Genomic DNA, 144,179 nt, shown 5'->3' on the forward strand with positions numbered 1-144,179 from the left:
TGAGCCTGGCCAGGCAGGAAGAGGGGGTCTCACGCCAGGGGCAGGGCTGGGGGGAGTGGGGCGGGGGATGGGGAGCAGGGCTCAGCACACCAAGGACGTCAGAGGACTGCTGGTGTGGGGGCAGGGGGCGGGGAATAGTGGGCTCCTATACTTCAGCCAGGCTCACTCTATTTCTCTCTGTTAAGCAGATTCTCTCACTTTTACTCCAGTCCGTTTCCTCCTTTGCCTCTTACCCTGTGGCTGGCTACAGAGTGTCGCCTCAGCAGCCCTAGCTCGGGATGGGAGAGGGCTGAGAGCAGATGCCGTGGGCCCCGGGAAACCTCATAAATAAATGATGGCAGCACACCCTCCATCTTGAGGAATTTGGAGGAAAAACAGATGGTTGTAGCTGGGCGACATTTACTTTACTGTCTGTCAATATTTGAGAGGTTTTATTACTTTGCAGTTGCCAGGTTTTAGAATAAATTAAATGGCTAATGGAAATATTAACATAGAATTAATTTAACTAAACAAATAAAATGGGGTGGGTTGGTGTGCTTTGTTTAGAAGTTACTAAATATATTTTCAAAATGAAGCCTCCAGAAAGGGAGTAATTCCTTACTCATTTGGAGGAGCCTAGCCAGTAGATTTCACCAGCACTTTCTGGGTGCTAGGGCCGGGGCTGGTGTTGGCACAGAAGCCAGGCTGGCCTGGGCATGTCTGCCACCCAGAGCTCCCAGCCCACAGACCCAGGCGTGGAAGACAGACGTGGGCTGTGGCAACCATGCCCAGTGATTCCATTGTGTATGTGGGGCTGGCAAGGAGGCCCGGAGGTGCTGGATGCTGTCTGCTATTTCTGTCCCTTCATCCAATTGTGGGGTGCTTGTTCAGTGCCTGCATGCGTGCATGTGTGTAGTTGTGACCAACTCTTTGTGACCCCTGTGGACTATAGTCCACCAGGCTCCTCTGTCCATGGGATTCTCCAGGCAAGAATACTGGAGTGGATTGCCATTTCCTCCTCCAGGAGATCTTCCCAACCCAGGGACTGAACCCATGTCTCCTGCGTCTCCTGCATTGCAGGTGGATTCTTTACCACTTGAGCCACTGGGGAAGCCCCTGTCCAGTGCCTGGTTGAAGGTTGAAGATTTAGGGAATAATCAGGCATACACCTGCCAGCAGCAAGCTCCCAGTCAGGGAGGGGAGCAGGAAAGGAGACAGGTAACACTGGCTTCCCCACTGCTCTCAGGGATCCTGACTGCAGCAGCATCTCCTAGTGTTAGGCCTGCGTGGACAGCCAGCACTGAGCTCCTCGGCACTGCTGGGCCTGCTCACTAGCCCAGTCAGATGCTTTTAAATAAAATGGTGCTAGAAATATGCACAGGGTGTCGAAAAAGTATAAGGCAAAAAGTTTTTCTCTCCTTCCCAAACGTTGACTTGTTGCACATTGGGAGAAACATGGAAGCAATTCTTTGCTCAACAGCACTTGACTCCCTCATGGCTTAGCTCTTTGCCTGAAATCAACCATTAGAAAGTCTTTTCTTGGACTAGAATATTGCCTTCCTTGTGTGTCTTTTACAATTCAGGGGTGACTAGTAATGCCCATATCCTAATGCTTTCCTTAGAAACAGAAGCAGATCTCTGAGGCTTTGGTTCTTGAGAAGAGGAAGGAAGCAGAGAGGCATGGGGCAGTGCAGGACATGGAAGAGAACTGGCCTTTATCAAGGACAGTTCATAGAATCTTTATTTAGCACTCACAACTTTCTGGACTGGGAAGCCAGACAGGATGCAAGCCAGGCAGAATTTTGAAAGCCATACCCTGCCTTTGGATCTCATTCCACAAGGATGCGGGCCCAGGGAAAGATAAGGTCCGGCCTGTGCTTTAAGACAACAGCCTTGGTAGAGGTGGGTGGATGGAGGGGTCTGTGTGGATGTAGAGAGCCTCTGTGTCTGTCCTGGTTAGGGGAGCCTGATTTAGGCAGGCAGGTGGAGCTGAGATGAGGTAAACGAGTGGGCAGTGTGTGTGGCCTGGGTGGAGGAAGGAAGGTTATGTACGTTACCTCTGAGAGGTGCAGAGAGGCCCAGAGGGGTGGAGAAGAGTCTGGAGAGAGGCCCGGGCTACGGATGCATTTGAGAATCATCACGTAGAGAGGCCTGGCTGGTAGCAGGGAGCATCTGGAGAGGAAGACAGGGGTGTGGAGTATGTCCTGGGGCCCTAACGCTTAGAGGTGGAGACCGATAAGCCGGTCCAGAGACCCTATGGACCCACACGAGCTCTGCAGGGATGGGGCTCTGCTGACGGCTGGTCCCACATAGCCCACTTGGACAGAGGGACACATTCCTAGAATCAATGTCCAACAGTCCCAGGGGGCCTGGCCTTCTCATCTCCCCAGTACACAGTGAGTGTCTGTAGGTCCCCTGGGAAAGGACAGAGGGAGGCAGCTGACTGTCCTTGCCGTCGCCTTCAGGAGCCTTCCTCCCAGAGGTGTGTTCTCTCCTCCAGGCAGTGGTTCTGGATTAATGCTGGTTTACACCCTGACACTGGGCCTGGGATTGGAGCTTCTTAATGGAGCCTCTGTCCTCGGCCTTTGATCTTCCAACCCTGATTTATTCGGATTGTATAAACTGAGCAGTCTTCAGGCCTGTCTCTCTGGCCCCTGGGAACTCTGTGCCCTTTTACTGTCTCCATAACTCTGCTTTGGGTGCTGTGGGCCACCGCTTGGATCTTGTGGTGCTGATGTGCACTCCTGGCTTCTGGTGTTGGGTGCTGACTCATGGCCTCTGTCAGGTGGACTGCTGTCTATCTGCAGCTCCCAGGGAGCCTGACTCTGCAGCGGCCCCTCCTGCCGTCAGGCTGCACAGACAGCCCACCCTCAGCTCCTCCGTGGTCCTGGGCACTTGCACCCCAGGCCTTCTCTGTCATGGGCTGGTTACCCAAGCCACCCAGGTGACACGGGCACCCAGTAGACTCCCCCTGGCAGGGGAGCAAGGCAGAGATGGGTGTAGGAGGGGGTGCTGCTGGGTGCAGCTGCGTTCCTGCTGCTGCAGGAACGAGGCCTCATCTCACCCTCTGGGTAAGGCAGCTCTCTGCAGCTGGGTGCAGGGTCTGGTGGGGAGGCAGCTCCGAGCCCATCCTCCCAGCAGCTGTCTGGGCGTGCTGGCTCTGGGGAGGAGCTCTGCTCTCCAGATGCTGACAGAGTTGTGAGCTTCCAGAGGAGGCAGGGGTCTGTTTGCTTTGATGCTGCTGAGGGCCAAGCGACAGTGTGGACAGGGATCTGTCCCTTGTTGTAGGGGAGTGGTGGGAACAGGCTCCCGAGCGGGGAGGAATGAAGACTTGCCTTGGAATCTGGGAGTAACCATTGCAGGCCCTGGGGAGAGCTCTGGGGACCAAAGGCAGGCGGGATGTCTGGTGGTGCAGTGTCCACTGTGCCTTAAGCAGGGCCTTTCTTTGAGCCTGGGCTTCAGGAGGCATGACAGCTGTTCCCTTTCATCTCTGTGCTCCTTTCTGTCCAGGCCAACATGCTCTGAGAAGGTCAGAGAGGAGAGAAGGAGGAGGAAGTCACAGCGCCAAGGGAGGGCTCAGTGCAAGCTTCCTCACAGCCCTCGGGGAGGGGTGACTGAGGATCCATGGCCTAGTCCGGGTGCAGGCAGCTCACTTTCCCTTCACAGAGCTGGGTCCCAGCCTGTCTACCAAGGATGGCACTGCTCCAGCTTTTATTAAATCAAGAGAGGAAAACATTTTTGCAAGAGTCTAAATAGAACTTAATTGGCCTTGTGGTTGGAATCAACAGAGGACACTTCCCGCCAGCCTTTGAAGGCTTTGGTGGTGGACGAGTCCTGGCTGTCTTCACCGTGACCCACAGCTTGGTTCAAAGCCTCAACACTGAGATCTGCGGACGGTCTCTGACCAGGCTGCAGCCTGCTCAGCACATCCTGGGTAGACGTTTGACTTCAGGGGCTGCACTGAGGGCTCTGTGGAGCCCCAGAGAGCCTTCCTCTTCTCATTCATCTGGGAACTCAGTGGAAGGTGCCCTGAAGTTCAAGTCCAGGAGCCCAGGGAAGGGTGGCGATCTGGCTGGCAGAGCTCGTTGGGGGCGCAGCCAGCGTCTCTGCCCGCTTCCTCCCCATTCTCAGGTCTTGTGCCCAAATATCTGGTAGCCGTGTGAAGCTTGTAGTGTGGAGAAGGGGCACGCACAGTGGAGAGCACTGCACTAGTGTTAAAATTCTTCAAATACATTAGAGATGCCAATGGAGGTCCAGTGGCTAAGACTCTGCACTCCCAATGTAGGGGTCCTGGGTTTGATCCCTGGTCAGGGAGCTAGATCCTACGTACCGCAACTAAGTACAGAGTAGGAAATGGCAACCCACTCCAGTATTCTTGCCTGGAGAATCTCATGGACAGAGGAGCCTGGCGGGCTCCAGTCCATGGTGTCGCAGAAGAGTTGGACACAGAGTGACTAACATAACATTACTGCATCTGAAGATTCCCCATGCTACAACTGAGACTCAGTGCAGCCAAATAAGCAGATCTTAAAAAAAAATAAATGACTAGAATTCTTCAAGTATTTTAAAGCTGCATGGTATCTCCCCTGGGGACGCCCTGTAACACACAGATCAACCTCTATTGTTGGGAGTTCTGGTTGTTCTAGCGCCCGATCTTGTCATCTCTCAGGCAAAGTCCTTGCTGGAGGCGGACACAGTGGTCACTCCCTGCGCGTCCTCTGTGAGGCCTCATGCCCTGGCTTTGCACGCTCCACTGTGGCTGCAGGGCCCGTCTCCAGCCTCCCCTCTGCACCTCCCCGCCAACAGGAGCCCCTGGGGACCTCTTGAGTGTGTGTGCTGGTCCTATTCCTGTCCTTCCCACGCGACTGCTGCTGGCGCAGGCTGTGCGGAACTGTGGACCCTGGAGCGTGGGCGCCATCAGCAAACTCCCCTGCTCCCAGCTACTTTGTCACATAGGAGAGCCACACCGTGCCTCTGGGGCACAGCCGTCCTGGGGAGGGGGCTCCATGAGAGTCGCGACAGCTGGTGTCTTCATGGTGAGGATGCGGCCACAGCCCAGCCAGCCTTGCAAGCTCCCGCCTGCACAGCGCTTCTCACTCTGGCTTTGAGAACGCAGCAGTTCAGCTTCTCATCTGTAAAATGGGTAAGGGATTCACAGGAGGATTAAAACACAAGGGACAAGTGTGACTTCCCCTCTCTCCTCCCTCTGGTGATGCTCTGGGTCCCTGGCAGCGTACCCCCCGCCGCCCCCGATCCTGTCCCCTCTTACTGGTACCTGGGGCTCTCACGATGCTGCTGCCCCATTCTGCAGAGGCTGAGCTTCCTCACGGCTCTGAGCATGTAGGCCTCTCTGGGTGGAGGGTGAAACCTCTTAGACACAGATGGTACATCTAATCTGAAGATGGTAAGGACCCTCTAAGGTAAGACTTCTCAGGTGGCGCTAGTGGTAAAGAACCCACTTGCCAATGCAGGAGACATAAGAGACTTAGGTTCGATCCCTGGGTCAGGAAGATCCCCTGGAGGAGGAAACGACAACCCACTCCAGTGTCCTTGTCTGGAGAATCCCATGGACAGAGGAAACTGGGCAGCTGCAGTCCACAGGGTCCTGAAGAGCCGGACATGACTGAAGTGAGTTAACATGCATGCACACAAGCATCACTCTAGATAACCCTTCCTTCCTTAAACACCGGCTGTGTGCAGCACCAGCTGACTGATTTAAAGCGTGGCCTTGTCTGACTTAGTTCCCACAATGATTTGACCAGGTACCTATCATCTTCCCCATTTCAGGTGTGAGAAAACCCAAGTCCAGAGAGGCTGAGGGGCCTACGCAAGGCTGCACAGCTACTCACAGGTGGGGATGAGATTTACACAGAGGTGGCTGCTGGTGACCAGGATGCTCCATGGTGAGATTCTGGAGCTTCTCAGGAGCTCCCAGGCATGTCCAGCCTGTATTTCAATTAAGTACACTTCTTCGAACTTTGTCATCATGATGCCATCATGATGTCATCAGTGACAGGCCACCTTCAGAGTGTGGGCCCTGGGCTGGACCAGGGTTTGGAGCTGGGTCATCCTGACACTAGCTGTGTGCTCTTGGATATGCGACTAAACCTTTCTGTGTCTGTTTCCTCCATCAGGGTTTATGTGAAGCGCTTACGAGAGGACTTGGTACATGAAAAGCCATTGTTAATACTAGTCCTTCTTATGTTTATCTTTTAGCTCCAGAAACTTATGTTTTTTCTATAAGCAAAAGGCTTCTGGCTATACTAATGGAGCCCCTGATAGTTTGAGTTGAACAAACAGGTGGGCATAGCTGGGTAACAGGTGTACTCTGTGAGTAGCTGATCACATACGGAGGGTGATCAAGTTCAGCCTCCTTGTGGCCTGGTGGGGAGTGCCTGGGTGGAGCCTCTTCCAGATGTGTGTCAGGAGGGCCAGAAGTGGGGAAGCCTTCTCTTCAGTTGCCCTTTAATTTTTAAAATGTTTGATTTGCTTTATTGAACAATATATTATACAGTTTTCAGTTTTCTCATATGGTAAATTTTCTTATTGTTGAAAAAAATTCTGTTGATAAATATTTTTATACATTTTATAAGTTTATATTAAATTTTTTGGTTTAAAAATATTGTTTTTAAAAATTTCTTTGTTCTATTTTAAATAGGGAATACTTAGATGTTGTGAAAACAATTGCATGACAGTCAGATAAGTCTCCCTCTCACCCTGACTGACAGTTCCTCCCATCTGATGCATCACTGTTGCCCACTTCTGTGTTCTTCCAGAAGTGTTCTATTCCTATGTAATCCAACATGTTCTTTCCCATTTTCCATATGCAAGGGGCTGCACCTTGCTTTTTTCACTCATCAGTAAATCTTGGGGACAGACCGAAGGAATGACTCCTATTGTAGTGGCTGCCAGCTTCCCAGTGTTGAGATGACCAAACAATTCAATTTGTCTGCCCTTCACAGTGGTGTTTGGATTGATGAGTAGTTAAGGATCGCATCACTGACTCAATGAACATGAGTCTGAGCAAACTCTAGGAGATAGTGAAGGACAGGGAAGCCTGGTGTACTGCAGTCCATGGGGTTGCAAAGAGTCAGACATGACTTAGTGACTGAACAGCAGTAGTGAGGAAACATGATAGTACAGATACATCCCGAATTACAGTGGCCTAATACAGGGGCGGTTATTTTTCAGTCACTGAGGGTCCCAAACAGCGATTTGATCAGCTGTTGGCTCCTGGCTCAGATGGTGAAGGATTTGCCTACAACGCAGGAGACTCAGGTTTGATCCCAGGGTGGGAACATCCCCCAGAGGAGGGAATGGCATTCTTGCCCAGAGAATCCCATGGACAGAAGAGCCTGGCAGGCTCAGTCACGGGACTGTAAAGTAGGACATGACTGAGCGACTAACACTTTCACTTCACTCGGCTCCTCTCCAAGGGAGGGGCTTGGGGCCTTCCACCAGTGCTCAGAGGGTCCACGTGGCAGCTTCCACAGAGCCACGGGGGGGCAGGGTAGGGAGGGTCAGCCCACGCGTGTTTGGGGGCTGCCTACATGGTCCTGCCAGGGTTTGCTGTCTTCCAAGAGTCAGACTAGAATCTGGTTGCATGCTCAGAGCAACGAGGAAGGTGTTTGGGGAACAACTATCTCTCTGGCCAGTGGTTCTTGTTCTTTTCTCTAAAACCAAGGCAGCAGAGTAAGATGGGAACTCCCCAGCTCCACAAAAATATGTTGCTGTCAGGGTTTTTAAGCCAGGGCGTGGGTCTGAGCTGGCATGTCTGCATCCCTTGCTGTGGGGGTTGCTGGGGTCTGAGGGTAGGTACACAGACATCAAAGGGCCTGGAAAGCCCAGTTTTAAGCAGTGCCTGATCCATGAGAAACCAAGGTGTGCCCCCAAAAGCGGGGAGGCAGGAGGTACATTCCGCCTCTCTCTGTTCTGCTCTGGCCCGACCTCATCTCAACTCTCTTTACACATGGTGCAAAGCTCTTGCATAGGTGTAGAGGCCCTGCGGGTGAATAAAATAGGTACCTGTGCTCCACAGGTGCATACCTTAGGGCTGCTCTGGGGGCACAGTAAAATCACCTGGGTGTTTTTTAAACACTCCTTTAGACACATTGACTCCTTTGCTCTGGGTGGGCCTAGGTGCTGACATTTTTCTAGGAGCCTCTAGGAGCCCGTGATGATCCTAACATGGGCCCAGGCTGGGGACCACTCTAGGAAGAGAGGAGACCCCCCAGCAGCTCCATGTCAAAGTGGGTGACAGTGACCGTCATTGTGCCAAGGCCACTGAAAACCCGCAGGGACCCGCGAGAGGGGGAGGGGACCCTGGGGACCTGCCAGGCTTTCTCTCCATGCCAGGAGGTTTCTCCAGCGTCTCATTTGATGGGCACCCTGAAAGGATCGTCCCAGTGTTCAGACTGAGGAGACTGAGGTCCAAGAAGCCTAAGGGCATACAGGTTGGTTTTGCACTCAAGCTGGCCTGACTTCAGCACTGGGCTGTCACCATGCTGACCTGTCCCAGGTGAGCTCTTTGGTCTGGGATTTGGCTCTATTGCAGGTGGCCCTGGTGCAGTGGGATTTTGACGCAGCCGAGCCCACTGGGCTTTGGGTGAAGGGTAGATTGGAGACTGTGTGTCCGAGTCAGTGTGTGTCTGTCTCTGTGTGTGTTTATGTCTCTGTGTGTGTGTGTGTGTATGTAGGTGTGTATGTCTGTGTGTGTATGTCTCTCTGTGTGTGTGTATTTAGATGTGTGTGTCTGTGCATGTGTGTATGTGCTCACCCAGGGTGTCTGTGCATATGTGTATGTGCTTGCCCAGGAATCCTGTGGAAAATCCAGATTCCCGGGCCCTTCTATGGTTCTGATTCTGAGGTCTGGACAGAAGACTCTGTATTCTGAGGCAGATGGTCTGCTGAGTCATGTGGAGATCCCTGAGATCTTTCTATCTCTGAAAGACAAGAGTTTATTATTAACCAGACCAGGATGGAACAGTCTGAATCATGTCCTGGGACAAAATCACTTTTTCAGTCAGGCCTGATGGAACACAGGGACGGCAGTGCGTGGGAGTCCTGGGGTGGGGGGTTTGCGGGGGAACCTATGTTTGCTGAGCACTTTCCAGGAGCCAGCTGCTTGGCTTGGCACTGACTGTACCTTACCTCACGGACCCTCACAGCAACCTTATGAGGAAGGTACTATTATTTCTCCCCAATTTCCTGACGAGGAATATTATTCTACTTATATCTTGCTGCTTAACGGCCCATTTCAAACCTTAGTGACTGAAACAAAACCATTATTCATTTTACTCAGGAATCATCTATTTGGGCAGGCTCTCCTGAAGGCTCAGATGGTAAAGCATCTGTCTGCAATGCAGGAGACCCAGGTTTGATCCCTGGGTCAGGAAGATCTCCTGGAGAAGGAAATGGCAGCCCACTCCAGTATTCTTGCCTGGAGAATCCCATGGACAGAGGAGCCTGGCAGGCTACAGTCTATGGGGTTGCAAAGAGTTGGACATGACTGAGTGACTAACACGTTTTTACTTTCAACCCTTTGGGCAGGGCTCAGCTGGGGCGGCTGATCTCTGCTCCCGACAGCTCCGGCTGGAGTGGCTTGGCTTGGGAGTACTTGCAGGTGGCTCAGTCTTGTGGCTGGTGAGGTTGGTGCTGGCACTTGGCTGGGGTGTGGGTTGGTGGTCCTGCTTCTTCTCCATGTGGGCCTCTCCCCCCTGCAGCATGGTGGCTGGGCTCCCAGAGAGCAGGGCCCGAGAGAACATGCACTTTTAGTGACTGGCATTTTCCTGACACAGCCATGGAAGTTACACAGTGTCAGGTCCACCACTGCTTGTGGCCGTCCCAGAGATCTGCCCAGAGTTTATGGGAGGGTGATGGAGACTCACCACGATCTGATGAGAGGAGTGTCAGGATCACAAGCCAACTTGAGCATGTGGGACCAGAGATAGGTTTGCAGGGTCTTGGAAAAGACAATCTGCCACATGAGAAAATCTGGGTGAGTTCCTGACTATCTAAAGACACTGGATTAGGGAAGGCAGGTCCAATGAGATGGAAAGCTTTCCATGCTGGGCTTCTTGTTAGAGGAGGTCCAGAATTCACTGGTCAGAATTTGTGTTTTATCATCCATTTCTTTCTTTCTTCCTTTTTTAAAAGATTTTTTTAATGTGGACCATTTTTTAAGTCTTTACTGACTTTTTTTTACAACATTGCTTCTGTTTTATGTTTTGTTTTTTTGACCTGAGGCATGTGGGATCTTAACTCCCTGACCAAGGGTCAGACTTGTACCCTCTGCTCTGGAAGGCAAAGTGTTAATCACTGGACCGCCAGGCAAGTCCCTATAGTCTATTTCTATCCTACAACATGCCTGTGTTGGTATTCCACAGTTAATATTCTTACTGGAAAGTGGGTTGATAATGCCTGTTCTTCTCAAATGTTTAATTCTCCCAGAAAAGCCAAGGCATGGGAAAGACACACTGTGATGGGGTTGGGGCTGGGGGTGGGGAGCTGTCCGCTGTATAATTTGCAGCTTTTGGCAGTTTCTGAATTCAACTATGACTGATTTCAAGCAACTGAGTGTTTAACAACAGGCTTACAAGATTCCTGAATATTTAACATCATCAATAAACCGCTGGCTTTCATCACACTATAAAATGAGGATAAGAGAGCAACAACCAGACGCAGGTGGGAGCTGCCCATGAGCAGGCTGTGTCCTCCAGTCTTTGTCCTTCCTGTTCTCTCTGCCAGGAATGCCTCCCCTACTTGTCCAGCTGCCCTTGAGGCCCAGCTTACAGGCTGCCTCCGCGGGAGGCTGGCTTGGGTCATGCTCCCCACATCCATGGACACTTCCCTTAGAGAACCAGGGGTGCCCTCTTTAGTGCCTGAAGCATTTTGGGTGGAGAGTGTTCTAGAGCATCCAGCTGAACTTGGCGAGTGTTTACTGTATTAGGCCTATGCTGGGTTCTGGGAAACAGCAAACTCCTTGGGTGGATATCCATTGAGTGCATGTTGGATGACGGGAATCATCAATGACTCAGTTGGCCAGGGTAGGGCTATGTGGGGAGGCTTTGCAAGTCCTGAGGGTCAGCCAGCAGGAAAGAGAAGCTCCTTGTGGGGAACAAAGCTGGGAAGTCGCAGCCCCTGAAACCCCAAGGGCACAAAGAGGGCCTCGCTGGGAGCCAGGAGAGGCCACAGAGGGGACTCAGCTCAGCTTCGGTTGCCGTGGAAGGTCCCTGCAACTCTGAGCAGGGAGTCTTGGCTCCACTGCAGCCTGTGGTGAGAGATCCCCTTTCTGGGGCTCAGGACATGGATGAAGGGGATGGGGCAGTGGGCCTGGGTGTCCGTTGCAGAGGTAGATGCAGCTGTCAGAGGAGGGGCGGTCCTGGGAGAAGGGGCTGTGGGCAGGTGTCCTGACACTTGCCCCCACACTGTGGCTCCCCCGTGTTCTGAGTCGTCTTCCCAGGATTACTCATCATACTTTTCCTAATCTATTAAAAACAGCAGCAACAACAACAGTGGACTTCCCTGGCAGTTCAGTGGTTAAGATTTCACTCTTTCACCACAGGGAGCATGGGTTTGATCCCTTGTTGGGGAAAAAAGATCCCACATGCCTTGTGGTGTGGCCAAAATGTAACAACAATAACAAAAACAACAAACATTTGTTCAGATGTCATGGTCCCATTGAGCAGTGCTGTCCCTCAGGCTCCTTCTTCCCTGATGGGAAAGTCTGGATCTGCAGGGCCACCCGGCCAGGCTGCCTCATTCCTAGCGCTAGCAGTGTGCCCCACTTTTGATCTACTCCCACTTTGTCTGTATGTGATTTCATATTATTTTACGTCCCTTTGTAAATTGACTTAAACCCTTTAGGGTGTAAGATGATGAAATAAAATTAGTTAAATGTCAGCTACTTGGTTGTACTGACTGGTACTGAAGTACTGATGTGTGTGTATCTCTGCATGTGCGTGTGTTTGTGTGTGTCCACCCATGCTCACACATGTACTGAGGTCATGCTCTTGGGTCCAGGGTATCTAAGGGCAGAGGAAACAAGGCTCTGTCCTCAGTTGCTCCTGGACTGGGAGGTGGATTCTAGTGAAGTTCATTTCCAAAGAATCTAGGTCACAGACGGCCCAGGTGAAGGTCAGTGGGTATCTTTCTGGGACCAGATTATCAGACATCATACCTGTCCCCCAGGCACATGGACAGCAGGGATAAGGACGACCCAGGGCAGTCCCCCACACCCTATCTGAGAACAAGCCTCAAGCATAGAGCCTCACCTTCCAAACTCACTTCCTCCATCCCAGATGCTACTGCAGACAAGAGAAATACTTTGCATTTAATACAGTACAACGCATATGACAGTACTTGGGATCAACTAGGGATAACACCTTTGCATTTTATAAGGTGTTCACATATGTCTTATGTCTAAATTTACTCTGCCTTGGGCTAAGTCTCCCTGGGAAAATAATTTCCAACTTGTGTTTCAAAATGGTGGACTAGGCATGAGCTTTACCCTCTAGAAAGTATAGAAAAAGATATTTTAAAAGGAGACTAATTAAATATGTAGCTGTGTTAAAAAAGAATGAGAACTCTCAGGGGACAAGAAATGGTGAGGAATCTGTGCAAAGAGGAAGAAGACGGGACTGGATTGAGTAGGATCCATGAACCTGTGGGCTGGTGGCTCCAGTGTGTGGTCAGGACTGAGGGAGTGTGATCACAGGCACACATGACAGGGGACAGGGAGCAGTGCAGCCTCTAGGGAATCGGGAGCACAGAGCACTCATCTCACATGCTAGCAAAGTAATGCTCAAAATCCTCCAAGCCAGGCTTCAATAGTACGTGAACTGAGGCCTTCCAGATGTCCAAACTGGATTTAGAAAAGGCAGAGGAAGCAGAGATCAAATTGCCAACATCCACTGGATCATAGAAAAAGCAAGAGAGTTCCAGAAAAACATCTACTTCTGCTTTATTGACTATGCCAAAGCCTTTGACTGTGTGGATCACAACAAACTGGAAAATTCTTCAAGAGATGGGAATACCAGACCATCTTACCTGCCTCCTGAGAAACCTGTATGTGGGTCAAGAAGCAACAGTTAGAATCAGACATGGAACAATGGACTGGTTCCAAATTAGGAAAGGAGTATGTCAAGGCTGTATATTGTCACCCTGCTTATTTAACTTATATGCAGAGTACATCATGTGAAATGCCAGGCTGGATGAAGCACAAGCTGGAATCAAGATTGCTGGGAGAAATATCAATAACCTCAGATATGCAGATGACACCACCCTTATGGCAGAAAGTGAAGAAGAACTAAAGAGACTCTTGATGGAAGTGATAGATGAGAGTGAAAAAACTGGTTTAAAACTCAACATTCAAAAAAAAGAAGATCATGGCTTCTGGTCCTATCACTTCAAGGCAAATAGATGGGGAAGCAATGGAAACAGTGACAGACTTTATTTTTTTGGTCTCCAAAATCACTGCAGATGGTGACTGCAGCCATGGAATTAAAAGACACTTGCTTCTTGGAACAAAAGCTATGAGAAACCTAGACAGCATGTTAAAAAGCAGAGGTGTTACTTTGCTGGCAAAGGTCCGTCTAGTCAAAGCTATGGTTTTTCCAGCAGTCATGTATGGATGTGAGAGCTGGACCATAAAGAGCACCTAAAGAACTAATGCTTTTGAACTGTGGTGCTGGAGAAGACTCTTGAGAGTCCCTTGGACTGCAAGGAAATCAAACCAGTCAATCCTAAAGGAAATCAGTCCTGAATATTCATTGGAAGGACTGATGCTGAAGCTGAAGTTCCAATACTTTGGCCACCTGATGTGAAGAACTGACTCATTGGAAAAGACCCTGATGCTGGGAAAGATTGAAGGCAGGAGGAGAAGGGGACAACAGAGAATGAGATGGTTGGATGGCATCACTGACTCAATGAACGTGAGTTTGAGCAAGCTCTGGGAGTTGGTGATGGACAGGGAGGCCTGGCGTGCTGCAGTCCATGGGGTCGCAAAGAGTCGGACACGAATGAGCGACTGAACTGAACTGAACTGAACTGGGAGCAGCTGGGAAGTCTGAGCTCTGTGTTCTGCCTTCCTCTTGATCCAAATAGCAGGGATGAAGGGGCGGAGCCTGACATCAACTGAGAACAGAGAATGTAAGGTCTTGGGTTAGAGACAAGTTATGCCCCAGGTGCATGACGGAGCCTGGGAAGAACAGTGTATTAGTCTGCTTGAAAAGTGAAAGTGAAAGTGAAGTTCCTCAGTTGCGCCCAACTCTTTGCGATCTTATGGCCTGCTAGGCTCCTCCGTCCATGGGATTTTCCACTCCAGAGTGGGTTGCCATCTCCTTCTCCAATGAGTCTGCTTGGGCTGCCTGAATAAAGGGTCACAGATTTAGTGGCTACAACAACAGAAATGTAGTGTCACACAGTTCTGGAGGCTGGATGTTTGAGATCAAGGTGTCAGAAGGGTTGGTGGGAGAGATGATGTTCCATGCCTCTCTCCTGGCTTCTGATGGCTTGCTGGCAATCTTTGGTGTCCCTTGGTTTGTAGAAACATCATCTGATTTTTGCTTTCATCTTCACATGTCTTTGTCCTTGTGTGTGTGTCTGTGTTTAAATTTCCACTTTTCATCAGGATACCAGTCATATTGGATTGGGGCCCACTGAACTCTAGTATGCATGTATAACAAGTCTATTTTCAAATAAGGTCATAGTCTCAGGTACTGGGGGTTAGAACTCCAATATACAAATTCTGGGGAGGGGGACAAAATTTAACCCAAATTTAGAAAATGATCTGTACAACTACAGAAGACAGGATGGGGAATCCTTAAAAAAACTAGGAATAAATCTATCATATGACCCAACAATCCCACTACTGGGCATATACCCTGAGAAAACCATAATTGAAAAAGACACATGTACCCCAGTGTTCACTGCAGCACTATTTACAATAGCTAGGACATGGAAGCAACCTAGATGTCCATCAACAGATGAATGGATAAAGAAGCTGTGGTACATATACACAATGGAATATTACTCAGCCATAAAAAGGAATGCATTTGAGTCAGTTCTAATGAGGTGGATGAACCTAGAGCCTATTATACAGAGTGAAGTAAGTCAGAAGAGAGAAAAATATCATATATTAATGCATATATATGGAATCTAGCAAAGATGGTACTGATGAACCTATTTGCAGGGCAGCAATGGAGATGCAGACATAGAAAACAGACTGTGGACACAGAGCTGGAAGGAGAGGGTGGGACAAATGGAAAGAGTCACAGAGAAACATATACATTACCATATGTAAAATAGACAGCCAGTGGGAATTTGCTGCATCTCCAACCAGTGCTCTGTGATATCCTAAAGAGGGGGATACAGGGAGGCTCGGGAGGGAGGGGACATATATATACCTACGGCTGATTCATGTTGGTGTATGGCAGAAATCAACACAATGTTGTGAAGCACTTTTCCTACAATTAAAAATAAATAAATTAAAATAGAAAAAAGAAAATGAACTGTAGGGATATCCCCACCTGATGGAATTTCTTGCCCCTCCCCTCTCACTGCAAAACCTCTGTATCTTCCCCAAGGCAGGTTTATAAACTATAAAGCAGACAGTATAATTATGCATCAGCTACAAGCTAAACAGACAATTAACATTAATTCAATATCAAAGGTATGTTAGCATCAGAAATGGGTGTATAAATGAAAAAGCTTACACCCAGAGAAATAAAGTAGTAAAGAAAGCAGAACTTTAAAAGTCAAAGGAGATGAAGGAGACTATCACAGCCACAAAACAAGAACAGGCGGTTATGAAAGAAGTAATGAAGAGACTTTGGCAATGGGAAATTCAGTATATGGTTGGACAACAAATAGGCAAAGCTGAAGAGCATCTCATGATTAGAAGACTAAGTGGAGAAATGTGCTAGAACCTTACTGCTCAAAGTGTGGTCCACAGGCTGGCAGCATAGTATCACTTGGAAGCTTGTTAGAGATGAAGTTGGTCTCAGAATCAGAATCTGCACTGAACAAGATTCCCAGGTAATGTATATGGCTATTACAGTTTAGGAAGCACTGGACTAGAACACAAAGGGATAATGAGATGGAAAAATTAAAGAAAAGTTGACACATAATATGTGTTCTGAAATGCAAACATTCCTCTACACAAATGTTCCAGAGTGAAAGAATAGAGAGAAATAAGGGGAGGCACTGTGAGACAGCTAAGAAATTTTCATAGTTGGTCACCAATATAAAAATTTCAGAAAAGAGTCGTAAGAGCTTCTAAAAAATTGAAACCAAAACTAAAGCAAAGAAAAAAAATAAACTTTTTGTCTACAAAGGAATGAGAACCAGATGACATCAGTCTTCTTATTAACAAAATTTGTATAAGAAATGGACCAAAGCCTTCGAAAATAACAACAATAAAATAATAATGCTGAGTCTAAGATTTTCTACCTAGCTAATATATATCAATTTTGTGTGAAAGCAGAGTAAGGATATTTTGAATACAGAAGGACTCAATAAATCTATTGTACACAGTGCCTCTCTGTGAGAATTAGTAAAGTATTAGTTCCAGCAAGAAGAACGAATCCAAGATTGCCTTTCTCCTAATGCAACACAGGTGTGAGGCTCAAACTGAGGCTCAGGAAATTTGCATAATCTGCCCAAGATTTCACAGCTCATAAGTGTCAGGGTTGGGACTCAAAGTCGGGCCTTTGTGGTTCTAATGGCTTTAGAACTTCCATCCCCTCAGCAGTTCCTCATCAGAAGCCTCTGGCCTTTGCCCCAAATGCAGAGCTATAAGATCAGCCTTTGGGGGTTAGGCTCGGGCCTTGTATTGTTGGGGATCCAGAGAATGTTCTCCAGGTATAGTCTGGGGAAGCCGTCTGTCATTCTGAAAAGAGATCAAGTGGCTTGGGTTCCTGGGAGATGCTGTGTAAAGGTGTTGGGACCTTGGGTTCTAGGTGGGCTGAGCTGGGGAGTGGGAAGACATGTTCACTGAATCAGTGACAGTGGCAGGACATCAAGCAGATTGCAACTCACCTGTCCACTCATCAGCCTTCTGCCCAACATAGTTGGTAGATTTCATTCTTGGGTGTTCTGGCAGCTTGCTTGCAAACTCTAGGACTTTGGGGCATCCTTGTAGGGAGTAAAACTCTCAGACTAAATGTCTTATCTGCTTGGGCTGGCATAACAAGATACCACCAACTAGGAGGCTTAAGAAACAGAGATTTACTTTCTCACCGTTTGGAGGCTGGAAGTCTGAGATTAGGGTGCCAGCAATGGTGGGGTTGTGGTGATGCCCCTGCTCCTGGCCTGCAGATAGCTAAGTGCCTTCTCACTGTGTGCTCACAGTGGCCCTTTGGGTGTGCTTGGAGAGAGACTAAGTGAGCTCTTGGAGTCTCTCCTCATAAGAGCACTAGTCCCACTATGAGGGTCCTGCCCCTATGACCTCATTTATCTCCAGTTACCTCACTAAGGCCCCATCTCCAAATACCAGACACTGGAGATTGGGGCTTCACCGTATGAATTTTAGGGGAACGCAAACATTTAGTTCCTAACACTAAGTGTCTCTGAATTGTCAGAGACAATTTCAGTTCAGTAATTACTGCAGTCGTGACTGCACCAGCAAAATTGCCCTCCTTTCTTCCACCTGCCCTTCAGTTGTCTTTTGGAGCTGCCTCTCCATGTGTGTGATTTACTGCATGGCCAAGCTCTCTCGTCTGGGCGCAGAGTTCTCCCTGTTCCACACGTGCACAGTCTTCCTTCGGTGCCTGCCTGGTGCCATGTTGCTGCCCCCTCTTACAGGACTCAGAGAGCTCAGGTCCCAGTGAGCAGGATGGCCTGATTGTGCATCTTCCACACACAGGGTATTGCTCAAGACTGCATCTCCCATGGAGGGCTTGCAGCTGTCCAGGGTGTGAAGTGCCTCAGCTGAAAAACTCCGTCTAGATTCCCAAGGATGGCTCTGTTGGGGAGAGGGGATATTGGGTGTGACTAAACACCAAGCTTGCAGAAGTCTGTCCGGCATTTATTCTACTGTTTTGTTTGGTTCTTTGTCTTCATGTGCCTGTGTGTGAAAGTCCTGCTGGTTACAAACTTGGGTTATTATTTGGAGCTTTGAGGCTGGGGAGGAATTTCCTTTTTCAATCTTGTTGGGAGCTTTGTTGGGAGTATATGAGCCTGAGACTAAATGTTGAACTGAAATGAAATCGAGGAGTTTATTCTTGGCAAAAATTAATTTGCCTCTTCCTTGAGAAAGGAGTACTAGATGACTTAGAAGGGATTTAAAAACAGAACTTTGTGGATTCTAAAAATTCTTGTAAAACCTGTTTTTAATGATACAAGTGTAAATTAATGAGAAACAAATGCATAATATTTTCTTTCCTAGACTATGAAAAGGAAAAAAAAAAAAAAACTGTATAAAAGGTCTATGGGAAAATGAAGTTGTGTGTGTGGTGCTGGCCTTTTTCTGTATGCACCCTGTGGGTCTCTCACTCACCCTGAATCCAAGTCAGCTGGGATCTGGGTAGCTCAGGGACTCTGCCCCAGGCTGCTCTTGTCTCGCTCAGGAGAGGCTTGTTGAGGGCTGCTAAGGCTCCCCTCCCAAGGCAGCAGGGCTCTCTGGTTCTCTGGCCCTTCTGCATCCACAGATTTTGCTGCTTGTTTGTGCCAGAGATGACCAAGGACATATGGTGATGGGTAGCATTTTGGTGTCCTCCATGACCTTACAGGAAGTTACTTTTCCAAGGAGATGTGCAATCTTAGTGAGCCTCAGACTTGAAACCTGGAATCAGACAAAAGGCCAGGACCCTACCATGAGGCTTCTTCTCCCTGTGAATTGGGAGCTAGAGACATTCCTGATGTTTTCCCTCTGCGCCCAGCAGTGTGTGATGTTCACCCCAATCTTCCCACAGGGCGATTGCCCCTTCTGAGACCCCAAAGCCTTCTCTTGCTGGTGTTTGAAGCCTTCTGTGTCAACCGCTCTCTATTTTTCTGATCTGGTCTTTCCTGTGCCTGCTACCTTGATTTCCTGGATACTTGTTGGGTATTGTTTATCTGAAAAGGATAGCTGCAAAGGCTCCCCAGAAAGAGTTCATTCCAGATCAGCAATTAGAAAAGAGATTTACCTGAGGGCCCCTTTTGATAAGCTGTCAGCATTCTAATGAGACTAATCAGAAGAGATGATTGGACCTTGTCAATGAATCTCTTCTTTGCCCTTTGCAACCTAGAATTTGGGAGCCTGAAATCCAACATTTAGTTAGTTTAGCTTTTTAAGAACAATTAATTTTTTTATTGACTTAAAGATTCGTATAGTCAAAGCTATGGTTTTCCCAGTAGTCATGTATAGATGTGAGAGTTGGACCATAAAGAAGACTGAAGGCTGAAGAACTGATGCTTTTGAATTGTGTGCTGGAGAAGATTCTTGAGAGTCCCTTGGACTGCAAGAAGATCAAACCAGTCAATCCTAAAGGAAATCAACCCTGAATATTCATTGGAAGGACTGATGCTGAAGCTGAAGCTCCAATACTTTGGCCACCTGATACGAAGAGCCAACTCATTAGAAAAGACCCTGATGCTGGGAAAGACTGAAGGCAAAAGGAGAAGGGGATGACAGAGGATGAGATGGTTGGATGGCATCACTGACTTGATGGACATGAGTTTGAATATACATACATACATACATACATACATACATATATATATATATATACACATTCTATTTTAATTAATTTATTTTTTAATTGAAGAATAATTACTTTACAGACTTTTATTGTTTCCTATCAAACTTCAACATGAATCAGCCATAAGTATACATATGGCTCCTCCTATATATACATTCTTTTTTTTTTTTTTTAAATTCTTTTCCATTGTAGTTTAGGTTTAATTTTTGTTCTCTCTATGTCTGTCAGGGCTCCAGTACCTATTATAACTGAACTGAAATGTTGGCCCACCAGTAGCCATCTCAGAAAGAAAGCGGCCGGTTCTGTGGACAGGATGTTCAGGAGCCAGGTAGAGGCTGGCCTTGTGGGGGTGGGACCAGCACTACATGGGGGCAGACATCGGTCCCAAGACTGCTACTTTGTTGTGTGATCTTGGACATTTCCCTAACCTCTCTGAGACTTGGTACCCTCCTGTCAGGAAGGCTTTGTAACACCTGCCTTGCAAAGTTAAGAGTAAAATAAAATAACACACAAGAAAGAGTCTTTAGGGGGGACCAGTTTTAATATTGCAAAATATAAAAGACTATAAAGGGAACCTGATTTGATTTGAGGAGGTTTTGGAAAGACAACAGTTTCAGCAAAGGAGAGAGATGACAAATTATCTTCTTTCTGTATTAGGATTTTCTCTGAAGCCTGGTGCTCCTTGTCTTGAGAGCTTCTGCCCTGTCCTACAGGACAGATTTTAAGCTGCTTAATTTCAGTTGTAGATGCACTGAAGGTACACTGGATGTGTTTCAGTTAAGCTGAGAGAATAAACGATCACCCTCTCCCCTTGTAGTGGGAGCTGAGCGTGGCTGACATTGTCGCCTGCAGGCAAGAGGCTTTAGGAAGCTGGGCTGGGTTCACCTACCCAGGAAGTGAGTGTTTCTCTCGGGGTAACAGCAATACCAAAGAAAGGTAATGCCAAGAATATTCAAACCACTGTACAACTGTGCTCATTTCACATGCTAGCAAGGTAATGTTCAAAATCCTTCAAGCTAGGCTTCAGCAGTATGTGAACCAAAAACTTCCAGATGTACAAGCTGGATTTGGAAAAGGCAGAGGAAACAGAAATCAAATTGCCAATATTTCTTGGATCATAAAGAAAGCAAGGGAATTCCAGAAAAACATTTGCTTCCATTTCATTGACTATGCTAAAGCCTTGACTGTGTAGATCACAACCAACTGTGGAAAATTCTTCAGAAATAGGAATACTAGATCACCTTACCTGTCTCCTGAGAAACCTGTATGCAGGTCAAGAAGCAACAGTTAGAACCAGACATGGAACAATGGACTGGTTCAAAATTGGGAAAGGAGTATGTCAAGGCTGTATATTGTCACCCTGCTTATTTAACTTCTATGCAGAGTACATCACATGAAATGCCAGGTTGGATGAATCAAAGCTGAAATCCAGATTGTCAGGAGAAATATCAACAACCTCAGATATGCAGATAAAACCACTTTAATGGCAGAAATTGAGAGGAACTAAAGAGCATAATTGTATAGTAGTTTAAACTTTCTTTGGCATTGCCCTTCTTTGGGATTGCTGCTACCCCTAGAAAAATTGTAACTTCCTGGGCAGTCAAACCCAGCCCAATTAAAGAGCCTTTTGATGAAGGTGAAAGAGGAGAGTGTAAAAGCCAACTTGATATCCAACATTAAAAAACTAAGATCATGGCATCTGGTCCCATCACTTCATGGCAAATAGAAGGGGAAAAAGTGGAAACAGTGACAGATTTTATTTTCTTGGGCTCCAAAATCACTGCAGATGGTGACTGCAGCCATGAAATTAAAAGATGCTTGCTCCTTTGGAAGGAAAGCTATGACAAACCTAGACAGTGTATTAAAAAGCAGAGACATCATTTTGCTGACAAAGGTCCATCTAGTCAAAGCTATGGTTTTTCCAGTAGTCATGTATTGATGTGAGAGTTGGACTATAAAGAAAGCTGAGCACTGAAGAATTGATGCTTTTGAATTGTGGTGTTGGAGAAGACTCTTGAGAGAGCCTTGGACAGCAAGGAGATCAAACCATTCAGTCCTGAAGGAAATCAACCTTGAAAATCAACCCAACTGATGCTGAAGCTGAAGCTCCAGTATTTTGGCCACTTAATGTGAAGAGAAAATTCACTGGAAAATAATCTGATGCTGGGAAAGATTGAAGGCAGGAGGAGAAGAGGGCAACAGAGGATGAAATGACTGGATGGCATCATCAACTCAATACACATGAATTTGAGCAATGATGCACATGAATTTGAGTAAGCACCAGGAGATACTGAAGGACAGGGAAGCCTGGTGGGCTGCAGTCCGCGGGGTTGCAAAGAGTTGGAGGCAACTTAGCGACCAAACAACAAGTGGTCACAGCACCAGTAATGCCTCTTGGTCTGATCCTCCTGGGAGTTTTCCATCCTGGGGCCTCAGGAGATGGGCCACTGGGCAGAACTCCTTGTCAGAGTTACAACCTTGGTTCATACAAGCTGTTGGAGAGCTTGGCACAGAAATAAGTATTCAAGACTTTGCTTCAAAGTTTAAGTGGGTTAGAGGAACACCTTTGTTACAAAAAGAACTTTGAAAGCCGAGAATCCTTTATGCTGCCCGTGATTTCATTAAAGGTTTTGGTTGGAAAGTGCATATTTTCATCTTTTGAATGTTCTTAAATGGGTGCCCACAAAGGATGGAGTTGGTAAGTGTTCCTATAGAGGGGAAAGTGCTGGAGGCATTTTGCAGGTCCTGGGAGTGGCTGGGTCCTGACTCTATCCATCCTTTCCTGCTTTTTTTTTCCACAAGGCCAAGGCCACTGGATAGGCTTTGGGAGGCTCAGGATCCATTCCCAGTTCTGCCTTCTCCAGCCTTGGGATAAGCTGGTGGGTTGTGCTCTCAGACCGCAGTATTCTCATCTTTAAAACCATGGGATTAAAATACCAGACAGAGGGGGTGCCTCAATGCCTGACAAATGCTGTTGAACATAAAGAATGCAGAAACACATTCCGGGAAGTTTTTACTGCCTGTCCGTGACCACCTCCAGCATGTTTCGGGGGTGCACTATAGCCCAGTGGTTTTTTCATCATCGCTTATTCCCAGTAAGGAAGGAGAGACCCCTAGGTCATATGGTAGTGAAGTGCATTTGCTAGGAACTAGGCTCAGACATCTTCTTCTCCCACCAGCCTCCCCCTGGAGTGGCTCTGGGCCTCAGGTCAGTCTGATCATCCTCCCCTCGCCATGGGGAAGTATTTTATATTTTGATTTCTTTCATCAGCATTTTATAGTTCTCATTTATAAGTCAATTACAATTTTTAAAAGTATATTTATTTATTTACTTGGCTGCATTGGGCCCCAGTTGCAGCACGTGGGGTCTTTCATTGTGGTTACAGGCTATTCGTTGCGCTGCTTGGGCTCTAGAGTGCAGGCTTCTATAACTGTGGCATGAGGGCTTAGTTACCCCGCCGCAAGTGGGGTGCTAGTTCCCTTACCAGGGGTCGAACCCACGTCCCTTGCATTGAAAGGAGGACTCCCAATCATTGTACCACCATGGAAGTCCCCAAGTACATGTTTCATACGTTGGCATGTATTTCATTTTTTGCATAGTTGTAAACAGTATTGTATTCTTAGTTTTGATTTCGATGTGTTCATTACTAGTATATAGAAATGTAGTTGGTTTTTGTAGGTTGAACTTCTGCAACCTTGCAGAAATCACTTATGAGTTCTACTAGTTGTTCTGTACATTCCCTGGACTTTTCTGCCTAGACCATTATGCCACCTGAAAGTAGCTTACTTCTTTGAGGAATAGACAACCCTAATATTATACCAACTATTCAAATGGATGGAAGAAATGCTTCTCAGCTCATTTTATGAGGCTTGTGCAACATTGATATAAAAACAAAAAAAGATAATACAAATAGAAAAAATTATAGGGCAGTTAAGAACATAGATATCGATATCATAAACAATATTAGGATCCAAATCCAGTACTGAATAAAACAGCAACATATCATGACCAATTTGCCCCCAGAAAAGTAAGATTGATTTAATATTAGAAAGTATATCAGTATAATTCACCACATTAAAAGATTGAAAAGGGAGGAGAAAGTATAATTTCATTACAGATGGATTTTTTATTTTGGCATTTTTTTTCATTTATTTTTATTAGTTGGAGGCTAATTACTTTACAATATTGTAGTGGTTTTTGCCATACATTGACATGAATCAGCCATGGATTTACATGTGTTCTCCCAATCCTTAACTCCCCTCCCACCTCCCTCCCCATCCCATCCCTCTGGGTCATCCCAGTGCACCAGCCCTGAGCACTTGTCTCATGAATCCAACCTGGACTGGCGATCTGTTTCACCCTTGATAATATACATGTTTCAGTGCCATTCTCTCAGATCATCCCAACCTTGCCTTCTCCCATAGAGCCCAAAAGACTGTTCTATATGTCTGTATCTCTTTTTCTGTCTTGTGTATAGGGTTATCATTACCATCTTTCTAAATTTCATATATATGCGTTAGTATACTGTATTAGTGTTTATCTTTCTGGCTTACTTCACTCTGTATAATGGGCTCCAGTATCATCCATCTCATTAGAACTGATTCAAATGAATTCTTTTTAATGGCTGAGTAATATTCCATTGTGTATATGTACCACAGCTTTCTTATCCATTCGTCTGCTGATGGGCATCTAGGTTGCTTCCATGTCCTGGCTATTATAAACAGTGCTGCGATGAACATTGGGGTGCATGTGTCTCTTTCAGATCTGGTTTCCTTGGTGTGTATGCCCAGGAGTGGGATTGCTGGGTCATATGGCAGTTCTATTTCCAGTTTTTTAAGGAATCTCCACACTGTTCTCCATAGTGGCTGTACTAGTTTGCATTCCCACCAACAGTGTAAGAGGGTTCCCTTTTCTCCACACCCTCTCCAGCATTTATTGCCTATAGACTTTTGGATAGCAGCCATTCTGACTGGTGTGTAATGGTACCTCATTGTGATTTTGGTTTGCATTTCTCTGATAATGAGTGATGTTGAGCATCTTTTCATGTGTTTGTTAGCTATCTGTATGTCTTCTTTGGAGAAACGTCTGTTTAGATCTTTGGCCCATTTTTTGATTGGTTCATTTATTTTTCTGGAATTGAGCTGCAGGAGTTGCTTGTATATTTTTGAGATTAATCCTTTGTCTGTTGCTTCATTTGCTATTATTTTCTCCCAATCTGAGGGCTGTCTTTTCACCTTGCTTATAGTTTCCTTTGTTGTGCAAAAGCTTTTAAGTTTCATTAGGTCCCATTTGTTAATTTTTGCTTTTATTTCCAATATTCTGGGAGGTGGGTCATAGAGGATTCTGCTGTGATTTATGTCGGAGAGTGTTTTGCCTATGTTCTCCTCTAGGAGTTTTATAGTTTCTGGTCTTACATTTAGATCTTTTTAATCCATTTTGAGTTTATTTGAGTGTATGGTGTTAAAAAGTGTTCTAGTTTCATTCTTTTACAAGTGGTTGACCAGTTTTCCCAGCACCACTTGTTAAAGAGGTTGTCTTTTTTCCATTGTATATTCTTGCCTCCTTTGTCGAAGATAAGGTGTCCATAGGTATGTGGATTTATCTCTGGGCTTTCTATTTTGTTCCATTGATCTATATTTCTGTCTTTGTGCCAGTACCATACTGTCTTGATGACTATGGCTTTGTAGTAGAGACTGAAGTCAGGAAGGTTGATTCCTCCAGTTCCATTCTTCTTTCTCAAGATTGCTTTGGCTATTCAAGGTTTTTTGTATTTCCATACAAATTGTGAAATTATTTGTTCTAGTTCTCTGAAAAATACCATTGGTAGCTTGATAGGGATTGCATTGAATCTATAGATTGCTTTGGGTAATATACTCATTTTCACAATATTGATTCTTCCAATCCGTGAGCATGGTATATTTCTCCATCTATTTGTGTCTCTTTGATTTCTTTCATCAGTGTTTTATAGTTTTCTATATATAGGTCTTTTGTTTCTTTAGGTAGATATATTCCTAAGTATTTTATTCTTTTTGTTGCAATGGTGAATGGAATTGTTTCCTTAATTTCTCTGTTTTCTCATTGTTAGTGTATAGGAATGCAAGGGATTTCTGTGTGTTAATTTTATATCCTGCAACTTTACTATATTCATTGATTAGCTCTAGTTTTTATCATAAAGGATGTTGAATTTTGTCAAAGGATTTTTCTGCATCTATTAAGATAATCATATGTGTTTTATCTTTCAATTTGTCAATGTGGTGTATTACATATATTGATTTGTGGATATTAAAGAATCCTTGCATTACTGGGATAAAGCCTACTTCATCATAATGTATGATCTTTTTAATATGTTTTTGGATTCTGTTTTCTAGAATTTTATTAAGGATTTTTGCATCTATGTTCATCAGTCAGTGATATTGGCCTATAGTTTTCTTTTTTTGTGGCATCTTTGTCAGGTTTTGATATTAATGTGATGGTGGCCTCATAGAATGAATTTGGAAGTTTGCCTTCTTCTGCAATTTTCTGGAAGAGTTTGAGTAAGATAGGCGTTAGCTCTTCTCTGAATTTTTGGTGCAATTCAGCTGTGAAGCCATCTGGTCCTGGACTTTTGTTTCCTGGAAGACTTCTGATTACAGTTTCGATTTCTGTGCTTGTGATGGGTCTGGTAAGATCTTCTATTTCTTCCTGGTTCATTTGGAAAATTATACTTTTTAAAGAATTTGTCCATTTCTTCCAAGTTGTCCATTTTATTGGCATAGAGCTGCTGGTAGTAATCTCTTATGATCCTTTGTATTCTAGTGTTGTCTGTTGTGATCTCTCCATTTTCATTTCTAATTTTGTTGATTTGGTTCTTCTCCCTTTGTTTCTTGATGAGTCTGGCTAACAGTTTGCCAATTTTATTTATCTTTTCAAAAAACAAGCTTTTAGCTTTGTTGATTTTTGCTATGGTCTCTTTTGTTTCTTTTACATTTATTTCTACCCTAATTTTTAAATTTCTTTCCTTCTACTAACCCTGGGGTTCTTCATTTCTTCCTTCTCTAGTTGCTTTAGATGTAGAGTTAGATTATTTATTTGACTTTTTTCTTGTTTCTTGAGGTAAGCCTGTATTGCTCTGAACCTTCCCCTTAGCACTGCTTTTACAGTGTCCTATAGGTTTTGGGTTGTTGTGTTTTCATTTTCATTCATTTCTATGCATATTTTGATTTCTTTTCTGATTTCTTCTATGATTTGTTCGTTATTCAGAAGCGTGTTATTTAGCCTCCATATGTTGGAATTTTTAATAGTTTTTTTTTCCTGTAATTGAGATCTAATCTTACTGCACTGTGGTCAGAAAAGATGACTGGAATGATTTCAATTTTTTTGAATTTACCAAGGCTAGATTTATGGCCCAGGATGTGATCTATTCTGGAGAAGGTTCCATGTGCACTTGAGAAAAAGGTGAAATTGATTGTTTTGGGGGTGAAATGACTTATAGATATCAATTAGGTCTAGCTGGTCCATTGTGTCATTTAAAGTTTGTGTTTCCTTGTTAATTTTCTGTTTAGTTGATCTATCCATAGGTGTGAGTGGAGTATTAAAGTCTCCCACTATTATTGTGTTACTGTTAATTTCCCCTTTCATACTTGTTAGCATTTGCCTTACATATTGCAGTGCTCCTATGTTGGGTGCATATATATTTATAATTGTTATATCTTCTTGGATTGATCCTTTGATCATTATGTAGTGTCCTTCTTTGTCTCTTTTCACAGCCTTTATTTTAAAGTCTATTTTATCTGATATGAGTATTGCGACTCCTGCTTTCTTTTGGTCTCCGTTTGCGTGAAATATTTTTTTCTGGCCCTTCACTTTCAGTCTGTATGTGTTCCTTGTTTTGAGGTGGGTCTCTTGTAGACAGCATATATAGGGGTCTTGCTTTTGTATGCATTCAGCCAGTCTTTGTCTTTTGGTTTGGGCATTCAACCCCTTTACATTTAAGGTAATTATTGATAAGTATGGTCCTGTTGCCATTTACTTTGTTGTTTTGATTTCACGTTTATACAACCTTTGTGTGTTTCCTGTCTAGAGAAGATCCTTTAGCATTTGTTGGAGAGCTGGTTTGGTGGTGCTGAATTCTCTCAGCTTTTGCTTGTCTGTAAAGCTTTTGATTTCTCCTTCATATTTGAATGAGATCCTTGCTGGGTACAGTAATCTGGGCTGTAGGTTATTTTCTTTCATCACTTTAAGTATGTCCTGCCATTCCCTTCTGGCCTGAAGAGTTTCTGTTGAAAGATCAGCTGTTTTCCTTATGGGAATCCCTTTGTGTGTTATTTGTTGTTTCTCCATTGCTGCTTTTAATATTTGTTCTTTGTGTTTGATCTTGCTAATTTGATTAATATGTGTCTTGGTGTTTCACCTTGGGTTTATCCTGTTTGGGACTCTCTGGGTTTCTTGGACTTGTGTGACTATTTCCTTCCCCATTTTGGGGAAGTTTTCAGCTATTATCTCCTTGAGTATTTTCTCATGGCCTTTCTTTTTGTCTTCTTCTTCTGGGACTCCTATGATTCAAATGTTGGGGCATTTCACATTGTCCCAGAGGTCCCTGAGTTTGTTCTCATTTCTTTTGATTCTTTTTTCTTTTTTCCTCTCTGATTCATTTATTCTCACCATTTTATCTTCTACTTCACTTATCCTATCTTCTGCCTCCGTTATTCTACTGTTGGTTCCCTCCAGAGTGTTTTTGATCTCATTTATTGCATTATTCATTTTTAATTGACTCTTTTTTATTTCTTCTAGGTCCTTGTTAAACATTTCTTGCATCTTCTCAATCCTTGTCTCCAGGCTATTTATCTGTAACTCCATTTTGTTTTCAAGATTTTGGATCATTTTTATTATCATTATTCTAAATTCTTTTTCAGGTAGCTTCCCTATCTCCTCCTCTTTTGTTTGGCTTGGTGGGCATTTTTCATGTTTCTTTACCTGCTGGGTATTTCTCTGCCTTTTCATCTTATTTAGATTGCTGTGTTTGGGGTGGTCTTTCTGTATTCTGGTGGTCTGTTGTTCCTTTTTATTGTGGAGGTTTCTCCTAGTGGGTGGTGTTGATCGATTGGCTTGTCAAGGTTTCCTGGTTAGGGGAGCTTGTGTCGGTGTTCTGGTGGGTGGACCTGTGTTTCTTCTCTCTGGAGTGCAATGGAGTGTCTGGTAGTGAGTTTTGAGATGGGTCTACGTGTTTGGTGTGACTTTGGGCAGCCTGTATATTGACGCTCAGGGCTATGTTCCTGTGTTGCTGGAGAATTTGCGTGGTATGTCTTGCTCTGGAACTTATTGGCTCTTGGGTGGTGGTTGGTTTCAGTGTAGGTATGGAGGCTTTTGGATGATCTCTTATTAATTAATGTTCCCTGGAGTCAGGAGTTCTCTGGTGTTCTCAGGTTTGGGGCTTAAGCCTCCTGCCTCTGGTTTTCAGTCTTATTCTTCCAGTAGCCTCAAGACTTCTCCATCCATACAGCACTTATAATAAAAGTTCTAGGTTAATGGTGAAAAGATTCTCCACAGTGAGGGACACCCAGAGAGGTTCATAGAGTTACATGAAGAAGAGGAGAGGGAGGAAGGAGATAGAGGTGAGCAGGAGGAGAAAAAGGGGGACTGAAGAGGAGAGACAGATCTAGGTGGTACTCTGTTCCCAAAGTGTTCTCTGCTGCCCAGAACACCAACAGAGATTCACAGAATTGGATTGAGAAGAGAACGGGGAGGGAGGAAATAGAGGTGATCTGGGGAGAAAAAGGAGAGTCAAAAGGGGAGAGAGTAATCAAACCAATACACACTCCTGAGTAAAAATGGGTACTGAAGGTTGGATTCTTAAATGTCCAAAATTGATATCAAATACTGAAAAACAAGGATTAAAAATCTAGAGGTTAGACTCCTAAAAATACAATATTAAAAAAAAAAACAAAAAATTTAAGAAATATATATGAAGTTTGCTTTAAAAATAGGGTCCCCCCCTTTTTTTTGCAAGGTTATAGTGGGTTATAAAAATGAAAATTAAGGAGTAATAGAGAGTAATAGAGGACTTAAAAAATAAAAAATTTTTTTTAATTAAAAAAATAATAATAGTAAAAATATATCTAGGAATTTCTCTGGAGCTGTTGCGGGCAGTGTGGGTTTGGTTCAGTTTCAGACAGCTCCTTGTTCTAGCTTACACTTCTCGATATCTATAGGCCCCTTCCAGTGTAGTTGGTGTTAACTACAGGGATTTTAATCTGTTGCACCTGTCACTTCTAAAGCGGTTCCCTTTGTTTATTTGGCTTCTGTTTGCAGGTCTCTTCAGTGTCTAATTTCCACCCTGACACAAGTGGGCGGAGGTGGTCTCTTGTTTAGGTTCGCTTGTTCAGTCGTGCTGTGGGGAGGGAGGGGCGCTGCAGACAAATATCACTGGCGTGTGTGGGGAGCACTCGCAGTGTTCCGGCCACACTGGGTTTGCCCCCGCTCACGGCGTGTGTGCTTTCCCCGTCTACACTGCTCAGGCTCCAGGCTGCTCTACAGGGAGCGGGCCCTGAGTTGCGTGCACTTCCCAGGCCTAAGCCGCTCAGGTTCAGGTTCTCGGGTACTCCACAAAGGCGCAGACTCGGTTGGGCCTGCGTTTTGTGCCTTCCCCTGTCCAAGCAGCTCAGGCAACCAGGAGCTTGATGAGCGCACTCTCTTCAGGTGCAGCGTGACTTCTCCCCTCCCTGTCCCAGCCTCAGTTTCCGGGCGCGCCCTGGTCCGGTGCGCCTTGTGTCTCTTCTGGGGAGCTGATCTCTGGCTGTGACCCTCCCGGCGGATGTCAACCATCCAGAATCTCAGGAAGTCTTTGGTTAGAAACTGGAAGCCTGTTTGCAGTTTGGTAGGGGATGCCCTCTCTGGGGCCGAGTTTGCCCCTTTCTGGCTCTGGCTGGCGCCCACCTCCCCCCTGCCTCCTGCCTCCGGCGGGGGATGGGCCAGTCTGCAGCTGGCTAGCTCTTCTCTGGTATTGCTCAGTCCTTTGTTCTGTGAATGGGCTGGCTGTGCCTTAGGTTAGGGCTTTTCGCAGGTTAATTCTCTTGCTCTCTTGCTATCCCACAGTTTAAGTTGCTGTCTCAAGTTAGCTCCCTCCGATTGCCCTCAGGGCTTTCAGGTGTGGTCCTTACCCTAAGCAATGCCGCCCACTCCTCTCCGTTCCGCCCCCACTTGCTGGTGGTGGATGCGATCGTCTGGGGTACTTTTCTGCTGGGAGTTGCTTTTAGGCATGTAATCTGTAGGTTTTATTTATTTTCCCTCCCAGTTTGGTTGCCCTCCTAGTTTTGAAAACTTCCCCCAGACCTGCCAGTGAGAGGGTTTCCTGGTGTTTGGAAACTTCCTCTATTAAGACTCCCTTCCTGGGACGAATCTCCATCCCTAACTCTTTTGTCTCTCTTTTTATCTTTTATATTTTGTCCTACCTCCTTTCAAAGACAATGGGCTGCTTTTCTGGGTGCCTGATGTCCTCTGCTAGTGATCAGAAGTTGTTTTGTGGAGTTTGCTCAGCATTCAAATGTTCTTTCAATGAATTTGTGGGGGAGAAAGTGGTCTCCCCGTCCTATTCCTCTGCCATCTTAGCTCGTCCTCCGCCCAGATGGATTTCTAAAAAATCAATGAAAAACACCTCTTTACATACTAGAAATAGGAGGGAACTTTCTTAGTTTGATGAAGCCTATCATTATAAATCGAGGGAAAACATCACACTGATTAGCATAATTTATTTAAAGTCAGATATAAGACAAAGAGTCAGACACGACTTTGTGACTGAACAACAATAACAAAGAAAACAAAAGTACTTATTATAATTGCTTCACTCATCATTGTGCCAGTACAATAAAACATTGAAAACATTTAGTAAGATTACACAAGAAAAAACAATTATTTATTATTTGCAGATATTATGGTTGTCTACATAGAAGAATCTATAAGGATCTACAAACTGTTAGAATTGCTAACAGAGTTCAGCAGGTTCACTGGGTACAAGATGATATGTGTATGAGGGTGTCCACACACACACACACACACACACACATGTGCAACATTAAATTAGAAAATGATCTGTGTTCCTTCCCTCTCTTACCCTCCTCTCCCCTCTGCTCCCCTTCCTCCCTCCTCCCCTTCCCTTCTTTTGTTGCATTAACTAGAATTTCCAGTATGATGTTGAATAGGAGTGCTAAGTGCTTGCTTTGTTCCAATCTCAGGGGGAAAATATTTAGTCTTTCATCATTAAGTCTAATGTTAGCTACAGGGTTTTTGTAGATAACTTTTTTCAAGTTTGAGGAAATTCCCCTTTGTTCCTGTTTTTTTAAAAGATTTTTTTTTTTTTTTTTTTTTTTTTTACCATAAGTGGTATTGACTTTGACAAGCACCTCTTCTGTATCAATGGATTTGTGATCATGTGATTTTTCTTTTTTAGTCTGTTAATATGGTGAATTGATATTGATTGGTTTTCAAATACTGAACCACACTTGCATACCTGAAATAAACCCCACTCAATTATGGTGTATAACTCTTTTTATTGTGTTTATTTACAATTTCCATTAATCAATACTGTGTTAAGGATTTTTGTATCTATGTTCATGTGAGATATTGGACCATAGTTTTCTTTGTACTCTTTTTGTTGTATTTTGCTAATTAGTTCAGCTCAGTTCAGTTCAGTTGCTCAGTCGTGTCTGACTCTTTGCGACCCCATGAATCGCAGCACGCCAGGCCTCCCTGTCTATCACCAACTCCCGGAGTTTACTCAAACTCATGCCCATCGAGTCGGTGATGCCATCCAGCCATCTCATCCTCTGTCATCCCCTTCTCCTCCTGCCCTCAATCCCTCCCAGCATCCAGGGTCTTTTCCAATGAGTCAACTCTTCACATGAGGTGGCCAAAGTATTGGAGTTTCAGCTTCAGCATCAGTCCTTCCAATGAACACCCAGGACTTATCTCCTTCAGGATGGACTGGTTGGATCTCCTTGCAGTCCAAGGGACTCTCAAGAGTCTTCTCCAACACCACAGTTCAAAAGCATCAATTTTTTGGCACTCAGCTTTCTTCACAGTCCAACTCTCACATCTATACATGACCACTGGAAAAACCATAGCCTTGACCAGACGGACCTTTGTTGGCAAAGTAATGTCTCTGCTTTTTAATATGCTATCTAGGTTGTTCATAACTTTCCTTCCAAGGAGTAAGCGTCTTTTAATTTCATGGCTGCAGTCACCACCTGCAGTGATTTTGGAGCCCCCCAAAATAAAGTCTGACACTGTTTCCACTATCTCCCCATCTATTTCCCATGAGGTGATGGGACGAGATGCCATGATCTTAGCTTTCTGAATGCTGAGCTTTAAGCCAACTTTTTCACTCTTCTCTTTCACTTTCATCAAGAGGCTTTTTAGTTCTTCACTTTCTGCCATAAGGGTGGTGTCATCTGCATATCTGAAGTTATTGATATTTCTCCCAGCAATCTTGATTCCAGCTTGTGCTTCTTCCAGCCCAGTGTTTCTCATGATGTATTCTGCATATAAGTTAAATAAGCAGGGTGACAATATACAGCCTTGATGTACTCCTTTTCCTGTTTGGAACCAGTCTGTTGTTCCATGTTCAGTTCTAACTGTTGCTTCCTGACCTGCATACAGGTTTCTCAAGAGGCAGGTCAGGTGGTCTGGTATTCCCATCTCCTTCAGAATTTTCCACAGTTTATTGTGATCCACACAGTCGAAGGCTTTGGTGTAGTCAATAAAGCAGAAATAGATGTTTTTCTGGAACTCTCTTGCTTTTTCGATGATCCAGCAGATATTGGCAATTTGATCTCTGGTTCCTCTGCCTTTTCTAAAATCAGCTTGAACATTCTGGAAGTTCTCGGTTCATGTATTGCTGAAGCCTGGCTTGGAGAATTTTGAGCATTACTTTACCAGCGTGTGAGATGAGTGCAATTGTGTGGTAGTTTGAGCATTCTTTGGGATTGCCTTTCTTAGGGATTGAATGAAAACTGACCTTTTCCAGTCCTGTGGCCACTGCTGAGTTTTCCAAATTTGTTGGCATATTGAGTGCAGCACTTTCACAGCATCATCTTTCAGGATTTGAAATAGCTCAACTGGAATTCCATCACATCCACTAGCTTTGTTTGTAGTGATGCTTTCTAAGGCCCACTTGACTTCACATTCCAGGATGTTTGGCTCTAGGTGAGTGATCACACCATTGTGATTATCTGGGTCATGAAGATCTTTTTTGTACAGTTCTTCTGTGTATTTGCGTCACCTCTTCTTAATATCTTCTGTTAGGTCCATACATTTTCTGTTCTTTATTGTGCCCGTTTTTGCATGAAATGTTCCCTTGGTATCTCTAATTCTTTCTTGAAGAGATCTCTAGTCTTTTCCATTCTGTTGTTTTCCTCTATTTCTTTGCATTGATCACTGAGGAAGGCTTTCTTATCTCTCCTGGCTATTCTTTGGAACTCTGCATTCAAATGGGAATATCTTTCCTTTTCTCCTTTGCTTTTAGCTTCTCTTCATTTCACAGCTATTTGTAAGGCCTCCTCAGACAACCATTTTGCCTTTTTGCATTTCTTTTCCATGGGGATGGTCTTGATCCCTGTCTCCTGTACAATGTCACGAACCTCTGTCCATAGTTCATCAGGCTCTCTGTCTGTCAGATCTAGTCCCTTAAATCTATTTCTCACTTCCACTGTATAGTCATAAGGGATTTGATTTAGGTCATACCTGAATGGTCTAGTGGTTATTCCTACTTTCTTCAGTTTAAGTCTGAATTTGGCAATAAGGAGTTCATGATCTGAGCCATAGTCAGCTTCCGGTCTTGTTTTTGCTGACTGTATAGAGCTTCTCCATCTTTGGCTGCTGCAAAGAATGTAATCAATCTGATTTTGGTATTGACCATCTGGTGATGTCCATGTGTAGAGTCTTCTCTTGTGTTGTTGGAAGAGGGTGTTTGCTATGACCAGTGTGTTCTCTTGGCAAAACTCTATTAGCCTACTGGTCTCAAAACTTGTTGGGAGGTATTTCTTCCTCTTCTGTTTTCTGGACAAGGTGGTGTGGGATTGATGTTAATTCTTTAAGTGTTTGGTAGAATTCTTCAGTGAGACCATCTGAGCTTGAAGAATTTTTTGGAATGTTAACTTAAAAATTCAATTTACTTGAGGGTTACACATTTATTCAAGTGATCTATTTCATATTAAATGAGTTGTGGCACTTTGTGCATTTTGAGGAAGTGGTCTATGTCACCTACATTGTGTATTTATATGTGGAGAGTTGTCCACTGTAATCCTTTATTATACTTTTCGTGGCTAAAGTTTCTAGCTGCTGTGGTGATAGCTCCTGTAACAAAGCTTATAGTGATCATTTTTCTTTCTTTCTTTTTTTTTTTTTTTGTTTTTGGTCAGTCTTGGTAAGGTTTTGTCAATTTTACTCATCTTTTCAAAGAACTGGCTTTTTGTCTCATTGATTTGCTTTATTGTTTTCAATTTCATTGACTTGTGGTCTGACCTTTGGTATTTCCTTTCTTCTGCTGGCTTGGATTAATTTTGTCTTTTTAAAATTTTTTCTCGTTTCTAGAGGTGGGAGCTTATTTTATTGATTTGACTCTTATATAATATTTAGTATTATATAATATATAATATTTAGTGTTACAAATTTCAGTATACTGTATCAACATTTTATTAGTTTTAATGAAATGTATCAAACTTTCTTCCTTTCAAGTCCCTTTATCCTCCCCTGCTTATGATTCTTAAGCATTTCCTCTGCAGACACTGTTACCATGGCAGACCACAATGTAAGTCTTGCTTTAGCCATCAAAGTAACTATGAAACTCAACAGAAGGGAAGTTTATTATACTTACCTGTATTTTTACTTTTTTCTGTTGCTTTTTCTTCTTTTCTAATTTTCCAAGGTTCTTTTACCATGTTGTTGTCTGTTTCAAGTACTTTTCCTTAGTCTTTTCTTTAGGAAAAGTCTACTCACCCAAATTCTCTTGATTTTCCTTCATTTGAGAATGTCTTGCTTCCTCAAAGCTAAAGCTCCACATCCCCCCCCAAATAAGGATCCTGTTTGACAGTTCTTTTACTTCAGCACTTGAAATTTCATGTTGTATTACTTCTTTCTGGCCTCTGTGGTTATTTGAATCATTTGTTCCTTAGGGTAAGGTGTTGCTTCTCTCTTGATGCTTTTGAGAACTTTTATTTGTCTTCAGTTTTTGGAATTTGATTATGATATACTTGATATGGTTTCTTTGGGTTTATTCTATTTGTTTAGTTTCTTTAGTTTGCAGGTTTATGTATTTTAGTCATATTTGTGAGAATTTCAGCTATTAAGTGTTTTAATGCTTTTTCTGTTTTTATCCCTCTGGGATTCAGATGACACAAACGTTAGATCTTTGGAATATTTCTCCAGGTCCCTGAGTGCTCTTTCTTCCCCACACTATTTTCTCTCTGTTAAGATCGACAATTTCTGTTTTATCTTCAAGTTCACCAAGTCTTTCTCTGCTCTCTCCATTCTACTTTTGAGTCCATCCATTGAGATTTGTTCTTCAGTGATTGTATTTTTCCGTTCTAAAATTTCCATTTGGTTCTTTTCTGTATAATTCTCTTTCTTTGCTGAGCTTTTCCATTTTTTCATTAATTTTAAATATGTTCATAGCTGCGTTTCTGTAGCATCATTGCAGCATGCTTATCATGGTTACTTTAAAATCTCTTTTGGATAATTCCAAAACTGTGATGTGTTAGTGTTGGTATCTCTTGATTGTCTGTTCTTATTCAAGTTGAGGTTTTCTGGTTCTCAGTATGATGAGGGATTTTTCACTTGAACTCTGGTATTTTGGCTATTATCAGACTGTGGATCTTATTTAAATCTTCTGTCCTAGCAGGCCTCCTTTGATTCTGAGCTGGTGGGGAATGAGGATGCTATCCTGATGCTGTTGAGTGGGGTGGACCTAGGGTCTCCATGTCGCCCCTGCAGACACTCAGCATGGGGAGGAGTGTCTGCCATTGCTGGCTGGGGTGGGAGGGCACCTTTTCAAGTGTTTTCCCCTGGCACTGCTGTGCAGGGGTGGAGGTGAGCTCCCGCTGCCACATGGTGGTGAAAATCCCAGCTTCGTATTAGACCTCCTGTGACACACTCCATCATGGCAGGGAGAGGTGTCTTATTGCCATCAGGTGGGGGCAGAAATCCAGGGTCCTCATGTAGACACCAGTGACCCTGTTGGCAGTAGGGGTAGACTCATTACTGCAGGTGGGTATGAAAATCCTGAGTCCCTACTTAGCTTTTGTTGGTGGGAGCAGGGTCACAGTTTTTTGTCTTTGGCTGGAGTAGGGCAATTATTTGGTCAAAGCTTTCTGTCTTGCTAGGTTAGCCCTTTCCTTGTCCTTTGTCTTGAGAGAGAACACTTTCCTTAGAGCTTTGTCTGTGCCTGTTGATACTTGTGGTGGCCAACTTCTCCAGCCTCAGTCTGGGATAGATGCAGAAAGAAAACCCCAGGAGCTCACTGCCATGTTCCTCAAGGTTCTTAACCAGGCAGCCTTCTTTTCTCCGCCTTCCAGAGTTGCTCATGTTTGGTTTATATGTAATGTCGTGTGTACTCCGTCACTCAGTTGTGTCCGACTCTTTGTGACTCCATAGACTGTAGCCCACCAGGCTCCTCTGTCCATGGAGTTTTCCAGGCAAGAATATTGGAGTGGGCTGCCATTTCCTACTCCATTATATGTAATATCCAAGGTTTTTAGCTGTGTTTTGCAGGAGAAACAGGGAGAAATATGTATACTCCATCTTGTCTGGAATTGGAATGCAGATGGGTTTTGAAACCACCATGTGAGGAAATTGCCTTGTTGTTTCCAATTATCTGTTGGGATTAAGTGTGAGAACTTAATCAGGAGGCTACAGTGTTGGATAAAATCAGGTGGGACACCCCCAACTCTTTCCCATTACCAGACATAGGGCATCCTGGAAGCAGGCATGGCTCATATACTCCCCAGAAGACTGAGGATGTCATCATCAACCCCTGGGGAGAGGCTTCTCTGCTGTGAACTTGTCTGCCTTACCTGGTCCGTCATCCTTGACCCCCACGAAGTTTCTCTTTTTTGAAAGCCCGAGGCTGATCTCTCTCCCCTACATTTCCTACCCCTGGACTTGTACCGTGTGTCTGCCTTACTGTTTACTCACCTGTGTGCCCATGGTTTGAGGAGAGATTCTGAAGTCCTTGTCACAGAGGCTACTTTATTTATTTCTAGGACTCCAAGCCCAGCCCAGGTCTATGATCTTCCTGGAGGATGCCCTGGGGTCTGAATGGATGTGAAGGGGACAGTGTTGCTGGGAACTGGGCTTTGGAGGCTCGAGGTTGGACAGGATGTGTGTGAAGTCATTTGGCTTCCTAAATATAACATGTGGAATCTGACAAAGCCCCCAAATGGTGAAGATCTGTGAGAAATCTTTATCATGATCAAGACATTTAAAGCTTTTATCTTTCACCCAAGTCTCAAATCCAAGGGACTCTAAATGAAAAAGAACAGAATTCAGGATTAAAGTAAGTAAGTTAAAGATGGTTCTTGTTTGAACAGCCATGTGATTTGAATATTCAGATCTTCTCAGTGGACTGTCAGAGGATTTTTAGGAGAAAGAAATGAAGGTCGCTATCCAAATTTGTAGAAGACCTTAAAAAAATTTGAAGCAATTGAAACAATTGTGTTCATCAGTCAGGGGCTGGGTCTGGCATAGGTGAGGGGAAGAAAGGAAGTGTGGGATGGCTCTTTTTCACCAAACAGTGCTGGGCTGGGGCACAGGAGGCCTGTGTGTGAGGTCTGTCTTTTTCTCCAGAGCGCTATTGCTGTGTGAACTTGGGCACACATTACCTGCCGTCTCTGGGCTTTGGTCTCATATTGGTAGTCTGAGGTGACTGACATGTAGTCTTTAAACCTAACGTTATGGGAGCTTTAAACTTGACTCCCTTAAAAATCTTCAGTGGATCCCCATGAACATCTGACTCAAGTCCAGATTATAAACAGACTCCTGGTAGCCCAGAAATAAACTCATGGCCTATATGGCTAACTAAACTTTGACAAGGGCATCAAGTAGACACAATAGAACAGTGCTGAGAAAACTGGATATCCATCTGCAAAAAAGAAAAAAAGAAAGAAAGAAACTGGACCGCTATCTTACACCACTCACAAAGATGAACTTGAAATGGATTAAATACTTAAATCTAAGACCTGAAACTGTAAAACTCTTAGGAAAAAACAAAGGGAAAAATTTCATTGACATTGATCTTGGCCATGTTTTTGGATATGATGCCAAAAGCGTAGACAACAAATGCAATAAACAAACAGCTTTTGCACAGTAAAGGAAAGTGAAAGTGAGAAAGACAAACTATGGAATGGGGAGAAAATAACTGCAAACCATATAACTGGTAAGAGGTTTATATGTAAAGCACATAAGGAACTCACACAACTCAATGGCAAAAGGAGAAATAATCCAATTAAAAATTGGGCAAAGGACTAAAATAGATACTTTTCCAAAGACATGCAGATGACCAACAGGTACATGAAAGAGTGCTCAATGACACTAATCATCAGAGAAATGCAAGTCCAAACTGTAATGAAATATCACCTCACACCTGTTAGAATGGCTGTTATCAAAAAGACAGGAAATAACAAGTGTTGGGGAGGGTTTGGAGAAAAGGGAACCCTTGTATAGTGTTGGTGAGAATGTAAATTCGTGTAGCCACTATGGAAAACAGTATGACCATCCCTCAAAAAATTAAAAATAGAGTTACCAATGACCTAGCAATTCCATTTCTGGGTATACAGCCAAATGAAATGAAATCAGTATCTTAAAGAGATGTCTGCATGCTTATACCCACTGCAGCCCTATTCACAGTAGCCAAGACATGGAAGCAACCTAGATGTCCTTTCATGGAGGAACAGATAGGGAAAATATGATGTCTCTGTTTATTTATAATATTAATCAGCCTTAAAAGAAGGAAACTCTGCCACTTAGGACAACATATTACAGCTGGAGGACATTATGTTAAGTTAAACAAGCCAGACAAAGACAAATAGTGTATGATTTCACTTATAAGTGGAATCTTAAAAAAACAAAAAGCAGCAGCAGGGAAAATGGGGCGATAATAATCAATGGGAATAAACTTTTAATCATAAGGTGAGTAAGTTCTGAAGATATAATGTACAGCATGGTGACTATACTTAATAATACTGTATTGTATACTTGAAATTTGCTAAGAGAGTAATTTTAAGCATTCTCACTGCACACACACAAGGGTAATTATGAGGTGATGGATGTTTTAGTTAACTTTGATTGTGGTAAATATTTTACAATATATATAATATATGCACATATCAAATCCTCACATTGTGCACTTTAAGTACATACAATTTTGTCAGTTATATCTCAATAAAGAACAAGGGCATATGAGATTAGTAAGAAGTTTGAAAGACAGGGAAACAAAAAAATTATTACATGACAACACTGTTGAAAATGTATAGAAAATAGGTGGTTTCCTAACAAAAGTTAACAAAATTGATCTAAGAATAAATAGTTAACTGACATGGTGTAAGTGCTGAGAGATTGGAAATGTCTTTAAAGATTTACCAAGACGGAAGTCCTTAACTTTGACTATATGTTGGAATCATCAGGGGAGATTTAAAAATTCCTATTCCATGGCAGTGTAAAATGGTTTAGTTGCCGTGGAAAACATTACATTGAACATAGAGTTACTATGTGACCCAGCAGTTCCACTCTTAAGACTATATATAAAGAATTAAAAATAACAGTTCAAACAAAGGCCCATACACTGATGTTCACAGCAGCATGATTCACAACAGCTGAAAGGAGGAAACGACCTCAAGGCTGATCAACAGATAGATGAATAAACAAATATGATATACAGTGGAATATCATGCAGCTATAACAAAGAATGAAGCTTTTATACATGCTGTAACATGGATGAATCTTGAAAACATGCTGAGTTAAAGAGGACAGACACAAAAGGCCAGTGGTAAATCCATTTATATGAAATGTCCAGGGCAGATAAAGGCATGGACATAGGAAGTAGATTAGCATCAAAGTTGTGGAGTGGGAGCGTGCCTGATAATGGGTGTAGAGATTTCTTGGGGGTGAGGAAGTGTTCTGGAACTAGATAGGGGTGGTGGTGGTCTGACATTGTAAATGTACTGAATGCCACTGAATTGTATATTTTTAAAATGTGCATAAAGAAAACAATTCAAATTCATTTATTTATTTGCTCCTTTATTTATATGATATAAGTTTTGGTGCACAGCACTACAGTGTGACACCTGTGTACACCACAGAGTCATCACCACCACAAGTCAAGTTACTGTCCATCACCATACAGTTGACCTTCATCCATTGTGCCCACACCAACCCCCTTCACTGGTAAACACTAACCTCTTCTCTGTATCTCTGAGCTTTGTGTTTGCTTTATTTTATTTGTTTTGTATTTTTGGATTCCAATTCTGAGTTAAATAATAAAGAATTTGTCTTTCTCTGTCTGTCTTCTTTCACTTAGCACAGGGCCTTCAAAGTCTATCCATGCTGTCCCAAATGTCAGGGTTTCATTCTTTTTTATGGTTGAGTAATATTATGTTATATAAATATATACCACATCTTTATCCTTTTATCCATTGGTGGACACTTAGGTTGTTTCTATATCATTACTACTGTAAATATTGCTATAATAAACACAGGGATGCATGTATCTTTTCAAACGGTGTTACCAGAAGTGAAATATCTGGATTCTATGGTAGTTCTATTATTTGTTTGAGCAATTTCCATACTGTTTTCCATAGTAGCTGTACCAGTTTACATTTTGAACAACATTATATGAGGGCCCTTTTCTCCACATCCTGACCAACATTTGTTGTTTCTTGTCTTTTCAAGAATAGGCATTCTAACAAGTGTGAGGTGACAGCTCATTGTGGCTTTGACTTGTGTCTCCCCAATAATTAGTGATGTTGGACATCCTTTCAAATGCTTGTTGGAAAATGCGTTCCTTGGAAAAATATCTCTTCAGGTCCTTTGCCTGTTTTTTTTTTTTTTTTGGCTTGCAGGATTTCAGTTCTCCCAGAAGGGATTGAACTTGGGCCCTCAGTAGTGAAGTGAACAGAGTCCTAACCACTGGACCACCAGGGAATTCCCTGATGATGATTTCTTTTGATGTGCAGAAACTTTTCAGTTTGATGTGGTCCATTTGTTTATTTTTGCTTATTTCTCGTGCCTTTGGAGTCAGATCCACAAAAACACCACTAAGACTTACACCAGTAAGGTTATTATTGCCTATGTTTTCTTCTAGTTTTATGGTTTCAGGTACTACATTCAAGTCTTTAGTCAATTTTCAGTTAATTTTTATGTTTTTATAATTTTTCTAGTTTCATTCTCTAGCATATGGCTTTCCAGTTTTCCCAAAACCATTACTGAAGAGATTATCCTTTCTCAATATGTGTTCTTGCCTAGTAAATTAACTGTCCATATATGTCTGGGTTATTTCTGGGAACTCAATTCTGTTCCACTCATAAATTGTACACTTAAAATGGATTGCATGATGACTTTTATATTTTGTTATGTTAATTTTACTACAATGAAAAATTCTGATTTCTTGGCCCTACCTGAAACCACTGAAATCCAAGAAGTCTCTGGGAATGAGGTCCGGGACTTAGGATTCAAATCTTCCCAAGTGATTCCAATCTCCAGAGTTGACTTTGTTGGGAGTCTAGAGTCCAGCTAAAGCATCTAGATTTATCGGGGTCAATGCTTTGAACAGTTCTGGGGCGAGATAACACAACAATTAAAAGACCAATATTTGTAACAAATAAAGAGCTCCTACTAATAAAACACAAAACCCCCAATATATCCAAGTATGCAGGAGAAGAAATCTTTAAAAATAAAATAAGCAAATAAACAGAGCTTCAACTTTACTAGTAGTCAGGAAAGAAAAATGAAAGTAACAATGACTTGCTACTTTTCGTTTGTCAGGTTGGCAATAATTAGAGAAAACAAAATGTCCAGTATTGCAAAGGGCAATGCAAGTTGCCCTTCAACTTGTGTTGAAAAGGGCACTCCTATGGGAAAGAATGGGGCTTCCCTGGTGTGTCAGTGGTAAAGAATCCGCCTGCCAGTGCAGGAGATGTGGGTTTGATCCCTGAGTCGAGAGGATCCCCTGGAGAAGGAAATGGCAACCCACTCCAGTATTCTTGTCTGGGAACTCCCACGGACAGAGGAGCCTGGGGGGCTATATAGTCCAGGGGGTTGCAAAAGAGTCAGACAAGTCTTAGCGACTAAACAATCACCATCACAACAATGGTGAAGAATCTACCTGCCATACAGGAGAGGCAGATTCAATTCCTCGGTTGATAAGATCCCTTTGAGGAGGAAACGGCAACACACTCCAGTAGGCTTGCTGGGGAAATCCTGTGGACAGAGGAGCCTGGCGGGCTACTGCCCATGGGGTTGCAGAGTTGGACATGATTCAGTGACTGAACATGGGCAGAAGCACAGCTGCATTTTGGAAAGTCGATATGACAATACCTATTTGAAATTCCATGTCTGAGACTCCACCCTACAGAAATATGTACTGAAGAATTGTTTATAGTGGCAACAAAAGATAAACCAGAAATAACCTGCCTGTCCTCAGAGACAGAAGCACGGAAAAATCAGAATCTTATGCCTCATGGGATCTTAGGCAGCTATTAAAATAATTAGACATCCATCCATTCACCTGGGACAACTCCATGTTGTATGCACTTCTAAGTTAAAAAATGGATCACATTTCAGAGAAAAAAATAAGCCTCTTGAATGTGGCCTCTCTCTCTCTGTCTTTTCTCCCTTTCCCTCCCACATTTTACAGTGTTCTTCAGTCATATTTGTGATTCCTGTACTGGGCAGGCTCTGCCACACTTCTGGGTCTTGCCCATGCTATTCCAGCCTGCTGCCTTGCTAATTCCTACTTATGATTCCTGTTAAGAAGTTGTCTCAAGCCATTATTCTTCAATTAAAAATAAGCAAATTTAAAAAAAGAAGGTGTCTCCCTTTCCAGGAAACCCTCCCTGATCTCCCCTTCTTCTCGTGTGCCCCCTAGTCCCCCAGGCTTCCCTCTGCTTTAACTTGACTATGTTCTTGTGGCTTAAAAGCTGGAAATAGAACTGCCATATGACCCAGCAATCCCACTTCTGGGCATACACACCAAGGAAACCAGATCTGAAAGAGACACGTGCACCCCAATGTTCATCGCAGCACTGTTTATAATAGCCAGGACATGGAAGCAACCCAGATGCCCATCAGCAGACGAATGGATGAGGAAGCTGTGGTACATATACATCATGGAATATTACTCAGCCATTAAAAAGAATTCATTTGAATCAGTTCTAATGAGATGGATGAAACTGGAGCCCATTATACAGAGCGAAGTAAGCCAGAAAGATAAAGACCATTACAGTATACTAACACATATATATGGAATTTAGAAAGATGGTAACGATAACCCTATATGCAAAACAGAAAAAGAGACTCAGATGTATAGAACAGACTTGTGGACTCTGGGAGAAGGCGAGGGTGGGATGTTTCAAGAGAACAGCATTGAAACATGTATATTATCTAGGGTGAGGCAGATCACCAGCCCAGGTTGGGTGCATGAGACAAGTGCTCGGGCCTGGTGCACTGGGAAGACCCAGAGGAATCGGGTGGAGAGGGAGGTGGGAGGGGGGACCAGGATGGGGAATACATGTAAATCCATGGCTAATTCATTTCAATGTATGACAAAAACTACTGTAATGATGTAAAGTAATTAGCCTCCAACTAATAAAAATAAATGGGAAAAAAAAAAAAAAGAACCTTTGGCTTCTGGCCTGGGGCCTCCTATGGGGAGAGGGGTGCTTTGGTCACCCTTGAACACTTGGGGGCCAGCACCAGGCCTGGGGATGAGGCAGCAGTGCTGGCAGTCCAGTAGAAATTGGGTTGAAGCAAGGTGGTGGTCAGAAACTTTCTTGTTTGTTTCCTTTAACTTAGTCTTAGGAAATGTCAATCTATTTAAAAGGAATGCACCTAATGCTATGGGGCTTCCCAGGTGGTGCTAGTGGTAAAGAACCTGCCTGTCAATGCAGGAGACATAGAGAGATGTGGGTTCGATCCCTGGGTTGGGAAGATCCCCTGGAGGAGGGCATGGCAACCCACTCCAGTATTCTTGCCTGGAGAATCCCATGGACAGAGGAGCCTGGTGGGCTACAGTCCATAGGGTTGCAAAGAGTCAGACATGACTGAAGTGACTTAGCACACACGCACACTTGCCCTGAATGTTATGATCTCTGTTACCAAAATATTTTGAATAACTGTTATGCATTTTCCAGCCCCTGCCCCAGCTTTTTAAAGGTGGTCAGAATGTGACTGATGGCTTGTCTTGATTTGCCTGGGGCTTTCCTGACTCTGGCACTGAAAGCCTCTGTCCCAGGCCAACCACTGCCGTTGGCTGTGTACAGTCTGACCTGAGGGGGCCTCTTATCTTTCACCCTGGAGTCCAGTGTGCTGTGTGAAGTGTGGTGTCAGCTGGGAGGAGCTTTCTAGGGGAGAATGGTATTGGTATATCCAGGTCTGGCCAGACTTCTGCCACTTTGAATGAGTGGTCTCAAATAACTTCTTAACTCCACATGTCTCAGTTTCCTAATATATAACATGGGCATAAAAATTCTAAATCAGGTTTAGACTTGTAATGAATGTGTAGTGGGGACCAGGCAGTGTGGTTTTAACCCTCAACAATCTGAGAGTTTAATGTTAATAAGACGTCCATTTGACAGATGAGAAGACTGAGGTTCACTGAAGCTAAGTGATCGATCCAGGTTTGCAGCCACACAAACCATTACTCAGAAGCCCCAGTGCTGTCTGTTTCTACCTCTGCAGGCTGCAGGTGCTTGCTGAGTGAGTTGCATGTGTGGTTGCTCTCTCTGGGACCAGGCCTCCTCAGGACTGTTGGGCCATCCTGCTAGGGAGCCCCCAGCTAGTTCTCTGGCTCAGGGCAGTGGGAATAGCCAGCAAAGCCAGCAACCCTGCTGGGCACTCCTGCTACTCTGCCTAGAGCTTCATCAGAGTTGGGAGAAATCAAGGGATCCTGCAAGGTGATCTGGGCAAGATTCACTCACCCAATCATTCCTGAGTGCATTAATCCATGCAGGCATGACTTGTCCATCTTTGCCACCTCCCAGGGAGATCTGAGAATCCCACCAGTGAACATGTTGGTGCTCAGAGGGAGGAAGGAGCCTGGGGTAGTCAGTGAAGGCTTCCTGGAAGAGGTTGCATTTGAACTCTGCCTAGAGACTGACTAGGTTGCTGGATGGGTAAGACACAGGCAGTATGTCAGCAGAAAGGCCAGAACAGGCAAACTCAGGGCCACTGGAGCCATGGTGTGCATGCAGGAGGACAGGGCCGTTGGGTGTGCTGAGTTCAGGGAAGTGCGGCAAAGCAGTGGTGGGGAGAAAGACATGCTGGCTGTCTGGCCTGGAGAAGGGGCTGCAGTCATCTTGAAGGCCATGAGCAGTTCCTAGAGTTCTAAAGAGCAGGTGGCAGCCAGTTTTGTTGGCTAGGGAGGTGCAGTTAAGGATATTGGGGGACTGAAAAGGTCCAGATGTAGAGAGCAGAGCAGGGCAGGGGTCCAACCTCTGCCCCTTCCCTGGCCCTACGACACTCCCCAGGTGGCCTCTATGCTGCTGTGGGTTGGCCTAGATCAGCCTGGTCCTTGGCATGCCTTGGATGCCAAAGATAGTTGATGGAATGATGCTGTTAGATAAATGACTCATTTATTGACCCACCAAACCCAGTGGGGCTAGAAGGAAAGGAGGGCCCAAAGGGAGGAGGTGGGGGGGGGGGGAGGGGTAAGAGCAGTGAAATGACTTGATTTAAATTTGGAAAGAAAGACATTACTCGATGCCTTCCCCAGAAGGAGCAAAGGCCTCTCAGCGGCCCTCACAGCTCCTCATCCTGCTGTTTTGCACAATATACAATATCTTTGCATAACAGACAGAATAATTTCATTTTCTCACTGGCTACAGAGCTTAGCTTTCAATCAATTATCCCCCAATACATAAAAAAAAAACCCAGCTCCGTGTCACATCTCCGCCTGCTGGGTGCTTCGTTTTCTCTGTCAAGGAATTTGCAAATCAATTGCTTTAACAATACTTTCCACAAATTACCTTCAAATGCCTGTGATGTCACCCACAGTTAATGCGTTCCTGATAAATAATGCATCAGGAAGTGGTGAGGCATTATTTCCCCCCCATCCTTGAGATGCAGTAAAGGAAAGAGCCTGTTCTAGTGTGCAGAGGTCTGACTTCAGCCCTGGGGCTGGGGCATGTGATTGGGTGCTGGGAGGCAGAGTGAGGGGTGGAGAAGGAGCCAGACTGGAGGCCAGCTGGCTGGCTCTGCTACCACGGTGAGGTCTGGCTTGGTCCATGCAAGACCCTGCACCTCCCTGCACCTCAGCTTCTGTGAAGGGCCCCAGAGTGGTTAGTCACAGTATTTACAGGCCTAACAAAGGTCCAGGTAGCCCCACCCATGTGCTTGTTTGAGGAGGTACTGCAGCCCAATGGGCAGGGAGCGTGTTTTGGTTCCCAGCCCTTAAAAACCATGGAGAGGGACTGCATGCAGAAGGCTTTCCTGAGCTGGCCAAGTTCAGTCTAAGCAAACTTGTGGGTCTGCATCCCTAAACTTACCATCCTGTGTGCAGGGCATCTCTGGAGAGACCTCCATGCTCCAAATGAGACTGGGGACCCTGAATGCAGGGCCTGGGGGCGCCCAGAGGAGCTGTGGCCTTGGGGGAGAGCTCTGTGTCCTGGGGGCTCAGGCAGCTACTGAGCTGGCCTCAGTTGGAGGTAGGATGGCTAGAAGGTCTGGGCCTCTGGCAGGGATGTATGTAGTTCTGTTAGATGAAACACTGCCTGAAACTTCCCACCCTGGCCTGGCACCATAGCAACCATTTGCATGAGTTATTTTAGGACAGGAAGTCCTGGCAAGGAAATCGGAACAAACAAGCTGAAAGAATTTGGGAAAGGTTAAAAAGAGACGCCACTTGTCCTACCAACCCCCCATGATCCTCCTCGCTGGAATCCATCTTGGTTGAGTGATGTGTGCACCACCAGGAATGACCCTAAGTCAGAATGATTGGCCCGAGATAACCTGGAAACTAACACATCACCATAAAACCCAGGACGTGAGCCGTATGGCAGAGCAGTCCTTCTGGTTTCCCTTACTCTCCTACTCTCAGCCCAGGGGGCCCCTTCCCAATAAAGTCTCTTGCTTTGTCAGCACATGTGTCTCCTTGGACAATTCATTTCTGAGTGTTAGACAAGAGCCTACTCTCAGGTCCTGGAAGGGACCCCCATTCCTGCAACAATTCTTTTATCATATGCTATGTGCAGTGTGTGTGCGCACACCCACATGTGAATGTGTGTATTTATGTGTGTGCTTGCACATGCAATCACTCCATGAGTGAAACAGCGTGGGTGGGCAGGGCACTCTGGACTGAGGCCTCCACGGTGGTGGCCACAGCAACCTGGAAAGGCCATTCTTTGGGGCTAGAGAATTTGCTTGTAGGGATAAAGCTATTTCCCCCCCTGTTATTAGAACTAGTGTCTTAGCTATAAGTGTATTTTGCAATTTAAAATTGTAGTTCCTAGAGAATCAAAGTACACCACAGTACAGTTTACAACAATGCCCACCAGCCAAAGGTGTGCCAGCAGTCTGAGCTCTCGGGCATGCCAAGGAAAGTCCTGGTCCCAGCACCCCTTGTGTCCCTACCATGTGTGTAACTGGGGCTCCATCTTTGCTGTGGTTTATCAGAGCCTTGGAAGGAATGCACCCTGAGTCTCTTAGTGAATCCACTGCTGCATGTCTAATTCACAGCGTGGGAGCAAACCCCATGGGAGAAAAGCTTGCATGTCAGCAGGGCTGCCAAGGCCCAGGGAAGAAGGGCCTGACTGCCCAGGGAAGTTGGAGAGGCTTCTGGAAGGAGAGAACTTTGAGTTGAGTGTAGGGTGAGTAGGGTGCATGGAAGCTCCTGAGGCCAGGAGAGGAACAGAGAGAGAGCTGGCAACTGGGGATGTGTCCCCTGGAGCAGGCTGACAAGCAGTGGGAGGTGACAGGTTCTCTGTGACTAGCTGGGGTCCATGGCTCCTGGAGAGTGACTTTCCTGGGAGTCTTGAATCAGTAACTCTAAGCAGCCTTTGGATGGGCCAAGAGGAGCCGCTGTGCAGGTGGGGAGTATGGGAGGTGCTGGCTACCACTGCAAGCCCGGAAGGCTGGTGGTCCATGGGGACAATCAGAGCCTGACATGCTTTATCCCTAAGAAAAGTGGCCCCCAGGTACAGGGGCCACTTTGGTTTTGTACATTGCATTAATATAACACAGAAGTGGGTTTTGTGAAATTCTGGGAAATGCTATTGTGGGTGAAGAGGAGCATTTGAATGAACTGGTCCTTCTTGTGAGCTCCCCTGGTTGAACTCTGGCTTGTAAGGGATGCCTGGAACCAGGGCACTGGCTGACTCTTGGTGACCCGGCCCCTCTGGGCTCTCACAGCAAGATCCTCTGAGGACCAGTGGTGTGGGGGGTCCTGGTGCACTTGGGGTCATTTGTGGTCACAGTGTGCTGGTGTTCGGGCCTTCACCCAGAGGCACCTGAGCAGATATTTCTGAACCAGAGTATAGAGTGGAAAATGAAGAAGAGACAGAAACATATGGAGTCAAAGTGAGTTAGAATTCTGTTTCTGATTTTTAGGCCCCACAAAACCTGCACCCCACCTTGGAGGGTTTGGGGTCACCTGGGGACACATATGGGGAGGAGGTCTGATGTGTGCCTTCCTGCTCCTTCCTGTGTCCCTCTGTCCATGGGACTCTCCAGGCAAGAATACTGGAGTGGGTTGCCGTTCCCTTCTCCAGGGGATCTTCCTGACCCAGGGATGGAACCCAGGTCTCCTGCACTGCAGGCAGACTCTTTACCATCTGAGCCACCAGGGCCTGACTCCTCCTCCTTCCTAGACTTCCTGAACTCCCTTTGAAGGTAATGACCGAGGTGACCAAGGCTGAGGGGGGAGGGAGGTCAACATGCGCTCAGAGGTAAAATCCCGGGGAGGTGCTGATGGCTCTCAGGTGGCCGACAAGAAGAGAAAGAGCTGCCGACCCAGCCAGAAAGGAGAAACACAGAGCGGTAACACTTTCCACCCGGCAGGACTATGGGAATAACACTGGACTATACTACATTTGGTGAAGCTGTAGGGACGCAGGCCCCTCGTGTTCTGTTGGTGCAGAGTGGTCTTAGTGTGTATCATAGGATCTGGTGGGCCCACACCTGATCTCTCTCACATGGGTCCCCAGGGGACTTTGCCCCAGGGAAGTGTGTAAGTGACCTGCAGCGGAGTAGGCTGAGAACCAGGGGCTGACAGCAAAGTAAGCACAGGAGTGAAATGTGTGATCCAGTTCCACTTATGTAAAGCAAACTGCAAACAACGTACAGATTGCAGGATGCCTCCACATTCTAGGAAGTCTATCCACGTATAGGAGAAGGTATCCTCAATGGGAAGAAGGGTGGACGGTGGGGTTGGGGATAAAGAGGGGAAAATAAAGACAAAAATCAGAACAGTGTGAGAGCCTGGGTTTCCCAGGAAGGACTGAGTACCAGTGCTTTATTAGGGAGGATTAATGAGAGGAGCGGATGGAGCCTGGGTAGAGGCCGCCCCAGTGTGAGGCCTCAGTTCCTGGTCTATGGCGACGTCTCATCTTTAAGCTGGATGAGGTGGGAGGAACCAGGGCCTCCAGAGTGTGCAGGCAGGCTGCAAGCTGTGGAGTTGCAGGCTGGTTGTGTGTGAGCCTAATCTCAAGGAGGAGGTGAAATATCAAGAGGATGGGGGCCAAGAGGGTCTGAGAAGGTGTCCTGGAGGTGGACATGTGGCATGATGGTGAAGGGGTGCCATGGGCTTTGGCTGGGAGAGGGGAGCCCAAGTCTCCCTGTCAGAGAATGTGTGAGTGTACACATCTTAGATTGTGTACCAATCTAAGACAAGTGAATTCTTGAGCAAATTGCATAACTGATTAACCTCTCTGGGATTTCCATGCTGGTTGGATGGAGACAGTGAGCAGGTAATTTTATGAGAATTTTGTGAATCTAGGGGGTCCATTGTGGACACCTCATCACTAGGGGTGGACGGGGCTGCTCCATCCACCTGAACCCAGGACCATTGCAATTTCCAGTGCCCCTACTGAGGAGTCTCTCTTGCATGGTGACACAGCCTTAAAATCCTGCAAGAAAGTGCTCCTCCTCAAGGAGAAAACTCACCCTGAGCAGTCGTTCCTGCTGACTGAGTTCTCCTTGTATTTGTGCTCATCTCCTCAGGTTTCTGTGTTTTGACACCTGATTACATCCAGCTTCACACTCAGAGCTCTCTCTGCACTAAGCACTAATTATTTTGTGTGTCCTGAAATAGAGACAACAAAATGCCACTTACTGTGTTAATTGGGGTTTGTGTTACCCCCCGAAACTTATTCTGCACATAGGATTTATTCCATTTTTGCTCATTAACGCAGCCATCTACTCACCTGTCATTTATCATGGGCTTACCACGTGCCAGCACACTGTGGGCACTTGGGTTGGAGAGGTGAGAGCCTGCCTCTGTCCCTGGTCCCGCAGCCTGGGCGGGGAGACAGATGATGCACAGTACGTGACCGTGGGAGGGGCTGAAATGAAGGGTCCAGAGGGCACCCAGAAGCCGGCTGCCCCCTGGTTATGAAGCATGGATGACGTTTCTCAAGGCGTCAAGTGCGGGCCTATGTGGCCATGTGTGCTGATAAGTCGCCCATATTCAGAGCGAAGGATCCCTGGGGATATCCATTCTTTTTAAGATTCTTTTCCCATATAGGTCATTACAGAATATTGAGTAGAGTTCCTTGTGCTATACAGTAGGTTCTTATCTATTTCATCTATCTATCTATTTTAAATATGTTTTATATTTTATCTATACATTAAGTGAAAGTGAAGTTGCTCAGTCGTGTCCGATTCTTTGCGACCCCATGGACTGTAGCCTACCAGGCTCCTCCATCCATGGGATTTTCCAGGCAAGAGTACTGGAGTGGGTTGCCATTTCCTTCTCCAGGGGATCTTCCCAACCCAGGGATTGAACCCAGGTCTCCTGCATTGTAGGCAGACACTTTACCATCTGAGCCACCAGGGAAGTTCATGTATATACATGTATATATGTATATACATAACCCTATCTATACATTAGGTAAGGCTTTATTTTATATACAGAAGTAAGTAAATGTCATTCCCAATCTCCCAATTTATCCCTATCCCATCCTCTTTCCACTTTGGTAACCTTAAGTTTGTTTCCTACATCTGTGACTCTATTTCTGTTTTGTAAATAAGTTCATTTGTGTCATATTTTAGATTCCACATACAAGTGATATCATATGGTATTTGTCTTTCTAAGTCAACATTTCACTCAGTATGACAGTCTGTAGGTCCACCCATATTGCTGCAAGTGGCATTATTTTATTCTTTTTTGTGGCTGGATAATATTTCATTATATATATATCACAACTTCTTTATCCAGGAATTTACTTATTTTATAGAACAGGACAGATTTTATGTGTTCATGTGGTCTACTCAATATAAGGCATAAAGTTTTCAAGCAGTAATGACAAGAACTACTGCTAGGGGTTTGGAGAATTAATGTTATTTCCCAGGGAGCATCATGGCCCTTGGCAAATAAGTGTCCACTTTGGCTTGTCCTCCAAATAGAAAGTGGCCCCTCCTGCCCAGGATTTAAAGGTAGGCTTGGTGGAGCCAGAAGGGAGAGGGTGGGGGCAGAGACTGAGCATCCACAGCAGCCCCTCCTGAGAGGATGAGTAAGGCTGGTGCTGGGACAGGTCTTGGACCGCCTGGAGTAGAGGCGAGGTCTGCACAGGTGTGTCTCTTCTCCCTGGAGAGCACTGTGAGACTTCTCTAGTGTGTTTTCTAATACAGAAAGGTCATGTGCAGGTAGCCCACACTCTTCTGTAAATGTTCTGTTTACTCTTCATGGCTGCTGCCATTAATATAGGTCAACTGTTCATAGACCAGCTGGTAATGTGTCTCCAAGCAATGTAACCTCACTCCGTGGTTAATCTACCTTTGAGTTCAAAAGCCCTCTGGACAGATACCTGATCACCTAGAGTCAAGGTTATGGACCCCAGGGTGGGTAGAGTGGGCTCTGAAGTTGAGGGTCCTTGGACAGGCCAGTGCCCCTTTCTGGGTGACTGCTCACGCATAAAATAGGGGGCTTGTGTGGATTCAATGAGCCTCATGGGCCTCATAGGTTTGAAACACCTCACTTCTGGAAGTTCCTGTAGAGTACCGGGGAATTGCATCTCCCCTTGGGCCTAGCCGGGTACTTAGGAGACTCTCAGCAGACCCAGGACACCTGCTGGCTCTCTGGTGGGGGCCTGTGTGAAGATCACACAGACCTGCTCTGCTGGTGGGGCTCTGGTCTTTAGCAGACAACAGATGATGTGGGTGGTTCGTTGTGCTCCACAGGGTATGTGTGTTTTGTGGGCATGGAGAGCGACTGGCTCAACCAAGTATTCAGACTCCAAACCCAGCGTTCTTCTCGCGGCCTCCCAGGGCCTATCCCAGGGAGAAATGAAACCTAGGGCTCCTGGGCAAAAAAAGCCTTTCTGTGTTCCCCATTTCTTGTGTGTAGGAAATAGGGGTCATTCAGCCCCATGACCTTCCCTGAGATCCAAAGGGCAGATTCAAACAGTTGCTAATCAGGGAAGGGAGGGGATGCAGAGACAAGGGAGGAGCAGCCAAGAAACAATAGTGCAGCCTTGGGGCAGAGTTTCCGCTCAAAGGGCACACATAACAATATATTTGAGCTACTTTTCAGATAGATAAACTCCCACAAGGTAGGAGAAATGAACTATATGCTGCCCACCAGCAGTAGACCCCAGACTGGTTGAAACCAGAAGATTGATGTTGCTGACTTCCACTTATCTCATCACCAACCAATCAGAAGAATATCCATGAACTTATCATGCCCCCCTCTTTGAACCATTACAAAATTCACTACCCACTCCAGGCTGGGACACCGTTTTGGGGGTGTTAGCCTGCTGTGACCCCTGCTGCCTGGCAAAGCAATAAAGCTATTCTTTTCTACTTCACCCAAAACTCTGTCTCTGAGATTTATTTGGTGCCAGTGTACAGAGACTGAGTTTCGGCACAGAAGGGAGGTTCCTGTATAAGTTAGCGTTAATTAGACAAACATCTAATTACCCACTCATGAGTGGATAAGCCTCACAGGGTCAGTGCAGAGAGGTTTTGGATTTGCTTCATCACTACTGACATCTGGGGAAAGGCTTGAGGGCTGTCCCTCGCTGAGCTTGCTGTGACTCAGGTAGGATTAGGGAGAGTCATTTTCTATGCCTCCAGGTGTGAGGTCTGGCCCACAGGTGGTAGAGATAAGACTCCCCTGGAAGGGTTTTGTACTGTCTGGTGTAGATAATGGTGCTGCTGCTGCTGCTAAGTCACTTCAGTCCTGTCCGACTCTGTGCGACCTTGTAGATGGTAGCCCACCAGGCTCCCCCGTCCCTGGGATTCTCCAGGCAAGAACACTGGAGTGGGTTGCCATTTCCTTCTCCAATGCAGGAAAGTGAAAAGTGAAAGTGAAGTCGCTCAGTCATGTCCGACTCTTCGCGACCCCATGGACTGCAGCCTACCAGGCTCCTCCGTCCATGGGATTTTCCAGGCAAGAGTACTGAAGTGGGGTGCCATTGCCTTCTCCGGCAGATGATAGTAGATTAAGCCAATTACAGTGGTTAAATCTTTGCCTTTTCAGACCTGCTTGCAAAGTTGAATTGCTTGTTGTCACATCAGGTGGCCATGCTGCTCAACAGTGGGGCTGGAGCGTGGGTGAAGCCTCCACTAGAGGTTTCCTCTCTCTTCCTCTGGGAACCCTGCCCCCACTCTTTGGCCTCCTCAGTAAATGTGGCAGTTGCTAAAAACTCTGGCATTTCAGTGTTGGAAATGGGATAGGTGCTAAGGAATATTTTTGAGCACCACTGGTAACTTCATATAATACCATTACCTCTTACCCCTGTGAACTAAGCCTTGGTATCACCATTTCACATATGAAGTCCATCAGTTTTTCCTTGCTACAGAGTAAACCTACTAAAAACTTAGTGGCTTAAATAAACACACACACACACACACACACACACACACACACTCTTGCCATCTGTTTAGCCTGCAGTTCTGCTCTGTGGTTCTTGAGGTCTGGGCTGGGCTGGACTAATTTTGGTGGGGCTTGCATGCGACTGGTGGGTTGAGTGGGGCTTGTTGGTCCTGAGTGATCTTGTTCCAGTCTGGAAGTCTACTGGCTGTTGGTTGGGGTGATGGGAGTGACTGTATATCTCATGTTCCAACAGGCTAGCCTGGGCATGTGTCTGTGTCAGTGGAGGGTTCTGAGAACAGCATGGATTGAAGGTGAAAGACTTCTTTTAGCTTTAGAATCAGTACAGCACAAAGTCAGTTCTGCCACTTCCAGCTGGTCAAAGCAAACCACAAGTCCAGCCCAGAATGATGGGAGGAGCTGCAAGGACTGCAGCCATTTTTGGACTCCACCAAGAAGTTAAGTTTCTGGGGCTTTAAGCAGCTTGCCCAGGGCATGCAGACTGTGCCTTTCCAATACTCTATGTGGTGTGTATCCCTGACAGGGAACCTCCACTCTTAAAGAAAGATCAATGCTCAATTCAGATAAATGGATCTGTAGTGTGGACTTTTGGGCAGCAGTGACTGATAGTGGGTGGGAGGCTGGGGTTGGATGGGGAGTTTTTAAAAATTGCTGAGTATGGAACGTATTCATAATTGTATGGTGCTGAGTCCCCCTTGGCTGTGACACTCAGAGTCTGGTGGTCCCCCAGGAAAGGGCTTCTATACCTACCTCTGTGCCCAGGGAGCCAGCCCCCACTCTGCTTCCTCATGGCTCTGGTCTTATTCCTCCATCCTCATTTTATTGTATGGGGTGTGTATGCATGTTTGTGTGTCTTCCATCAGAAGCTACACATTATCTTTTTGGATGTAATAGGGCTTAGATGAATTAATGTCAAATAGATTTCTACTTATAATGCTCACAGTGGTATTTACTTTCATATTTCTAAATAATGAGCTGATCCTGTTATTTATTTTTATTTTTTAAAATTAATTTATTTTAATTGGAGGCTAATTACTTTACAATATTGTAGTGGTTTTTGCCATACATTGACATGAATCAGTCACGGGTGTACATGTGTCCCCCATCCTGAACCCCCCTCCCACCTCCCTCCCCATCCCATCCCTCTGGGTTGTCCCAGTGCACCAGCTTTGAGTGCCTGTTTCATGCATCGAACTTGGACTGGGGATCTATTTCACATATGATAATATACATGTTTCAATGCTATTCTCTCAAATCATCCCACCCTCGCCTTCTCCCACAGAGTCCAAAAGTCTGTTCTTTACATCTGTGTCTCTTTTGCTGTCTTGCATATAGGGTCATTGTTACCATCTTTCTAAATTCCATATATATGCATTAATATACTGTATTGGTGTTTTTCTTTCTGACTTACTTCACTCTGTATAATAGGCTCCAGTTTCATCCACCTCATTAGAACTGATTCAAATACATTCTTTTTAATAGCTGAATGATATTCCATTGTATATATGTACCACAACTTTCTTACCCATTCATCTGCTGATGGGCATCTAGGTTGCTTCCATGTCCTGGCTATTGTAAACAATGCTGCAGTGAACATTGGGGTGCATGTGTCTCTTTCAGATCTGGTTTCCTTGGTGTGTATGCCCAGGAGTAGGATTGCTGGGTCATATGGCAGTTCTATTTCCAGTTTTTTAAGGAATCTCCACACTGTTTTCCATAGTGGCTGTACTAGTTTGCATTCCCACCAACAGTGTAAGAGGGTTCCCTTTTCTCCACACCCTATCCAGCATTTATTGTTTGTAGACTTTTGGATAGCAGCCATTCTGACTGGTGTGAGATGGTACCTCATTGTGGTTTTGATTTGCATTTCTCTGATAATGAGTGATGTTGAGCATCTTTTCATGTGTTTGTTAGCCATCTGTATGTCTTTGGAGAAATGTCTGTTTAGTTCTTTGGCCCATTTTTTGATTGGGTCATTTATTTTTCTGGAATTGAGCTGCAGGAGCTGCTTGTATATTTTTGAGATTAGTTCTCTGTCAGTTGCTTCGTTTGCTATTATTTTCTCCCATTCTGAAGACTGTCTTTTCACCTTGGTTATAGTTTCCTTCATTGTGCAAAAGCTTTTAAGTTTAATTAGGTCCAATTTGTTTATTTTTGCTTTTATTTCCATTACTCTTGGAGGTGGGTCATAGAGGATCTTGCTGTGATTTATTTCAGAGAGTGTTTTGCCAATGTTTCCCTCTAGGAGTTTTATAGTTTCTGGTCTTACATTTAGATCTTTAATCCATTTGAGTTTATTTTTGTGTATGGTGTTAGAAAGTGTTCTAGTTTCATTCTTTTACAGGTGGTTGACCAGTTTTCCCAGCACTACTTGTTAAAGAGATTGTCTTTTCTCCATTGTATATTTTTGCCTCCTTTGTCAAAGATAAGGTGTCCATAGGTGTGTGGATTCATCTCTGGCTTTCTATTTTGTTCCACTAATCTGTATTTCCTTCTTTGTGCTAGTACCATACTGTCTTGATGACTGTAGCTTTGTAGTATAGTCTGAAGTCAGGCAGGTTGATTCTTCCAGTTCCATTCTTCTTTGTCAAGTTTGCTTTGGCTATTCGAGGTTTTTTGTATTTCCATACAAATTGTGAAATTATGTGTTCTAGTTCTGTGAAAAATACCATTGGTAGTTTGATAGGGAGGAGAAGGAAATGGGAACCTACTCCAGTATTCTTGCCTAGAGAACCCCATGGACAGAGGGGCCTGGTGGGCTGCTGTCTATAGGGTCACACAGAGTTGGACATGACTGAAGCAACTTAGCATGCATGTATGCATTGGAGAAGGAAATGGCAACCCACTCCAGTATTCTTGCCTGGAGAATCCCATGGACAGAGGAGCCTGGCAGGCTACAGTCCATGGGGTCGCAAGAGTCAGACATGACTTAGCAACTAAACCACCACATTGCATTATTCATTATTGATTGACTCTTCTTTATTTCTTCTAGGTCCTTGTTAAACATTTCTTGCATCTTCTCAATCCTTGTCTCTAGTCTATTTATCTGTAACTCCATTTTGTTTTCAAGATTTTGGACAACCTGTGCTATCATTATTCTGAATTCATTTTTCAGGTAGACTCCCTATTTCATCCTCTTTTGTTTGGTTTGGTGGGCATCTATCATGTTCCTTTACCTGCTGAATATTTCTCTGCCTTTTCATCTTGTTTAGGTTGCTGTGTTTGGGGTGGCCTTTCTGTAGGCCAGAAGTTCATGGTTCCTCTTTATTGTGGAGCCTGCTCCCTGTGGGTGGGGTTGGACTAGTGGCTTGTCAAGGTTTCCTGGTTAGGGGAGCTTGAGTCTGTGTTCTGGTGGGTGGAGCTGGATCTCTTCTCTCTGGAGTGCATTGAAATGTCCAATAGTGACTGTTGGGGTATCAGTGGGTTTGGCAAGGCTTTTGGCAGCCTGTCTTTTTTTTTTCCATTTATTTTTATTCATTGGAGGCTCATTACTTTACAATATTGTAGTGGTTTTTGCCATACATTGACACGAATCAGCCATGGATTTATGTGTATTCCCCATCCCGATCCCCCTTCCCACCTTCCTCCCCATCCCATCCCTCTGGGATCTTCCCAGTGCACCAGCCCTGAGCACTTGTCTCATGCATCCAACCTGGGCTGGTGATCTGTTTCACCCTTGATAATATACATGTTTCGATGCTGTTCTCTCTAAACATCCCACCCTCACCTTCTCCCACAGAGTCCAAAATTCTGTTCTGTACATCTGTGTCTCTTTTTCTGTTTTGCATATAGGGTTATCATTACCATCTTTCTAAATTCCATATATATGCGTTAGTATACTGTATTGGTCTTTATCTTTCTGGCTTACTTCACTCTGTATAATGGGCTCCAGTTTCATCCACCTCATTAGAACTGATTCAAATGAATTATTTTTAATGGCTGAGTAATATTCCATAGTGTATATGTACCACAGCTTTCTTATCCATTCATCTGCTGATGGGCATCTAGGTTGCTTCCATGTCCTGGCTATTATAAACAGTGCCACGATGAACATTGGGGTGCATGTGTCTCTTTCAGATCTGGTTTCCTTGGTGTGTATGCCCAGGAGTGGGATTACTGGGTCATATGGCAGTTCTATTTCCAGTTTTTAAAGGAATCTCCACACTGTTTTCCATAGTGGCTGTACTAGTTTGCATTCCCACCAATAGTGTAAGAGGGTTCCCTTTTCTCCACACCCTCTCCAGCATTTATTGTTTGTAGACTTTTTGATAGCAGCCATTCTGACTGGTGTGAGATGGTACCTCATTGTGGTTTTGATTTGCATTTCTCTGATAATGAGTGATGTTGAGCATTTTTTCATGTGTTTGTTAGCCATCTGCATGCCTTCTTTGGAGAAATGTGTTTAGACCTTTGGCCCATTTTTTGATTGGTTCATTTATTTTTCTGGAATTGAGCTGCAGGAGTTGCTTATATATTTTTGAGATTAATCCTTTGTCTGTTTCTTCATTTGCTTTATTTTCTCCCATTCTGAAGGCTGTCTTTTCACCTTGCTTATAGTTTCCTTTGTTGTGCAAAAGCTTTTAAGTTTGATTAGGTCCCATTTGTTTATTTTTGCTTTTATTTCCAATATTCTGGGAGGTGGGTCATAGAGGATCCTGCTGTGATTTATGTTGGAGAGTGTTTTGCCTATGTTCTCCTCTAGGAGTTTAATAATTTCTGGTCTTACGTTTAGATCTTTAATCCATTTTGAGTTTATTTTTGGGTATGGTGTTAGAAAGTGTTCTAGTTTCATTCTTTTACAAGTGGTTGACCAGTTTTCCCAGCACCACTTGTTAAAGAGGTTGTCTTTTTTCCATTGTATATTCTTGCCTCCTTTGTCGAAGATAAGGTGTCCGTAGGTATGTGGATTTATCTCTGGGCTTTCTATTTTGTTCCATTGATCTATATTTCTGTCTTTGTGCCAGTACCATACTGTCTTGATGACTGTGGCTTTGTAGTATAGTCTGAAGTCAGGCAGGTTGATTCCTCCAGTTCTGTTCTTCTTTGTCAAGATTGCTTTGGCTATTCGAGGTTTTTTGTATTTCCATACAAATTGTGAAATTATTTGTTCTAGTTCTGTGAAGAATACCATTGGTAGCTTGATAGGGATTGCATTGAATCTATAGATTGCTTTGGGTAGTATACTCATTTTCACAATATTGATTCTTCCAATCCATGAACACGGTATATTTCTCCATCTATTTGTGTCCTCTTTGATTTCTTTCATCAGTGTTTTATAGTTTTCTATGTATAGGTCTTTTGTTTCTTTAGGTAGATATACTCTTAAATATTTTATTCTTTTTGTTGCGATGGTGAATGGTATGGCAGCCTGTCTTTTAATGCTCAGGGCTGTGTTCCTGCTTTGCTGGAGAATTAGCATGGTATGTCTTGCTCTGGAACTTGTTGGCTCTTGGGTGGAGCTTGGTTTCAGTGTAGGTATGGAGGCTTTTGGGTGAGCTCTTGTCTATTAATGTTCCCTGGAATCAGGAGTTCTCTGATGTTCTCAAGTTTTGGAGTTAAGCCTCCTGCCTCTGGCTTTCAGTCTTATTCTTACAGTAGCCTCAAGACTTTTTCAAACATACATCACAGATGATAAAACATCTAGGTTAATGGTGAAACAATTCTCCACAGTGAGGGACACCCAGAGAGGTTCACAGAGTTACATGGAGAAGAGAAGAGGGAGGAGGGAGATAGAGGTGACCAGGAGGAGAAGAGGGGGAGTCAAAAGGGGGAGAGACAATCTAGCCAGTAATCAGTTCCCTAAGTGTTCTCCACAGCCTGGAACACCCAGAGAGATTCACAGAGTTAAGTAGAGAAGAGAAGGGGGAGGGAGGAGATAGAGGTGACCTGGGGGAGAAGACAGAGAGAAATCACACCCCTAAGTGAAAATGGATACTGAAGATTAGATTCTTAAAGGTACAAAATTGATAACAAATACCAAAAAACAGATTAAAATTCTAGAATAGATGTTAGGCTCTCAAAAATACAATATTAAAAATACAAAACAAAATCAATCACAAAAATTTATAAAAAAATATATGAAATTTGCTTTAAAAATAGGGTCTTTTTAAAAAAAATTAAAAAGTGATAATAGTAAAAATATATCTAGGAATTTCTCTGGAGCTGTTGTGGGCAGTGTGGGGTCAGTTCAGTTTCAGATAGTTCCTTGTTCCAGCTTGTACTTGTTCTCAAGGTCTATAGGCCCCCTCCAATGCTTAGTCAATGTTAACTACAGGGTTTTAATCTGTTGCACCTGTCACAAAGCGATTCCCCCTTCTTTGTTTATTTTGGCTTCCTCTGTTTGCAGGTCTCTTCAGTGTCTAATTTCTGCCCTGACACAAGGGGGTGAAGGTGGTCAGTCGTTCAGGCTCCCTTGTTCAGTTGTGCTGTGGGGAGGGAGGGACCCTGCAAATACCGTGGTGTGTGGGGGGCGTGCTCTAAGTGTACGGACTGCACTGGGTTTGCCCCAGCTCAAGGCAGCGTGTGCTTCCTGGGTCTACACTGCTCAGGCTCCAGGGTGCTATGCAGAGGCACTGTCCAAGCAGGCCCTGTGTTTCGTGCACGTCCCAGGTCTCAGGCGCTCGGGCTCTCAGACAGTCCACAAGGGCACAGGCTCGGCTGGGTGTGCGTTTGGTGAGCGCGCTGTCCCGGGTGGGCGGTGCGTCTCACTCACCCCCCACTCCCGGCTGCTTGCTTTCCCCGGTGCGCGGGGAGAGCGCGGCTCAGCTGTGCTGTGGGTGTCCTCTGGGGGCTGACCTCAGGCTGCGACCCTCCTGGAAGACGCCAACCGTCCAGGATCCCAGGAAGGCGTGACTAGCAACTGGAAACCCGATCAGTTTGGTGGAGGATGCCTGTCTCTGGGGCTGAGTTGGAGCAGCCTTCTGGTCCTGGCGGTCCCGCCTGCCTCTCTGCCTCTGGTGGGGAGGGGCCTGCACGCAGCCAGCTAGGTCTCCTTGGTGTTTGCTCAATCCTTTTTCCTATGAGCGGGTCAGGCTGCCAGTTAGAGCCTTTTGCAGGAAAGTTCTCTTTTTTTTTTCCTCTCTGGTGATCCCACAGTTTTGGTTGCTATCTCAGTTCCCTCAGATTGTCCTCAGGGCATTCAGGCCTGGTCCTTACCCTAAGCACCGATTATGCAGCCCATGCCTCCCTGTCCAGCCCCTGCTCGCTGGTGGCAGACGCCAGCATCTGTGCCACTTCTCTGCTGACAGTTGAGGTTAGGCGTGTATTCTGTGGGGTTTTTTCCCCCTCCCAGTTTCGTTGCCCTCTGAGATTCCAAAACTCCCCACAGACCCACCTGTGAGAGGGTTTCCTACTGTTTGGAAACTTCTTCATGACTCCCTCCCCAGGACGGGTCTCCACCGCTAACGTTTTTGTCTCACTTTTTGTCTTTTATATTTTGTCCTACCTCCTTTTGAAGAGAATGGGCTGCCTTTCTGGGTGCCTGGTGTCCTCTGCCAGCATTCAGAAGTTGTTCTGTGGAAGTTGCTCAGCGTTCAAATGTTCTTTTGATGAATTTCTGGTATTTCTCTGCCATCGTTGATCCTATTATTTCTTCATTAATCAATTTAAATGTTGTCTATCGACTGCAGTAGAGAATGGTGATTGACCTCCACAGATCTCCCTGCACTGGCCTTTCCCCCATCCTTCACTATACTTTTATCACAACTTTTGGTTCAATTGCAGCTCTTTCTTGGTGGTTCAGTTGGTAAAGTCTCTGCCTGCAATGCAGGAGACCCAGGATTTGATCCCTGGGTCAGGAAGATCCCCTGGAGAGGGGGATGACAACCCACTTTAGTATTTTTGCCTGGAGGATTCCACGGGCAGAGGATCCTGGCAGGCTGCTGTCCATGGTCGCAAAGAGTCAGACATGACTGGACTGAGCAACTAACACTTTCACTTTGGTTAAATTGATGGTCAGTGTTTATGTTACTATGAAAGTAAATTTTGCTTACTGCTAAGTGAAGTAGACTATGGTGATGTTTCCTGGAGTTAATGCCTGCATATTTTCCATTTATTTGATCTCCTATGTACCTATATTTATTTTTTTTAAATGGTTTATCAGGTCAGTTTTATGTGAATCAATATTTCCCAAAGAGTCAAATTGACTTTCTATCGCTTTCCATCCTCTGGGGCCCTCCAAGGTGGGCTTTCTGGTTCTCAGCTTCTCTCTAAGATTTCATGCTCTGTATGGATAACTGGGTTTCACAGCTTCCTTCCCTGGTTTACCCCATTGTTTTGCTGAAGCATGTCCCCTCATAGCTTCCTAAGCTATCAGAAGTAAATTCTTAGGGTCCCTGAACATCTGAAGAATGTTTCTTCCCAAAAGACTCTGAAACATGGGTGTATGTGAAAATGAGTCGTTAGGATGATACTCCCAGGAGAAACTGGGAAAGGAGTGGGGTAAATAGGAGAAGGAAAAAAGAAAGCAGGACAGAGAGGTGCCAGTGTCAGACTGAGCAGCAGCTCTGGAGTGGAAATTACTCCCATTGAATTTGTCCTGCAAGAGGCAGTCACTGGCTGTGAGTCGTCTGTAGGCAGGGGTGGTGTATAGGGGAAACAACTCCAGGGATTCTGTCTGGCTTGAGGGTAGTTGCCTGGAGACTGTTGTGGTGTGAGTCACTGCGAGCCAAGAGCACAGCAGTTTGTGCCCTAGGACCGGAATGAGCCTCCTGGACCAAGCACCACTGGGGCTGCCCCACCGTGGCCTCATGCTTGCTGGCGGTTTAGCAGTTATATTTTCAAGAAACAGAATTCAGTGTAGGTGTTCACACAAATGTTGGAAGGACTAAGGAAGCAATTGCTATGTGGATCTTCTTGGAATGATTTTTAGAATAGTATAGAAGAGCCCACGAGGGCACTGTTCCCCTGAGGCAGCCTCTGGAAGCATCAGCCTGGTGGTCTGGAGTCTGGTGGTCCTCTTCCTATGGCAGCAGCCTCTGGACCCCCTGGAGCTAGAGGATAGACAGACTCTCAGTTCTTCCATCCAGGCTCAAAGTCACCTCTACCACTGTCAGTGCTTGGTGTCCCTCCAACTTAGCAGCAGGAAGGACTCTGGGAAACTGTTAAAGGAAAACGACCCTTTAACCAAGGCTGACTGCCAGAACCTGGGTGAGAATGATCTCCCTCCAACACAGAACATAATTTATATCTAGGACCCCGGCTGTGAGCAAGTCTGGGAAATTGAATTTTACTGGTTCAACCTCTGAAAAAAAAAAATGTAGGTTGGGAGAGCAACACAAATATTGTACAGCTAGATATACAATCCTAGATTAAACAGATCCCCCCCCTCCCCCGGGAGATTTGGAAGGCCTTGCTCCATTATCTTCTAATTTCTGATTTCACTGTTGAAAATTTGAACACCATTCTAATTTCTTTATGAGAAGCTTTCTTTTTTTCTCATTCTGGAAGCTCTGAGTGCCTACTCTTTCTGCTTGATACTCTGAGAGGTTATAATGAGGGGTGTCTGTGCAGGTGGTGTCTCTTCCCTTGTGCCGGCACCCAGGGGACCCTGTCAACCCTAACCTTATGACCTGTGCAGTGGACTGAAATTTGTCTCCCTAAAACACATGTGTTGAAACCTACTTGAGGGTGGAGCCCTCATGAATGGGATTAGAGCCCTTAACTCCAGAGAGCTAGAAGACAGATGTCAGTGAATCAGGAAGCAGACTCTCCCAGACACTGAACCTGCCAGCACCATGAACTTGGACTTCCCAGTCTCCAGAATGTGCAAAAGAAATGTTTGTTGATTATAAACCATTCAGTTAAAGGTATTTTTTGTTATAGTGGTCTGAGTGGACTAAAACAACCTGGGAAAATTTTACTATTATTTCACTGATAATTTCCCTCTCCTCTCTTTTTTGTTCTCTATTTCTGGATCATATAGTCAGACTGTGAATTTTCTGAATTGATCCTTTAAGTTTCTTACCTTGTCTCTTCTATTGTCATCTCTTTTTTGCTCTACTTTTTGTCATTTTGTTCTACTTATTTCAGCCATCATGATTTTAATTTCCAAGAGTTCTTCATGCATCTGTTACTTTTCCCTTGTTTAGTCTCTTAGTCATGTCCAACTCTTTTGTAATCTCCTGGACTGTAGCCCGCCAGGCTCTTCTGTCCATGAGAGTTTTCTGCGCAAGAGATTACTGGAGTGGGTTGCCAGTTCTTTCTTCAGAGGACCTCCCTGACCCAGGGATTGTACCCACATCTCTGCATCTCCTGCATTGCTGTAGAAGAACACTTATTATTGTTCAGCACCTGAAATATCTTTCTGACTTACATTTTTTTCCTCCCCCACTCCCTTTTTTCATTTTGGTTTCATTGTTTCTATGTTAGAGGATTGCCTCAATGTTTGGTGACTGCCGACTGTCAATTCATATTTAAGAATGGAAGAATGGAGTGTTCCTATTTACAATAGCCAAGACATGGAAGCAACATAAATGTTTTTGATGAATGGATAAAAAGACGTGGTACATATATACAATGTAATACTACTCAGCTATAAAAAAAGAATGAAATAATGCCATTTGCAGCAACATGAATGGACTTAGAGATTATCATACGAAGTGAAGTAAGTCACAGACAAATATCATATGATATCACTTGTTGTTGTTGAGTCACTTAATTTGTGTCTGACTCTGTGACCCTATTGACTACAGCATGCTAGTCTTCTCTGTGCTTTGCTATCTCCTGGAGTTTGCTCAAATTCATGTCCATTGAGTTGGTGATGCTATCTAACTGTCTCATCCTCTGCTCCCCACTTCTCCCTTACCTTCAATCTGGGAACAGCATCAGGGTTTTCCCAATGATATCACTTATATGTGAAATCTACAGTATGATACAAATGAACTTATTTATAAAATAGAAACACACTCACAAAAGTAGAAAAAAAAATTATGGCTACCAAAGGAGAAAGAAGAGGGGGGATAAATTACGAATTTAGGTGTAGCAGATACATGCTACTATATATAAAACAGATAACTAACAAGGACATACTGAATAGCATCAGGAGTTATATTCGATATTTTCCAATAACCTATAATGGAAAAGAATCTGAAAGAGAATATATATATTATAACTAAATCACTTTGCTGTGCGCCACAGACTAACACAGCATTGTAAATAAACTATATTTCAATAATCAAAACCACAATGAGGTACCATTACACACCAGTCAGGATGGCTGCTATCCAAAAGTCTACAAGCAATAAATGCTGGAGAGGGTGTGGAGAAAAGGGAACCCTCTTACACTGTTGGTGGGAATGCAAACTAGTACAGCCACTATGGAAAACAGTGTGGAGATTTTTTAAAAAGCTGGAAATAGAACTGCCATATGACCCAGCAATCCCACTTCTGGGCATACACACTGAGGAAACCAGATCTGAAAGAGACATGTGCACCCCAATGTTCATCGCAGCACTGTTTATAATAGCCAGGACATGGAAGCAACCTAAATGCCCATCAGCAGATGAATGGATGAGGAAGCTGTGGTACATATACACCATGGAATATTACTCAGCCATTAAGAAGAATTCATTTGAATCAGTTCTAATGAGATAGATGAAACTGGAGCCCATTATACAGAGCGAAGTAAGCCAGAAAGATAAAGACCATTACAGTATACTAACACATATATATGGAATTTAGAAAGATGGTAACGATAACCCTATATGCAAAAAAAGAAAAAGAGACTCAGATGTATAGAACAGACTTGTGGACTGTGTGGGAGAAGGCGAGGGTGGGATATTTCAAGAGAACAGCATCGAAACATGTATATCTAGGGTGAAACAGATCACCAGCCCAGGTTGGATGCATGAGACAAGTGCTTGGGCCTGGTGCACTGGGAAGACCCAGAGGGATAGGGCGGAGAGGGAGGTGGGAGGGGGGACCGGGATGGGGAATACATGTAAATCCATGGCTAATTCATTTCAATGTATGACAAAAACCACTGCAATGTTGTAAACTAATTAGCCTCCAACTAATAAAAATAAATGGAAAAAAAATAATCAAAAAGGCTATTTAAAAAAAGAATGTAGTGCTCAAAGTGAGTAGGAAGCCCCTAGGATACAGGCGGGGCTTGTAGCATGAGGCTTTGGTATGTAATGAGCAGGTGGTGACCAGATCTTATCATCCACTGGGGATCCCCAAACATCAGGCCCTGGGATGCTTTTCCTGCGCCAGGGGGTGGAGTGGTGGTAGGACTGGGGCTGGGAGCAGTGGTCCGGCCCCCGGTGCACACTTTGGAGTGCACACTTCCTTCTCACTATTTCTCTTCTGCACTTCACACCCAGCCTCCCCTGTGCTTCACTCTCTCAGTCTGGAGTCTCTGGCTCAGTTCCTCCAGGAAACAAACCTCTGATGTCCTAACTTTGGAGGGGCGAGGAATTCCTGGCTTTGAGAGGTGTTGGACAGGCCCTGAGTCTCATAGACTTCCACCAGTCCTAGGATTCTCCTCGCTAGGCCAACCTGGGTTGTATCTGTTGTTGTGACATAATTAGGAATGTCCCACTCCCCAAGGTGGCCCAGTTGGGACAGTAAATTTTGCTTCCTCCTAGCCCTCAGGTGCACCCCAGGCCTCCCTAGTCTGGGTCCTGCAGGGGTTATTTGGGGCCAGCCACTATTTGCCCTTGGCATAGCCTCTGTGCTTCATCCAGGGCATCCTTCCAAGTTCTTCTGGGTCAGTTACACTTCTCCTTCCATTTTTCTAGATCCCAGAATGTACCATAGCTTTGTATCTGCTGCTGTCTCCTCTCTCATTTTCTCAGTACTTTTGGATATATATATTAAAATGAATCCATCGATGACATTTTATTGGAGCAGTGTGAAGGAGAGCCAATGACGAATGTGATCAATCTTCTATGTTTCCCTACAGGTCTGGGGGGAAATGCACGTGATGAGGAAGGACCGTGGCTGCCACCATACCTCCTGAGCGCTTCCTCCTCCAGCCTGTGGCAGCTCAGAGGCTTACTGCCTAATTATTGTACATGGGGGTTTGCTGGCTTTCTAGGCATTTAGAGTGTACAAATTGTCTGTTAGTGCCTCACAGTGCTGGGCATTGGGCTGATGATGTGAGCCCTGGCTCCCACTACCCAAGACCTATCCTCTCCAACAGAACACAAGCCTGTGTGTGCAAGTGAAGCACAAACTGGAGTGGAGGGCTCTTTAGTAGCCTGCTGGCCCCCTGGCAGCCGAGGACAGAGCTTAATGGACACTTTCAACAGCAGGGCAGCCTGACACTTTGCAAAGGAGAAAGTGTAAAGAAGGTCCAAGAAGCTTTGTAAAGAAGTCAAACCCTCCCCTGCCCCTTCTCTTATGTGTCTACCCCCGGCACGGCCAGCGATATCGAGGGGGCTGTCTCCTGCCTCTTCCGGAAAATCTACAGCAGCACTGGGTGAAGTCGTCAGGGCCAATTCTAGTTCACATAGAGCATAATAAGAATTTCTGATTTGCATAAGTGGTGACAAGAACACATTGGTGGATCCTGTGTTTCTCCCCAGTGTCTAACAAAGCAGAATTCAATTCAAGGCAGGTACTGCTCTACTCCATCAGAGGAAATGTGATTCAATTTATTTCACCTCGGATTCATTCCCTGAGCATTTGTTGCTTGGCTTCCCTGTATAGTTTTCTGTGCTAAGTAACAAATTATCACAAATGTTGCAGCTTTACTAGCTCACAGTTCTGCAAGTCAGAAGTCCAGCTGCATGGGTGTGGCTGAGTTCCTTGCTTAGGGTGAAATAAAAATTTTGGCCAGGTTGAGTTTTCTTGTGGAGGCTTTGGGGTAAAAATCTGCTGTCTTCATTTTTTTGACATATAAGATTGTATATATTTAAGATCTTTAACATGATAACTATATATATATGTATATATTTAATATATATAACTATATAATATATAACTGTATATTTAATATATAACTATATGTAATATAATATGTAGCTATATATTAAATATATACATAGTTAACTGGTATATAATATATAGTTAATACAGAATAACCATATAGCTAAATTACTATATAATTATTATAGTAATTATATTATTATATTATCACATGAATTATATTATCATATTATACTTTAATTATACATATATAGTTAAGTGGGGGTTTCCCTGGTGGCTCAGATAGTAAGAATCTGCCTTCAATGCAGGAGACCTGGATTCAATCCCTGGGTCAGGAAGATCCCCTGGAGAAGGAAATGGCTACCTGCTCCAGTATTCTTGCCTGGAGAATCCTATGGACAGAGGAGGCTGGTGGGCTACAGTCCATGGGGTAACAGAGTTGAATATGACTGAGCTACTAACATATAGTTAAATGATCTCCACAAACTAACACCTCATTTAGTTATCATTTGTGTATGTGTGTAGTTTGATTTAAGGTCTATCCTCAGTGAATTTCAACTATGCAATATAGTGTTGTTAACTACAGGCACCATGCTACACGTGGGCTTCCCCGGTGGCTCAGTAGTAAAGTATCTGCTCTCCATGCAAAAGCCCCAGGAGATGCGGGTTCAACCCTGGGTCGGGAAGATCCCCTGGAGGAGGGCACAGGAATCCACTTCAGTATTCTTGCCTGGAGAATCCTGCAGACAGAAGACCCTGCCGGCTACAGTCCATAGGGTTGCAAAGAGTCGGACATGGCTGAAGCGACCGAGCATGCACCTACCATGCTCTACATTAGGTGTCCATCACTTGCTCATCCTGAAAGACTTAAACTTTGTATTCTTCGACCAACATTCTCTCCATTTCCCATTTCCCCTGCCCTGCTAGACTCTGGCAATCCCCCTTCTACTCTCTGTTTCCATGAATTTGTTTTTGATCCCACATGTAAGTGAGACCATGCAGTATTTGCTTTTCTGTATCTGGCATATTTTACTAGGCATAATGTTTTCCAGGTTTACCCATGTTGTAGCAAAGGGCAGGATTTCCTTCTTTTTAAAGGCTAAGTAATATTCCATTGTATATATGTATATCTTCCTTTTCTGTTGAAGGATATTACATGGTTTCCATGTTGTGTCTATTGCGAATAATGTTGCAGTGAGTGTGGGAATGCAAAAGCTCTTGAAACCCTGATTTCAATGTCTTTGGATGTGTACACAGAAGTGGAGTCACTGGGTCATACGGTAGTTCTATGGTAGTTCCATACTATTTTCTATGGGGCGGTACTAATTTACATTCCCATCAACAGTGCACAATATTGCTCTTTTCCCGACATCCCTGCTAACAATTGCCTTTTGTCTTTTTGATAACAGCCATTCTAACAGATGTAAGGTGACAGCTCACTGTGGTTTTGATTTATACTTCCCTGAAGATTGGTGTTATTGAACACCTTTTCACGTATCTGTTTGGCCATTTGAATTTCTTCTTTGGAGAAGTGGGCTTCCCTGGTGGCTCAGAGGTTAAAGCATCTGCCTGCAATGTGGGAGACCCAGGTTTGATCCCTGGGTTGGGAAGATCCCCTGGAGAAGGAAATGGCAACCCACTCCAGTATCCTTGCCTGGAGAATCCCCATGGAGGGAGGAGCCTGGTGGGCTATAGTCCACGGGGTTGCAAAGAGTCAGACAGGACTGAACTACTTTACTTTCACTTTTTGGAGAAGTGTCTGTATAGGGCTTTTGCTCGCTCAATTATCTTGTCGGTAGAACTCAGTTCTTTGTGGTTATAGGACTGAGGTCCACTCCTCTCCTGGTGTCAGCTGTTCCAGCTGTTCTTGGCTGCTAAAGGGCACCTGTACTCTTTGCCATGTTTCTCCTTCATCTTCAAGCCAGCAAAGGTGTACTACATCCTTCTCACACTTGGAATCTCTGACTTCCTTTTCTGCCACCAGCTTTTAAAGGGCTCACGGGATTAGGTTAGGCCAACCTGGATAATCTCCCAATCTTGAAGTCAGTTATGCCAAATAACATAACCTAATCATGGAAGTAATACCCATTATATCCAGAGGGCATGTACACCTGGGGAGTGAAAATATTGGGGGCCATGTGAGAGTTCTGCCTACCACATGCCCCAGGTCAGTCTCCTATGAGGAGGAGCTTATCTCTGCTCTTCACAGCAACACTCTACAGTGGACATGAGGCTGACACAGATGAACTCTGTCTGGATTGTGGAGAGTGTCAGGGATCCATGCTCCATCTGCTCTCATTGCTGTCACTACCAAGCTGCCTCTCCCCAAGGCTGCATTTATAAATAGACACATTGGGCTTGACCGATGGGCTTCGTGGTGATTGGTGTCTGTCAAGGATATTCAGTGGGCCCTTATGACTTACAGTCTTCTCTCTCAGCCCCTTTAGCTCATTTGAAAAAATCTTTTTTCAGCTTTAAAGAGATATGATACAGTTGACAAAATTGTGTATATTTAAGGTTTACAACATGATGGTTTCATATAAATATACACTGTGAAATTATTGCCACAATCAAGTTAATTAGCATTCATCACCTCACGCAGTTACATTTTTTTCCTTTTCATTGTCTGCCTCCCCACACCACCTGAACAACCACCTGTTTGTTCTCTGTATCTAGAAATCTGTTTCTGTTTTGTTATGTTTATTCATTTGCTTTGTTTTTTGGATTTTATTCGTAAGTGAAATCATCCTGTACTTATCTTTCTCTGTCTGACTTATTTCACTAAGGTAATACCCTCTAAATCCAACTGTGTAGTTACAAAAGGTAAGATTTCAGTCTTTTTTATGGCTAAGTAATATTCTACTGTGTGTGTGTGCATATATCACATCTTCTTTATCCATTCATCTATTGATAGACACTTAGATTGCTTCCATATCTTGGCTATTGTAAATAATGCTGCATGAACATAGGGGTGCACATATCTTTTTGAATTAGTGTTTTTGTTTTCTTTGGAAAAATATGCAGAAGTGGGATTGTTAGATTGTATAGTCGCTGTACTTAAGAAATGTTGAAGAACCTCCGTACTCCTTTCCATACTAGTTGTACCAATTCACATTCCACCAACAGTGCACAAAGTTTCCCCTTTCTCTGTATCTTTACCAACACTTATTTGTTGTCTTTTTGACAATTACTCCTCTGACAGGGGTGAGATGACATCTCACTGTGGTTTTGATTTGCCTTTCCCAGATGATTAGTTGACCATCTTCTCATGTGCCTGTTGACCATCTGTATGTCTTCTCTGGAAAAATGTCCACTCAGGTCCTCTGCTCATGTTTTGATTGGGCTGTTTATGTTTTTGATGGTGAGTTTTATGTGTTCCTTGTATATTTTGTATTTTAACCCCTTATCTATACATTGTTTGCAAGTATCTTTTCCCATTCACTAGTGGCCTTTCTATTTTGTTGGTAATTTTCCTTCACTGTGCAAAAACTTTTTAGCTTGATGTAGTCCCATTCATTTATTTTTGTTTTTCTTACCCTTACCTGAGGAGACAGCCAAAAAATATTGCCAAGACCAGTGTCAAACAGTGTATTGTCTATGTTTTCTTCTAGAATTTTTATGGTTTTAGGTCTTACACTTAAGTTTTTTAATCCACTTTGAGTTTACTTTTATCTGTGGTATGAGAAAATAGTCCTGTGTGATTCTTTTGCATGCAGCTGCCAGGTTTTCCCAGCACCACTTGTTGAAGAGACTGTCTTTTCTCCATTGTATATTCTTGCCTCCTTTGCTGTAGATTAATTAACCATGTAAGTGTGGGTTTATCTCCGGCCCCCTCTTCTGCTCCACTGGCCTCTCTCTCTCTTTTGTGTCGGCACCATACTGTTTTGGTCACTGCAGCTTTGCAGCTGAAGTCAGGGAGCATGACGCCTCCAGCTCTGTTCTTCTTTCTCAGACTGTTTTCATTATTTGGGATGCTTTGTGTTTCCATACAAATTTTAGAATTATTTGTTCTAGTTCTGTGAAAAATGCCATTGGTATTTTGATAGAGATTGCACTGAATCGAAGGAAAAAGAAATGCAGCAAGGAAAAGTGGTTGTCTGAGGAGGCCTTACAAATAGCTGAGAAAAGAAGTGAAAGGCAAAGGAGAAAGGGAAAGATATACCTCCAACTGAATGCAGAGTTCCAGAGGACAGCAAGGAGAGATAAGAAAAGCCTTCTTCAATGAACAGTGCAAAGAAATAGAGGAAAACAATAGAATGGGAAAGACTAGAGATCTCTTCAAGAAAATTGGAGATATCAAGGGAACATTTCATGCAAAGATGGACACAATAAAGGACAGAAATGGTAAGGACCTAATAGAAGCAGAAGAAATTAAGAAGAGGTGCCAAGGATGTACAGAAGAGCTGTTAAAAAGAAAAAGGTCCTAATGACCTGGATGGCCATGATGGTGCGGTCACTCAACTAGGGCCAGACATCCTGGAGTGGGAAGTCAAGTGGGCCTTAGGAATCATCACTACAGACAAGGCTAGTGGAGGTGATGGAATTCCAGCTGAGCTATTTCAAATTCTAAAAGATAATGGTGTGAAAGTGCTGCACTCAATATGCCAGAAAAAATTTAGAAAACTCAGCAGTGGCCATAAGACCAGAAAAGGTCAGTTTTCATTCCAAATGCAAAGAAAGGCCATGCCAAAATAAGTTCAAATTTCTGTACAATTGTGCTCATTTCATATACTAGCAAGGTAATACTCAAAATCCTTCAAGTTAAGCTTCAGCAGTATGTGAACCCAGAATTTCCAAATGTACAAACTGGATTTAGGAAAGGCAGGGAAACAAGGGATCAAATTGCCAACATCTGTTGGATCATAGAAAAAGCAAGGGAATTCCAGAAAAAAAAATCTACTTCTGCTTCATTGACTATGCTAAAGCCTCTGACTGTGTGGATCACAACAAACTGTGGAAAATTTTTAAAGAAATGGGAATACCAGACCACCTTACCTGCCTCCTAAGAAACCTGTAGGCAGGTCAAGAAGCAACAGTTAGTACATGGAACAATGGGCTGGTTCCAAATTGGGAAAGCTGTATGTCAAGGCTGTATACTGTCACCCTGCTTATTTAACTTATATACAGATTTCATCTTGTGAAATGCTGGGCTGGATAAATCACAAGTTGGAATTCAAATTGCTGGGAGAAATATCAACAACCTCAGATATGCAGATGATACCACTCTAATGGCAGAAAGTGAAGACAAACTAAAGAGCCTCTTGATGAAAGTGAAAGAGAAGAATGAAAAAGCTGACTTGAAACTCAACATTCAAAACATCTAAGATCATGGCATCTGGTCCCATCACTTCAGGACAAATAGATGGGGAAAAAGTGGGAACAGTGACAGATTTTATTTTTTGGGCTTCAAAATCACTGTGGACAGTGACCACAGCCACAGAATTAAAAGATACCTGCTCTTTGGAAGAAAAGCTATGACAAACCTAGACAATGTATTAAAAAGCAGAGACACCACTTTGCTGACATAGGTATGTATAGTCAAAGCAATGTTTTTTCCAGTAACCATGTACATCTGTACATCTGTACATGTGACAGTTGGACCATAAAGAAGGCAGAGTGCTGAAGAGTTGATGCTTTTGAATTGTAGTGCTGGAGAAGACTCTTGAGAGAGTCCCTTGGACTGCAAGGAGATCAAACCAGAGCTCCAATACTTTGGCCACCTGATGTAAAGAGCCGACTCATTGGAAAAGACCCTGATGCTGGAAAAGATTGAAGGCAGGAGGAGACGAGGCGACAGAGGATGAGATGGTTGAATGGCATCACCGACTCAATGGACATGAGTTTGAGCAAACTCCAGGAGATAGTGAAGGACAGGGAAGCCTGGTGTGCTGCAGTCCATGGAGTCACAAAGAGTCAGACACAACTTAGCAATTGAACAACAACAAGAAGCATGGAATCTGTAGGTTGCCTTGGGTGATATTGTCATTTTAACAATATTAATTCTTCTAATCCATGATTATGGTACATTTTAAAATTTGTTTATGTTGTCTTTAATTTCTTTCTTTAATGACTTGCAGCTTTCCAAGTATAAATCTTTGGCTGGATTTATTCTTTGGGGGTCTAGGGATTAGTGCCAGCCCTCTAGTAGGTTGGCTGGGTCCCAGAGTGGCTGGTTGCAAGGCCCTGAGTGGGTGCAGTGGGACTGGGGCCTGGTGCTGGCCTGTTCACAGACAGGGCTGCATCCCCAAAGAGCTGACTCTTCGGCCTGGGGGGGTCCAGTGATTTGCGCCAACCTACTGGTGGGCAGGTAACCCCCTGGAGCTAATAAGCTAGAAGAACTGCACAGTGGCACTTGTCAGCCACGGTGTCCTGGTGAGCTCCCGACAAAGGCTGCCACCGGCGTCTGTGTCCCCACAGTGAGCTGCAATTTCCTCCTGCTTCTCCACGAGATCTTTCAAGATTAGCAGGTAGGTCTGACCCAGGGTCCTTTCAAATTACCACTTCTGCTCTGGGTCCTGGAGCATGTGAGATTTGTGTGTACCCTATAAGAGTGGAGTCTCTGTTTTCTATGACCCTATGGGTCCCTTGTATGTGAGCCCTACTAATCTTTAAAGTCACATGCTCTGGGGGCTCACCCCTGGGCTGGGGAGCCCGATGTGAGGCTTGGGCCCCTTGTTCCTTGGGGAGAACCTCTGCAGTTGTAATTCTCTTCCTATTTGTGGCTTGCAACCTGGGGATAAGGGTCTTGACTACACTGTGTCTCCACCCTTCTTAACTATCTTGTAGTTCCTTTACATTTTTAGTTGTAGGACATCTTTTCTGCTAGTCTTCAGATTGTTCTCATCTACAGTTTGTCTGTAAATAGGTGTGATTTTGGTGTGCCCGTGGGAGGAGGTGAGCTCAGGGTCTTCCTACTCTGTCATCTTGGTCACACCTTTTCTTCCACCTTTTTTTTTCCCAACACATATTTACTGATGCATGCTCTTGCATGGGCTGTTGCTCATGCAGGGCTGTCTGAGTTACATAGAGATATCAGGGAGGTGCTTGGTGGAGGGAGGTGCTTGGTGGAGGGAGCTTTGAGCTGGACTTTGATGGGTGGAATGACAGGAACTCAAGACTAGGGTGCAAGGGGAGAAAAGGAAAGGAATAAAACTGACCTAATAATGCCCATTATGGGGCTTCCCTGGTGGCTCAGAGGTTAAAGCGTCTGCCTGCAATGCGGGAGACCTGGGTTTGATCCCTGGGTCGGGAAGATCCCCTGGAGAAGGAAATGGCAACCCACTCCAGTATTCTTGCCTGGAGAATCCCATGGACGGAGGAGCCTGGTGGGCTACAGTCCACGGGGTTGCAAAGAGTTGGACACGACTGAGCGACTTCACTTCCTTCACTTCCAATGCCCATTATGCCCTGATGCCTACTACCTAGACCATTCATGCTGCCTATAGTATGTCTAGGTGGATGCTGTATTCTTTAACAAATAAGAAACTTGAGGCTCAGAGAATTAAAATCACTTACCCAAGGCCACATAGTGGGGCAGAAACATAAAGAAACTATAGCCCTCTGAAGGTATTAGGCATTGGGTGCGGGACCTAAGGAACAGGAAAGTAAGAGGAAGTCTCTCCTTTCCCTCCCCGCCCCAAGTCTCCACCAGCCTGCCGCCTTGACGTCACGTCCCCAGGAGCCATTCACCCCACTTCAGGCAGGAAGTGTGTGGCCTGGATGCAGCATTGAAACACTCTTTGCAAGGAAGAAATTGAGAGCACAAGGTTCAGGGGCTGTTTGCTCCTGGGTTTGATTCCTAATCATTTTTTAAATCCCCGGTGCCTTGTGAAATAAACATGATTAACTCTGGGAGCTGGTTCCTCTGCCTTGTGGAGCAGCCGGTGGACAGCTAATTTGATCAGAGGTTGAGATCGCCTCCTCTAGTCTTGGTGTCAGGGGCAGATAAAATGGAGGGAGGGCTGAGGTGCTTAATTAACCCCGTAATTCTTGTGTGGGCTAATTAGCATATAGATGAAGGCGGCTCTCCAAGCCTGTCTCTCGAGCTGCTTCCTGTCTGTGTGTGCAGCTCTGGGCACTCCTGGGCGGTGGTACAGCCCGGCCACACCATGACCCAGCCTCCGTCCTCCCAAGTGCTCTCTAAAGGAAGCAGAAGATGGTGGTTGGTGAGAGGGGCGTGAGGGCGTCTTGCTAAGAATTTTAACACAGTCCCTCAGTTAGTGCTTGAGGGCAGTGTTACCTGGGCTGCTTGGGCTTCTGATTATTTTGCCTGCTTCTGGCATAAAGAACGCCCGAAAGTCAGTTCCCGCCCTGCCTGAGAGCTCTGCTTTCCCATTTTCCTGTGCTGAGTCTGGCTTGACTGTTTCCCAGGAGAAGGGATTGGGCTCAAGGACTTCCTGGTGGCTCAGAGGGTAAAGCGTCTGCCTTCAGTGCCGGAGACCTGGGTTCGATCCTTGGGTGGGGAAGATCCCCTGGAGAAGGAAATGGCAACCCACTCGAGTATTCTTGCCTGGAAAACCCCATGGATGGAGAAGCCTGGTGGGCTACAGTCTATGGAGTCACGAAGAGTCGGACACGACTGAGCGACTTCACTCACTCATTAGAGAGAGGATTAGCTCTACCTCACCTTTGCTGGAGGTGCCTCTGTTACCTGCCACCGCCCGTGTGCTGCTCGCTGCCTCCATGGCTTGGAGAGTCTTCGGAGCTGCTGAGTTTCTTCTTGTTTCCTCCTGTCTCCACCTCCCGCACTGACCAGCCCTGGGCACACGGAGCACCGCTGTTCTGCTTGTGGTGCCTTGGACGTGCCTGGTGTGGCACAGGGATGGGGATGACCGGTGAACCCCCAGCCCTACTGTCCCCCCCCACTCTTTCCCAGCCTCACTGGTCCACCCGAGGCCCTTTCTAGCTCTTGACCTCTCTGACAGCTCAGGGAACTCTGACCCCTGTAGACCGTGGAACTGGGGTCTTGAAAAATGAAACATTCATTTAACAAAGACAAGGTTTGAATTCAGTGTGTGCTGAGTGTATGCACACGCGTGTAAGTGTGTTCTGACGTACATGGGTTCCACAGGGAGGTTACTGATGGCCCGGGCAATTAGAGGAGAAGGATCACAAAGGGAGAAACTGCCCGGGCAGGGGTGTGGACCGCCCTCCTCGGCTCCCTCCTCTCCCCTGGCCCTCCACTTTCGGACTGTCTTCTCACGTGAGTGTGGTTTGGTATTTTAATGGTAATAAGATTTACTGGCCCCAAGTTGCTCATCTGTGAAGTGGGGATGCTGTTACCTACTTCACAGATCTTGTCTCTGGTGTTCCAGGAAGAATTCTGTAGGGTGAAACCATAGCCCCATTTTGCAGAGGAGACTTGGGGTTCAGCGTGGCTTACACTGGAAACCGAGCTGAGGCCCAAACACAGAGCTCTGGGACTCCGAGCTGACGTTTCCCTACCAGGTGAGGACAGAGGACCCTGGCGAGGGGCTGTCAAGGTGTGTATGTGTGAGTGTGTACCGGTGTCTGCAGTCCCTCACCAGGCTGCTCCCTGAGGATGCGTGTCCATCTCACCAGCTGAGGAAAGCCCCGCTCATCCTGTCACTTACCTGGGTGGCAGTAGGGTGGGCAGAGCTTGCAAGGAGCCAGAAATTTCTTTAAGTGAAAAATTTTTTGGATGATTATAAATTTACACAAATTTGTAAGAAATAATAAACATCCTTTGTACTCTCTACCCAATTTTCTTCAAGGGTAACATTTTCCAAAACAATAGGCTAATATCACAAAGTGTGAATTAGCATTGATATGACCCACTGGCTCAGATTTCCCGGTCACTTGTAGTCCTTCGTGGTGTGAGTGTACATGTGCATATGCGCATGTGTATGGGAGGTGCTGGGGCGTTTGGGCTGGTCAAGATGTGACCCTGGGAGGCCGTGACACATAGCAAGCTTTGTTGGGTGGCACTGGGATGGGGTTGCACGTGGAAGAAGGCCCTCCCAGCAGAAGTCTGTGCTGAGGCTGCGATAGGGGTTCGGTACTTGGCAGGAGGGGTGAGCAATAGAGCTTCCTGGAGAGAAGGGGCCTGAGAGGGGTCTGTTTGTCTGCATGATGTCACTCTGTCCCTGGGCCAGAGAGCTCAGAAGGACAGCAGTGGCTTTGGGCCTTATCTTACCAGTGGGTAACAGCTGCTAGGAGTATGTAACGCAGACAGTTTCTAAACTGCTAAAACACTGCTGCTTTGAGCTATTTTTAAAGTAATTGAAAGTGTGAAAATTGGAGTTTAGTGTCTGTGGGCTTTTGACCTAATGGGTCAAAATTTCTTCTGTGAAGAAATAAACAAGCTTGAAGCTGATATACACAGGCCATCTTCGGCCCATTTATATAACCGAGTGTGTGTGCATGCTCACGTGTGCACACGCCTGTGTGTTTATGTAGTTTTACCACCTGTGTAAGTTCATGCTTCTCCCACACAGCCGAGACACTGCACAGTGCAGGCACCCCAAACTTCTCTCCTGGTGGTGTTCTGCAGCCCATCCGTAGCTACCACCCACCCCTCACCCCCAATCCCTAACCCATGGTAACCATGTTTGCCTCTGATTTCTAAGGAACAATGTTATGTGAATGGAATTGTATAACCCTTTGCAACTGACTTCTTGGGCCCAGCATAACTCTCTGGAGATTTATGCAGCCTCTGTGTATTGGATTGTATTGTCCGATGGTATGAAGTATTACCCTTTGATTAATCATTCACCTGTCGAAGGACCGCTTCAATAGGTCCTTCACCTTCACGGTGAAGGACCATTCACCTGGGCTGTTTCCAGTTTAGTCTATTGCAAATAAAGCCATATACATATTTTTGTGGGAACATGAGTTTTCATTTCTCTAGGATAGTGTACAGAGTCATATGGTAACTTCATGTTTGGTTTTTTAAAGAAGCTGTCACATGGCTTTCCTGAGAGGCTGTACCATTTCTGGATTGGCCTGGATGAGTGATCTGGATTTTCTGCATGCTCCCCCAGGAGATGGTGTGTCACTAGTTTTTATTTTAGCCAATTTCATTGGTTATAGTGATCTCTCATTGTGATTTTAATTTGCATTTACCTGGCAGCTGATGATGGTGACTATCTTTTCATGTGCTTATTTCCCATCTGTATATTCTGTTCAGTGAAATGTCTTCTCATATCTTTTGCTGATCTTCAGATTGATTTATTTTTTTTTAATGTTGAGTTTTGATAATTCTTTACAATTCTTACAATTCTAATATTCTAGATATTAGTCCCTTTTCAAATATGTGGTTTTCAAGTATATTCTCCCAGTCTGTAACTTTTCTTTTTCATAGAACCAAAATTTAAAATTTTAACAAGGTCCAATTTATCAAATTTTCTTTTTATGGATGATATTTTGTTATTAAGTCTAACTCATTAGTCCTAGAGTTTGAAGATTTTCTTATTTTTTTTGAAAGCTTTATAGTTATGCTTTACATTTAAATCTATGATTCATTTTGAAGCAATTTTTGTGTAAGATGTGAGATTTAGGTCAAGGTTAATTTTTTTGTTTTTTGGAAAGGCTATTTGAATTGATTTTGCCCCTTTGTCAAAAATCACTTGTGCATATTTGTGTGGTTCTATTTCTGTGTTTTCCATTCTTTCTCATTCATCTGTATGTTACACATGCCCTTTACCAGTGCCACATTGGTTGATGGAGACTTACTATCAGGTAGAGAGATTCCTCTCATGTAATTTTTCTTAAGATTTTTTTTTTACTATTCTAGTTCCTTTTTTACTATTCTAGTGCCTTTCTATATAAAGTTTAGAATTTATTTGTCTGTGTGTACTAAAAACCTTGCTAGGATTTTGATAGCATTGAATCCATCAATTGACAATTTTACTATTTTGAGTCTTCTAATCCATGGGATAATCCAATAAATAGAATATCTTTCCATTTATTTCTTTGATTGCTTTCATCGGCATTTTGTAACTTTAAGCATAGAGATTCAATATATGTTTTATTAAGTATTGTATTGTTGCTCAGTTGCTAGTCATATCCGACTCTTTGTGAACCCAAGAACTGCAGCACACCAGGCTCCCCTGTCCTTCACTATCTCCTGGAGTTGGTTCAAACTCATTTCCATTGAGTTGATGATGCCATTCAACCATCTCATTCTCTGTTGTCTTTTCCAGTGAGTCAGTTCTTTGCATCAGGTGGCCAAAGTATTGGAGTTTCAGCTTCAGTACCAGTCCTTCCAATGAATATTCAGGGTCAATTTCCTTTAGGGCTGACTAGTTTGATCTCCTTGCTATCCAAGGGACTCTCAAGAATCTTCTCTAACACCACAGTTTGAAAGCATCAATTCTTTGGCACTCAGTCTTCTTTATGGTCCAACTCTCACATCCGTACATGACTACTGGAAAAAACCATAGCTTTGACTATACAGACCTTTGTCAGCAAAGTGATGTCTCTGCTTTTTAATACACTGTCTAGGTTTGTCATAACTTTTCTTCCAAGAAGCAAGCATCTTTTAATTTCATGGCTGCAGTCACTGTCCACAGTTATCAGGTGGCCAAAGTATTGGAGTTTAGCTTCAGCATCAGTCCTTCCAATGACTATTCAGGGTTGATTTCTTTTGGGTTGAATGGTTTGGTCTCCTTGCAGTCCAAGGAAATAATCAGCCTTTTAAAAAATATAATTATTTTTATGGTGATTTTTTTTTTGGTAGATGTTCTTTAACAAGTTGACATAACTATTCTGTATCCCTAGTTTTGTGAGGTTTTCTTTAAAAATTATGAGTGAGTGTTGGACTTTGTTAAATATTTTTTGTGCACAAATTGTGAAAATATTTCACAAAATGTGAAAAATAATTTTTCTTATTTACTTTGTTGATAGTGGATTATGTAGATTTTCAAATGTTAAGTCAATCTTGCACTCTTGGAATAAATCTCAATCATGGTGTATAATTCTTATTATACATGTTGGATTTCTTTTCAATATATTGAGGATTTTTGAATCTAAGTCCATGAGAGACACTGGACTATAGTTTTCTATTTGGTTTTGGTATTAGTGTATTCTTTTCTGCTTTATAGAAGAAATTGTATACAATTGATGTTAATTCTTTTAGATGATAGACTTCTCCAGTGAAATCATCTGGTCTTGGATATTTTGGGAGGAGTTTTTCAATTATAAATTCAACTTCTTTGATGGTTATGGGTTTATTAAGATGTCTATTACATCTTGATTGAGCCCTGGTACTTTATAATTTTCAATGAATTTGTTCAGTCTATTTTTTCTTATTGTCAAATTTATGAGTGTAAAGTTGTTCATAGTATTCTCTTATTTCCTTTTTAATGACTGTAGAATCTGTAGTGATATTGGTGATCCTTACAGGATTAAGAATGAATGTTATCTCCTAAGGAAGTCTGGTTAATGCAGATGTTAATGCAGACAATACATTCAAAAGGGGAGGGAGGAGGCCCAAACAGAAAAAGCTTTCATGCTTAAATTTTTTTCATCTTGCCATAAAATATGAATTTTATTTCATCAATTTTCCCATTTTGATCATTAATCTTTTGATAGACAGCATTAGGTGATCAAATATTTGATCCCTCAATGTCAGGGTGGTTGTGTACCTGCCCTGGGGCAATTATGTTTTTCAGTGTTAGGTCATAAGTCTGGTTCCTTCTTTCTTTTTAGTGACAGATAACAAAATTGCCAATAAGAGTAACAATGTCATCAGTAATGTTTTAAGTCAAGATTCTCTTAAACCAAACCATTTTCCTACCATTTTCCCCAAACTGGGAAGAGAATCATTCAGAGAAGAAATTTGATTCTTCATATGTGTCATAAGACAAGTTACATTAGACTATTCATCATGTACAAAAATACAACATTCAGTGTGGTTCCCCCAAGGGAAGAATTCTTGAGGGTCATGCAATTCTACAGGACCACTTTTCTCATCACGGAGACTTCTGAATTGAAGAAGATAAAGACTTAATTACTGACAAAGATTGCTGAGTAAATTTTATTAAATCTTCTATGTAAGTAATGATATCTTCTAAGTGAGGGAATAAATACTGTGGCCAATTGGTTATACCATTGGAAAACTGATCAAACCCAGCATGTTTAGATTAAAGGCTAATCAGCAGGGACTGTTTCCAAGGCTAACTGTAGATGACCTGGAACCCACGGGAAACTAATTTTGCATCTTCCTAAACCAACTTGGGGAGAGCCAAGACCATGAACTTATTCCAGAATCCCTTGAACCCATTAGTAGCTACCCAATATTTACCATCTAGTGAAAAGGAGTATATATGGTTAGTTTCAGAATCTGTGTGTTAGTTGCTCAGTCGTGTCTGACTGTTTGAGACCCCATGGACTGTAACCCCCAGGCTCCTCTGTCCACGGAAACCCCTCCAGGCAACAATACTGAAATGGATTGCCATTTTCTTCTCCATGGGATCTTCCTGGTCCAGGGATTGAGCTTGGGTCTCTTGCATTGCAGGCAGATGCTTTACCATCTGAGCCACCAGGGAATCCAGAGTTTCTTTATTCTAAAGTAAAATTTCCAAGGGCCATCCAATTACAGCCTTGGAGAGGTGAAATCTACCAAAGTAATCCAGACTACTAGGCAGAGAAAATTGGAACAAACCTAGCAACTGGATTGATTTTTGAATCTTGCGTGTGATTGAGCCCAAGGAAGAAATGTGTGAGCAGCATCAAAGTAATCAGTATATGGGCCTGGTCTGGCATTTTGGGTTAGCTGTGTACTGCAGATGTCATAGTTTTCTCATCCTGGTCTGAGAGTGCTGATGTTAGTTAGTTGAAGTCAGGAGTCAGAAACAAGAGTTGTAGTCCATTCAAGAGAAGAAGGTGAATATGGTCCCATCCAACACGGCTAGTCTTTATCTGATGACTTTTCCAGTATGCATCATCTTTTGGTGATAGGTCATGGGGTTTCTGATCCTCATACCAAAATAGATTACTGTGATAAGCTTCAGGAACAAACTTAGAATGTCCTTTTAATAACTCAATTAAACATTAAATATGCTAAATAATGTAACATAGCAACAAGAACTATCTGGGAAATGAGTCTTAGGCAGTAAATACAGACCTTAATTCACAACACTAGAATTTAATATCCACTGAAACATAATTTTTCTCTCTAAAATACCCTATTTTCTACCAAATATAGTCAAATTAATACTAATTTATTTGAAAAATAAGTCTGGTTTCAATAAACTTGACATGATTATTTACATAAGTCTAATTGACCATACAGAGGAGGGCATGGCAGCCTACTCCAGTACTCTTGCCTGGAGAACCCCATGGACAGAGGAGCCTGGTGGGCTACAGGGTCACAAAGAGTCAGACATGACTGAACGACTAGGTACAGCACAGCACAATTGACCATGCAGGCTCTTTTAAGTTGGTTGTGCTTACCTAGATGCCCATCAGCAGATGAATGGATAAGGAAGCTATGGTACATATACACAATGGAATATTACTCAGCCATTAAAAAGAATTCATTTGAATCAGTTCTAATGAGATGGATGAAACTGGAGCCCATTATACAGAGTGAAGTAAGCCAGAAAGATAACACCAATACAGTATACTAACGCATCTATATGTAATTTAGAAAGATGGTAACGATAACCCTATATGCAAAACAGAAAAAGAGACACAGATGTACAGAACAGACTTTGGGACTCTGTGGGAGAAGGCGAGGGTAGGATGTTCTGAGAGAATAGCATTGAAACAAGTATACTATCAAGGGTGAAACAGATCACCAGCCCAGGTTGGATGTATGAGACAAGTGCTCAGGGCTGGTGCACTGGGAAGACCCAGAGGGATGGGATGGGGAGGGAGGTGGGAGGGGGGATCGGGATGGGGAACACATGTAAATCTATGGCTGATTCATGTCAATGTATGGCAAAAACCACTACAATATTGTAAAGTAATTAGCTTTCAACTAATAAAAATAAATGGAAAAAAAAATAAATTGGCTGTGCTTGAACTTTTTATCAGGAATCTTAAATTGAACTTTCAAAAGGCATCTCAAGACCAAGAAAGCCAGACTAAGTGCTTTCCATCAGAATCTGCATGTGACATCTTCTGATATAGGTGAATTCCTCTCTTATTTAATAGGTCTCCAAAATATGTTGAGACTTTTGCACCTTCCAGGAGGTGTCCTTTCTTATTCACCTTATAAGGCTGTTAGGAACCTAAGAAGTTCCAGTTTCTGGAGGAATTAGGTAGATAGAGAAGATAAAAGTTTCAATTCTACTTCTAAAAGTATAATTTACCAAATTGCTGTAAGTCAACTGGTGGGGGAAAGTTTCCTAATACTTGAAAAATAAGGATGAAATAGCTGTATGTGATTAATCCTTGTTGATCTTTTGCTAGCAGCTTATGAAGCCATTACGTTTTCCATTAGAATTCTTTATTTTTTTACCCAGTTCAGCAGAATGATCTAGAAGTTATCAGAAACCTGTACTTGTCAGAAGTTTAAATCGATGAATCTTCTTAAAGATGAAACATTTTTGCAAAAGCATTGGAGTACAATAATGTGTCTGTAAATGACAAAAGACTTAAAAAGGCAAGGTTAAAAACCCGATTATAGGGCAATTGACAAACTCGGTTATTGCTTTAACACACAACATTTTAAAAGGATAACTACAATTATGACTGATAACATTATGCTAAGACATAGTCAACTTTCAGAAATTTCACATAATTTCTAAAACATTTATATTAATGACATTTACCCATGCAATATAACCTAAAGAGGTTTATCACCAGTCATTTGACAATGCTTCCCATGTAGTTTAACATACCACGTAGTCCTAATTAGTTTAATATTTCTCTTCGTGAGATGCTTTAGGAACCCTCTGAAGTATCCCAAAGCTATCAGAGGTCAAAAGATCTTCAATTAGAATTTTATCTTTGGGAATTTTGTCAAAATTATCAAAAAGGTTTTAAAGTATTTGGTCAAAAAGGCTCATAGGTTACTGTTAATCACTTATCTAAGAGACAGTAAAATATTTCAGAAGCAAATCCAGGTAGTTACAACAGATTACTTAAAAAGTAAAGAAATTTTACAATCTATAATCAAAAGCAGATCAGTATTCTAAGAAGATTTTGTCCTCTTAACAGAGAAAAAAAAATCAAATTCAGGTTTTGCACCATCTTACTTTTAATATTGACATTAATTCACTCAAATAAATGTATTCTAATCTTAGTCCTGACCACACATAGAATTCTTTTCCAAAAATCTTTCCCTCACCATTTTCTATATTTAAATTAATTTGTGCCTTATTTTCTTTCCCATTTAGAAATAACCAGCTTTAGGTCAAAGTTGCTTTATTTTCCTGTAACAAAAGTCATTTCCATTCCTCATACCCTCTTTTACTGAAAACAAACATCCTACTTTCGGTGCATACTTAGTTACATATACTACTATGACATAGCCACAGGACATGACAAAAATTGATTAGAACCAACTAGGTCCAAGATGGTGAAAGATTTGATTTCCAGTGGACCTTGAGCCTCATTATACACTTATTGTAATACATTAGCATAAGCTGAATAACATGCCCACCAGTGCCATAACAGTTCTAAGGCCGACCATCAAAGATCAAAAATTGGGTGATGGCCCAATTCCTGGATATCGCTGCACCTTTCTCCAAATAGTTGGAATAATCCTCCCTCTTGTTAGCCTATGAAATTACCCAGCTCATAAAAGCTAGCCACACCATATTTTAGGGCCTCTTGCCTTCCGAGATGGCCCACACTCTGCCTGTGGAGTGTTTCTCTCTAAATAAATCCTCTTCTTACCTATCACTTTGTCTCTCACTGAATTCTTTCTGCAATGAGACATCAAGAACCTGAGCTTCATTGAATCCTGAGACCAGATGTCATCTTGGCTAGAAGACTTCAGTTTCAAGTCTCAATCTGGATTACATGGTTTCACCTCCAACAGTCTAGAACCACTCTGGCTGCTTAGAGTGCTGGGTTATCAGTGTCTGTGGCACACCTCCCTTCAGCTCCCCGCCCCAGCCACACCACTCCATCCTGGGAAGAGCAGTATTTACTTAACGGTTGTTGCAGAGTTCCCTGTAGGACTGTTGCATGTCACAGAATGAATCCTCAGACGATTAAGTTAAGTCCTCAGTTGCCTGAGAACACTTTTTGTTTAGAAGGAGTGGATGTCCCTTGTTCTTTGGAGCTGAATAAGTCAATCTCTATTTCACTAGCAAATGGATTCTTCAGACCATACATCAACTTTTTACAAAGTTTAAGCCAAATTTAACAAAACTCCAGCTATCCATGTTTTCCTGGGCTTCCTGCTCAGCTCTCCCTAGGTCCCCATCTAAGGAATGCACTGGTGCCCTTTAAGACTCCAAGTCGTGAGTAAAACCAGCTTGAATAAAATTTTTAGAATCGTCACTTAAAAACAATGAGATCCAGATATCAAGTAAACTTCCCAGAACCCCCGGGGAGTCCTGAGAAGCTGGGGGCTTAAAGAGCGCAAGAGGGACCCAAGTGCTGGTTCAGGGTAGATTCCTTTGGTGGGCATCTCTGATATCTTGCTGACTACGCCATGCGAATATTGATGAAAAACTAACTGTTAGTCTAAGAAAGAAATAGACAATTTTACTCAAGCCAATCTGAGGATTGTAACCTGGGAGGCAGTCTTTCAGAAAGCTCTGAGAACTATTCTGCCCCTAAGAGGTCAAAGTGCAGTTATATACATTTTTGAGGCAAAGGATTATATATCAAATGTTGTACTGACAGTTTATACAATCCAGATCTGCATGTACAAAGTGAGTCCATGACCTGTTGCAGGATTAAGAAGGAATGTTATATCGTAAGGAGGTCTGTTTAATGTAGATGCACCATATACACTAAAAGGGAGGAAAGAGGCCCAGAATGGCAGAGAAAGTTTTTATGTTTATGTTTTCCTTTTGTTTTGCCATAAAATATGAATTTTATTTCCTCATTATCAATTGATTGTCTTTTCTCCTTCAAGTTGTGATTTTCTTGGTTCTTGGTAGGACAGATAATTTTTTTTTACTGTATCTTGGATATTTTGTCTATTATGTTAGGCGCTCTGGGTTCTATATAACCTTATTTTAGCAGGCAGTCACGTAGTTGTGTATGGGTGTGAGAGTTGGACCATAAAGAAGGCTGAGAGCTGAAGAATTGATGCTTTCAAACTGTGGTGCTGGAGAAGACTCTTGAGAGTCCCTTGGACTGCAAGGAGATCCAACCAGTCCATCCTAAAGGAGATCAGTCTTGAATGTTCATTGGAAGGACTGATGCTGAAGCTGAAGCTCCAATACTTTGGCCACCTGATGTGAAGAGCCGACTCATTAGAAAAGACCCTGATGCTGGGAAGGATTGAAGGCAGGAGGAGAAGGGGATGACAGAGGATGAGATGATTGGATGGCCTGACGGACTCAATGGACATGAATCTGAGCAAACTCCTGGAGATGGTGAAGGACAGGGAAGCCTGGCGTGCTGCAGTCCATGGGATCACAAAGAGTCGGACACGGCTGAGTGACTGAACAGAAACAACAGCACGCAGTTCAGATTTACTTTGCTGTTCATGACTGTCACTTGAGGTTCCAGTGGGACTCCAGCGCCTTTGCACTGCTACTTTGGTCTGTTGGTTTATATTGTGCTGGGACTCTCCCACTGGTCCCTTCTGTGCTGCCAGGGGCCGGTGGGGAGGAGTTTGCTAAGGCTAAGCTACCCAGGGTTTCTTGGTGGGGAGTGGAGTGATGCCAGTATGTTACTGCTGCTTGCTGGACGTCCTGGGTGGGAGAGGAGAGTCTAGGTCCCCTGGCTCTTACCTTCCCAGGTATTTCTGGTCAGGGAAGGACAAAGGGCTTTCTGAACTAAGCTACCTGTGGTGGCCTCTCTTGCTGGCCCTGCCCACCAGCCAGCCCGGCATCTCTCAGTGGAAAAAGGAGTCTCAGGCTCAGAAGGGGAAAAAATGCTATCACTGCCACTTATTTCTGATGGGTCTCCCAACTGCTGGGTCTTGCTAGTGGTGCTGGGCTTGAGTAACAGTGTGTGTGTGTGTGTGTGTGTGTGTGTGTGTGTGTAGGAGGTATGGGGACCCTAATGGTTCCAGGGTAGGAGTAAGCCTACCTGGGCTGCCTTCTTTTGCTAGGCTGGAGGTTGGGAAATACCAGGCTTGGGATTCCTTTTAATGCTGGGTGAGGGAATGCGAAACTTCTTGCCACTGTGCTATTCCTGGAGTCCCAACGCAGTTCACCTTTTTCTTACCTTTTTTTTTTTTTTAAACAGAAATCTCCTTTGGTGTTTTTTCTACTGTTCCATTTCCAGGGTCCATGATGATCTTAGCAGGAAAAGGGAAAATGGGTCCACACCAGAAGTCAGAGCTTGGGCCCTGTCCTAGATATGCTATGAGGGACTCCCCTGGTGGTTCATTGGTAAAGAATCCACCTGCTGATGCAGGGGACACGGTTCGATCCCTGGTCCAGGAAGATTTCACATGCTGCGGAGCAACAAAGCTCATGTGCCACAACTACTGAGCCTGTTCTCTGAAGCCCCCCGAGTTGCAATTACTGAAGCCCCCATGACCTAGAGCCTGTGCTCTGCAACAAGAGAAGCCTGTGCGCCGCAACTAGAGTCGCACCTGCTCGCTGCAACTTCAGGAAGCCTGTGTGCAGCAACGAAGACCAGCACAGCCGAAGATGAATAGAATTGAAGAACATGCAGACGTGGGGCCATTAAAAGAGACAGCAGGGCAGAGGGCAAAACGAGTTGGCCGAGGAGACAAAAGATGTGACTTTAGTCCCAGTTGTGCTTCCAACTGTGTGGCCTTGGACAATGAATTCCCTTCTCACCTCTGGGTCTCAATTTCTTTATCTGTAAAAAGGAAGAAGTGATCGGGGTTGAACAAGGTAGACTTGGAGACCCTTCTGGTGGTGACCTCCTGTGTGAACACATCTGGTGTGTTCCCTGTGAGGGTGATGCTATGTGGTGCCTTTGTGAAAAGAATGCTCTTATTTGAGAGTGCAAGTCCTAGTTGATAGGGGTGGCGGTAGGGGGCAGGGCAGGGGGGCAGGCAGAGGGAGAGGCCCACTTGATTGAGTCTGGACCCCTGAGAAGCTGTATCCTGGACCTCAGGCTGTCCCTCGGGGCGGGGAAGGGGTGGAAGGAACCTGCCCACTGGCTCCTGTATGCCCGTGGGGAAACGTTCACCCTGGTTATTAACCCCTGGCTCCTCCACGTGTGTGTGGGTGCCACAGCTCCCTGGGGACGCCGGCAGGGACGCTCAGGTGGCAGGAGAGTCAGGCGCGGGGGCAGTCGGTTCATGTTCATCTGTGTGGAGCTGGTTAGAGAGCACAGGGATTGGGAACAGATTCAGATGAGTCCTGGAGGATCTGGAGAGGCTCCTGGGCCGTCTCTTCTCTATGTGTCAATGGTACCTGCTCCTTCCTTTCCTCATCGACCCAGCTGAAAACGTGCAAAGCATTAATGCTTTGTACAGATGACTTGATTTTCTTTTTGGTCTGCATATTCAACACCTGGGCACCTATGACCCTTTTTCTAACGGACGTGAAGACTCTGAACAGCTGGCTCCCAGCTCCTTCCGCGTTGATGGAGGCGGAGCTTCCTGTTCGTGGAAGGCAGGGTGCGGCCTCCATTGCATATGGGTGGTCCGGGAGCCTGGTGTGGAGACAAGCCCTTCAACTCACAGCTGCAGGGGCCCTAGCACATCTGTGCTGACGTGACGTCCTGGCAAGGGTCCCCTAAGAGGGTGTCCGCCAGCCCCTGCCGTCTGCCCTGCACTGCCCGGGGCAGGGACCACGGTGGGCGCAGCTCTGCTTCGTCTGTCACCGCCACCGGCGGCTGGCTTGTGAGAATCTGCTCAGTGAACTGCCTTGTGTACTGTGGTGCCTGAAAGATTGCGGTTAGCACATAGTTCCTCCTGGGATTCAGAGACATTCCCTTAGTCTGAGGCCACGGGGTGATTGCGGAGATTAAAAGCAGTGTGGGAGGGTGATGGGCTATCAGAATCAGAGGATAGACATTTGCCTGATAACTGCCCCAATCCATAGGAAGTTACAGAAAAGACTTTTGGGTTGCTTTTCCCTCTTTTTCCTTCTGGCAAGTGGTAGTGATTCAGGCTATGGTTCCAATTAGGACATATGGTGAAATTAACGAATCTCTCCCACTATACCGGTGTTGGCCAGATTTAGCACAGAGAGGATGTGAACTTTTCCCTGATAGCAATCACGCCTGCAACCGTCATCTCCCAGGCACTTGCAAGGTGTCAGATCGTGGTTTGTGCTGTCATCCTAACAAGCAGGCTGAGGGTAGGTGTCCTTACCTGTTTTCACCTGTTCTGTGTGGAGTTTGGAAATTATTTTGTTCACTTAGTAGCTGGAGGTTGCTCTGGACCCGGGTCACAAAGGAGGCCTCTGTGAGCAGGTGGGTGCTCTTGGGCACAGCGTGGAGAGGTGAGGGCGGGAGGCTGGTGCCCCAGGGAGTGGGAACCTGGCTGGTGAGGTGAGACAGGGCCCTGGGACGTAGAAGAGGTGGGAACCTGGCGTCAGCCTGGCACCCAGGCAGACTTCATCCTGGAGTCATTTTGGGCCCTGGGGCCTGTTGCCTTCCTTGGGGAAGAACCCGTATCCCAGGCTGTCCAGAGCTTGGAGCCATGGACTCCACTTTGGAAGTGGAGTTTGGAGAAACTGGGCTGTGTTTTCTTCCACGGCTAAGTCCCCCCAGGAACTTGCATGGGTACGCAGGGAGGAGGGGCTGGAAGCTGTGTGAGGCGCCAGTGGTGGGGAGAGGGGATGTGGGGATGGGGAGACCTGTCGCTGCGTGCCTCCACCCCTCGCCCCCTCGCCCTGGGCCTCTTCAGAGAAGGCTGGGTTGAGTGGCCCTGCACAGTTCCACTGTGCCCAGGGATGGGGCTGCCTCCTCTCCAGCCTGACTCTTCAGCAGGAAATGAAATTTCTAAGGGCTGCCGTTTTGTGACATGGAGGTTACAACGCCAAGCTTTAGAAATCTCCCTTAGGCCTGAGGCTAGCTTGCAGAACTGGGGTGGGACTAGCACTCAGCTTGGCATCATGCATTCTAAGGTCTTCCAGTGTTTCAAGAGAAAGCAGAAATCCAGATTTTATGTGGTATCAACTGAGTTTTAAAAATTGATAGTGAATTTAAAAAACAACACAAAGACGTCCCTGGCCATCCAGTGGTTAAGACTCCACACTTCCAATGCAGGGGGCATGGGTTTGATCCCTGGTCAGTGGAGCTAAATCCTGCATGTCATGGTGCAGCTGGAAAAAAAAAAATAGAGTGGCTATAATAAGAGGCCTGTGTTCTATTGGGAGGTATTTGCATCAAAATGTAAAATAAAGTGTAAACAGCACAGATGTTAACAAAACAAAAAAGCTATTGTAGGGCTGAATGATTTGCTAGCTGGATGTCTCATGGGTGCCATTTTTTGCCTCTGAGGTGGAGTCCAGGAATTATGAGGCCAAATCTTCAGAAGAGCATAGAAGATGTAGAGGTCGGGTCAGCACTACATCCTCCCACGCACATCCCCACTTCATTCCTTCTCTGCTGCTCCCCAGCACCTGGGATAGGCCTGGTGCCTGGTGATGTCCAACTAGTCATTCCTGAGGAGGTGATTCCACTTGGTGTGTTCTCCATAACTGTGCCCCAGGGATCCACAACTTTGTGCTTTGTGCTGTGGTGACATTGTGTAAATATATATGAGCATCTGTGAGTGTGACTATGTGTGTGATGTGTGCATATGTATGTGAAAGTGAAAGTCGCTCAGTAGTGTCCGACTCTTTGTGACCCCATGGACTATAGAGTCCATGGAATTCTCCAGGCCAGAATACTGGAGTGGGTAGCCTTTCCCTTCTCCAGGGGATCTTCCCAACCAGGGATAGAACCCAGGTCTCCCGCATTGCAGGCGGATTCTTTACCAGCTGAGCCACAAGGGAAGCCCAGGAATACTGGAGTGGGTAGCCTATCCCTTCTCCAGGGGATCTTCTTGACCCAGGAATCGAACTGCAATCCGCATTGCAGGTGGATCCTTTACCAACTGAGCTATGAGGGAAAGTGGGTATGACTGGTTTGTGTATGGAGGTGTGAGGGCAACTTGTGTCTATGAGTGTGTGTTGGTGCGTCTGTCAGTGTGTGGATGTGTATGAGGATGTGTGATTGTGAGTGTGTAAGTGCGGGAGAGCATGTGTGTGAATAGGCGTGAGTGTGGGTGTGAGTATGGGGGAATGTACATGTGAGCAGGTGTGAGTGTGTATGAGACAGTGTGTATGGGCAGATATGCGTGTGGGTTTGTGTATGAGAGCACATAATGTGCAGATGTACGTGTGGAAGAGTGTGTGGGTGGGGGAGTGTGAGTGTGGGTGAGTGTGGGGATGTACATGTGAGCGGGTATGAGTGGGTGAGTGCGAGATAGTCTATGTGAGCAGTTGTGAGTGTGGGTGAGTGTGAGTGTGAGTGGGGTGAGTGTGGAAGCTTGTGAATGTGGGCAGGTGTGCATATGGGAGACTGAGTGAGCAGGTGTGAGTGTGGGTGAGTGTGGGAGTGTGTACATGTGGGCAGGTGTATATATGAGGGGGTATGTGAGTGGGCAGGTGTGAGTGTAGGCGAGTGTGGGAGTGTGTACATGTGGGCGGGTATACATATGGGGGAGTGTGTGAGTGGGCAGTTGTGAGTCAGGGGTTGCTATGCCTGCTGGGCACACATGCTCCTCTCCAGGTTGCTTTTCCCTTTCTGGTGTGGGCTCCTAGCATCTCTGCCCAGATGATTTGCCCCTAGAGCCCTGCGCCCCCCACCAAGGCCAGGTGGTCTTGTGGGGGAGGCCGTGTGGGAGGCCCTGAGACCAGGACTGAGGGGCAGGTAGACATCCTGGGTATTGATGTCCTGAACTAGCGGGCATGGTGAAGCCACCTCAGTCAGCGTCAGGCAGAGCAGAAAAATCACTCAGCTGCGTTCTGCCCCACGTCCCGATCCACAAGGCAGTGAGAGACAATAAAGTGTGTTGCATTAAGTCACTAAATCTTGGGATGGTTTGTAAAACAGCTGTAGATAAGCAGAATAATCAATGTCTTAATATTTCCCAAATGGTAATGTGTCATGTTTGGTAAAAGGTTTCTTTCATGTTGCTTCAGCTTAGGAAGAACTATGTCAGCAAACCATGACAATTAAAAAAAAATAAAGCAGCAGCCCAAATCCCAGTGAGACCCGTGCTATTTCCTTCATTTGGATTCAGTTCTAATGATGATTACTTATTTCCCCCTGTTAGTCATGTCACTGGTAACTAAAGTTAGCCTTGGCTCAAAAATCGACAGGTTATCTTAGAGCCCAGCGCAGAGCAGAGCTGTCTGATTGGTGCCAGGGGAGCGGGGGCTCTGGCTGGCTCTGGGCTGCCCTCCTCCCTGCTCTCGTCTCCCAGGTGGCAGTGGGGAGCAGTGGCCAGTGGTCCCCGTGGCCCACAGCCTGTGCAGAGGTGCACGGAGCTTCCAGCGGGCCCTTCTTTGATGTGATGAGGAAGCAAAAGTCCACCGGTGCCACCGTGTTCCTCTCTTCACATGTTGGGGTCCTAACCCTTAGCCCTCAGTATTTGACCTTACTCGGACATAGGGTCCTTTCAGAGGCAGTCAGCTGAGAAAGAGGTCACTGGGTGGGCTCGGATCCAGGGGGACCGGACCCCTTGTAAGAAGAGAAGATTACACGCAGATGGGCACAGAGGGAGGGCTCTGTGGAGACCCGGGGGGTCTGTAAGCCAGGGAGCAAGGCCTGGGCGGGGCCCTTCCCCCACTGCCTCAGGTGGAACCAGCCCTGCTGACATCTTCATTTTGGACTTCTGGCCTTCAGAGCCGGGACATCATAATGTCTGTTGTTTAAGCCTCCTGGCTGTGTCACTTTGTTATGGCAGGCCTCATGGATGAATACACTCATACGTGTGGGCATTGGTTACAGTCATGCCCGCCGTGGGGGTGGCCACGATATGTGCTGGCCTGAATTCTGGGGCCCCCTGCTTGGATACCCATCCTCTCCCCATCATGGTGTCTCCACGGCCTCCGTGAGGTGGGTCCTCAGGCCCTTCCCAAACTTGACTGTATTCGTCTCCAAGCTGACACTCAGCACGACGCTGCACTCGTCCCAAAGCCCCTTTATATCACACGTGTAGTTTTGTCTCTCTGTGGCTTCCATAATGTGAGGTGAGGGGTCCCACAGCTGGGACAACCAGCAGTGGCCCTCCAGCTGGGTCCTTGGTCCCTCCACTTCTGTGTCTCATGGATGAGAAGCCCCCAAGGTGGGACAGCCTGGTATATTCTCTGTCAAAGCTCCACAGGCAACTCTCGGTGATCTGCCCCCAAGTTGTCCCTGACTTTGCACATTTGGACCCAGTGGACCTGGGGCAGAGGGGCAAGGACAGGAAAGCCCAGATAGTCTCTAGGAGATGCTGTCAACACCGGGGTCGGGTGGGGTGGGGGGCGGATCCCAGCTGCAGAGGCCAGGCCCCCTCAGGCAGCCAGGTGCAACGCTGGTCCAGGCAGGAGCATAAGGCCACTCCGTCTGCTCCAGCCCTGCTCCCCGCAGCACAGTTGTCCTGACTGTGATGGCTGAACCCGAGGCTGAGGCAGGACTGGGGCTCCCAGTGGGCAACCTCAGAGGAACAGCACCATGAAGTGTGGCGGGGCTCTGAGCAGGCCCTGAGGACGGCTGTGGTGGGGAGCACCTGGCAGAGGGCCTAGGCTGCGGGAGGGAGGGTGAGGGAAACAGCAGGTACAGTCAGGCTCAGGAGCAGGGTCAGCAGCCTTGGCAGGGTGGTGATGGACGCTGGGTCACAGGGAGCAGCTGTGAGCGCCAGGGGACGAGGAGGGCAGGTCAAGGACACGCGCTGAAGAAGCCTGCTGCCCAGATGACTGCATGCAGCTTCCTCAGGAAGTACCCCTGCAGCGTCCTTGGGACTTTTCGGTGAGGGTCCACCCTGGCCTCCTGGAGGCAGGATCGGAGAGAGTGGACTAGACAGGATGACTTTCAGAGAGTGATCTTGGGATAAAGCAAGAGCAGGCAGAGAGCACTGGGACTGCCACAGAGTCCAGCTGCTGGGCTGGGGTGGCCTTCAGAGATGTCCCGTGGGGGCAGTGGGCTGAGGTGGCCAGGACCCCATGCTCCTGCCTCCACCAGTCATTGGGCCTGGCTGCCTGGGAGGGTGTGGCCCCTGCGGCTGGGATCCACCCCCTCCTCCCCAACTCCCCCTGCACCCCCCGCCCCAGCCCATTTAGGCTTTCGTGTCTTTCCCCCTCTGCCCCAACCTTCCATCCCCCCAGTAAGCAGGGATCCCCAGGGGACATCTCACGGCTGCTGGCACCTGGGTCCCTAATGCCTGTCTGGCATCTCCTCCTTTTGCCTTTTCCGCCTCCCCTCAGGCCCTGGCCATCTCTGGAGGTGTCTGGGAGCTGTCTGGGGCCAGCTCTTGGCTAATGTCATGTATCTGGTGCTATCACAGATGCGGTGGGTCCTTTGGGACGGCCCTGCATCCCAGGAGTACTGCCCACCCTGTGTTCTGCCCGCACAGGGGCCACTCAATGCGTGGTCATCCTTGGCAGGTGGGTGTGTCTTCCAGGTGCTGCCCTGGAGCCCCGGCTCTCCTGTCACACCTGTGCTCACTGCTGCCCCCGGCCCCTCCTTGAGGGCATCTGCTGCCCCAGGTCCCTGCGGTCAGGGCTGCTGCCCTCCCCTGTCTGAACCAAGAGACCAGAGCAGGCTGCTTGGGCCAAGAAACCTGTTCGTGACCAAGCAGCCACCTATGCTCCAAGAGAAGCCACGAGGGCCTGAGCTGGGCCAGTCAGGTTCCGGAGGCCGGGCCGTGTGAACTGGGGAAGCCAGCAGAGGCTATGGTCAGGAGGCAGCTGCGTGCTGCTGGCAGGGAGCTGGCTGGGAGAGGAGAAGGGGGCAGAGAGCAGAGGTGCAGGGAGGCACCCACCCAGTGGGCAGGGGCGCTCACTCAGGGAGCCCCACCTTCCGGGGCTTGAGGCCCTGGTGGCATGACTCGAGGCAGTCTGGCTCCTGCCGTGGCCATTCTGGCTGGACTTGCTTTCAGCAAGGGCATCCCAGACGCCTCCTGAGGTGCAGGTGCAGCACCCCAGGCCTGCAGGGGCAGCAAGGGCTCCGTTCCAGACCAGGGCCACCTCCCCATTCTGTGTTTATTTCTAGACTGGTAACCAAGTCATCAGGCTTCCCAGGTGACACCCGTGGTAAAGAACCCACCTGCCAATACTGGAGACTTAAGAGACCTGGGTTCTATCCCTGGGTCAGGAAGGTCCCCTGGAGGAGGCATGGCAGCTCACTCCAGTATTCTTGCCTGGAGAGTCCCATGGACAGAGGAGCCTGACAAGCTACAGGCCATGGGGTCACAATGAGTTGGACACGACGGGAGTGATTTAGCACGCATGTGCACAACCAGGTTATCATCTGGTGTGTTTCCTAGATAAGCAGTGGGAGGCTGGCCCAGATCAGCTCTGTCTGGAGGGTGTGAGGGGCAGAGAGACTGAGGAGTCTAGAGGGACAGCCAGGGCTGGGAAGAAACCCTCTTCCTTCGGGCTGGAGGTGAGAAGGACCAGGGGCTGCTGAGGGTGCGCCCTCGGGGGTGCGGTGGTTCCTGGGCCTGCCCTTGAGATGGAGGCAGCCATAGTTGCTGGAAAGCCATTGGCATCCAGGTCAAAGCCTTACCAAGGACAGGCCTCTGAACAGGGAGGCCAGGTGAGACTCTGTTCGGGACACCTCGCATGTGCAAACCTTGGCTCATGCCTGGAGTGAGGCCCTGTGGCCATATTTCTGTGGCCTAAAATTGGCAGCTACTTAGTGACCCTGTTAGAGGAATGAGTATCTAAATCATGAAGTGATTAAAGTGAATGTGGTGCAGTCATTAAAAAATTTACTAAACATATGAATTAACACTCAAAAAAATGCTTGCCACATGACCTTGAGCACAAAAAGCAGGCAACAAAACCATTCCCAATCCCTGCAATTTTGCTTTGTAAACAAACAGGAGCTAAAAAGCCAGCTAAAAAGTCTGGAAGGAAATATGTTAATGTGTCAACACTGACTTTATGAGTTTTTTCTTTTTGTCCAAATTTTTTGGCATATTTTTTATTAGGACAAAAGTTATTAAAAAAAAGATGAAGGGAAGGTGAAATGCTACTATTGTGTTTGTATGAGGCAGGTATCGGTGAGTTCATCCATCCCGTCCCGTAAACATCCTGATCTTGCTCAGGCTGAAACTGTTGGGCTCAGAGGTCCCAGGGGCTGACACTGGGTCCTGGCCCTTGGGGACCCATGTGTATTGGGCGCAGCTGACCGAGGACCAGGCCTTCTGGCTGTGGTGAAGGGGAGAGGGTTTGAGGGGCCCTGGGGTGAAGATAAAGCTTCTCAGAAGAAGTTCCAGAAGGATCTGCCCTGGGGGCAGACCCAAGGGGTGCCAGTGGAGAGGAGGCTTAGTCAGCTTTCTGGCCTGTGGCAGGGCGGTGCTCCATGCATGTTCTGCAGTTTCCCTGAAGGACACAGGTGAGCTGCTGCCTGCTACGTCTTCACTTTTCTCCTGAGGTGGGCTGGTGGGGGCAAGTCTGCAGTGGGCAATTTGCCAGCAAGGTTAAGTCAAAGCGTTTGTGGGCCTGAATTGTCTCACTTGTATAGTCAGAGTAGTAACCTGCCCACTGCCAATGGCCTTAGTGTGCTGCTGTCCTGCAGACACTCCTGGGAGATGCATGTCCTGCTGGGCTGGTGGGTAGCAGGTCAGTGTGGGCTCCATCCACCCCAACCCAGGGCCTGGTGCTGGCAGAACCCTAGGAAACATAGGACCAGGGGAGGGAGAGGGGTGCAGGGTCAGAGCAGGCTGGGGTCAGAGCTCAGCAGTGACCCTGCATCCAGTGTCTGGGGGCAGCGCTGCTCTTGCTGACATCTAGCCCCTGGCTTGTTGAATGAGTGCGATGTGAACGAACAGTGCCAGAGTCTTTGTTTCTGCCTGGGGCTGGCGTTGCTGGAAGTTGCAGTAAACACGGCCCTAGAATGGTCACTGTGTTCCTGCAGCTCTGTCAAGAAACCACCCCCCACCCCACCCCCGCCCTGGTGTGAGGATGAAGCTACGTGACCAGCAGTAATTTCCAGGTGTAATTCTGCTCCCCGCCTCCCCTGTCTCTCTAACCTCCCCAGCCTTAAACCACTGTGTTTCTGGGACCCCTCGTCCCTGCCCATGTGGGCTTCCCTTTCCTGTTCTGTCTCCCTGAAGCCTCCCTTGTGCAATGTACCCTAGTGAGGGTGTTCAGAGGCAGTGCCTGAGGAGGGCCCCAGCTTCCAGGCTTGGAGTATCCCCGCCCCCCACCGCCAGACCCTCAGAGCTTTTTTAAGGGCCAGGCGGCTCTCACCCAGGCAGCCCCACCTGAGCTCCTGTCTGGGAAATGCAGGTTTGGGTGGTCTTCAGTGGGCTGCCTCCTAGGGTGCCCAGCTTGCAGCCTTCCAGGTTGGTGGATGGGGAACCTCCTGGTTTCCTCATGGTTGGGTGGGGACCAGGGGCTGACTCCAGCTTCATTCTGAGCAGAAGTGTCACCTCCAGGCTGGGCACTTCCTCTCTGATGTCAGGCTCGTCAGAGAGCCTGCTGCCTCTTCCAGGGACCAGTCAATCTCCAGACAGCAGCCGTAACTCCATCTGGGTCTTGGAGAGAGGGAACACCCAGAAGAGTGCTCCTCTGGGTTTGGCAGAGGAGGGTTTGGCACAGAGATTTGCAAAGCTAATCTCCTTGATTGTAAGTGACTAACAGTGGTTTGTCGGCTAAGGCAGGCGAGGTGATGCCTTGTGTCAGCTCACCTTGCCCAGAAAGGAGGCGTTGACCCTAACTGGAGGGGCCCTAGTAGTGCATCCATTAGGGGAACCACCGATTGGAACCACTGGCCCTGGACAGGCACTGTCGTAGTCACTGGAGTGGTTATCTTAAACACGAGATCCTGGTAAGGAACGCAGAACTAACAAGCTGCCACCACCCGTGAAGACTTTTGAAAAGGTCAAAAGGAGAGAGGAGACGCCAGTCCCTATGTCTTATCAACTACCAGATCTTTCTCACTGGAATCATCCTGAGTGATGTGTGCCCTTCCCTCAGGAGGGAGCCTGAGTCAGAGTGACTGGCCAGAGACAACCCGGAAACTAACCCCATCACCATAAAACCCAAGACTGTGAGCCATGTGGCAGAGCAGTCCTCCTGGGTTCCCTCACCCTCCTGCTCTCCACCCGGGCACCCCTTCCCAATAAAGTCTCTTGCTTTGTCAGCACATGTGTCTCCTTGGACAATTCATTTCCGAGTGTTAGACAAGAGCCTACTTCCCCAAGAAGGGGGCCTGGAAGGGATCCCCCTTCTTGCAACACATCTAGCTCAACCCTCCCATTTTACAGAGGGGAAAACTTAGGCTGGAGAGGGAAGGATGGCATCTCAGGCATCACAGCCAGTTGGTGGCATAGCTGGAACCCAATCTCTGCCTGTTGCATTAGCCTCTTTTTTTTTTTTTTTTTTATGAATCATGTTGCCTCCAGAAAGTGAATTTGTGGAAATGCTTCCAAAGCAGAACAGAAGAAAGAATGGCCTGACTTTGGGGTGAGGGAGAGTCAATAAAGTAAAAAGAATGCTCACTGGACACTCAGTATTAAAGTTAGCTTGAGGCCAGGAGGGTGTGTATAGCTGCTGACACACAGCCTGAGGCTTCCTGGCAGTGGGGTGGCCAGGCAAGTTCCAGAACACCTTTGGGCAAAGGGGTATGCTTCCTGAAGCACACAGCCAGGCCTGAGGTCTTATATGAAGGGAGAAGGCTGGATGCAGGCTGGGATGAGCGTGGCAGGAAGCCATCTCATTCAGGGCACAGCTGGCTGGGCCTCTCTGGATAGACTTGCGTTGCTGCCCTGAGGAGATGTACCAGCCTGTACTGGAGAAGGCGTTCACATATTATGTGACTTGTTCACGCAGCTTGTGTTGACGAAGCTGGGGTTTAAGTGTCCCTGGAGCCGACCCATGGGGGTGCAGCTTAGCACCTGGCTTTTAGCACACCCACATTTGAACTACGTGTCCTTGGGGAAACGCTGAGCCTTTCTGAGCCTCAGTTTCCTTGCCTACCCATTAGGTAGAGCTCCTAGGGCGCATCCTGAGACTGAAGTCCTGGTGTTCCCACGTGTTTTGCGAACAATGTGTGTGAATGCTGAGTAATGCCCAGCACACGGCAGGCCTACCCTTGACTGTGGTTTCAGAGGCCCCAGGCTGGGTCCATGGAGGTTTCTCAAGCGCAGATCAAGTTCCTATCCCCTGGTGACCTGAGGGGGTGAGTGCACTTTCCCTGGAAGAGAAGCCTGGTTTCCTGAGGTTTGTGGGCGGTTCTGAGAAAGGGCCAGCCCCTTCTGGGAAGGAAAAAGGAGAGAGGGTGTCCGCAGGGAGCAGCTGGGGCCTGAGTAGAGAGGTCAGGTGAGGGGAGCAGACCGTGCTGGGAAGAGCATATTGATTTCCTTCTTTCAGAAATGGACTCAAGTGGAATCATTCATAATGTGCTCTCCCCACCATTGACAATACCCATTCCCATCACTGCTGGGGAAATGGATTTGCAGTGCTCTCAGAAAGAGAAACAGATTGCCTGAGATGTGCAAAGAGGGCTTGGTTCTGTCCCCAGATGCTTCCTGGAGAGTCTGCTGGTGGCTTGCTGGGGACAGAGGGCTGCAGGATGCACTGTCAGGGCTGCTCCAGGGACAAGGTCTGTGCCGAGCATTGTGGCTATAATAAGCAGTCAACACTTGGGGCAGGGTCTCCGAGGGGGTATTGATGGAAACTGGTGGTGAGGAGGCTACTTGGTGGAGGTAGGGTTGACCTGAGTCTCGGAAGCCCCAGAGCAGCCACACAGAGCCTTCTGAGCAGAGGGACACCATAGCCAAGGGCTGGCCACTGAGGTGCTTCCCGCAGGGAGCAGGGGGAGTCTAGTGTGGCTGGAATCCAGGGGTGAAGGTGAGAGTGTGGCTGGAGCAGTGGGCAGGAGCGGTGCTGGGGGTCCTCATGACTTTTCTGGCTGCCACCCTTCAGGGCTGTCTAGGTGGGGTCAGAACACCTCTGGAGACCAAGAGTGGTTGTGAGTGCAGCCCCTGCTAGTTAACACAAGATGCCCACCCTGGTCCTGGAGAAAGCTGGTGGTGGTCATGGTTCTGCTTTCTTTAGTCTTGGCCTGAGGCTGCCTGGCAGCAGGGTAGCTTCAGGGGATGCCCGGCTCAGCTGGCTGTGACCTACTCTGAAGAGGGCCCAGAGCCAGCCCCCTGCCCATCCAGACGGCAATGCTTGTCTTGGTGCTGGTTCATTTATTCATTCATCCATTCATTCCTTCTGCAGGAAGAATATCAGAACCAAGGCTGAATAAGCTGGACTCACAGCATTAAGTAGGGTGGGAAGGGGTGGGGGATGTGGACAGACACAAGCCTTAGAGCCAGGCAGACCTGTTGTCAAGTTGCGCACATAAGTATGTGACGTTCAGAAAGTCACCTAAGATCTCTGACCCTTAGTTTCTGCAACAGCAAAATGAGGTAACCCTCACCAGGTGGTTTTGGGGTCCCTGGGATATGGTAACTGTAAAGGAATTGTCAGGTGTCAGGCTCATACCTGGGGACTGGGAGCTCAACAAGGTGCTTTTATGTGCGTGGATGCAATGGGAAGGCCTTGGCACGTGCTGTGTCCTTGCCTGGAGCACTCTTCTTCCTGGCACCCTGTGGTTGGCCCATAAACTTCCTTTAGGTGTTTGCCTGGTGGCCTCTTGTCAGTGAGGCTCCCCGGTCACTGCCTTAATGCGGTATACATGCCATCTATCGTGGCTTTGTGAGATTCAGGAGGGCAGTCTTTGTTCTTTGTTCCCCAAGTCTCCTCTGTGCCTGGAAGAGTGCCTGGCACATGGCATGGGGTGGAGGGGTGTGATGAGACATTCTGTGGGGCAAGGTCACCAGCATGAAGCTCATCGACCCCACCGACATGGGAACAGGGCCAGGGTCACAGTGGAAGGGGCTCTGCTGGTACTCCTGAGCCTCAGTGAGGTGTGGACAGCATTTCTGGCTTTGAATCAGAGCTGGTTTGGCCCTGTACATGAGAGAGAGTGTGTGTGAGTGTGTGTGTGTGGTGGAGAGGCTCTGTCCCAGCCAGTGAGGAGCTCCGGGTCTGCGGGGAGCGCGAGGCTTAAACTGAGATGTGTTTAGAGCCACCCCGGGTGACATTAGAACCAGGCTCAGGTGTGACCTCCCGGGGAAGGGAGACCCCATGTGGACTCCAGGGGGCTGCTTGGTGGATCCTGGGCAGGGCCCCTCCCTGAGCCTCTCCTGTGTGTCTTAGGGGGCCTGGGCTCCTCACTGACATTGCCCCTGGGCGCCAGAGCCGTTCTCCCCTGGTCCTCAGCAGGGCGCACACAGGTGGAGGAGGGTCTGTAGAACTTCCGAGGGAGGTGGGGTGCAGCAAGGGACAAAGTCAGGGCCCCTGCCCACATCCCACCCCTGACACAGAGCCCTTCCCTCCATGAATCCTGCCCCAGGGACGTGCTCCATGACCATGGGCTAATGACTGAGCTCACCGAGCCTCAGTTTCTTTATCTGTGAAACGGGTAGAGTAACAGTGCCTGCTGCAAGGGGCTCTTGTGGCACATCCATCCCAAGCGATAGGCCCTGGAGGGGATGAGAGGCCTTGAAAGGACCTTGAAAGGACATTACAGCCAAGACAGGAGAGCTATGGCCCCAGGCACATCCAGCCACCTTCCCTGGTGAGCTAGTGAAGGAGTGGCTGGTACCACCTGTGTCTGGCTCCAAGCTGGGGCTCCAGCCACTCCCTTCAGGGGCCTGGGGCTCTGGCAGCAGACTTTCAGGCTCCTGGTCCAGACAGGGCGGGATGTGTTTCTGGGGTCTGAGAACTCCCTCCCATCTGAGGTTCACTACCATCCTGGGCAGGAAGGGAGCATGACTTAGCAGAGACGGCTGGCTCCTGTCCATAGGACAGAAGTGTCTGGGGCCTGTATGAGCAGGGCCACTCGGGGTGGATGAGGTGGCTGTCTGGAAGGGCCGTCCTGGGCTTGGCCAGCTGGGAGGGCAGTGGTGTGGATGGGGGTGAGCTGGGAGGGGCAGCTAGCTTTGATGCTTCTGGGTCAGGGGCCCAGTTCATGTGGCTGCTGCCTGCTCCCACAACAGTAAGTTGGATAGCCAACCACATGTAGAGAATTCTCCTAACCTAGTTCTGAAGACTAAAGTCCTCTTGGTACAAAGGGGATGATGACCCCTGAGGGCAATTTGTGCCTTATTTGTGTCTCCTTGAATCCTTACAACAAACCTGGATCACCCAGTGCTTCTCCATCTTACAGAAGAGGTGGCTGCAGGGAAAGTTGGGGGAGTGCCTAGCGAGTGGTAGGGGAGGGTCCCATCCAGGGCCCTGCCCCTCAGGGCTAGCCCTCCAGCTCAGGGCCGCAGCAGTGCTGTTGCTTTCAGAAAGCTTTACTGGGGTCTCTGCCCCAACCCGGCTCCCAGCCTTGGCTCCTGCCCCGGCCCCCAGTCCCTGGCCTTGTCTAAAGAGATGAGTGCTGTGGGGAGCCAGCCCCAGGCTCCGGGGAGCCATTTCTAATGGGAAAACATGCCCATTTGCCTAAATGAATCAAATCCATTTCTCTCCCATACATATTTCATGGGCTTCCTCTCTGTGTAATTTAATTATCACTGTTGTTAGTGTTAATGTCCTGGTTGGTGCAGTTCTACTCCCCAGACCCTCAGAGCCTAATGCTGCATGGGGCTCCGAGGAGGAGCTGCGAGAGTGGAACCATCGCTATGGCAACAGGATGCAATAATATTTCCCGGTGATCTATTGCTTTAATCTTGAGGGCTTTGAGTATATTGCTAGCATTAATAAATAAGTCTAAATAACACCCTGGTGAGATTGATATTATTCTATCCATTTTACTGATGGATCAGCAGCAGCTCAGGGGGGTTGAATGCCCGATCTGGGGGGAGAGGTGGGAAAGATAGGGATGGTAGAAATGCTTGCTAAGCGCCGCCCTGGATCCCAGGTCCCCGGCCTCCCCGCTGGAAGGGCTGAGTCAGGGGCCACAGAAGCCCGGGGAGCCAGTGGGAAAGTGATGGCCAAGTGTGCTCTGGATGTACGATCCCTTCTGCTTTGTGACTGGGTGGGAGCAGGGCAATGCGAAGGACCCTCGGTCTCTCACGGCTGCTCCTCTATTTTCTAAGTCCAGACAGTCCACTCAGAGACCTCTGTATGTTCAACAGTACATTCCTCGGAAATAATAGCCTTTAATCCAGTACCAGTCTCGGCAGCCCCTGGTGAGAGCTACCAGGGTGATTCTTGAGGCAGGGTTCCCATAGTGGAGAAGGAGGAGTGAACAAGGAGATAGGGGGCCTCTATGGTGGGTGTTAGGTGAGTGATCACAGTGCCTGCCTCTTCAGAAGATATGTTACCACTTTTATTTTTCCAACTGCATTCTTACACACCTTATTTGGAGGGGACTGCCTTCCCCTTGGCTATCCTGGGGTTGTCTCAACCCAAGGAATTGGTCCTAGTTCCAATTGCACCACGAGATTCCTGGCCTGGCCACACACATGAGTCCCTGCAGCCCAGTGGCAGCTTGCTCAGCCTGTCCATTCTCACCTCCCTTCTCGCACACTCACACCTGCCCTGGCATCTGGGTCCTGGTACTGATGCGCTGTGCGTCTCCTCTCCCTGCAGTGAGCTCCCCGCCTCTGACTGCATGTGGGCCAAAGTAGCTGCCTTGCTTCTAGACTCACCTGACGTGGCCAGCACAGCTCCACTCGCAGGTCTGTGATCTGGGCTCTTAAGCAGGCTCCTTCCCCCTTCAAGGTGAGAATGCTTCTGGGGGTCCTTCTGTGAACCTCATTCAGGGCTGCCCAGTTCATCAGAGGTGACTTAATAGCGTGGGGCCAAAAACAAGGCTCTGCAGGCCTGCTCCTTTTGTTAAGGTGCTGCTTTTGCCCCCAGTCAAATTGACTGATCCCCTTGCTCTGGGACCAGTCATGTCCATGCAGGAGACCTAGCATTAGGCCCAAATGTCCTGCACTTGGCAATGATGTCAGATCATCTCAGACTGAGATCATTTTTGTCCATTTCAGGTCTTTCTCCAGAAAGAGCGTTCCAGGATGCTGTGCTGATGGACTCTCTGGCTAAAGCGGGGAGTGTGGCCTCCGCAGGCTCCTGGTCCCATGTGTGTACTTCTCTGCCCCTGCTCCTCATCTCACCTGTTGGTGTGGGTCCCGAGTGCTCTGCCTATGCAGTAGATGTCTTTTGGGGGAGCTTCCCCAGCCCACCACTTTTCTCTGCCCCTGCCTCTCTGGCCATGGCTGATGGGAGCAGGTGTGAGCATCTGACTCAAGCCAGTCCAACCATGGTCCCTCTCCCAGTCATTGGGAATTGGGCCTCAGACTGTTGCGATCGTACTGGCACCTGCACCTATGTCTGATGCAGAGATGTCCCCTGTGGAGGCTGAGTTTAGGCTGCTGAGTGGCACAGAGATGAGCATGGGCTGGAGCTAATGCAGCACTGGTGGGGTGGAGTGGGGGCCCCACTCCTTGAAAGGCGGGAGGCAGGTGGCATGGGGTTTCTGCTCTTGGCCCATGTGCCTATGGGAGAGGAGGATACTGGGAAGGACGTAGCGGGAGAGAGGAAGAGAAGAGAAGGGAAGACAAGGGAACAGAGAAGGGCAGGAACAGCAGGAAGGAGAGAAGGCGGAGGGAATCCTGAGGGCTTCCCTGCTAGCTCTGCTTTCTTGGAGGCCAGCTGTCAGCCCCCAGCTCTGGGAACCGCTTGTCCTCATTTTGCTTAATGGCAGGCCCTGTCCATTCCAGATAAAGTCCTGACTCGAGAGATCTTAGAGTATTCTGCCTGGCAGGAGTGTTTCTGCATGCCTGAGGCCTTGGGCCACGCTGGACCAGTCTGACCAGGTAAGTTTATCGGACATTGTGATTGCCGGTAAATACCTGCATTTTCTCTGGGGAGTGGAGTCAGTCCCGCAGGCTTCTGTGACAGCCCTAGTAAAAACTCTGGTCACCAGGAGCCTCTGGTTGGGGACACTTTGCACCTTTTCCAACATTGCTGGGGGAATAGGTATGTCCCCACATAGCTCCGTTGGTGTGGACCCCCAGAGGCTTGTGCTTGCGTCTCCTGAGTTTCTCACGGTGCCTTTCTCCATGCACAAACCATCCCTGTGAGTAGAACAGCATTTTTCTGAGTAGTGAGTCTGTCTAGTTAACTGTCCGGCCTGAGGATGGTCTTGGGGACACCCAACACAGGTTGATTGTGGCTTATGCATATTTCTTTCCCTGGTGAACAAAAGAGCCTTGTCTGAGGCATCTTGGAATGAAACAGATGTACCAGAAGGGGTCCCAGCAGGGAATGGCATACTCCACCTGGGTGGCTGTGGAGGGGGCAGTGAGCATAAAGAGAGAGCCAGCACGGAAGCTGTGGCCACCGAGGCCTGAGGCCCAGGGGCAGGCAGCTGTGGAGAGAGGAGGCCCTGCTCCCGGGCCACGGCTGCGCGTGGAGGACGCGCCCTGCCTGCCGTGGCCCAGTGGGGAGAGAGCCTGGGGTGGGCGCCAGCCTGGTTTGATCTGCCTGCTTTTGCTTCCAGGTTTCTGCCGAGGCCTCGTGTTGGCCAGACCTAACCGGGAGCTCCGGGACAGGTGATGCCAGGGAGAAGCGAGGTCCCAGGGCTGGGCCTGACGCATGGGTGTCTCTGGGGTCCCCTGTGGAGGCTGAGGCTCAGGGTGCTGGGGACGTTGTCCTGGGCCTGCAGCTTGGCCCAACTGCAGAGCTGCTGTGGCCCAGGTGAAGTGATGTGCGTGTGGTGGAGCTAGCTTAGGGCACTCAGGAAGAAGGGGGAGAGAAACAGGGCTGACCTGCTGGTAGGCAGAGCCCGAGGGGCAGGCTTAGATACCCTGCTCCTGAGTGTAGCATCCAGCTCCAGGCCGCTGTGTGCTGCTCTCAGGTGTGAGGAGAGACAGGGTGGTCTGCCAGCGTCTCCAAGTGGGACCACCTTGCCTGCCAGCATGCGGTCTCTCCCTGCTGCAGGGTGCTCGACGCAGATGCTGTGCTGGGAATGGGCAGGCCCAGGATGTAAATGGATGGAGAAGGACTTGCTAATTAATTTGTCAATTAGTAAATGCCCTTCTTCTTTCCACAGAGGGTTCAAGACAATTCACAAGAACTCATACAATATAGTAATTACAAAATAGAGACAGATCATTACCCAGGGAAAAAAGTAAATAGGTGTGCCAAGCGGGCACTGGCAGGCTGTTCCTTGGCCCTGGGGTCAAGTGCATCCTCCCTGCCCCCAGCCTGGTCGTGCCCCCTGCCTTTGGTCTGGGCTCCAGGGTATGAGTTCTCCTCATTTGGGAGGCCATGTCCACCCTGGGGACTCTCTGTGTCCTCCCTGAGCTGGCCGGCCAGTGTCGTCACCCCTCAGGTGCCTGTCTGTCTGGGGCTGAACTGTGCTCTTCTGATCAAAGCCCTGGCACCTATGCTTACTCTCCTGCCACATCTGTGAAGGGAAGGCCCTTCACTGCTGTTACCTCCTAGGCTGCCCCAGGCCCCTACAGGTAACTGGCAGGGGGGAGGGGGGTGTTGAGCAAGCAAATGGTTGTGCAGAGGTGATGCTCTGGCCACACGGGGAGAGCCACCTGACTTCCATACTCTTGTGTTTGCTTTGCCCTGGGTCTCTTTTTATTCTAATTTAATGTTAGCTTGTGTGTGTGTTAGTTGCTCAGTCCTGTCCAACTCTTTGGGGAACTGCAGCCCATCAGACTCCTCTGTCCATGGGATTCTCCAGGCAAGAATACTGGAGTGGGTAGCCACTCCCTTCTCCAGGGGGATCTTCCTGACCCAGGGATGAAACCCAGGTCTCCTGCATTGCAGGCAGATTACCATCTGAGCTACTAGGGAAGCCTGCAACTGAGCCACTAGCAAACACACACACACACACACACACACACACACAGTATTAGCTTGTTCTACGTATGTAACTTTGTAGCAACTTCTGTTTCTTTTTTGGAATAAGGCTGAATGTATTTAAAACAAAATAAAAGAATAAGGGAAGATGGAAGAGTAAATACAAGAAAAGTGAGCAGGCAAATTATCAGATGATTTAGGACCTGTGTCATTTCTTCAAGCTGAGAGATTGAATGTGGCTCTGAGCTCCCTGGCAGGTGGGGCCTAGAGAGACACAAGGTGCTTATTTTCAGCAGGGTGTACACATAGGATCCCCATGAGCCCTACCTTTCCCAGCATGGAATCCAGGGAGAAGAAATGTACCTTTGCCCTTGTGTGTATTTGAGAAGGTGCCTTAAACACTGGCCTGTTAGGTGTACGGCCGGGAAAGGAGTGAGAAGGGAAGGGTTTCTGCACTCAAGGCTGAGGTGGGACCCCAGGCTGCTGCAGACTTCAGGGCAGAGGATCAGACTGCGCTGGGCTGGTCAGTTGGAGAGGTGGGGCTCCAGCAGACCTCCCACCAGTCCACAGTCCCCGGCCCAGCTCAGTCAGCTCTACCCGTCAGCATCCTTTGAGTGCTCCGTTCTAACTGTGGTGCATGTATAACTTGGATAAAAACAAAAACCCATCTCTGTACCCGGTCCTTGCACCCTGTGCACTCTCTTGATCCCACCCTTCTTTCCGTCCAGCCTCAATATGTATTCCCCGACTGGAAACCTGATTTCTGTCCCCAAAACCCTGACCCGCTGGTGTGGCAGGAAGCGTTGGAATTGGCACCCTGGGCTGGACCACCTCTCTCTGTTTCTAACTAGTTCTCTGCATCAGCTGCAGGTCCCTCTGACCCTTTTTTATTTTCTTTTAGGGTGCCTCTGAAGTCCTGCCCTCTTTCAGCACCTCAGGGTCATCCCTCAGACCCTCTGATACCTGCTGGCTCCCATGTCTGTGTTCTGCCAGCAGCCATGGCCAGATCAGGCCTCCCCATTAATCCCCAAGTCCTGGGTGCCATGACCCCACTGCTAACTTTCTCCTCGCTGCCGATGTTCTCTGCTCCACCTGCCAGGGCCCATGTGCATGCTCCTACCTGCCCTCTGCATCCCCTCTCCCCAACCCCTAGTGCAAGCCTCCCACTAGGGTTCACCACAATTCTCAGCCCGGATCACTGATACACTTAGACGCGAAGTGCAAGCCCGTTGATTTAACCAACTAGTGTCTATACATCCAGGCATTACTACCCACCTTGTGGGGTTGTTGAATGCAGCCCAGTGCTTGACAGACCGCTGACATCAAGTCAAAGCCCATTCCTTTGTCTGCACATCCAATACCCTTCCAGGTCCATAGCCAGCCTGGTCTCAGCTCCACCTCTGGTCCCTTGCCTGGCTCTCCCTGGATTCCAGCCTACCTGGCCTTTCTTTTCTAGCCTCCTTCCACCCTCCAGGTTGAAGATCTCTCTGGAACGATTTTGTTTTAGAAAAGCTCCAAATTGCCAGCTTTCCGCCATCACAAGTTCTCCCTGCTTCATCAGTATACAGGCTATGCTTCTGAAGGGCTCTAAGGGTCATGGGAGCAGGCCCACCAACCCAGAGCAGATACCAGAGTTTCTGGAGGTTTACAAGCATTTGATAATGACAATGATTATCACAACTATTAATTGTATAACCCTACACTTATATGAATTATATTGTGAACAAAGGTAGTCATCTCAACTCTAGCCTGTGACACTTTCACTGCCTTTGACTGTGTTGGATACTCTTGGCATCATTTATGTTGGCTGTGACTCTGAGTTCTAAGTGTGACCCTGTGCATACCCACACGCCTGGGGCACCTGTAGGGAGCCCTGGGGTGACTGCTGGCAAAAAGGAAAGATGAACTCCACCCTCCAGAACTTTTTGTGGCCTGGCCCTGCTCCCTCCTCCAGGTGCTGGGGCCACTGAGATCTGACAGGGAGGCTGTGAAGACATTCATGGGGAGAGAAGGGGTCCAAGGAGAACCACTCACTTGGTTTGGGCTCAATATCAGAATCTCTGCTGATTTGTAGAGATGTGGATGGACCTGGAGACTGTTATACAGAATGGATAACAGAAAGAGAAACAGAAAAATGAATATCGTATATTAAAGCATATATGTGGAATCTAGAAAAATGGTACAGGTGAACCTGTTTGCAAGGCAGAAATGGAGACACAGGCATAGAGAACAAACATATGGACACCAAGGTGGGGAAGGGGGTGTGGGATGAACTGGGAGATTGAGATCGGTGTATATACATTATTATGTGTAAAAGAGAGAACTGCAGAGAACCTACTGTGCAGCACGGGGAACTCTGCTCGGGGCTCTGTGGTGAGCTAAATGGGAAGGAAATCCAAAAAAGCAGGATATGTGTATGTGTACAACTGACTTATTTTGTTGTACAGCAGAAACTAATGCAACACTCCTCCCCTGGAAAAGAATCCCTGCTGTTCAAGGAGAAACATACAAACGAAGCGGGATGTTCTGGCATGAACATCTGACTGCAGGAAGCAGTCAGGCCTGACTTTATCAAACTGTGAAGCCATAGACAAATAATGCAAAACAGGATAAAGTGTTTCTAAAAATAATGGAAGATAAAGTAAATAATGTAAAGTAATCATTTAAAATGAGCAACTCCAACAATTTATTCTGTGTTAAAGTGGCATTTCATGTCATCTGGGAAGAGTGGATTCATTTACCAGCAACTGCATGCAACCATCCTCCCACCAACCCCAGCTTTTCTGTCCCCTACAGTCCACTTGGGCCTGGATCTGCCTGGCCATAGCTACTCGCCTCCCCTCCCAGCTTAGTGGTCCTCTGATGTACTTTCTGTGGCCACAGCATGTGGGCTTCTGGGGACCTAGAGATGGGATTTGGTCAGCCTCAAATCTCATCTCTGCAGTTCCCTGCCCAGGTCTGACCCAGTGGACCCACAGGGGCTGCTTGGAGAGGCAGACGGTGAAGGTAAGTTAGTGCCCCGGGGAGTGGACATTGGCCAGTGGGAGGAGCAAGGAGGTGACATCCTGGCCACCCCCTCCAGCAGCCACTTTGCCCTCAGGCTCTGTCCCACTTGGCTGAGTGCTGTCAGGATTTGCTTCCCCTCCTTCCTGGTTCACTCGTCTTTCCCTCACTCTTGCTCCCTGGAAGTGTTGGCACAAATGTTTGACCTAGGCTCTGATTTCTAAGGATGCTGTGCTAAAGAAAGCACATACTATGTCCCAGGCAGTGTTTTGAACATTGGGACACTGTAATGCATAAAACAGAAAAACATCTCTGTCCTCATGGAGTTGACGTTTTAGAAACGGTGGTGGACTGGGGAAGACAGTATTACAGACAGTGTCAGAAAGTGGTGAGCAGTATGAACAAACTGAAGTGGGGCCCTGGCAGGGGAATGCCAAATGAGGAAGAGGGGCAGCTTTACATTGGATGTTCCAAAGAGACCTCAACACTGAGGCTGACATCTGAACGCAGACCTAAAGAAAGCCTGCGGCTGGAGAGGGCCATGTGTGTACAAGGAGGAGAGTGTTCCAGATGGAGGGGACTGAGGTGCAAAGGCCCTGAGGCAGGAGCATGCTTGGCATGTTCAAGGCCTAGGATAGAAGCCAGAGTGGCTGGTGTAGAGTGAGTGAGGAGCAGAATAGAGGTCCAAGAAGACCAAAACACATTGGGTCATGATCTTGTCACTGTTGGAAGAAGCAGGGAGATCTGAAGTTGCTGTTAATTGGTGTGGTGGGAGATGATGGTGGCATGGACCAGCATTCAGCAGAGGGTTGCTGGCCGTGAAACGAAAAGAGGAGGCAAGAATGACTGCAGTGCGCTTGGCCTGAGCACTGGAAGGTGGAATTGTCATTAGACAAGCTGATGGGAGGAGCAAGCTTTGAGGGGAAAGATCAGAAAGTCAGATTGTGTGTGCTGAGTTTAAGCTGCACATGGAAAGATGGGTGGGTAGTTGGGGACAGAAGACTGGGCTATGGATTGGAATTGTGCACAGTTCTTCCTGTATTCTTTTGTGTTTTTCTACTTCACTTGGCATAATATTTGTGAAAGTTGTATGTACTATAGTTTATTTATTTTGGTGTATGGAATTCCATTGTATGAGTAAATCCCAATTTACTTATCCATTTCACTTCAATAATCATATGGTTTGTGCCTGATATTTGGCTCGTGTGGATATTTCCACTGTGATCATCCTTTATATGTGCACATATGCTCGCATATCTATGGGCTATACACCCAGAAGTGGGAGTTCTAGGTCATAAACAAGCATATTTTCAGTTTTACTGATAAAATCAAACTGTTTTTCAAAGTATCTGTATCATCTTGTGCTCTTCCTAGCAGTGTCTGGTGTGTCTGAGTATTCCAGTGGGTCCACGGTGCTTGCTGATGCTTGGTACTGTCAATATGGTGGGTTTATATGGTATTCTATTATGTTCCTAATTTGTATTTTCCTGTTTTATTTGTGAAGTATGTATTACTACTTCAATGTAAGTCATTAAAATATTTTAGTGATAATAAAAACAAAGAGAAACTGACTTTAAAATTCCAAAAGCCTTGGGAGTTTCCTGCTAGCCTAATGGTTGGGACTCTGGGCTTTCACTGCCACAGCCCAGGTTCAATTCCTAATTGGGGAACTGAGGTCATACATGTAGTGTGGCCAAAAAAACAAACCAAAAAATAAAAACCCAAACAGCAATAACAAAAATTCCAAAAAAATAAGAAAAACTGGAAGAAAGAAGGGGAAAGGTGTGGGACAGAGAGTAAAAACATGCCTCTTGTCCATCTAACACTGAATTAGTCAGTGGATATTGCCTGAAGCTTGGGTAACTTACTGGGCCTTGTGTAATGTCAGTGTAAGAAGATCCATGAAAGCCATACTAAAAATTTCCTGTTTGACCATCTTTGCTCAGCTTCTAAGGGGACACAGAGGCTAAAGCTATTGATTGGGAAGAACTGGGTAGAGACTGAGTATGGTTTTAAGCTGGGGCTGGTAGTACAATTCGATTTCCTTAACTTGGTGTCATTTTCTGCCTAGCTCCCCAAGTTCTTTCCATAGATGGGTTGCCCCAAACAATGGAATTTGGAAAATCTCCCAACATGCTGGGCGTGCCCCAGAATTGGACCGTGGAGTAGCCTAAGGGTGTCACATGAGCAGCAGGTCCCAGTCTAGGGTGTCACCTTCCTTTGGGCGGGCATGCTGGCCTCTGCAGGGCACACAGGGGCTCTTGCCCCTGACCGTGCGTGTGCTGCTTCTCCCTTGAGCAGGGACCTTTCCCAATGTATTTCTTTGTAAGCAATAGCATTCCAGAATAACATTAGGCACCTTCAACTGCATCCAGGAACACAAGCAAAATGTGAGAAAAACACTGTAACTGTGAAGAACTTTATCATAGCTCTGGGTGCTGGCTGCAACAATAAGGACTTGGAGACTCTTAGTGGTACAATCAGGGGATGACCCAAAACTGACATACCAAACTCTGTGCCCTTCAACTGAGAAGCCATGCTCTTTTCCAGTACCCGTGGGACACTTGCAAAACTGTTTCATTCATTACGCAACAGTCAAGAAAAAAATTTCCAGTAAATTCCTTAAAATAGAAATTGTACATGTCAGCGCTTTGACCCAGTGCAGTGAAAATGGAGACTAATAACAAAAGTAAAAGCAAAATCTTTATCCATGTGAAAATTAAACAAACATAAAAACACTGCAACCTTTTCCTAAATAACTTCTAAATCAAAGCAGATTTGAAACCACAACTGTTGAATTATAAGAAAACGGCAATGTGAAAACCTGGGAGATCTGTCAAAGATATAATGAAGCAAATTCATGACCTTACATGCTTTCTAAGTTAGGCAGAAAGGAGAAATGAATAAAGCACGCTTTCAAGTTAAAAAGAGAAGAATAAAGTAAATTAAGGAAGTCAGGACAAAGGAATTAGGAGTTAGGAACAGAAATTAATGAAACAGAAACCCCAAGTCATAAATAAATACTAGAATGGGTATTTTGGAAACCCCCCATCAAAAGAGATAAATGGCTGGCTAGTCCTGTTGGGCCTGGTGTATTTCACCAGGATACACATGATGGATGGCATTGCAGCCAGGATGGCTCCCTGCGGTGAACCCAGGAACTCCATTCCTCAAACACTCTGGAAACTCTTCTGGAATGTAAACTGGTGGAATGTGATCAGTTCCGGGATAAATTTGAATTTGGTCTAATTAATTAAAAAGATCTGCAAAACTTTAGAAATTGAACTATAATTAGAAACAAAGTATTTCATTGTACATTTAACCTCATGCCCCCACAAACAGTATTGCATTTTCCTGATGGAGAGGAAGCATTAACCTAAAGGAGGAAGGAGCCGGAAAGGAGAAAAGCACCGCAGAGGTGCAGGGGGTTGAAACGGAGTCAAAAAAGTGCTAAGTACAACTCAATAGATAAATGATTTCCCAAACAAGTATAAATGACCAAAACTTAATTTTAAAAGAGAGAGAAAGCCTGAGTATAGAAATAACTACAGAAGAAGTAGAAAAGTGATCCATAAAATAGTAAACAACTATTATATGTCTTAGAAATGGCACAGTGGAAAGTTCTAGGAATTAGTCCCTCCACCAAAACAGTTGCTGAGCTGGCATAAACTGTCAGAATAAACTATTTTAGAACTCTGGAACCTAGTCAAATCCTTGAAGCATCCAGCGGAGTGCTTGATGAAGAGAGGGTTTGGTAACTTGGTGTTTGTGTAGCAGACTGCAGCCCCCATTGTCCAGCCATGATGCGAGCAGTTATGGGGAAGATGGCCTGTATTCCTGGTGTGTTTGCCGGTGTCAGAGTGGGCAATAAAACTTGCCCTCCAAAAATAGAACTGTGTGTTTTATCTTGCTTTGATTGGTAAACCAGGGGCCAACATAGATGCTGACCATTTTTTTCAACCCCTCTGGCTGAAGCAGCTTCCTGAGCAGTGTGTATTTTGTATTCAAAGAATTTAAAGAGACAGAGCATCTTTTCCTTTTTATTGGATTCCAGCTTTCAAAGAAACTGCTGTCAAGTCACTGTCTAGCCACAGAGATAACAGAGCAGAAACTTCAGTGACCACACGAAACAAAGCATAAAGATTTTGCAAAACAAAAAAATAGTTTAGAAGTCACTAAACAAATAGATAGCTGCAGTCCTCAATAACAATAAAAAAACAACAACAATCTGTGAGGAGGAGGGAGAATCTGATCTCCAGAGTTATTACATTATAGTATTAACAGTGTTCATTTCTCCACAGGTAAAAGGCATGGATAGAGACCATCCCTATGAAAGCCCAGACATTGAATATGCCAGACAAATCCTTTAAATTAACTGTTTTATAGATGCTAAAAGAACTGAAGAAAACCATGGGCAAAGAACTAAAGGAATCGTTATGGTGTATGAACAAGTAGGAAGTATCAATAAAGAGACAAATTATAGAAGGGAACCAAATAGAAATTCTGAAGCTGAAAAGTACAATAGACAAAATAAAAACTTCACTAGAGATGTGTCTACTTTTAATTTTGCCCTGCAATATGAGTAGGAAACATGAGTATAAATTTTAATCCCTTGAAAATTTTTTTTCATCCTTTGAAATTTTAAAGACTTGTTTTATGATTGAGCATTGGGTCAGTTTTAGAAAATATACTTCTGTTGTTTTTTTTCTGGCTTCAGTTTCTTTTTTTTTTTTCATTTATTTTTATTAGTTGGAGGCTAATTACTTTACAATATTGTAGTGGCTTATTTCTGTTTTTGAAATGAATTTGCATGATGTTGTGTACAATATATGTCTATTGTTGAGTTTACTGATTGTGCTATTCAAGTAGTCTATGTTCTTACTGACTTTTTGTCTGTTTTTTCTCTATATTATTGATTTAAGTGAATAAAAATTTCACAGAATGAAAAAAAATCAAATACATATTCTTCTCAAGTACTCTTGGAGTTTTATTCAGGATAGATCATATTTAGGCCATAAAACAATTCCAAATAAATTTTCAAAGACTGAAATCATAAAAGTGTCTTCTCCAACCACAACAAATGAAGCTAGAAGTCAATAAATGAAGGAAAACTGGAGAATAAGGAAATACATGGAAATTAAGCAGTGTATTTTTAAATGACCAATGTGTCAAAGCTATAACTAGAGAAATTATAAAATACTTTGAGATGAATGAAAACAAGAGCACAACATGCCAAGACCTATGGGATGCAGCGAGAGCAGCGCTTAGAGAGAAGTTTATAGTATGAAAGCATACGTTAAAAAGGGAGAGTCTTAAATTACCAACGTAACTTTATTCCTTAAGAAACGACCAAAGGTAGCGGAAGAAAGGGGATAATAATAATTAGAATAGAGATGGAAAGAGAATAGAAAATCAATAAGGAAAACCAATAAAACCAAAGGTCATTTCTTTGAAAAGGTAAAAAAAATATTGGTTAGACTAAGAAAAATGGAGAGGGTACATAAATGACTAAAAGGACTAAATCAGAAAATGGCTAAAATCAGAAATTAAAGTGGGGACATTACGCCAAGCTTACAGGAATTAAAAGGATCATGAAAGAAAACCATGAATAATTACACACCAAACAAAACAAAGCACACAATCTAGATGAAATGGACTCATTCCTAGAAACACACAAATTCCCAAAACTGACTCAAGATGAAATGGAAAATCTCAACAGATTTAGAATGAGTAAGGAGATAATTGCTCATCCAAAGCCCCTCTGTACCCACACTTTGGGATTTTAAGTCCTACAGTAAAGCCACAGCAATCAGAGCAGTGCAGAGAGAGCGCTGTGTCTAGCTGCCAAGTGTGAAGAGTGGGGAGAGATCTCGTGTCTCAGCCCTCTGGACCCGCTATTACGGGGCTCCCTGCCCTAACCCTCTGCTGGTTCACTGGATGGCAACACCCCGCTGGGGAGCCCCCTGTGTTGGTGCTTCCTGCCCAAGGGTAGCTCTTCTGGGCTCACTGTCCCAAAGCTCAGCTGCTGCTTCTCAAATTTCCACTACTGGGCTAGGGCCGCTCTTGGGATGAGGGGCAGGTTGGACCCCAAACAGTGCTGCCCTTGCGCTTGCCACTGACACTGACACTGGGTCTCAGTAGAGGTGGGCCTTGCCCCAGGATAAAGTAGTTCAAGGGCTAAGCAGGTGACTCTTACTTCACATCTCAGGAAGCAGAGGTGGGTGTCTGTTACACCATCTTCCCTGGGTCCCCATGCAGATGAATCCATCATCAGCCTGGAAACCAGCTCAGATCCCACACTCCATGGCTCCACATTGCAAAAAAGTGATGCTGCTTTGAAGGACGGAAAACCCATTTTCGGCAGGCTAAAGTGAACACAGAAACAAAGCACCATGTAGTTAGCTAAAATCTTACCTAGAAATATTCTTTTATTGAGTTTTGGAGTTAATTTTCCCATATAAGGAATAACAAAAGAGTGAATGGAAGGGAATTGACTTTTTAAGACTGTTTTTTTTTTTGTTGTTGTTGTTGGTAGATTAAAATAGTATGGTTGGCCAAGTATGAGGGTGAGAAAATGTTCCTACTATTAATCATGCAAATTCTGAGAATTTGTTTCAGACTAATTGTACAAAACTCATACAAAGAAGCAGCTGGTTTTGCTGCTCTGAGTGGTTATGGCAGTTAGTTCTCCTAACCTCAGAGTCTGAGCTGTGGCCAGTGGGCCAGAGTAGGCCCTTCCCTACAGCCTGTTCTCTCCTACCAGTCTCCTGGTCACCCTCCTGGGCCTCAGGGCCCTCTTCTCGAGCACCCTCGACCTTCTCCTTGCTGGTTCCTCTGCCTGGAGCCCCTGGTACCTATAAAGCTGTGGGTCACGCTTCCCCAGACTCCGCTCACTTCATTCTTCTCTGAGAAGCTGCACACGGCCACTCCATTTGGAGCAGCGTCCTCCCCAGGGAGGGTATCACATTAGCCTGATGGCCTTGTTCTCTCTCTGTGGGTCTCAGGAGGGCAGAGACCTTGTCTGCCCTGTTGTGTACGGCAGTGGTCCCCCACCTTTTTGGCACTAGGGACTGGTTTCATGGAAGACAATTTTTCTAAGAACCAAGGGGAATAGTTTTGGGATGATTCAGGTGCATTACATTTATTGTGCACTTACTTTATTTCTAATCTAATGTCACTGCTGATCTGACAGGAGGTACCGGTCCATAGCCCAGAGGTGGGGGACCCCTGTACTGAATCCTGCTGGGGCTCAGCAGTGCTGGTTGGGAAGAGGCGTGAGGCTGGGCCCCTGCCTGCGCCTCACACATCTGTCGCATTGTAAACACGGCTCTAAAATTACCCATGTCACACCCACTTCCAGGATCCAAGTTTCACCCCTGCCAGGGCCCCCATGGAGGAGCCTCTGTCCCTTACACTCCAGGGCCGATGCTCTGGTCACACCCAGCATCTCTTGCCTGGAGAGTCCTCCTTCCTCGTCTCCCTAGACTTCAAGTCCAGGCCTAGACGTCTCCTGCTTTGGGTGGCCCTCTTCCCTTCTCAACCAGCTTGCCCACCTCTGGATGCTCATCCACAGAGAGGTCCATATGCTGGACTGCTGGCCTCTCTGATGGACCAGAGGGATACCTGAGCCCACAGGTACCCACCCCAGGGAGGCCTGGCTCAGAGAAGGTGGGGAGTGAAGACCGTCACCCAGTGAAGTCACTCTTGGGGCATAGCCGCTTCTCCCTCTTCCCTTCCCCTCCTCCTCCTCTGGATTCCATTTTGTCTGTTTGCCTCTCCCGTTTGTACAAGAGCCAATCTCGCTTATGAAAAACAAGCTGTCATCTTAGTGTTTTTATAACTTGTTCCCCCAGCAGCTGTTGTGTTTCCAGATGTTCGTTACTGCTGTATTAGTGGAGGTTCTTAACGATACTTGGGCTGACAGGATACAAATTGATTTTCAAGTTATGCTGATTGCTTAGACATATTTCTTGTACCAGCTAAGCAAAATGAAAAGAAAAAAAACAAAAAAACAAACAACCCAACCCAAAACAAAACCCATGCCATATGGCACACATGATCTGTGATCTAAGGGGTTTGGGCCACATGTGAACCAAATGCCAAAGACATTACACTGACTGGAGAAGGTGTGGATAGGGACAGGTTTCCAGGGAAGCATTAGTTGGGTTAAACCTAGTGTGGCCCTAAGATGCTTTGTAGTTTCTGGCTTCTGCCGTGGGCTGAGAAAGGCTCTGTAGAGTGCAGAAGGAGTGTGGATCCTGGAGTCAGACCTGGTGTGAATCCCTGCATTGCCATTTATTTAGGGTGTGTGATTTTGGGAAAACTGTTAATCCCTGAACAACAATATTTGCAGAAATCAGACAATATGGATAGGTGCCTCTCAGGTGGTTATGAGCATCAATCAAGACAGGGCATGCCAAACTGGAGCGGCCCCATACCAGCTTGGGAGAGATGGGGAGATATGGCTACATGGCAGTGAACAACTGGAGTCTTCCCCAGCTTTTATCAGTAGAAGGGCAGGAAGTCCTTGATCTGTCCCAGCATCTGGAGCTGGTCCTGCCTTCAGACATGCCGGGAGAGAGCTAGGAAAGCAATCAAGCCAGAGGCACTGTGGTTTCTGTGGCTGCCACATGGCGTCACTGTTGTACCCAAGCCCCGCACCGCTCAGCGGAGGCCGGTCCACTGCAGTGGTGACGGCCATGGCTCAGGCCACACTGGCACACATCTTGGCTACAGGATTCTGATGGTATTCCTTTCTCTCCAAGAGGGCCCCAGGGCCTTTCACTGTAGATTGCACAGCAGAGAAAACTAAAGATCCTCTTATAAATTTTCCTGGGGCAACGGTGCTTCACTGATATCATAACCAGAGAGGGACCACTCCTGTGGTTTCCCCAGAAAACTAAACTGGACTGCAAGGTGACTTGTCTCTAGTCCTAGATGCAAAAAAGCTGCTTTGACTTTAAAATTCCAGGTCATCAGCACCTCCTCACATATTTACATAAGCAGGCTCAAGTGATTGTCTCATGGTGATCTATCAGCCAGTATAAAGGCTTCCCAGGAGGCTTAGTGGTAAGGAATCTGCTTGAAAATGCAGGAAATGCAGGAGGCATGGGTTTGATCCCTGGTTGGGAAGATCCGCTGGAGGAGGAAATGGCAACCCACTCCAGTATTCTTTCCTGGGAAACCCCATGGACAGGGGAGCCTGGCAGACCATAGTCCATGGGGTCACAAAGAGTCAGACACCGCTGAGCACACACACATCAGCTGGTATGGACTGCTCCCTTTCCCCTCCACCTAGGTGGGCTGGCAGGTCAGGGGTGGTGTCACGGGGTGGTAGGGTGTCTTGGTATCCAGGATATTTGTCTATCTATCACCCTGCAGCCCTTACTTCTGGGAGTCTGTTGAGACAGCAGATGGAGGAACAAGGTCTGGACAAGAGAGCTGTTTCCCATCTGAGTGGACTCTTCTCTATGAGACCAAGATGGAAGGGAGTTTCAATAATGCCATGCTTGACCACTGCACAGAGAAGCATCTTGAGGGAATAGGCTCTAAAAGGTCTCTGTTCTTGCTTAGAGAGGAGTCTGGGACCTTGTTCAGGGCTCACAAGCATACCCACTGCTGTGGGCTGCTTGCTGGGCTAGGATGGACATCTCGGAGTTTCCCTTGCCCCATTTCCCGCCACATCTTATGGGCCCGTTACCCCATCCATCCCTCCATTCATTGTTGAAAGTCTATGGCCTGTGCAATGCTGTGATTGGTGTTGATGGGAGGAAGCCCATGTGGGGTGATGGGTTTGGAGGAAGCTGGGATCCGGGGGGAAGGGCAGGACCTGAATTGCTGAGGGGGAGGAATTTGAGAGATGTGACTGCAGGTGACCTTGCTGTGGGATGACTATGCCCTGTGTGAAAGCCGGCAGTATGGCTAGCTGGTCTGGAGCAAACAGCTTTCCTGGAGGACGAGGGAGAGAGGCCAGGAGAAAGGGGGAGGGGAGAGGGAGACACCCTTTTCGTGGGTCTCTGCCCATCTTTTGCTTGGTTAACCTTCTAGTCTCAGGTTTGACAGCATCTCCTGAGGCAAGTCCTCCCTGCCTGCCAGGCCAAGACTAGGTTAGATAGGTTAGATCCCCTGGTTAGTAGGTCTTTTAGCCCCACGTGCTTTTTTAAAAAAACTGAAATTTGTATTAAATAACATTTTGTGAGATTATCTGTTTGTCACCTGTGATCTGGTGGGGGGCACCTCCATGGGGCCTGGGCCATCTCTGATGCTTACTGAATATTTGCACCTGCCTCTGGTTGGAGGACTGTAGTTCTGCCTTTGTCCATTTGAGGAGATGCTGGCAAGGGATCTGAATTCCCCTCCCAGGGTTGTCACCTAGTGAACCAGTAAGGTCCTAGTCTTTCTGGTCTTGGTTCTCTCGGAGAAAACAAAACACATTATTGAAGCAAAGTATCTCTGAGTTTTCCTTCTGGCTCTGAGCTCCTGTGCATCACTGCAAAGTGATGCCCATGAGAGGTGACGAAGCCCCCTTGATCTTGGCTTGGCTGCCTCTTGCTCTGCTCACTCCCTTCTGCCTGTTTCCCTCCTGCAGTCTCACCAGGCCCGAGGACTGTGCTGGCAGCCCTGTGGCTGGAAAGCACCCGAGGCATCATGGGGAGATCTGTCGCCTTGAAAGACTCTTGATGGTTTTTCCGTTGAGCTGACCTTGAGATGTCAGATTGTTCCTGATTCATGGGGCTGGCTCTGGGCGACCAAGTTCCTCATTCTGGGAGTGATGTTTATCTGTGGAGGGATGTGGTTGAGAAGACCAGTATATGGGTGGTCACACTGTCCACAGACACACTCCCCCGCCTCCTGGCCGTTAGGGAAGATTAGTGATGTGGTGTCAGAAGGCGGAAAGCCACATCTTTCTTGATCACACACAGTACACATGACAGATTATTGGGTTTCCTGAAAATAGAGTTGGTGATTTCTATTGACATTTATGTTCAGTTCATTCGCTCAGTCATGTCTGACTCTTTGTGACCCCATGAATTGCCGCATGCCAGGCATCCCTGTCCATCACCAACTCGGAGTTTACTCAAACTCATGCCCATCGAATTGGTGATGCCATCCAGCCATCTCATCCTCTGTCGTCCCCTTCTTCTCCTGCCCCCAATCCCTCCCAGCATCAGGGCCTTTTCCAATGAGTCAACTCTTCGCATGATGTGGCCAAAGTATTGGAGTTTCAGCTTCATCAGTCCTTCCAATGAATATTCAGGACTGATCTCCTTTAGGATGGACTGGTTGGATCTCCTTGCAGTCCAAGGACTCTCAAGAGTCTTCTCCAACACCACAGTTCAAAAGCATCAATTTTTTGGCACTCAGCTTTCTTCACAGTCCAGCTCTCACATCCATACATGACCACTGGAAAAACCATAGCCTTGACTAGATGGACCTTTGCTGACAAAGTAATGCATCTGCTTTTTAATATGCTGTCTAGGTTGGTGATAACTTTCCTTCCAAGGAGTAAGCGTCTTTTAATTTCATGGCTGCAATCACCTTTTGCAGTGATTTTGGAGCTCAAAAAAATAAAGTCTAACATTGTTTCCCCATCTGTTTACCATGAAGTGATGGGACCAGATGCCATGACATTTATGTTAGAGGAACCCAAATCAGACTGTGCAGATTGTTCTATGTGTCTACGTGGAATGTTTGTCTTCATTGCTGATGACAGGGCTCCCGCAGCCGTTGTCTTGACATTGCAGGGATGCCCAAGGGGAGCAGGGGTGTGTCCTCACCATCACCCTGGCCCCATCCAGACAGGAGAAATCAACTCCCTGAAGTGTTTGCCCCAAGGTAGACAGGCCTCAGAGAGTCCAACCTGGGGTCTGCAGGGCTCTAGACTAGTCTAAGGAGAAGCTGGTCTGGCTCTGGGCAGTGGCTGGCTGTGCATTTACAGGTATCTGGAGCTGATTTGGGTACAGAGTAGGCATGTGGATGACTTAATTCCACGTCCTTTCGACAGCTGTGGGGCAGGGACCATCACACCTCATCTCACGAAGCTACTAGGCCTCATCAGCTGGAGTGGGCACTGTGATGGGGCAGGGCCCAGCAGAAAGGGTGGTGTACATGGCACAAGTCTTGGTAGTTCCCTGGCCCAGCCCCATACCTCCCTCCTCTGGTTCTGCAGTGGGTCCATGTTCCTCAAGGGGCCGAGCCCAAGCCGAGCTCTGAATGGTCTCTCATAGCACACTCCTGTCACCAGGATGTCCTCTCCGCTGGGGAAGAGAGGGGACCAGTTGCATGGTGGAAGAGCAAGCATATTTGCAGGGCTGTTTTGGGTTGGCTGCAGCCACACCCTATCAGAGTGTGCTGGATCACTAAGTCCAAAAAAGGCAAGGGTGGGGTCGTGAGGATGCTAGCAGCCTTCTGTGCAGGCTTTTTTCTGAGTTCAGGAGGCATCGCTGAAGGATGAGGCCTGATTCCTTTGGGAGGTCTGGGCAAGGGGCTGCTACACCGACCCAGGCCAGAGAATGCTCCTAATGGCCTCACTCTGGGGGTCCTCACCAGGGTCCTGAACTGGTTGACTCTCTCTGCTCCTCTCTCTTTGGGGCTGCATGCACCCCATCCCAGATGGCCTGAGAGTCTAAAGGGTCCCACTCAACTCTTCTCCTGGACTCAGCCCAAGGGCTCCTCAGCTGGAGGCTGCAGGCCCCTTGGCACACAGGATGCCTGGTGGCTCCCCCGCTGGGCCTGGTAGGGCCAAGGGTTGGAACTGCAGAGACCTCCTCTGGAGTCCATCTGTGTGTGTATTGAGTCCTCAGAGGGCCTTTCCTCAGGCCCCCCACTGAGCCTCCCTACAGTACCCAGAGTCCTGGTCGGCATGGGATCCTGTTCCCACCTGCTTCTGGCCTTCATTTCTCCCTCCACTCCAGCATCTGCTGGCAACCCAGCCACTTGGGGGAGGGAAGGAGGCTGTGCTGGCAAAGCCCGGCAGCCCTAGAACATCCGTGGGAACATCAGTCATCATGCGGTGCAGACTTGGCTGCCTCTCTAGACAGGAGCTGCAAGCCCCCGTCCCCCAACCCCCAACCCACCAGGTTGATTCCCTGCTCTCAGGGATGTGGTGGAGACTCCTCTCTTGGGGCTGAAGTGCCTGGCCCAGCCTCCTCACTGGGGTCTTCTGGCCTGGTGACCTGGACTGGGCCACAGATGAGAACCTCAGTGTACCCCCCCCTACTTCTCTGTATTAAAGCCTAGGCAACCCCATCCTCTCCCCTGTACGGACTGCCTAGCGGTCCTGCTTCCTGTCAAGGGAGAAGGGAGTAGTTCTGAAATCACTTGCCTCCACTCAACAAGAGCCTTGTCAGGGGAGGGGCGGAAGCAGGGGGTTCATTGGCATCGAGCACCCCAGCCTTGGCATGCTAGTTCCTTCCCGCTGTCTAGGTGTCCCCAGTGTGTTCCATTATGGGCGGCCACAAGTGTGGACTTTGGTTTGGGAGCAATTCTGAATCCTTTGCTTAGTAGCTATTGATCTGAGGTAAGCTGGTTAACCTCCCTAAGCTTTCATTTTTTTTTTTTAATCTGCAAAATGGACATATGGATGATACTGGACCGTTAGGGTGCCCTGAATGTTGTGAGCTTAGGGCTTGGCTCAGGCTGGTGAATGTCAGCTCCTGTCCCCACGACACCTGCTGCGACGGCTCCTCTTCTCTTGGGGAGGCTGGAACTAGAGAAAGGCCATCCAGCGGGATCCTGGGAGGAGCTGAAACCTCTTCTCACTGTGCTGTGTCCCAGAGCCCCAGCTCTGAAATTGAAAGGACATCCTCTACTCCAGAGAGTGATTTGCAAACTGTTTCTGAAATTATTTTTCAAATCGTGCCCGAAGCTTCCATGAAGCTGCTGTGGGGACTGCCATCAGACAAGAGGCATAGAGTGGAGTTCGTATGCTTCTCTTGAATGAGGGCTACTTCTGCTTCTGTAGATTCTCTCAAATATTGGGCTCCACATAATATTAAAATACATGACACACTGTTATAAAAGTTTGAACATGAATATTTACGTAATAAACTTTGGTAAAATGTTTGGACACAACTGTATTAAAACGACATCATCATCATCACCATTTTAAGCTGATAGGAACAGATCCTACACTAATCTTAGCCAAAAGGCAGAGAAGCAACCATAATCATTTAAAAAATAAAGTTATATAAAGACTTCCACATGTCAGGAAGTCTTCTAAATTCTGGAGACCTAAGGCATAAAATCACAGCCCCTGCCATCAAGGAGAATAATTAGCAAACTTCCATGAAAATTGCTTTCATTCACATCTGTGTGTTCATTAAAGCCCATGGGGGTTGCAGATGAAGAAACAGGGGGTGAACTTCTAGAAAATATCAACACCACCAACCAGTGGGACTCAGCTTTGCCCCACCCCCACTTCTTCCCATCTGAAGTACAGTTTATAGTGTCAGTGGACACACACACACACACACACACACACACACGTGTGTACATACACCTACCTTCCCTACTCATTCCCCATTGTCTCCAGTCCTGTCCCCAAGAGCAGGGAGAATGAATGTCAGCTTTGAGACAGTGGGTCTGATGTTTAGGACCCACCCCTAAACCAAGGCCTGGGCTGCGTTGTTCTCATATTTGTCTTGTCAGGCAGAGAAAGCAAGCTACAATTTTGTGTGCTGTGTCCATGCCTAGGGCTTCCCAGGTGGTTCTAGAGGTAAAGAACCTGCCTGCCAATGCAGGAGACATAAGAGACACAGGTTCAATCCCTGGGTTGGGAAGATCCCCTGGAGAGGGCATGGCAACCCACTCCAGTATTCTTGCCTGGAGAATCCCATGGACAGAGGAGCCTGGCAGGCTACAGTCCACAGGGTCGCAAAGAGTTGGACATGACTGAAGCAATTTAGCACGTCCTTGCCTGCCATCATGTGAATACTTAGCCTTCCTTGTGTGGTTCTGAAAAAGGGTGCCCTGAGTGAAACTGGGATCTGCATGTCCCTGGGGAGTGGACTCTGTCCTTCCCTGGCCAAGTCTGGGTCCAGCTGATGGCCTGTCCTGGGCTCAGTGCCTCAGAGGTTTCATGCATCAGGCAGTCAGCGGCTAAGCACCAAAGGGTCTGAGCCCAGAATCAGAAAAAGCACCAGCTCCAGGGCTCACAGTGGGGGTTCTCAGAGTGCTGGCTCTGGCAGACCAGCCGGTGAGCTGGGTAGTCCTAACAGGTCAGTGCTCTCCTCTGGAGTCTGCAAGAATAAGATGACAGGGTGTCCACAGGGCTGCTCATGCTGGTCCACCCCTCTGCAGTCGTTCCTGCCAGTCACCACCCTGATCCCCTCCTGGCATAGCTGATGCCCCAAAACCTGAGCCCAGCTCAGAGCAGTCCGGCTCAGAACCTGCACCCACGTGCCTGAGAGCCCCCACACTGGAGCTGATGATGGACTAGGACGTTTTATCTTTTCTTCTGAGTTTGTTTTTCCCCGTTGCTTTTGAATGGTAACTTTGCTGACTGCGTCTCTCCTGATCTCATTTAAGTCCATTCCTTTGGGGCCATTAGCTTGGCCATCAATTTCTTCCAGGGTAGGAGCCATGTCTTGCCCTGCTCCCTCTTTTCTTCCTCTTCTGTCACTGGCTCATTCCCCCAGTGCTTGAAGGGCCCTGTAATCATGCTCATGTGTACATCTGATATACAGAAAACTCGAGAGAAGCAAGAAAATGCACCAAAATAGTAATAGTTGTTGTTGTTTTTTTTAATAAAGGAATTTTGTGTGACTTATGTTTTTCCTTTTCATACTTTTCTGCATTTTCAAATTTCCTCTAAAGTAGTATTTATTACTTCCATTTTGATGCTTATATTAATTTTATAATAAAGAGATCTTTAAAAATTACTGAGAAGTAACAGAACAATTTGTATTCTGAGGTAATGCTGTCCAGCTTGATAGAACATGGATGTGTTTCAATTTTTTCTCTGTTAGAAAAGAGTTTCATTATTGAATAGGAAGGTAAAGGGAAATAACTTAAAAACAGCAACACACACCTCCCCTCACATCTTTGTATTCTATCAGAAAGTGAAAGTGAAAGTGAAGTCGCTCAGTTGTGTCTGACTCTTTGCGACCCCATGGACTGTAGTCTACCAGGCTCCTCTGTCCATGGGATTTTCCAGGCAAGAGTACTGGAGTGGGTTGCCATTTCCTTCTCCAGGAGATCTTCCTGACCCAGGATCGAACCCGGGTCTCCCTCATTGTAGACAGACGCTTTACCGTCTGAGCCACCACAATGTAAAACCAGGTGGATTTATCAAGGTACCTCCTGGAGACACCCTTTGAATAAAGATTCAAGAATTGCACCTGAAGAATATGCATTTCTCCTAGCATCCTTAGAAGCTTATTTGACTCTAGCACTGCAATCTGACAAGTGTTTAAAATCTTGTCTCAATTGTTGACTGTAAGCAAGTCATTTAACTTTTCTCATCTGCAAAGTGGGAATGATGACACTTTTTTGGCCAGGCTGTTGTGAAGCTAACGATCTTGTAAGTAACAGATTCTGTCTGGTCCTAATACACAGTAGAAGCTCAACTATGGTGATGGTTTTTCTCTGACTCCCTGGAGACAGGCCCCAGAAGCAGAGAGTTCAGCATGGCTTGCTTCTCTGTTTCTCCTGCTCTGGTGAGGCTGACCCTCCAGGGTAGCTTCCACAGCTGCTGGGGGAGGCACCTGGATATTTTGTGTCCTAAATGTCACAAGGAGGTCTGAAGCTGCCTGTAAAGAGGCCAAGGGAGGGCAGTCAGAGTGAGGGAAAAGGAAAGGTATGCAATAGCAATTATATAACTATAAAATACAGGACAAGGACATATTTTTCTCTTTTCCTTTCTTAGCTGATTTAAAAAGCAATTGTATAAAATCATATGTTTATAATGTTTTGCAGAGTAACACATTGAAAAATATATATTGCCAATAACTACAAAAAAGGTGGGTGGTAGCAAGCTGCTAAGGAAATAACTACAGATAGTAAAGTAATAATTATAGTAATGCATTGTTGGGTCTATAATGTTAGTATATGTAATATATATGACAATAATAGCACACAAAAGAAGAAGAGAGACTAGAATTGCGGTGTATCATTTTTACATATTACTGGAATTTGACTAGTGTAAATCTGAAGTTGATTCTGATATTAGGATGTGCATGGTAAATCCTAGAGCCATCACTAAAAAACCAAAGGGAAAAAAGCCTTAAAGATATACTGAAAAAATTATCAAAGAAACTGAAATACTAACTAGAAAATACTCATTTAATACAAAGAAAGCAGTAGAAGAGGAATAGAGGAACAACAACAACAATAAAAACACATGATATATACAGAAAACAAAAAGTAAAATGGCAGATGTCAATCCAAATATATAAATAATCCAAATATTAACATATTAATTAATCCAAATATTAAATGTGGATGATTTAAGTAATCTAATAAATAGGCAGATGGATAAAGGAACTTCCCTTGAAGCTCAGCTGGTAAACAATCCACCTGCAATGCAGGATTCCTGGGTCAGGAAGATGCCCTGGAGAAGGGATAGGCTTTCCACTCCAGTATTCTTGGCTTCCCTGGTGACGCAGACAGTAAAGAATCCACCTGCAATGCAGGAGACCTTGGGTTTGATCCCTGGGTTGGGAAGATCCCCTGGAAGGGGGCATGGCAACCCACTCCAGTATTCTTGCCTGGAGAATCCCATGGACAGAGGAGCCTGGCAGGCTGTAGTCCATGGGGTTGCAGAGAGTCAGACACGACTGAGCGACCAAGCACAGCACAGCACATGGTAGCTCTGGGCTTCTTTGTAGTTCAACTGGTAAAAAATCCACCTGCCATGCGGGAGACCCCAGTTCAACTCCTGGGTTGTGAAGATGCCCTGGAGAAGGGAAAGGCTACCCACTCCAGTATTCTTGGGCTTTTCTGGTGGCTCAAACAGTAAAGAATCCTCCTGCAATGTGGGAGACCTGGGTTTGATCCCTGGGTTGGGAAGATTCCCTGGAGGAGGGCATGGCAACCCACTTCAGTGTTCTTGCCTGGGGAATCCCCATGGACAGAGGAGCCTGGCGGGTTACAGTCCACGAGGCCACAAAGAGTTGGACATGACTGAGCAGCTAAGCACAGCACAGAGGAAACACTCTTTAGAGACACAAGTGGAATGAAAATAGAAGGATGGAAAGAGATTTATTTCTTGTAAGAACTGAAGAAAGCTGAGGTGGCTATACTGACAACAGATAAAATACACTTTAGCACAGAAAAATTACTAGAGACAAAGAGGGACATTTTATAGTGATAAAAGAGTCAATCCTCTGGGAAGAGATATAATAATTATAAGCAAGTGTAGTGTAGTGAAGCTGCTCAGTCGTGTCCAACTCTTTGCGACCCCATGGACTGTAGCCTGCCAGGCTCCTCAGTCCATGGGATTTTCCAGGCAAGAATACTGGAGTGGGTTGCCATTTCCTTCTCCAGGGGATCTTCCCAACCCAGGGATCGAACCCATGTCTCCTGCATTATAGGCAGCTGCTTTTACTGTCTGAGCCACCTGGGAAGTCACAATTATAAGCGTATATGCGCCTAATAACAGAGGACCAAAATACAGAAAGCAAAACTGACTGAAGAGAGGAATTAAACACAATAGGTGGAGATTTCAATAATCCACTTTCAATAATGGAGGAAATAGACATAAGATTAATAAGGACAACAGATACGTGAAAAGATGCTCAACATCACAAATCACTAGGGAAATGTAAATCAAAACCATAATGAGATTGCCTCATGCCTGTTAGAATGGTTAGCATCAAAAAGGCAAAAAATAATAAATGTGGAGAAAAGGAAACCTTTGTGTACTCTTGCTGGAAATGTAAATTGGTGAAACCATCATAGAAAACAGTATGGAGCATTCTAAAATAATTGAAAATAGAACTATCATATGATATGGCAATTCTACCTCTGGAACAAATTCAAAGAAAGCAAAACCCTATGTGGAAAATATTTCTGCACCCCCAAATTCATAGCAGCATTATTTACTGTAGTCAAGATGTGGAAACAATCTAAGTGTCCATCAATGGATAAGTAGATAAAGAAATTGTGCTATATGTATACAATGAAATATTATTCAGTCAAAATAAGGAAATATTGCCATTTGAGACAACATGGATGGAGCTTCAGGGTAATTATGACTTTTTAAGTGAAATAAGTCAAACAGAGAAAGACAAAGACTAAGTGACCTCACCTATATGTGGAATCTAAAACAACAACAACACAAAGCTCAGAAAAAGATGTCAGATTTGTGATTATCAAAGGTGTGGAGTTGGAGAAAAGGGGAATTTGGGGAAGGTGGTCAGAGGCACAAACTTCCATCTATAAAACAAGTGAATACTAGGGCTATAACATATAACATGATGACTATAGTTAACACTGTTGTATAATATCTATGAAAGTGAAGAGGGTAAATCCTAAGAGTTCTCATCACAAGGAAAAAAATATTTGTATCTATGTGAGATGATGGATGTTAACTAAACTTACTGTGTTAATCATTATATGATGCATATAAGTCAAATCACTATGCTGTATGTCATATACTGTACTGTGTGTCACTTATATCTCAATAAAGCTGGAGGAAATTTTTTAAAAAGTTAACAAAGAAATGGAAGACTTGAACAACACTGTAAATCCAATAGACCTAACAGACATCTATGGAATGCTTCACCCAACAAAAATAACACATATTCTTTTAAAGTACATATGGAACATTCTCCAGGACAGATCATAGCCCATAAAACAAACTCCAATAAATTTAAAAGAACAGAAATAATGTAAAGTGTAGTCTCCAATTACATTGGAAGAAAACTAGAAATCAATCTCAGGAAAGAAATTGAGAACTAACAACATACTTCTAAATAGCCAATGGGCCAAAGAAAAATTCAAAAGAAAAATAAGAAAGTATTTTGAAATGAATGAAAATGAAGATACAACATATTAAAAAATCCATGCAATGCAGCAAAAGCTATGTTTAGAGGGAAATTTATAGCTGTAAATGCCTAATTAAGAAAAAAGAAAGAACCTAAGTCAATAACCTAACCTTTCACATTAAGACACTAAAAAAGAACAGCAATCTAAATGTAAGGCAAGCAAGAAAAGAAATAAGGATTAGAGTGACAATTAATGAAATAGAGACTATAGAAACAACAGAGATGTCCAATTAAACCAAAAGCTGATTACTTGAAAAGGTCAACAAAATCAGCAATCCTTTAGCTTGACTAAAATCCAGGAAAAAAGGGAAGACATTTACTAAAATCATAAATGAAAGACTAACTTTATTATCAACACTACAGAAATAAAAAGGACTCTAAAAGGATACTGTTGTCAACTTAAAAAAAAATGCACATGAGAGTCATGAGTCAAATTTTATTTGGGGCAAAATGAGAACTATAGCCTGGGAGACAGCATTCAGATAGCTCTGAGAAACTGCTCCAAAGACGTAGGGTGGAAGGTCAGTGTATATGTGATTTTGCTGAAGGGGGAGTACATGCAATCAAACACATACTTTTTGCAGAAGATTTCCACTAGTCTTGTGAAGACTATTGCTAATCGCAAGGAGCAAACCTCACCATGAAGAATTTTAGAGCATTTCTAGATTAGAGGAAACACAAGAATTGGGCTCATAAATTTGGCTCCTGAAAATATCAATCTAAAGACCTGTTCTGCCAGTTTTCCCCAGAGCACAGAGTGCCTCATTTCTGCTCTCCACTCTGAACTCCTTTCAGGTGGTGTTGAAAATCAGCAGTGCAGTAGCACACAATTTAATCCTTATAAAGGTAGCAAGTACCAATGCCAAGTGCTAATTTGTAGTTGACAGGACCCCCTCATGATCATAAATTTGACCATACTTTGGGAGGCATTTCATGACCATTTTGTCCCATGGTGCTAGGAAGGCTCATTCCTAGATCTGGGAGAGATTTTGCTGATAGGCCACTCAAAGTGCTATTACTGGACTAGGTCTTACTAACAGTAACTAAAGGTAACTCTGGGCCACCTGTCTTACTAGTCTGTTATGGTGCAGGAAAATTCCCTCTTGTTGCATCTTTCCATATCTTTAGTTGCACTACTACAATCATTGATCTCATACAGAACCATGTATTTGATCAACTGCTTCAAGTTGCTGAGTCATTATTATTTTTGCTTGAGGCTCAGTCATACATTTGGTAATACAAGAAACAATAACCTTGTAATACAGGCAAAATAAAAATAATATAACTAATAACATTAATAGAGTTATAAGTAAATATTTAAGACAAGAATTTCCCTTGCCAAACCCGTTTCTGAAGAGATCATCAAGACTAAGGAGTGGGTCATTTAAGGAAGAAATCTGATTTTTCTTCTAATCTGATATGGTTCATTAAGTGCATTATATTACAGGATTCATCAGGTACAGCATTCAGTTTGAAGTAATGAGATGAGATGCTGCAAGGATGCCAAGGGCCATGTGGTTTTGTAGCACTGCTTTTTTCATTACAGAGATCTCAGAGTTCAGTTGGCTAATAGTTGGTTATTATCATTTAAGCCCGTTGAGTAAATTTTGTTAAGGCTTCAATATGGGTGATTACATTCTCCAATCCTATTGAAGGTGCAAAAATAGCTGCTAAATGGTCATACCAGCGGAATACAATTGACCCACTGGATTTGTACCAATGGTAGATTGGCTAGGGTCATCTCTCAATTGTTACTTATATGACCTTGAGTCCGAGGGAATCCCAGGATACATCTTCTTATCCATCCTGGTGGAAGCTAAGGCCATAAAACTAAGTACTACAAATCCACTGAGTTCCATTAGGTGCAACCCAGTGAATCTCTGGTCATCTGACCCAGTCAGTTCCATACCAATCGCTAATGGTAGTAATGTGTAGGCATCATTCATAAGGCACCCAGCATAGTTTCCTAATGTTACTAGGTTGATCATCCTTAATATGACTTAATCGTTTCCAACATAGAGGGGCTTCAAACTTAAATGACCATAGTCTGGTATTAACCACATATCCATCTTGTAATTGTGAGAAATTTTATTTCTTGGCTGAAACTTTTCTTGTTTTTCTGATTGAGCTTGAGTAACTTTAGATGAAAATTCATTTTTTATGGCCAGGGTCAGAGAAGCTATTATTAGTTGACTGGTGAGGGGATTCCTATCTGGTAATATCAAAAGTAGCCTGAACAGGACTGAACTTTCTTTCTTCTAAAGTAATTTCCTAAGGGCTATCCAATCAGAGCTTTGAAGGGGAGAAATCCACCAAGGCATCCTCAGAGTACTAGACACAGGTAATTGGTGGCAAACCCAACAATTGGGTTGATTTGATTTTTAAAATAAGCATAGGGTAATTCCATAATAGGAAAACATTTGATTCATATGCAAAGGTCCAAGAAGTCAAGAAAACATTATAAAGATCATATGAGTCAGGTCAGGATCTTGGACTAGTTGTCTATTTCTGATGTCATCTTTTCATCCTAGTGTGAGTGCAGCTCCTCCTCTGTTTCAGCATTGTTTTAAAGTGATTTTGAACATGTACACCCATAGCTGATTTATGTCAATGTATGAAAAAACCCACTACAATATTGTAAAGTAATTAGCCTCCAATTAAAATTAATAAATTAAAAAAAAATAAAGTGATTTTGAGGTTAGCCATTGTCTCTATCAGCCAGTCCAGTGTAAGGATCCTTTGTAAGTGGGAGTTAATCAAAGAGTCAATTTCCTTCAGTTTTTCTGTGCATGAAGTATTTAAGAGTACCTGATATGGATCCTTAGGTTGGAGACAGTCTCTGGTTTCAGGTCATGGGCCATCTGATCTTCATCCAAAGATACATTACTAAGATATGCTTCAGGAACAAACTTAGAGTGTCTTTTTAATAATTTAATTAAACTTTACTTTAACATAATGGAACAAAAAGGAACTGTACAGGAAGTGAGTCTTATTAAATACAGATCTCTATTAACAAAACTGGGATTTAATATTCATTGAAACATAATATTTACTTTCTCAAAAATTACCCTCATTTTCTACCAAGTATAAGCAAATTAAATCTAATTTGTTTGCAAAATAAGTCTGGTCTCAATAAACTTGACCTGATGATTTATGTAACTATAATTGATCATATAGTCCTTTTTTGCTTTGATGGAACTTTTATAAGGAGTCTCACACTGAACTTCTAAAAAAACTCTCAGGGCATGGAAAGTCACGCCAGGATTTATCACAGATTTTGTCTAACAGATATAGGTGAATTCCTCCATTTTCAAGGTCCTCAAAATGCTTTAAGCTTTCTGTACCTGTTAGTGATGTCTTCCTAATTTATCTGGTAAAGCTTCTGGAAACCTAAGAGTTTCCAATCTCTGGAGGGATCAGATAGAGTGAAAAGGTGAATGTTTCAATTCTGTTTTCAAAGGTATAACTTACCAAATTACTGTAAGTCTTAATTAGTTTGAGGGGAAGGGTTTCCTTATACCTGGAAAACATAGATTCAAACCAGTAATTTTTTAGACAGAAACCTTGAAAATTATAACCGCATTCACCAGTTCACTCAGTCTTATATAACCAATCCTTTTTGTTAATATTTTTACAAAGGCATTAGGTTTTCCCATTAGAATTCTTTAACTTATTACCCAGTTCAATGTTTTAGTCTGAAAATCAGAAACTTGCATTTATCCAAAAGTCCTTTCTATAAATCTTCTTGAAGAAGATGCATCTTTGCAAATACATTAGAATAAAACCATAAATGTTTAAAATGATAAAAGACTTAAGAAGGCATGTTTAAAATCTGATTACAATACAATTGACAAAGGATTTTGGTTACTGCTGTAACATACAACTCTTTAAGATAATGACTGGAATTATGACATAACATTTTACCAGGATGTGTCAGAATTTTTGGAATGCCATATAATTTCTAGAATACCTACATTAGTAAGTATTTACTGTACAATGTAACATAAGAAGATTGATTACTCATTTGACAATACTTTCTATGCAATTTTGGGGAAGGAAATGGCAGCCCACTCCAGTGCTCTTGCCTGGAGAATCCCATGGAGGGAGGAGCCTGGTGGGCTACAGTCCATGGGGTCGCAAAGAGTCAGACATGACTGAGCAACTTCACTTTCACTTTCACTTTCACTTTTCTATGTAATTTAACCTACCAAATAAACCTAATTAGTTTAATACCTCTCTTTGGGGTATTTCAGGGGATCTTTGAAGCATTCCAAAGATAGCTAGAGGTCAAGAGGACATAATTAAAATTTAATTTAGGAAGTTTTGTCAAAAAAAGTCATAAGAGTTTAGAACACTCAGTCAGGTAGAATCATAGCTCCCTGTGAAACAAGAGTTATTCACTTAGCCAAAATAATGATAAAAGATTTCAAAGACAAATACAGAGCATAGCTCTTAAAAGATAAAGAGCTTAAAATCTATTATCAAAGGCAATTCAACATAAGAAAATTTGTCCTCTTAACTGAGAGAAAATCCAAATTCAAAATTTAAACCAGCTTACTTTTAAATTCATGAACTCAATTAAATTTATTTTAAACTTTGTCAATCCTGACCATGCAGAAAACTTTTTTCTTGGGGTCCACTTCCACAAACATTTCACCACTTTCTGTACCATCATTTTCATATTTTCCACCCAGAAACAGTCAGCTGTAAGTCAGATCTACTTCTTTTTCCTTAATACAATGCGCTTCCATTCCTCATGCTTTCTTTACTGAGTACACACCATACTCAAGGTTCCTTAAGTATCCGTGTGTGTATACTCAATCACTTTAGTCATGTCTGACTCTTTGTGACCACATGCACTGTTGCTTGCCAGGCTCCTCTGTCCATGGGATTCTCTAGGCAAGACTACTGAAGTGGGCTGCCATGCCCTCATCCAAAAGATCTTCCCAACCTAGGGATTGAACCAATGTCTCCTATATTGCAAGCAGATTCTTTACTCACTGAGCCACCTGGGAAGCTTTAAGTAACTGTCCTTTATATCAGTACTCTGTAGACTGGTAAACATAAATCCAAATAATAATTTCTTGAAAAATGTGTTTCCTTATAAAAAATGTCTCAGTGTGGCACCAAACTTAAATAATTTTAACTTTTCATTTCTCTGTAAAAAGAAGCCAGTGTTTAGTAATTAATGTTTCAGTATCTTATTTTATTTGGGAATGACCTAGCTAATCAATAAACTTCCAAAATGTAATTTAGAACAACTGTAGAATTTCAAATTACCAAAATCTGGAGACTACTTTAGATAGACATTCCTAAAACATAATTATTCTTAATAGATTTTATCTAAAGCTCTTATCTCATTTACATTTTCTTTCATTAAAAATTTCTTCACATTAAGTTACTTTCCTTGCTGACAAATTTGTTATATATATATAACAAGATTTTATTTAATTAATATTAAACCTAGGTGCAATAAAAGTATTATACTTAATGTTGATAACTCTAAAGATATGTAGATCTATTAGATCAATAAACTTAAACATTAATACCAGGTATTAATTTAATATTGAATATCTCTCACTTCACATGAACTTGAAATTAATTCTGGCCAGTTACCTCCTGTATTTTTTTTTTTTTTTGAGAATTTATATAGGTGCTTAATTTCCTGTAGTCCAGTTAAGTAAAACTCACAAATTAATTCTGATAATATCATCCAAAGGTAAAAACAAAGGCACACATAAACATACAGACACAATGAGAGATTTCATAGATTCATTTCCTAAAGTAAGTCCTGAATTAGATATCACAATATAAACTTACTAGTTGTAAATAACAGTTGAATACATTAAAGAATTTTTCCCATCCCATACTTTCCCCTCAGTCTCAGGCATTAGAGGTAATCTATTAATAGATAAGTGATCCTGAGAACTCTAGTCTGAAGGTACAGGTAGAGAAAATCAGGTTCTTATTCCCTCAGTGTCATAAGTCTGAAGAAGCACTTCTTTATTTGTTCCTTCAAGCTAGCTTTCTCTACCCATTGGGAATTAAAATTAAATGGGAGTTGATAAACTTCAACAAGCATTGTGTACTTAATTGGTGCAATTGGAGGTTCATAATTTTTGCAGATAACCCCCTTTCCTTTCTCCTTTCCTTTTTTTATGGTCTTGAAAAGTTGGTCAGCTAGCATAACAAGGGTGTTTGTATGTAACACGAGCAAACCTAGATTGTGTCTTTTGATTAGAGTAACTAAACCCTCATCTAAGCCTTCTTAAAAAGGCAGAGTTAAGCAAAGAATGATTTTGGTGGTTAGAGACTGAATCAGGTGTCAAGTCAGAATATCGCTTAAAAATTTTTTTTCGAACGTTTCATAATAGTCCAGGATTCATTCATTAGATCTTTGCTTGCAGTGTTGAATCTCTGTCTGATGGTTTTTGGAAAAAGCCCTGGGATAAGTTCAAGTTATTTCTGAGCTAATTCCTTACATTCAATGAGAGTCTGTGATTCAAATATCCATTAAGGGCTATTTCTATTCTGTTTTCTTTATCCATTCCCTAGCTTTGCTTTCAGAAACTAACAGCTGTGTTAATTGATAAAGCTCTGAAAACCTGATCTTGCAGGTCCAGATGGGTAACTCAAATCCCTTAGCAAATCCCAGTGAATCCTGACTTGGATTGGAAGTTTTTTAGCCAAGACTCTAATTTCTGCTTGGGTCCAGTGTGAACATAAACACTGAGGAAGTTTCTCATCTCTCTGTTTCTCTTTAAGGGAGCTATAATCACTTCTGATTTTTTCCCCTTTACTTGGGAAGAGGGAGCAGCAGGAGGCAAAAGAGTTGAAAGAGAAAAAGAGATAGTATCTGGGCTAGGCAATTCTGATAGAAGAGGATCCATGGGAGAAGCAGAGGGAGAGACAGAGTCAGAGACAAATGCTAGCAATCTTTTTTAGTGAAGAAGCTTCTAGATATCAATCAAGGTAAGCATTCCATTCAGTCTGCTTGATTTTACAGCTGACTTTTTCTGTGTGCACAAAAATAGCAATTTTGGAATATCAGAAGATCCCCAATTTGGCCATTTTAGGTTGAGATCTCCTTTAGTATGTGTGTTACATGTTCAGTCATGTCGGACTCTTTGCAACCCCATGGACGGTAGCCTGCCAGGCTCCTCTGTCCATGAATTCTCCAGGCAAGAATACTGGAGTGGGTTGCCATTCCCTTCTCCAGAGGATCTTCCCAATCCAGGGATCAAACCTGGGTCTCCTGCATTGCAGGCAGATTCTTTACCGTCTGAGCCACCAGAGAAGTGCCCTTTAAGTATAAGTTTCCCAATTAAGTAGGTACTTGCAAGTATAAGCTGGATTGAGGTGTTAGTCACAGCCTGACTTTCTGATGCTCCTTGTTTCTATTTTTGATAGGCTCTATTTCCCATTATAAAGTTGAATTTGTCAGGATAAAATTTACTAATAAAATTGTGAGGTGGGCCAGTGTCCTGCTTGTGAGCTTAATTTCTCTAGGCATCACCCTAGAGTCATTCCAGGCCTCTTATGTGTCTTGGTTTCTTTCCTTGGTGATCTAAGACCACCGTGGGTGCTCAGATTGCTGTATGGCCAATTCTTATTTGCAACACCTGGATGAACAAGTGTTTCAGTTAATGAATGGGTTTCCCTATGGGACCACTGCACGGTATGAGGACTCTGCCTCCACCACTCCCGTAAATTTCTCAGTCACCTGAGAAAGTTGTAACCAGAGGGAGAAGTCTTGTCCCCTTTCTTCAGAGCAAAAACTCTCACATAATATCTTCACTTTTATCCCCACAAATTCTATTAAGGCAGCCAAATTAAGGAAAAGCCGCAGATCAGCCTCTTACCTATCCACTCAATGCAGACCACTCAGTCTCCTACGACTGGGCAAACACTAGTATCTTTCAACCAGCCTGCTCCCCGACTCAGCCTGAGTATCTTTCACCTGGGTGGGTATTTCCCAGTATCTTTCAACTGAGCCCCACCCAGTATTTTTCAACTGGATGGGTATTCCCTGGTATCTTTCAATTGCCCCTCCTTCCAGTATCTTTTAACTGGGAGAGGGCAGGTAACTGCTATACACTGCCATATAAAACTCAGGATCATCAACCAACATGGAGATTCGAGAAACAGGAGAGGCTCACATTTGTGTGGACTCCCTGGGGTGGCAGAAATGCCTCTGCTGGTGCCAAGGCTCTGGTTCCTCATGGAGTTCAGGGGAAGGAGAGAAGTCATGAAGCTGTTTACTTAAAAAAATGCACAATGTGAGAGTTGTGAGTTAAGTTTTATTTGGGGCAAAATGAGAACTATATCTTGGGAGACAGCACCTCAGATAGCCCTGAGAAATTGCTCCAAAGAGGTAGGGAGGAAGGTTGGTATACATGTGATTTTGGTGAAGGGGAAGTATATGCAATCAAGTGTGTATTTTTTGCAGATGGTTATTGCTAGTCATGAGGAGCAGGCATCACCATAAAGGGTTTTAGTGCTTTTCTAGATAAGAAGAGATAAAAGAACTGGACTCATAAACTCAGCTCCTGAAAATATCTATTTGAAGACCTGTTCTGCCAGTTTTTCCCCAGAGCACAGAGTGCTTCATTTCTGCTGTGCATCCTGAACTCCTCTTGGGGATGTTGAAATCAGTACCTGTAGCAGCACAAGATTCAGTCCTTGCAGACGTAGATGGCAAGTGCCAATGGGCAAGTGTAGTTGACACTATGAATGACGATATGACAAGAAAATCAGATAAGATGAAATATACAAATTTCGAGAAAGGCACAAGTTACCTAGACGGATTCAAGAAGAGCTAGACAATCTAAATAGACCTAAAACAAGTGAAAATATTGAGTTAGGAGTGAAAAACTACCCACATAGAAAAACCAAAATTCATGTAGCTTCATCACTGAATTTTAATTCCAAACATTGAAAGAAGAATTAATACCAATCCTTCAAAACCTCTTTAAAAAGATGGAACAGAAAGAAACAATTGTGAATTCATTTTGAACCCAATATTACCCATACCCAAACCCAGAAAGAGCATCATAAGAAAACTGCAGACCAGTATTTTTTATGCTGCTGCTGCTGCTAAGGCGCTTCAGTCGTGTCTGACTCTGTGCAACCTCACAGCCGACAGCCCACCAGGCTCCTCTGTCCCTGGGCTTCTCCAGGCAAGAATACTAGAGTTGGTTGCCATTTCCTTCTCCAGTGCATGAAAGTGAAATGTGAAAGTGAAGTCGCTCAGTCATGTCTGACTCTTAGCGACCCCTGGACCCTGCCAGGCTCCTCCGTCCGCAGGATTCTCCAGGCAAGAATACTGGAGTGGGTTGCCATTTCCTTCTCCAAGTATCTCTTATAAATATGGATAAAGATAACCTCAGGAAAAATGCTAGGAAACTGAATCCAGCAGCATATAAAAGAATATATACCATGACCAAGTGGGAGTTACCCTAGGAATGCAAAGTTAGTTCAACATGTAAAACTCAATTACTGTAACAGAGCATATCAATAGACCAAAAAATAAAAACCACATGATCATCTCAATAGATACTGAAAAGAACATTTCACAATATTCAGTATTTTTCATCATAAAATAAGTAACAACCAGAATGAGCAGGAAACTTTCTCAATCTGTTAAAAGAGCATTTATGAAAAACCCACAGTGATTATCATACTTAATGAGAAAGAGTGAATGCTTTCACCCTAAGATCAGGAACAAGATGAAGACATCTGCTCTTGCCTCTTTTATTCAGCATCACACTGGAAGTTCTAGCAGGACAATACAACAGGGGGAAAAAAAAAAAAGACATCCAGACTCAAAACCAGAAGGAAAGTCTATCTTTACTCATAGAAAACACTAAATGATATAGGATATTCACTCAAAAACCATTAGAATAAATAAGTTTGGTAACATTTCAGAATACAAGATCATTATTAAAAAAAAAATCACTTGTCTTTCTATACAGATGCACTGAACATTCTAAAAGTGAAATTAAGAAACTAATTTCATTTATAATAGCATCAAAATAAATAAAATGCTTAGGAATAAGTTTAATAAAAGCACAAAACTCACACTCTTAAAATTACAAAATGTAAGTTTAAAATGTAAATTAAAAATAAATTTAATTATTTAAAGTTAAAAATTATTAATTGAATTTAATTTTTAAATTAAATTTTTAAAAAAATTCAAGATTCAATTTAAAGAGAATATGAACAGATTGGAAAAAATCCCATTTTCATGGATCAAAAAACTTATTATTGTTAAGATGACCACATTCCCCCAGTGATCTACAGATTCAACACAATCCTTATTAGAATATCAGCTGTTTTCTTTATTGAAGCTGACAAGATAATTCTAAAATTCACATGCAGTTATAAGGAGCTCCAAATAGCCAAACAAATTTGAGAAAGAAGAAAAAAATATAAGGAATCACACTTTCCAATTTCAAACCTTACTACAAAGCAATAGAATTGAGTCTGGGTGTAAATCCCACCCATCCATGGTCAAATGATTTTTGACAAGATTGCCAATCAGGGAAAAATAGTCTTTTCAACAAATGGTGACAGTCACATGCAATGAAGTTGGACTTACACTTGATATACACACTCAAGAAGCTATTTTTATAACTCAAAATGTATCAGAGATCTGAGTATAAGTGCTAAAACCATAAAACTGTTAGAAGAAAGTAAATCTTTGTAATTCCATTACTACATGACTTGGCAAAATATTCTTAGATATCCTAGTAAAAGCATGATCAACAGAAGAAAAATGAATAAACTGGATTTCATAAAAATGAAAACCTTTTGTGCTTCAAAGACACCATCAGGAAAGTAAAAAGGCAATCTACAGGATGGAAGAATATATTTAAGGTCACATATCCAACAGTCTTGTTTCTAAAGTATATAAAACCACGTACAATTTAGTAATAATAATGACAATTAACCCTACTGAAAATGGGCAAAAGATTTGAACAGACATTTCTCCAAGGAAAATGTAGAGATTGTCAATAAGCATATGAAAAGGTGCTTAACAGCATTTATATTAACAGAATAAAACCACAATGAGATGCCACTTAACATACATGATAACATATATCTATTTAAAACTTGTAAAAGTCTTTAAAGTAACATTATTCCTAACAGTGAAAAGGCAGAAACAGCTCAAATCTCCATCAACTGATGAATACATGAGCAAAATGTGATATATGCGTATGTAGGAATATTATTCTGCTGTAATAAGAAATTAAGTACTGATACACAGGTGAAACTTGAAAATATACTCAGTGAAAGAAGCCAGTCACAACTGATCACATATTATATGAGTCCATGTGATATGAAAGTCCAAAATAGGGAACTTGACAGAGATAGAGGTAGATTGGTGGTTTCCTGGGGCTAGAAGAGGGTGAGCATGTGATAGCTGAAGTGTTCAATGTTTCTTTTGGAGGTGATGAAAATGTTAAAACAATGAATTTGATCACTCTGCATTGAGGGAGAAAGATGTCCGTAACTGTTAGTTTTAAAAGCAGGGTGAGGAGCAATGCATATAAGATATCATTCCATCTTTGTCAAAGAAAAAAAAATGAAGATGTAGCAAAAATGTCTGGAAGGATCTATACTAAGCAGCAGCTAAGTTTAGAAGGAAGGTTTGAGAAGGAAGTTTATGCTTTATCTTATGCTTTTTCTAGATCATGCGGTTTTTTAAAACAACTGTACATTATTTTTGTACTCAGAAAACAAAAGATATATCCACAAAAAAACAAATGAGAAAGAAGACTTGATTAGCATTTTTAATCTGCAAATATTCTTTGGTGAGAGATGATGTGTAAACACAAAGATGATAGACCCAGCCAACTGCAAAATGGATGAAAGACAGCAAATTGACCGTCCCACCACTGCCGTTTCCCTGGGATGGTGCTCTGGGCTCTTCAGGATGAAACACGCAGCCCCTGGGAGGCTGCCCAGCTTCTCAGAAGCCTTATTTCCCATGACTTCCTCAATGGGCTGCTGCTTTCTTCATTTCATTCATCATCCCACTGGATTTGTCTATCCTCCTACTGCTTCTGAGGCAGGGGATAGATGGACCCCAGGCTAAGTAGCTGGAGATCATCCCCTGTGGACAGATACTCCAAATTAGCAGGAGTGAGAGAAGAACTGAGGCTTGCCTAGATGAGAAATAAAAGAACACATATTTCTATCCTCAAAGTCAAGATCTTCCTGACTACAAGTGTGCAGAAAGGCTTCTTGGAGGTCAAAAGAGAGGGGACAGCGTCACCTCATAGTAAGTGATGTCAACCTAGCCATTGGCCTCTTTGCTAGAATCCCTTTTGGCTGAGAGATGTGCTCACACACAGGAGGATCCTCAGATATACTAAATGTGGACCCAGAATCAGGATGAATGGCCAAAGGAAACCCTGAAGAAAGTCC

The sequence above is a fragment of the Odocoileus virginianus genome, unplaced genomic scaffold, assembly GCF_023699985.2.
Source record: "Odocoileus virginianus isolate 20LAN1187 ecotype Illinois unplaced genomic scaffold, Ovbor_1.2 Unplaced_Contig_10, whole genome shotgun sequence".
NCBI classification, from domain to species: domain Eukaryota; kingdom Metazoa; phylum Chordata; class Mammalia; order Artiodactyla; family Cervidae; genus Odocoileus; species Odocoileus virginianus.